Source organism: Mesoplodon densirostris, chromosome 19 (assembly GCF_025265405.1).
Source record: "Mesoplodon densirostris isolate mMesDen1 chromosome 19, mMesDen1 primary haplotype, whole genome shotgun sequence".
Classification (NCBI taxonomy): domain Eukaryota; kingdom Metazoa; phylum Chordata; class Mammalia; order Artiodactyla; family Ziphiidae; genus Mesoplodon; species Mesoplodon densirostris.
In genome coordinates this window covers 1,431,580-1,575,758 of record NC_082679.1, presented here as the reverse complement: position 1 = coordinate 1,575,758, position 144,179 = coordinate 1,431,580, and the positions used below count along the sequence as shown (strand labels likewise).

General features: G+C 43.7%; 5 protein-coding genes across 7 annotated transcripts in view; 3 read left to right on the top strand and 2 right to left on the bottom strand.

Moving 5' to 3' along the window:
- Window positions 1–3,603, top strand: part of LOC132480651 (zinc finger protein 530-like) — a 7,233-nt gene extending 3,630 nt beyond the window's left edge. Inside the window, exons 3-6 of the mRNA XM_060085033.1 lie at window positions 190–266; window positions 1,152–1,207; window positions 1,397–1,890; window positions 1,954–3,603. Coding sequence (XP_059941016.1) covers window positions 190–266; window positions 1,152–1,207; window positions 1,397–1,890; window positions 1,954–3,603 — 2,277 coding nt within the window. The remainder of the gene's footprint in view (window positions 1–189; window positions 267–1,151; window positions 1,208–1,396; window positions 1,891–1,953) is intronic.
- An 11,346-nt stretch (window positions 3,604–14,949) lies between these two features.
- Window positions 14,950–20,779, top strand: LOC132480650 (zinc finger protein interacting with ribonucleoprotein K-like). The gene is given in 3 exon segments (XM_060085031.1): window positions 14,950–15,255; window positions 18,102–18,228; window positions 19,476–20,779. Coding segments are annotated over 3 exon segments (1,737 nt in total).
- Window positions 20,780–32,228: 11,449 nt separating this feature from the next.
- Window positions 32,229–39,585, top strand: LOC132479837 (zinc finger protein 134-like). The gene is made up of 2 exons (XM_060083475.1): window positions 32,229–32,488; window positions 37,796–39,585. The coding sequence occupies exon 2, from the start codon at window positions 37,897–37,899 to the stop codon at window positions 39,031–39,033; it is 1,137 nt and encodes a 378-aa protein (XP_059939458.1). The 5' UTR covers window positions 32,229–32,488; window positions 37,796–37,896; the 3' UTR covers window positions 39,034–39,585.
- Window positions 39,586–49,046: 9,461 nt separating this feature from the next.
- LOC132479835 (zinc finger protein 814-like) lies at window positions 49,047–127,074 on the bottom strand. Of its 3 annotated transcripts, XR_009530580.1 has the most exons (5): window positions 104,846–105,050; window positions 103,452–103,578; window positions 90,679–94,266; window positions 68,365–69,246; window positions 49,047–49,206 (listed from the first exon to the last, which is right to left on the bottom strand). XR_009530580.1 is itself a non-coding variant. In XM_060083473.1 (4 exons), exons 1-4 carry the CDS (start codon window positions 126,907–126,909, stop codon window positions 91,535–91,537), a joined length of 3,663 nt encoding a protein of 1,220 aa, XP_059939456.1. In that variant the 5' UTR covers window positions 126,910–127,074; the 3' UTR covers window positions 89,676–91,534. The 3 variants fall into 3 exon arrangements, 2 of the variants coding, with proteins under 2 accessions (XP_059939456.1, XP_059939454.1); XM_060083473.1 differs by lacking the exons at window positions 49,047–49,206; window positions 68,365–69,246; window positions 103,452–103,578; window positions 104,846–105,050 and adding exons at window positions 113,262–114,780; window positions 125,508–125,634; window positions 126,877–127,074 and having other exon boundaries at window positions 89,676–93,518; XM_060083471.1 differs by lacking the exons at window positions 49,047–49,206; window positions 68,365–69,246 and having other exon boundaries at window positions 89,676–94,266.
- A 7,630-nt stretch (window positions 127,075–134,704) lies between these two features.
- LOC132480649 (zinc finger protein 211-like) overlaps window positions 134,705–144,179 on the bottom strand; it is a 13,334-nt gene continuing 3,859 nt past the window's right edge. The window contains 3 exon segments of the mRNA XM_060085030.1: window positions 134,705–135,736; window positions 135,807–135,964; window positions 136,130–136,833. Coding sequence (XP_059941013.1) covers window positions 135,097–135,736; window positions 135,807–135,964; window positions 136,130–136,833 — 1,502 coding nt within the window. The 3' untranslated portion in view covers window positions 134,705–135,096.

Here is a 144,179-nt window from a genome sequence, read left to right as displayed (position 1 = left end):
TAAGACTTCCTTGTGACTGCCTATATCAGGATTGCAGGCATTGTCATTGTCACTATTTATATATAGGCTTTTCTTGAAAAACCCTGTTTTGGGATTTTGTTGTAATATTCTTTCCTTTCCTGGGGTCTGCTGTTTCCTGAGTTGCTCTGAGCCAGTGCTGACCACTCACATGTCCTGTCTTTCCCTAAGGACATTCTAGTTTCATTCCAGTCTCACGTAGTTACAGAACTGGGGGTGTGTGGGGAGAGCCCTGATTGCTTTACACGGTGAACATGGCAAGTTGGTCTCAGAGGAGACCTGGTCCTGGTGAGTGGCAACTGGAGGGGCGGCGAGGGGAGGGCAAGAAAATGAGGCTGTGTTTAATCATACCGGGAGCCTACCCTGTGTCCACCAGTGTTTTGGTGCAAGTGCCACTGGACGCAAATCATTTCTACACTTTCTTCTGCATACTTGACACTTTTCTGATTTGTCATTTCCAGTTTCTGACTGTCCCCACCTTTCAGACCTGTATGCGTCATGTCGCTCTCCACTGCACCATCTGTAGTTTCTCCCACAGTGACTTACACTTATCCAGATACCTTGGAGATGTGGGTTCAGTTCCAGACCACTGCAATACAGTGAGTCACGCGAATTTTTTTGTTTCCCAGTGCATATAGAAGTTATGTTTACATTATACTTTAGTGTATTAAGTGCAGTAGAATTATGCCTAAAAAACAATATACCTACCTTAATTTGAAAGTACTTTTTTGCTAAAAAATCCTAACCATTGTCTGAACCTTCAGTGAGTCATAGTAGTAACATCAAAGATCACTGATCACAGATCACCATAACAAATATAATAATAATGGAAAAGTTTGAAAGATTGTGAGAATTACCAGAATGTGACACAGAGATACAAAGTGAGCAAATGCTGTTGGGAAAATGGCACCGATAGACTTGCTGGATGTAAGGTTGCCACAGACCTTCAATTTGTAAAGAAAAAAACCAGAACGCAGTATCTGCAAAGGGCAATACAGCAAAGTGCTATGATAACGACATATGCCTGTAAAGTGTTGTGAGGTGTGCACACATTCTTAAATAGTCCTTGAACACTAGCTACTCAGTTCCAATTGTATTTCCCTGGGCCTGGACACATCCATCCTTCTGCACAGTGTGGACATGTTCCCAGCTGACAAGATCTTGCTGAAGGCTGTTGACAGAGGAGGGAGTAAGTGATCCTGCCTCTCCTCCCTGTGTTACACCCTGTATTTGTGCCCTTTGTCCTGGAAAGTTACCCCCCTTCTGTGAACTTCAGAGGCCCAGTACTGCAGAGCAGCCCTCCCTTCGAATTAGTGCCTCATCCTGAAAACATTCCCATGGATTCATGAGCACTTGATTAGCATTCCTCTGCTTTCAGATTGTCAGTGTGCAGCAGAGGATGAGGAGACCCCTTCTGAGCAGAGTGTTTCTGGAGGAGAGTCACAGGTCAGGACTTCTCAGTCAGTTCCATGGACCCGGAAGACTCATCCCTGTGAGAAGTGTGTCGCAGTCTTGAAAGACATTTTGCAGCTGACTGAGCTCCAGGCAGCACATCTTGGGCAGAAACCATACGTTGGTGGGGGGTCCAGCGGCTTCTGGTTGCATACAAGCCTTCACCAGTATCAGGAGCATGGCAATGGAGAGAAAAACTTTAACATGGACGTGGACAGGGCCTCGATTGTGACGAGCTGCAGACTCCATGTGTCAGGGAAGCCCTTCCCCTGTGGGGAGGATGGAAAAGACTTCCTAGCTACCTTGGGCCTTCATCAGCACCAGGCCACTCCCAACAGTGAGAAGCCACACAGCAGCTTTGAGTCTGGGGAGGCCTTAAACAATGGAAAAAGTCATAACAAGTGGATTGAATGCAGGGAAGTTTTTGGCAACACTCATATACTTCACCACCAGAGAGTCTGCGCTGGAGAAAGTCTTGATGAGTGTAGCAAATGCAAATACAGATTTGTTCAGCACCAGCAAATTAACGTTGGAGAAAGGCCTTATGAGTGCAGTGAATGTGGGAAATTCTTTAGCCGTAAAACCCACCTCATTCAACACCGGAAGGTGCACACTGGAGTTAGGCCTTATGAGTGCAGCGAATGCGGAAAATCTTACAGTGAGAAATCTGACCTCATTCAACACCAAAGAGTTCACACTGGAGAAAGGCCTTATGAGTGCAGCAAATGTGGGAAATCTTTTATCCAGAAATCCATCCTCATTAAACACCAGAGAATTCACACTAATGAAAGGCCTTATAAATGTGATCAATGTGGAAAATCGTTTAGCCAAAGTTCTGGCCTCCTTCGACACAAGAGAGCTCACACTAGAGCAAGGCCTTGTGAGTGCAGTGAATGTGGGAAAGCCTTTAACTGTAAAACCCACCTCATTCGACACTGGAGAACTCACCCTGGAGTTAGGCCTTATGAGTGCAGCAAATGCGGAAAATCTTATAGCCAGAAATCTGTCCTCATTCAGCACCAGAGAGTTCACACAGGAGAAAGGCCTTATGAGTGCAGTGAATGTGGGAAATCCTTTAGCCGCAAAACCCACCTCATTCGACACCGGAAGGTGCACACTGGAGTTAGGCCTTATGAGTGCAGCGAATGCGGAAAATCTTACAGTGAGAAATCTGACCTCATTCAACACCAAAGAGTTCACACTGGAGAAAGGCCTTATGAGTGCAGCGAATGTGGGAGATCTTTTATCCAGAAATCCATCCTCGTTAAACACCAGAGAGTTCACACTAATGAAAGGCCTTATAAATGTGATCAATGTGGAAAATCGTTTAGCCAAAGTTCTGGCCTCCTTCGACACAAGAGAGCTCACACTAGAGCAAGGCCTTGTGAGTGCAGTGAATGTGGGAAAGCCTTTAACTGTAAAACCCACCTCATTCAACACTGGAGAGCTCACCCTGGAGTTAGGCCTTATGAGTGCAGCAAATGCGGAAAATCTTATAGCCAGAAATCTGTCCTCATTCAGCACCAGAGAGTTCACACAGGAGAAAGGCCTTATGAATGCAGTGAATGTGGGAAATCCTTTAGCCGCAAAACCCACCTCATTCGACACCGGAAGGTGCACACTGGAGTTAGGCCTTATGAGTGCAGCGAATGTGGAAAATCTTACAGTGAGAAATCTGTCCTCATTCAACACCAAAGAGTTCACACTGGAGAAAAGCCGTATGAGTGCAGTGGATGTGGGAAAGCCTTTAGCCAGAAATCTGTCCTCATTCAGCACCGGAGAGTTCACACAGGAGAAAGGCCTTATGAGTGCAGTGAATGTGGGAAATCCTTTACCCAAAGAAATCATCTCAACATACACCAGAGAGTTCACACAGGAGAAAGACCTTATGAGTGCAGTGAATGTGGTAAATCTTTTACCAGTGGTTCCGCCCTTCGTTATCATCAGAAAATTCACATTGGAGAAAGGCCTTATGAGTGCAATGAATGTGGGAAATCCTTTAGCCGCAAAACTCACCTCATTCGACACCGGACGGTGCACACTGGAGCAAGACCTTTTGATTGCAGTGAATGTGGGAGATCCTTTACTCAGAGCTCTGGTCTCCTTCGACACAGGAGAGCTCACGTGCAATGAGTATAGGAAATCCTTTACCTGCAAATCTGACGTCGGTCAACACCAAAGAGTTCACACTGGAAAAAGGTCTTGCACATGCAGTGAATGTGCTTTTTTCTTACCTAGCATCCTTGTGTTGGAGGAAAGCCTCTGTGAGGAACCATCTGCGTGAATCAAATCTCGCGTCGGGATATCCACAGACTAGGGATTGATTCACCGGAAATTTCACGGTTGTGTGGGAAGCATGTGTAACCTGCCCAAGGTCACTGCCAGTTTCTGTGGCAGAAACTATCTCACTTCTAGCGTCTGGCAGGCCCTCACAGTTGGCATCAGTCACAAGCCTAGTATGCTCAGAGCAACTGGCCTCTGTGCTGTCCCGTTTGTTGGAGGAAATTGTGAGTATCCTGAGCCCTTATGGAGTCTTCATTCCTTTTTCTCTGACAAGTTAGGGCATGGACCTGACCTGTGTTGGCCCTGAGAACGCTGTCTGAGTTCTGCTGGCAGTTTGCAGAGAAGAACTAGCTTTTTCAGGGACACAGTTGGTTTCGGGTAGTTGTGATGAATGTTTCCAGCTTCCAAGTCACCCAACCAGAAATTGCCTGATGCATGTTGCTCTGGTTTGTGTAATAATGAAGGCCTTTTTGTTTAAGCACCTTAATTTTGGAAATGCTCTTCTCTGTGTGGAATAGTTTGAAAGCACAATAGGACCGTCAACTTGAGGGGTAAATGAGTTTTGTGGAGATCCAAACTTTGGGTGCCTCAGAGGACATGGTATGATGGCCAAATATAGGGCTTTCGTTTTGGCCTAGTTTACATTGCTGCCAAGGCCTCCTAGGAAAGACTACTTTGTTGTTAGAATTTTTTGCCTGGATACCAGAGGTCTGTGCATTCTAGTTCTTGTGGAGACAGCATGGATTCTTTTTTTTTCTTGCCCATAGGGGATATAACACACAATGGCCAGCACTACTGAGGGAAATCTTAACCCCAGTTCTCCTCCAAAGCAACCGTATACCCTGATACCTGGAATTCCATAGGCTAGTGTCCATAGTTATAAGGCTGCAGGGGCAGGGAAGACCGCAATTGGTACAGAAACACTGGTTACTAGGGAGTGGAGGAGACTGCAGCAAGCTACGTGGAACATACTGCTTCTAAAGGTACATCCACAAATGTTCTACTGACAATGACTGCAGGATGAGTGTGTCCAGAAATCTCAGGACCTCCAGGTATGTTTATGTTGTGAAGTCATTGGCAGACAAAATAAGGGTTTTGAGGGATCACTCTAGCCTTTCTGAGCTGTTGACCTCAAGGCCATTGCTATACAGGCAACAGAAGAAGGATGGTGAGATACTGTGGTCCTGGCATGTGGTTTTTGTGACTCAGCCAGCAGTCCTCTTGACTCAGCCGGAAATGGCCTTCACTGTTTGCCAGTATTTCCTGTCCCTGAGGAGAGGCTGCACCTCAAGGCATGAGGAATGAGATAGTGGAGTGATTTTCTGAAGAGTGGGATATTTAGATTTTTATTATGAACCACTTTTTAAACCTGCATGATGGTATAATGGGCATAGAAATGTTGTACATATTTAAAGTGTACAATTTGATAAGTTTTCACATGTATACACTTGTGACACCATTATTAGTATCATGATAATGAGCATATCTGTCACCAGCATATTTTCCTCATGCCCTTTTCTAGTCTCCTTGCTCTCCCTGGCCATACAGACAACCATTTATTTACATTCCTTTACAATAGATTGCATTTTCTAGAATGTTATGATTGATCATAAAGTGTTTACTTTTTTTTTTCTGGCTTCATTGATGCTACATAATTACTTTGAGAATCATTCATTGTACTGACATGAACATTCTTATTTCTAAGAATGCTTAGAAATGGAAGCTTTCTCTTCCATGTATAATTGACTATGTTCATCCATTCATCTGTTTATGGGTATTTCAGTTATTTCCAGTGTTTAGCTTTTATAAATAAAAGCTGATATGAACATTAGTTTACAATTACTTATATGGATATGTTTCATTTTTCTTGTATAAATAACTTAGAGTGCCGTACCTCAGTCATGGGGTAGGTGAATAGTATAACTTTTTAAGAAATTGCCAAACTAATCTAAAATGTTTGTGGTTTTTTGCATTCCCACCAGCAGTGTGTGAGGCTTCCAATTCCTTCACACCATTGTCAATACCTGGTAAGGTTACTTTTTAATTTTACCCTTTTAAAATAAGTGTGTAGAGGTAATCCACTGGTTTTATTTGCATTTCCCTAAGGATTTACAACGTTGAGCATTATTTCATGTGTTTGCTGTATATCTTCTTTAGTAAGATGTCTATTCTTTTCTTTGTCCTATTTTCTTTTTTGTGAATTTGGCTATTTGCTTTTTAGTTACAATAAGACAAACAACAAAGACATGTTGGTATTTTACTTATTCTTCAATAATGTGAGTGACTTCTTTGCTGCATGGAATAATTGTTTTTGAATATTGGAAGACTATTCTGTTACTTTTTACTTTTTTTTTTTTTTGATGGGATGCACAGTGTATGGACACCTATACCAAACATTTAAGTTTCATCAGCATTATTAACATATTCTCCATCACTTTTCTAAGTGTAGACATTCAATATACTGCGTTCAGTAATACTATAAATCAAGCCTTGGCTTGTAGTGTTTGCCAGTTTCTTTGGTATAAATACCATGAACAATTTCAAGCTATCAACCTGATGTCACTGAATAGAGTTGGAAGAGTTGGCAGTATCACACCATTCTAAACAGAGAAATGATTAGAGTCATGATGTTTCAATATTTGTAACTTAAGAGAGTTTAATTGATATTTAATTGACTTATGTATATATTAAAAATGTCAATTTTGATGGTTTGATGCATAAAATTTCCTTAAGCCCTTTTTAAATTTGTGCTTTTCAACTTATAATATTTCTGATACAGGATATAGTCTACTGTTTGTAATTGCTATTTTCAAATATATACAGAAGTAGAAAAGACTGTCTTATGGATTCCCAATCTTCTGTCATTCTTTATAGTCATTCGCGTTTCATCTCTCATGCACATTAGTGGGTTCTTTTACTTAAAACCCAGAGATCGTGTCGTTTAATGCATAGTTTCTTGAGAATGCTTTTCTAAAATGTAAGAGTATTTCCATAATAACAATAACTTTCTCACACAAAATAAAAATATTTTAAAATGTGATAAATATTTATCAGTGCTGAATTTTATCAATTTTCTCAAAAATATATTTGTTCTTTAAGGCAGACTACAGACGTACCTTGTTTTATTGTGCTTCACAGATACTGTATTTGTTTTTAATAAATTGAAGGTTTGTGGCAACCCTGCACTGAGCAAATCTATCGGCACCATTTTTCAAACAGCATTTCCTCATTTTGTATCCCTGTGTCACATTTTGGTAATTTTCACAAGTTTTCAAACTTTTTCATTATTATTATACTTCTTACGAGATCTGTGATTAGTTATCTTTGATATTACTTTTTAAATTTTTTTGTCTGTGCCATGCAGCTTGTGACATCTTAGTTTTCTGGCCAGGCATTGAACCCGGGCCCTTGGCAGTGAAAGCACAGAGTACTAACCACTGGACTGCCAGAGAATTCCCAGTGGTTTTTTTTTTTGTTACTTTGTTTTTTGTTTTTGTGATGTTACTATTGTAATCGTTTTGGAGCACCATGAGCTGTACGCCTATAAGATGGTGAATTTCATTGATAAATGTGTGTTCTGACTGCCCCACTGATTGGCCTTTCCCCTGTCTTTCTCTCTCTCCTTGGCCTCCCTATTCCCTGAGAAACAACAATATTGAAATTAGGCCAACTAATAACCCTACAATAACCTCCAGTGTTCCAGTGAAAGGTTAGAGTCACTTCACGTCTTTCACTTTAAATCAGAAGCTAGAAATGATTAAGCTTAATGAGGAAGGCATGTCAAAAGCTAAGAGCTGGGGCTTCCCTGGTGGCGCAGTGGTTGAGAGTCCGCCTGCCGATGCAGGGGACACGGGTTTGTGCCCCGATCCGGGAAGATCCCACATGCTGCGGAGCGGCTGGGCATGTGAGCCATGGCCGCTGAGCCTGCGCGTCCGGAGCCTGTGCTCCGCAACGGGAGAAGCCACAGCAGTGAGAGGCCTGCGTATTGCAAAAAAAAACAAAAAACAAAAAACCTAAGAGCTTGTACGTCTGTCGGGAGTGGGCCCAGAACAGTATTTATATACTTTTTCCAAATGTGTGTGTGTGTGTGTGTGTGTGTGTGTGTATATATATATATATTTTTTTTTTTTTTTTTTTTTTTTTTTTTTTTTTGCGGTACGTGGGCCTCTCACTGTTGTGGCCTCTCCCGTTGCAGCACACAGGCTCCGGACACGCAGGCTCAACTGCCATGGCTCACGGGCCCAGCCACTCCGTGGCTTGTGGGATCTTCCCGGACCAGGGCACGAACCCGTATCCCCTGCATCGGCAGGCGGACTCTCAAACACTGCGCCACCAGGGAAACCCCAAACTTATATATTTGGCGTTGCTTGGGCCATGCACCTTTATAGCAATATGTGTATTTACTAGGAGAGTCAGGATCCAGCAAAAGGAACAGCAGAAGCCAATGTAGTTTGAGATTCTAATTTTGAGCTGCATCCAATTAGAGCTACTGGGGCAAAGCTTTAAGGCTTGGAAGCCACCAAGGAGGCAGGTAGTGCTGAGGGAAACCCCTCTGGCTACTCTATGAAAATAGAACACAAATTTATATCCAGCAACGACCAGGAAATATTTCAGTCCAAACACTGTCATTTCCTGAGGGATCCCTTTGGAGAAAAGAACTAAGCAGTTGGCTAGGACAAGTTGGTTGAGGATTTGGTCTCTGGGTGTGAGACTTCTTCCAGTGATCGAAGTGAAAGTATAAAAACAAAGAAGTGAGGAGTTTCCCAGGATCCCAGCTTTCATCTGAGTGAGGAGGATAATCACCCAGTCCAGGTTAGTAGAAACCATCACATCAATAACTTAGGGATAATGTTTAATCGGAGTCAGAAGAATCAAATTGATGTTTGATGCCAGGACAGTAACTGCAGGGGTAGCATCCATGCAGGTGTGGAAAGGAGTCATCTGGACACTAATGCAGTCACCCGGAGGCAGAGCTCTCCCCCAGTCCCTGGGGCTCCAGGTATTCCTGCATGCTGGCAGGTTGTGTTCCTTTCTGGAGGCTCTGGGGAACCAGATTCTTGCTTGTTTCGGTTGTTGGCAGAGTTCAATTCTATGTGGTTGTAGGACTGAGGACTCTTAGCTCCCTAGGTGCTCTCTGGTTGTGTTGAGGGCATCTGCGAAGTCCCAGTTTCTTCAGAGAGGTTTTTGTGTGGCTGACAGCTCTGACCTTTCCATCTTGCTAAGTCAGGACGAAGGTTGCTGGCTGTCAGACATGTACTGTCCTTAGCTCCTATGGTTCCTCTCCCGTCCTAGCACAAAGCTGTTATCTCAAAACCATCAAACGCCCTTATCATACCGCCATATCTCTGACTCTGATGTCTGCAACTTTATCCCTGCAGCTGGGATAGTTTCTCCACTTTTTAAAATTAGTTAATTATTATTATTATTTTTTTTTTTGCGGTACGCGGGCCTCTCACTGTTGTGGCCTCTCCTGTTGCGGAGCACAGGCTCCGGACGCACAGGCTCAGCGGCCATGGCCCACAGGCCCAGCCGCTCCGCGGCATGTGGGATCCTCCCAGACCGGGGCATGAACCTGTGTCCCCTGCATCGGCAGGCGGACTCTCAACCACTGTGCCACCAGGGAAGCCCTTTATTTATATTTTTGATGGGTTTTGCTGGACGTTACAAGTACTTTTGTTTTTTTAGTTAATTAATTTTTATATTTGGCTGCGTTGGGTCTTCGTTGCTGTGCACGGGCTTTTTCTGGTTGCAGCAAGTGGGGGCTACTCTTCATTGTGGTGCACGAGCTTCTCATTGCAGTGGCTTCTCTTGTTGCGGAGAACAGGCTCTAGGCACCCGGGCTCAGTAGTTGTGGCTCGCAGGCTCTAGAGCACAGGCTCAGTAGTTATGACGCATGTGCTTAGTTGCTCCGCAACATGTGGGATCCTCCTGGACCAGGGCTTGAACCCGTGTCCCCTGCATTGGCAAGCAGATTCTTAACCACTGTGCCACCAGGGAAGTCCTAGTTTCTCTACTTTTAAAGACTTATCTGTATTTGGTTTTTTTTTTTTTCTTTTTTTCTTTTTGCGGTATGTGGGCCTCTCACTGTTGTGGCCTCTCCCGTTGCGGAGCACAGGCTCCAGACGCGCAGGCCCAGCGGCCATGGCTCACGGGCCCAGCCGCTCCGCGGCATATGGGATCCTCCCAGACCGGGGCACGAACCCGTATCCCCTGCATCGGCAGGCGGACTCTCAACCACTGCGCCACCAGGGAGGCCCTCTGTATTTGTTTTAAAGGTTATTTTCTTTGTATTGTAGTAAAAAATACATAACATTAAATTTATCGTCAACCATTTTTTCATATTTATTTATTTATTTATATTTATTTGTTTATTTTTATTTACTTGTTTATTTTTGTTTGTTTTTTGTTTGTTTATTTTTGTTTGTTTGTTTATTGTATGTATGTATGTATGTATGGCTGTGTTGGGTCTTCGTTTCTGTGCAAAGTCTTTCCCTAGTTGGCGGCAAGGGTGGGCTACTCTTCATTGCGGTGCACGGGCTTCTCATTGAGGTGGCTTGTCTTGTTGTGGAGCACAGGCTCTAGGTGTGTGGGCTTCAGTAGTTGTGGCTTGCAGGCTCAGTAGCTGTGGTGCACGGGCTTAGTTGCTCCATGGCATGTGGGATCTTCCTCGCCCAGGGGTCGAACCCATGTCCCCTGCATTGGCAGGTGGATTCTTAACCACTGAGCCACTAGAGAAGTCCCCGAGCACCATTTTATTTTATTTTATTTTATTTTATTTTATTTTATTTTTGCTGTACGCGGGCCTCTCACTATGTGGCCTCTCCCGTTGCGGAGCACAGGCTCCGGATGCGCAGGCTCAGCGGCCATGGCTTACGGGCCCAGCTGCTCCGCGGCATGTGGGATCTTCCCGGACCGGAGCACGAACCCATGTCCCCTGCATCGGCAGGCGGGCTCCCAACCACTGCACCACCAGGGAAGCCCCCAGCACCATTTTAAAAGCCTTGACATAAGTGACTCCATTTTGTTTCACATTTCACACTTGGGATTAGAACAGAAACACTGATGGAAGAGATGTGTTCCTATGAGACCTCAGTGCACATGAATTAAAGTGTTTCTTTTTGTCCTGTTAATCTGTCTTGTGTCAGGTTTTTTGTTTTTGTTTTTTTTTTTTTGGCCACACTGAGTGGCATTCGGGATCTTAGTTCCTGGACCAGGGATCTAACCCACGCCCCTTGCAGTGGAAGCATGGAGTCTTAACCATTAGACGGCCAGGGAAGTCCCTTGTGTCAATTTCATTGTTAGTCCAGCCACAAGAACTAAAGAGGGGTAGAGGGGGACATTTCCCCCTCCCTGACATAGCCTTGCCTCAGTCTCCCATAGTCACAGTACCCATTGCTTTCAGATATTCCATATTGGGCATAGATGCTCTGGCACAATAGAAATGGATTAAAATTAAGACTTTGACATTTACAAATTGGCTTGATAAATGTGACCCCATGTAAGTCAAAACAGGACCTTCAAGGATTAAAACTTATGTGTAATAAAATGGTGATTATACCCCACTGGTTCTCCATTTACAGTCCAATTTTGCTTGTTCTTAAATATGACAAAAATAATGAGCACCACTTGATAGATTACTGCAGCCTTAATGCTGTGGACCTGTCCATCAAGGTTCCATATCCAATACCCTGTAAAAGTGACTGATTCTGTTCAATCAACAATGGGTGAATAGTGTTTGCTCTGTAGATTTGGCTGACATATTCTGTTCAGTGCCTGTTTCCATAGCCTCTGCTGCATTGGTTTCTACCTTAAGAGGGATACAATACACCTTTTCCTGGCTACTCCAACATATTCGTCATTACAAATTTTACTTCCAGATTAAAATCAGCAGGCATTCCTGATAGTGCCCTCAGAAACTCTACCATAGAGGATTTGGCAATTTCTCCTTAACCCTGCTGGAGTCTGGACACATGATGGCTGTAAGTTGACCAAGGGCTTCTGATACAAGAAGCTGGCCTTCTCTGCCCATGCTGTCTGCCATTAAAACCACCGATGACTGGCTACCTCCTGGGTCTTCTGGAAATAGAGGCTTTCACAGACCCTGAGCCTGTGACCCTCTGTATTCAGCTGCCCACCATACTTTGAGTCATGGAAACAACACAGTCCAAGCTCAGCACAGCTACTGAGGCCTCCATAGATTAAACCAGCCTGGAAACAAACCTGGAACCTCTGGCATATTCCACCTGTAGGAGTGGTGGCATCCTCTGTCTTTAGTCATTTGCCAGATTCCATGGTGCTGGAAGGTCACCTCCATTCAGGCCCCTTGTCTACATGGAGAGCCCCTTGGGATTAACTTTGTGAACTGCAGTGGAAGATGAACAGCACTGCCAACCATCAGACATGGTGGAGCTCAGTGAAATGTTGCTTCTTTCCATCCTTTAGCCAGGACATCCCTGATAAAGCACAGGACCCAAGGGACAACACCCTTGGGCAAACTTCAGGCAAGAATCTTAGGATGGGATGACCTGGCTCACAATGGCCACGTCTCCACATTTATTATAAACTGTTGGGTCATTACTTAAAAATTGTCCCCTCGGTAAAAATAGCAAGAACCTCTAGGAATCTGTTGCCTCACAGTTAAATCAAAATCACACGTCTCCACATGCATTAACGCTACAATATGAGGCCTTGCCAGGACATTCCTTTTTCACTTCGGAGTTATAATTTGAACCTAAACTTCCTCCATGAATAAACCAAAAACCTGTCAAGTGCAGCTGCACACCATTCTTGTGACTTGATTTTTCTGCTACTGGTCTGAGTACTTGTATCAATTTTCAAGAAACTCCAACTGTCCAAGGAAGCCATTGTTTCAACTAAACATGGCAAATGCTATGGTCCACATCAATTCAAGCGGGTACCCTCTTAGAAGGGACACTCCCATCCAACATCCCAGACAACATCATCCTGGCCCAGGAACTCGTTGCTGGAGATGACATCACCTCAGATGATAACAGTTCAAATGACGTTGTCCCAACCCGAGACCTCGAAGTTGGAGTTGACTTCACCCCTTACACTAAAATCTTCACCCTGGCAATGCCCGTGGACTGCCTCTCCTAAGGCACAAATTGGACGCAGGACATGTATTGCATTTCTTCCTTTCTTTTATTATTGTTCTTAAAGGCATCATTTATTTATTGAGGCTGCATTGGGTCTTCGTTGCTACACACAGGCTTTCTCTAGTTTCAGAGAGCAGGGGCTACCCTTTGTTGTGGTGCGTGGGCTTCTGATTGCAGTGGTTTCTCGTTGTGGAGCATGGGCTCTAAGGCCCGTGGGCTTCAGTAGTTGTGGCGCAGGGGCTTAGTTGCTCTGCAGCATGTGGGATCTTCCTGGAGCAGGGCTCGAACCTGTATCCCCTGCATTGGTTACGTGCATGTAAAGAATAATAAATAAAGGTTGTGAGTCAAGTTTATTCAGTATCTTACTGAGAACTACCGCCCAGGAGACAGCCTCTCAGATAGCTCTGAGAAACTGTTCTGAAGAGAAAAGAAGGGAGGTCAGGGGACTTCCCTGGCTGTCCAGTGGTTAAGACTGCACTTAACAGTGCAGGAGGTTCAGGTTCCATCCCTGGTCAGGGAACTAAGATCCCACATGCCTCTAGTCACGAGGAATTTTAGTTAATGGTTTTAGTGTTTTTCTAAGTATGGGAAGATGCAAGAATCCAGGTTCATAAAAAATTTCTCCTCAAAAAATGTAACTTTCTGAAAGCCTGTTCTGCCAGTCTTCCCAGAGCACAGAGTGCCTCATTCCTTATCTCTGCCCTGATCTTTTTTCAGGGTGTGCTGGGGATCAGTGACTGCAGTGGCTAATGACTCAATCCTTATAGATCCAGATGGCTAGCAGCATTCTTTAGTTGGCACTAACAATGTACATATTTTATGTCTAAATGACTTTATGGAATTGTTTGTCCGTTTGTATCTGTAGACTTTAATTATTTTTTTAACATCTTCATTGGAGTATAATTGCTTGACAATGGTGTGTTAGTTTCTGCTTTATAACAAAGTGAATCAGCTATACATATACATATAGCCCCATTATCTTCTCCCTCTTGCGTCTCCCTCCCACCCTCCCTATCCCACCCCTCTAGGTGGTCACACAAAGCACGGAGCTGATCCCCCTGTGCTATGCGGCTGCTTCCCACTAGCTATCTATTTTATATTTGGTATTATATATAAGTCCATGCACTCTCTCACTTCGTCCCAGCTTGCCCTTCCCCCTCCCCTTGTCCTCAAGTTCATTCTCTACATCTGCATCTTTATTCCTGTCCTGCCCCTAGGTTCTTCAGAACCTTTTTTAAAATTATTTTTTAGATTCCATATATATGTGTTATCATATGGTATTTATTTTTCTCTTTCTGACTTACTTTACTCTATGACAGACTCTAGGTCCATCCACCAACTCAGTTTTGTTTCTCTTTATGACTGAGTAATATTCCATTGTATATATGTGCCACATCTTCTTTATCCATTCATCTGTCAGTGGACACTTAGGTTGCTTCCATGTCCTGACTATTGTAAATAGAGCTGCAATGAACATTGTAGTACATGATTCTTTTTTTTTTTTTTTTTTTTAGCGGTACGCGGGCCTCTCACTGTTGTGACCTCTCCCATTGCGGAGCACAGGCTCTGGACACACAGGCTCAGCGGCCATGGCTCACGGGCCTAGCTGCTCTGCAGCATGTGGGATCTTCCCAGACTGGGGCACGAACCCGTGTCCCCTGCATCGGCACGCGGACTCTCAACCACTGCGCCATCAGGGAAGCCCACATGATTCTTTTTGAATTATGGTTTTCTCAGGGTATATGCCCAGTATGTATCTGTAGACTTTGGGAGCACCTATAATATTACTTTTACTGTCTGGGAACATGCTTCATGGGGTCTGAAATAGTATTTCTGAAAACTTTTAGTGATTACTTGCAGACAACACTCCCCATAAGTCTCCCTACAGCCACTCTAAGAAGTAACGAAAGCCTCCCCTCTAGCCTAGTTAGATCCCTCGCAGTGCTTCTGGGTTTGTGGGGGTGGGACCACCAGCTGGAGCCCTAGCTAGACCTCTGAGAACTACATTTCCTAGAGGACTGTGCGCCGAGAGGCAGCATGTCTAAGCCAATGAAAACCCACGGTAAAGACATTCCTGCGCATGCGCTTCTCATCGGGGTGGGGCTTCCGGCCGCCTCCTCGTGGTGCCCATTTTAATTGCTCTGGATTTGTTCTAGTTCCGGGGCGCTCCGTGGGGGCTGAGATGACTGAACTAAGGAGGTCCGAGTGGAGGTGTCCCCGTTGCACAGAGGCGGGTCTGAGGTTCGGCGACACCGCCCGGGGTGTCCCGCGTCAGACCCTGAATAGGGCCAGCCGTGGCTGGGTCCCCTCTGTTCTCCCGTCGCTACTGGCCCAGCTCCACCCACAGAGTCCGATGGTGGTGGCGGCGCTAAGGGACCCGCCTCAGGTAAACGCTCGTCCTCCGGGCCCTCACCGCCCTCACCCCACCAGACACTAAATCCCCTGCCCACGTGCCCGCGGCTCAGGCCGCGGTGTCCAGGATGGTGAGGCGGTCGTGGATGGGCTCTTTCTGACAGTGTGATGGTGCGTGGGAGAGGGTGACAGGCGGAGGGACCGGCAGGTGCAAGGCTTGGAGGTGGGACTGAGGCGGGAGGATTTGGGAAACCTGGAACTGTCTTGTATTTGCATGGAGTGGGGAGTGTGAGTTGGATTCACACCTGCACCGTCAAGCTGAGGGTTTTGTACCTCCGTTCTGAGGACCCTGGCAGCCATGGTGGGTTGTGAAGAGAAGAGGGATATAGTCTGATTTAGGGTTTTAAAAGCTTTCCTAGAGCTACTCTGAGGGAGAACAGATTGGAATGGGGATGATGAGGGTCGTGAGGCACAAGCAGGTTGAGTCCTTGTCCAACATAGAACTGGGAAGAGGCAGCTCTGAGGTCTGAAGCAGAGTTCAGTCTTGGAGCCCAAGGTCATCTGGCCTCCAGCGCTGGCAAGGGGTACAGGGAGTTTGGAGCCCCTTGAAATACACCTTTACGGCTTGCTTCTGCCCACAGGTCCCCATGGCTGAGGAAGTACTTATGGAACCTACACAGGGAAGTGGAGGGTGTCCCAGGCCCTCACTGGTTTGGATCTCACTCAAATGAACTTGAGATTGTGGTGTCGTGGGACTCTTCACCTGCCATTCTCCCAGCCCTTGGGTTTGGGGACCTGGGAGAAATCCTGTAGACACATTCTAGTCCAGGCCAAGGGTTTCATGGAAGAGTTGCTTTCTGGTCAGCTGTGAAAAATGGTGTAGAAGGTTATCCCAGAAACAGGTACCAGCCTGTTCAAATGTTTGGTAGTGTGTCCACAAACTGGGAACAGGGCACAGCAGGTCTCGTTTCTTTTAGCAACAGAGAGCAAGGGTACAGGAGTCAGTCTTGTAACGTGGCTGTCTGAGACGTTGGCCGCCTATTGTGGAGGTAATGGGAGACTGGGAACAGAGGAGGGAGACGATCTTACTTAGGCCTCAACAGGCTGCATCGGGTTACAGAGTGGGAGGAGGAAGGATGACCAGGGAGGAGGGTACCGCAGAAGGCCTGTGCGTGTTCACGGACCAGAGTAGTGGCTGCGGAGCTGCACGACGTGCTTGGATTCTGGATCCATTATTTAAGAAGCGCTGCCCAGATTTTTTTTTTTTTTTTTTTTTTTTTTTTTGCGGTACGCGGGCCTCTCACTGTTGTGGCCTCTCCCATTGCCGAGTACAGGCTCCGGACGCGCAGGCTCAGCGACCGTGGCTCACGGGCCCAGCCGCTCCGCGGCATGTGGGATCTTCCCAGACCGGGGCACGAACCCGTGTCCCCTGCATCGGCAGGCGGACTCTCAACCACTGCGCCACCAGGGAAGCCCCCAGATTTCCTGATTTTGAGGGTGGGAGAGAGAACGATAACAGTCAGTGATGGCAGTAAAGTTTTGTTGGTCTTCGCAGCTGAAAGACTGGAAGCTTCATTAACTGAGATGAGATCATCAGTAGTAAGAGTGATTTTCATTGGGGATATCAGGAATTTTGGTTTTTGGCTGTGTTAAAATTATGAGATTTTTCAGAAAACAAAGGAGTCGTGGCATCAGGTGGGCAGCTGGACACAGAGGTCTGGAAATCTGGGGTGTGGTTCGGGATGGAGACAGCTGAAAGTGGTGGCTAGTGTCTGCACCAGTGTGGAACTATGGATTGTATTTAGAAGGTGGAATTCAGGCCATGGCGATAATGTTACTAGCAGGTCAGAAAGAAGTGTATGAGTTCCAAGAATTGATCTATTGCTTGGACACCTGGTTGGGGGTTATGGACATCATAAACACAGATGTGGGAGAGAAATAGCTGTGAAGGGAGCATGTGTGGGGACGGAGGTGTTGGCAGGTGTCCAAGACTTCCAAAGGAAGAGTAGACAGACAGATGCAGAGGCAGAGAACTAATAGAGATAAGATGCATTTGCTAGAATTTTGTGGTGAGCTTTGGTGGGATGTTTCAGTAGATAATGTAGATAACATAATGGGCAAATATGGTCATCTGTGAGAATCACTGTGCTCAGTGTGGGTACCATTGTGGCTGGGATTTTAATGAGGGTTAGTTGGAGAGAGGAGGATTGTGGCTGCTGAGGGAATGAGTACAGCCTAGAAATAGGAGAGGGTTATGGGTATCTGAAATACACATATGGTCTGTATGACTAATGTTGAAGCTAGAATTAGAAACAGGCAGAAAGGCCTTCAAATCGTGTTGGGATCCATCAGAGGTCTTGGGTAGAACTGGATTCTGTTTGAATTTGCCAGGTTCTCTGGGGTGAGTCCAGGAAGATGACTGTAGTGTGGGACAGGGACTTGGCAGTGGCTGCGAGGATGCAACTGTGGGGTCTGGAGATGTGAGAGAGGTACATGTGGAGAGAGGGATCATGAATTGATGGCCCCTGGGCCCTGGTACCGGGGACTTAAGGGTGATGGGTGACTCCACATTTTATTGTGAGGCATGATATGGAAGACCCCCTGGAAATTGCCTGGCAGGAAGAGATGGAGCCATGCAGTTCTGTCCCTGAGCATCTCTCTGATGGCATCTCTCTGCCTACCTGTCTGTAGTTGCTGAGGGCTGGGCACAGTGATTAGTGGAACCATGAGGAGAGAGCAGTACCAATGGCATCAGGTTCTGGTATCTCATCTGAAGTGGGGAGCCTGGAAGAAACTTGGGCATGGGCTGGATGTGTGCAGGATGGATTGTGGGTCCTCAGGAGAGAGCACCAGTGGTTTCATCTGTCCCCATCATGACAGGGCAGTGTGACTTTGGACGATGTGGCCGTGTACTTCTCCTGGGAGCAATGGAGTCTCCTTGATGAGGCTCAGAGACACCTGTACCATGATGTGATGCTGGAGATCTTTACACTTATATCCTCACTGGGTAAGGCCTGCACACCCACCCCTATGACCTGGGCTAGACTTTGCCTTTCTGCTTTTCCTTAGGGACTGCTCTGTCCTTCCTGCGTCCAAACCATGGGGACTACTTCCTTTCCTAGTTTCTTTGGAAGGTGCTGCTGTTGCTAGGGCTGGGTTGTTTGCACTGCCCTTGTCTCTCCTTGGAGACCTAGTGCCTGCTGCTCTGAAGCCTCGTAGGAAGCCAAATGGGTCCCATCTTGCTTGCCTCCTCCCTAGTTGGGTGACTTTCCAGATCCATGGTTTCTAGGTTTTGCTCCCTTCTTCTGACAGTTCTTTCATGCCTGCCTGTGCCAAGAATTGGCATGGGCACTAGTTAGGTGCACCATGAGCTGTGTTTGTGATACCCTCATCTGAGGTTCTTTTTGTAACCTACATTTTTCTTTTCTGTGCTCTGTTATGTGATGTTTCTTTGGGCTGGAACCGGCCACTTGCTTGTCCTGTCTGTCCCTTAGGACTTGAATTTTCTAAGTCCCATGTAGTTCATGTGGGTTGTAGGGGAGAGTCCTGGGTGCTTCATAGAATGGCCCACCGTGGCATGATGGGCTAGAGGGGGCCTGGCAAGGACATGACATCAGAGCTGTGTTCACATCCTACCAGGAACCTGTTCAAACTCATGTTCTGGTGCCACTGCTGGGTGCCACACCTCGTTTCCATCTCTTCTTCCCCATTCTTTATGCTTGGCCAGCTTGTCACTTTAGCTCTGACTTCTGGCCCCTGCCTGTACCCAGCTTCCCTGCCTCCACCTGTTACCTATTCTCTTCTCCTGCTGCCTCTGCAGTGTCCTCCAGTGTCGGCTCTCATGTGACAGGTGGTGTGCACATATCCTTGAGAGTCCTTGAACACCAGGTAGTCATTTGCAAATGGATGTTTCTATCCCTGGACAAAAATTTCTGTACAACACTCACCTGTGAGCAGCAGCTAAAGCACTGCTCAAGGTGTGAGGAGTGACTTGAGAACTGCCTGCCTCTCCTCACTGTGCTGCATCACATTCTTAACACTTTTTCATCTTGTGAGGCTTCCCTACTTCTGTAACCTTTTAGAGTCCCAGTACTGCGAAACAGCCTCTTCCTCGTCCTGACTCCAACTCCGTCGTCCTGAAAACCACCTCACGTAGTCATTCTTTGGTGTGTCAGACACATATTTGTGATGTGGCTGCCACCAGTCCCCAAAGTGAAGTCCCCACATACTTCACTAGCATTTTTCTGTTTTCAGGTTGTTTGTGTGGCATAGAGAATGACAAGGCTCCTTCAGGACAGAGTGTTTCTCAGGAAAGAATGCCACAAATCAGGACTCTAAAGCCAGATCAGTCAACCCAGAAAGCTCATCTCTGTGAGATGTGTGTTCCTGTCATGAAGGACGTTTTGTACCTGGCTGAGCATCAAGGAACATATACTGGGCAGAAATCGTGTACATGGGTAGCATGTGGGGAACAACTCTGTTTCAGGGCAAATCTTCACCAACACCAGAAGGAGCACAGTAGGGAAAAACCCTGCAGCAAGGGTATGAACAGGACCTCCTTTGTGAAGAGCTGTGGAATCTATTTGTCAGGGAAGCCTTTCACCTGTGAGGAGGGTGGAAAGGACACTGTGGGCCCGTTCCAGTACCAGGCCACTCCCAAAGCGGTACTGAATATACATAGCAGTACTGGCGGTGAGGAGGCCTTTCACTGTGGAAAAAGTCCTTACAAGTGTGGTGAATGTGGGAAAGCCTTCCGCCGCAAACATACACTGGTTCAGCACGAAAGAATTCACTCTGGAGGACTGTATGAGTGCAGTGAATGTGGGAAAACCTTCACTTACAAGCACACATTTCTTCGGCACAAGACACTTCATACTGGAGAAAGGCCTTTTGAATGCAGTGAATGTGGGAAGGCCTTCAGGTTCAAATATAAACTTGTTCAGCACCAGCGTATTCACACTGGAGAAAGGCATTATGAGTGTGCCGAATGTGGGAAAGCTTTTGGGTGCAAATCCAAACTTGTTCGGCACCAGAGAATTCACACTGGAGCAAGGCCTTATGAGTGTACTGAATGTGGCAGATTCTTTAGACAAAGTTCCATCCTTGTTCAGCACCAGAGAGTTCACACAGGAGCAAGGCCTTATGAATGTGGTGAATGTGAGAAATCTTTTAGCCAAAGCTCCAGCCTCATTCAGCACTGCAGAATTCACACTGGAGAAGGGCCGTATGAATGCAGTGAATGTGGGAAATCCTTTAGACAAAGTTCCATCCTTGTTCAGCACCAGAGAGTTCACACAGGAGCAAGGCCTTATGAATGTGGTGAATGTGAGAAATCTTTTAGCCAAAACTCCAGCCTCATTCAGCACCGCAGAATTCACACTGGAGAAAGGCCGTATGAATGCAGTGAATGTGGGAAATCCTTTAGCCAAAGCTCCAGCCTCATTCAGCACCATAAACTTCACACTAGATAAAGGCCTCAAGAGTACAGCCAACATGAGAAAGCCTTCAGTTAACAGTCTGCTCTGATTCAACACCAAAATCTCACAACTCAGATCTAAGTTTTAGGAATTCAGCTAATGTGGAAAAAATACCTTCTGCATGAGGAAATCTACATAAGATAATGGCCTTAGACCTTCAGAGAATGTGCCATCTCTTTGCTCAGTGTGATAGCACTAGAGAGCCTCTATGAGGAGCCATCTGCCATGAGTTCCAGGTATGTGAGAAATTTTCAGCAGCGGCATTTCATATTTTACCTGCTCAGGAACCTTGCCATAATTAAGTCACTGCCAGTTTCTATGGCAGAAGTCAACTCGCCTCTACCATCCGGCAGGTCCTCATAGTGTGCATCAGTCACCACAGCATGCTCAGAGAAGACAGATGTTTGTGCTCTCTCTCCCATTCTCTAGAGGAAATCGTAATCCAAGCCCCTAGGGAGTTCCCATTCCCTTCTCTCTAACTAGGTATGGCATGGACCTGACCCAGTTTGGGCCCAAAGGACCCAGTCTGGGAACTGCTGGTGGCCTGTAAAGTTTTCGTTCTTCATGGCGTTGTTGGTCTTAGGGCTGGTACTTTTGAAGCATTTTCTGTCCTCCAAGTCACCAACCTGGGAACGATCTGCTGCATATTGCTCTGATTTGTACAATAATAAAAATCTTATTAAGTCACCTTTAATCTTAACAGTTTTATTCACTATGTGGGGTAGTTGAAAACAGAATTCGAAAAAAAATAGTATTTGACTTTGCTAGTGTGAACAGGTGGACAGGTTTCATGAGGGTCTTGGGGAACAGTATGGTGTAAGAAAGTCTGTCTTACTGCAGTTTTTTTCTAAGCTGTATTCCTGTCTGTGGTAAAATAAAAAAGTAAATATTTGATGTTTGTCCCCAGTTCCTGGCAGAGATCTTCTAAAACCCTTGGAATTTCCTGAGTAATAAAGAGTGTTTTTTTGTGTGATAATGAAATGACTCAAGGTGGAGGCCTGTACAGATCTTCAGCATGGGGGCTGGTCACCAGATATTAGAGGGTTAGAACTTTTAAGCCCCACCCCTGACATCTGGGGAGGGGAAGGAGCTGGAGATTGAGTTCAATCACAATGGCCAGTGATTTAGTCAACCATGCCTATGTAATGACACCTTAGTAAAAAATCCCTAAACAATATGGTTTGGGGAGTTTCCATGTTGATAAACACATCCAACCAGGAAGGGGGGTATACCCTGATTCCACTGGGTTAGAGCCTCCTGTGCTTGGGGTTCTTCTGGACCTCACTTCTTTATCTGGCTGTTGACTTGTGTCCTTCATATTAAACTGTAATTGTAAGTATAGCATTTTCCTGAGTTCTATAAGTCATTCTAGCAAATTATCAAACCAGATTTGTAGTCAACTTGGCAGAAGTGGGGGAAGCCTTGGGACTCATTTTGTGGTTGACAGTCTCATGGGACTGAGTCCTTAATGGGTGGGGTCTGCACTAACTCCAAGTAGTTATTGTCAGAATTGAATTGTAGGTTACCCAGTTGGTGTTGGAGAATTGGTGTTGGAATGACATATTTGGTGTCAGAAAAAGCCATACAATGTACAAGGCCTTCTGGGAAAGACTCCTGGCATCTGTGGTCCTAGTAAGTACCTTGGATGCCAGGGGTTTTTTTTGTAGGCCCAAAGACCACACTCAAGACAGCACAGCTGTTACAAACTACAATACTTTTGGAACTGCAGTATCTAGGATGTGATAATTGTTCCCAGGTATAGTGAGAAATCAGTAGCACTTAAATTATGCAACATGACATTATTGAAGCCTGATAATCTAAAGTGAATTCGGAAAATACAAAGTGCTGATTAATCTTTCTTTGGCTCTGAAATTATTGTGAGATTCTTAAATGTTAAAACCAGTTTTAAAAATCTTCAAATCAATATTTACCATTAAACTTGGAGATACATTTTAGGATCGTCTCTGCATGGAAATTTTATTAAGACCATTGATGGTGACTTCCTCATTGCACAATTTCCACCTACACTTTTATCAGCCCAAAGAACCTTTGCTGCAGTCTCCATGTTCCATTTGCTCAGCCACCATCTCTTACAAAGGGCCTCACTATAGGCGTACCTCAGATGTTGTGGGTTCGGTTCCAGACCACTGCAGTAAAGCAAATATTGCAGTAAAGGAAGTCACATGGAATTTTTGGTCTCCCAGTGCTTATAAAAGTTATGTTTATACTGTAGTCAATTAAGTGTGCAATAGCATGATGTCTGAAAAAACAATGGACATACTTTATTTAAAAGGTACTTCATTCCTAAAGAAAAAATGCTAACCATCACCTGAGCCTTCAGTGAGTCATAATTTTTTGCAATAGTAACATCAGAGACCACTGATAAAGATCATAACAAATATAATAATGATGAAAATGTTTGAATTGTTGCAAGAAGTACCAAAATGTGACATAGCCATAAAGTGAGCAAATGCTGTTGGAAAAAAACAGCACCAATAGACTTGCTTGTTGCAGAGTTGCGACAAACCTTTAATCTGTAAAAAAAAAAAAAAACTCGGTGTCTGCAAAGCACAATAAAATGAGTTATGCCTATAAGTTCCCTTTTGTTTGAAGGGAACACATATTGCAGAGCTGAACTGTAGTTCTAAGATTTTTTTTTAATCTTAAGTTTTCATTTTCTAATATTTATTTTTTAATTAATTAATTAATTAATTTTGGCTGTGCCCGGTCCCAGTTGTGGCATGCAGGATCTTAGTTACAGTATGCGGGCCTCTTAGTTGCAGCATGCATGCAGGATCTACTTCCTTGACCAGGGATTGAACCTGGGCCCCTTGCATTGGGAGCATGGAGTCTTACCCACTGGACCACCAGGGAAGTCCCTATTTTTGTTTTTTTACCCTAAATCTGCACTCTTTGACATCCAGAATGCTAAGGGCTTCTTAAAATCTTATTTTTGCTTTGTACACTCACCCCACTTGAATTCTTATTATGAACTCAGTAGCATCTTCACGGTGTGTCATAGGCCGTTTATAGTGGAACACATAATTCCTATTTATGGTTCTAATGGGAACTGTCCTTACAGCACAACCACTAGATCCCAGCAGTTAGGGAAGTATACTTGCACTCTACCCCAATAACCCTTGGCCCAGTTGCACATGCCAGCCACTTACTTCAGGGAGCATAAGATGCAGATACAGGGGAAGGCCAGATCCATCATCAGGTTCACAAACATTCTCTGCTCTTCAGAGCTACATAATTCTTGAGCTCAACAATCACTGCTCTAACATTCCATTGCTCATGTTGGCTAAAAAGACTCCATATTTTGATTACTTATTAGCCTTACTAACTGCCACCACCTGCAAACTTCACATCACTTAGTTGGGGAATGTCCAGATAACCTAGGACCTCTTCTAGCCTGAATTATCCTACTAATTAGTCCTACTAATTATCTATAAATGTTTAGTCCATCTGCTTAAAGAGCTGTCATTACTGATCTCTCATTTAAAAGATTCCAAATCCTGGTCAAGGACTTTACCTGAATGCTCCAGTTGTCCCCTATTCCAGCAGCACCTTCCCCACTTCTACTTGCATGTCCAGCTTGGTGTTCCTAGCTTAATATATGCACCGAAAACCTCAAGAATCTTAAAACTATTTGTTACTTTATATAAAGTTCCCCCAGGATTACTTCTATCTATATTAACATTCTGCCTTTATACAGAGAAAAGAAAATCATTATTTGATTTTATTTGACAATACCCTCTGCCTCCCAAATCTAAAACAAATATCTTATGGGCTTCCTTATGTTGAGAAGGTAGTGATGCCTCCCCTCAATTTAGGGTCAGTCCCTCCATTAATGCCATCTAAGGATGATTTTCCCATGACTTAGCTTCTGAGGGGTTTTGTTCTTGGTTTTGTAAATCTATTGATGATAAACCACCCATCACTGATCTTCAGTCTTATAATCTGTTTTACAAGTAGCATCAATAAAATGTGTGTACTTCATAAAATAGCTACCCTTCCCTCTATGATCTAGTACGTTTTCTGTTCTACCATTTCTCTCCTTCATGCTTTATGACTAAATTTTTATGAGCATTTTCTCTCTCTTTGTTTCTATTACCTCAACTCCTATGTAGTTCTCTAATCATTCTAATGAGAGTTTTTATCTTCACAACTCCATCATCATTAATGAATTTAAGATCTTCCTTAAAGTTCCTTTCAGGAGCTTTTGACACCATTTTTTTCCTTTGTATTCTTAATATACTGGATTTGTTTTATTGATTGATTGATTGCAGTATGCGGGCCTCTCACTGCTGTGGCCTCTCCTGTCGTGGAGCACAGGCTCCAGATGCGCAGGCTCAGCAGCCATGGCTCACAGGCCCAGCCGCTCCGCGGCACGTGGGATCCTCCCAGACTGGGGCATGAACCTGTGTCCCCTGCATTGGCAGGCGGACTCCCAACCACTGCTTCACCAGGGAAGCCCTGTTTTTTTTATTTTAATTTAATTTAAAAAAAATTTTTTTTTTGGCTTGTTTTGCAGCTTGCAGTATCTCAGTTCCCTGACCAGGGATTGAACCTGGGCCACAGCACAAAAGCCCAGAAGGAATCCTAATTACTGGACCACAATGGAACTCCCTGGCTTTGTTTTTTTAAATGCATTCCCTTAATATTGTAATAAGCAGGAGCTCAATCAGCAGTTATTTCTCTCTTCACAACCTATACAGAGAAAGGAGAAGATGGCGGAAGAGTAGGATGCAGAGATCACCTTCCTCCCCACAGATACACCAGAAATACATCTACACGTGGAACTGCTCCTATAGAACACCCACTGAACACTGGCAAGAGACCTCAGACCTCCCAAAAGACAAGAAACTCCCCATGTACCTGGGTAGGGCAAAAGAAAAAAGAAAAAACAGAGACAAAAGAATAGGGATAGGACCTGCACCAGTGGGAGAGAGCTGCAAAGGATGAAAGGTTTCCACACACTAGAAGCCCCTTCGCGGGCGGAGACTGTGGGTGGCAGAGGGGGGAAGTGTCAGAGCCATGGAGGAGACCGCAGCCACAGGGGTGTGGAGGGCAAAGCGGAGAGATTCCTGCACAGAGGATTGGTGCCGACTGGCACTCACCAGCCCGAGAGGCTTGTCTGCTCACCCGCCGGGATGGGCTGGGGCTGGGAGCTGAGGCTCGGGCTTCAGAGCTTAGATCCCAGGGAGAGGACTGGGGTTAGCGGTGTGAACACAGCCTGAAGGGGTTAGTGCGCCACAGCTAGCCAGGAGGGAGTCTGGGAAAAGTCTGGAGCTGAAGAGACGAGACGTTTTCTTGCCTCTTTGTTTCTTGGTGCGTGAGGAGAGGGGATTAAGAGCGCTGCTTAAAGGAGCTCCAGAGACGGGCATGAGCTGCAGCTATCAGCACGGACCCCAGAGATGGGCATGAGACGTTAAGGCTGCTGCTGCAGCCACCAAGAAGCCTGTGTGCGAGCACAGGTCACTATCCCCACCTCCCCTCCCTGGAGCCTGTGCAGCCCACCACTGCCAGGGTCCCGTGATCCAGGGACAACTTTCCCAGGAGAATGCACGGCACGCCTCAGGCTGGTGCAATGTCATGCTGGCCTCCGCCGATGCACGCTCGCCCCGCACTCTGTACCCCTCCCTCCCCCCGGCCTGAGTGAGCCAGAGTCCCCGAATCAGCGGCTCCTTTAACCCCGTCCTTTCTGAACGAAGAACAGATGCCCTCAGGCAACCTACATGCAGAGGCGGGGCCAAATCCAAAGCTGAACCCCGGGAGCTGTGCAAACAAAGAAGAGAAAGGGAACTTTCTCTCAGCAGCCTCAGAAGCAGCGGATTAAAGCTCCACAATCAACTTGATGTACTGCATCTGTGGAATAACTGAATAGACAATGAATCATCCCAAATTGAGGAGGTGGACTTTGGGAGCAAGATAGATTATTTCCTCCCCTTTTTCTCTTTGTGAGTGTGTACGTGTGTGCTTCTGTGTGAGATTTTGTCTGTATAGCTTTGCTTTCACCATTTGTCCTAGGGTTCTGTCCGTCCATGTTTTTTGTTTTTTTTTTTTACTTAAAAGTTTTTTTAATAATTATTTTTAAATTTTATTTTAATAACTTTATTTTATCTTACTTTATTTTATTTTATCCTCCTTCTTTCTTTCTATTTTCTCTCCCTTTTATTCTGAGCCATGTGGAGGACAGTCTCTTGGTGCTCCAGCCAGGCGTCAGGGCTGTGCCACTGAGGTGGGAAAGCCAACTTCAGGACACTGGTCCACAAGAGACCTCCCAGCTCCACATAATATCAAACGGCAAAAATCTACCAGAGATCTCCATCTCAACACCAACACCCAGTTTCACTCAATGACCAGCAAGCTACAGTGCTGGACACCCTATGCCAAATAACTAGCAAGACAGGAACACAGCCCCATCCATTAGCAGAGAGGCTGCCTAAAATCATAATAAGGCCACAGACACCCCAAAACACACCACCAGACGTGGACCTGCCCACCAGAAAGACAAGATCCAGCCTCATCCACCAGAATACAGGCACTAGTCCCCTCCACCAGGAAACCTACACAACCCACTGAACCAACCTTAGCCACTGGGGACAGACACCAAAAACAATGGGAACTACGAACCTGCAGCCTGCGAAAAGGAGACCCTAAACACAGTAAGATAAGCAAAATGGAAAGACAGAAAAACACACAGCAGACGAAGGAGCAAGGTAAAAACCCACCCGACCTAACAAATGAAGAGGAAATAGGCTACCTGAAAAAGAGTTCAGAATAATGATAGTAAAGATGATCTAAAATCTTGGAAATAGAATAGAGAAAATGCAAGAAACATTTAACAAGGACCTAGAAGAACTAAAGAGGAAACAAAGCAATGATGAACAACACAATAAATGAAATTTAAAATACTCTAGAAGGGATCAATAGCAGAATAACTGAGGCAGAAGAATGGGTAAGTGACCTGGAAGATAAAATAGTGGAAATAACTACTGCAGAGCAGAATAAAGAAAAAAGAATGAAGAGAACTGAGGACAGTCTCAGAGACCTCTGGGACAACATTAAACGCAGCAACATTCGAATTATAGGGGTCCCAGAAGAAGAAGAGAAAAAGCGACTGAGAAAATATTTGAAGAGATTATAGTTGAAAACTCCCCTAATATGGGAAAGGAAATAGTTAATCAAGTCCAGGAAGCACAGAGAGTCCCATACAGGATAAATCCAAGGAGAAACATGCCAAGTCGCATATTAATCAAACTATCAAAAATTAAATACAAAGAAAACATTAAAAGCAGCAAGGGAAAAACAACAAATAGCACACAGGGGAATCCCCATAAGGTTAACAGCTGATCTTTCAGCAGAAACTCTGCAAGCCAGAAGGGACTGGCTTTTAAAGTGATGAAGGAGAAAAACCTACAACCAAGATTACTCTACCCAGCAAGGATCTCATTCAGATTTGATGGAGAAATTAGAAACTTTACAGTTAAGCAAAAGCTGAGAGAGTTCAGCACCACCAAACCAGCTTTACAACAAATGCTAAAGGGACTTCTCTAGGCAAGAAACACAAGAGGAGGAAAAGACCTACAATAAGAAACCCAAAACAATTAAGAAAATGGGAATAGGGACATACATATCGATAATTACCTTAAATGTAAATGGATTAAATGCTCCCACCAAAAGACACAGACTGGCTGAATGGATACAAAAACAAGACCTGTATATATGCTGTCTACAAGAGACCCACTTTAGACCTAGGGATACATACAGACTAAAAGTGAGGGGATGGAAGAAGATACTCCATGCAAGTGGAAATCAGAAGAAAGCTGGAGTAGCAATTCTCATATCAGACAAAATAGACTTTAAAGACTATTACAAGAGACAAAGAAGGACAGTACATAATGATCAAGGGATCGATCCAAGAAGAAGATATAACAATTGTAAATATTTATGCACCCAACATAGGAGCACCTCAATACATAAGGCAAATACTAACAGCCATAAAAGGGGAAATCTACAGTAACACAATCATAGTAGGGGACGTTAACACAACCTATACACATTATATTGGTAATCCTATGCAATGGCATGGTTGTAAATACCATTTTAAGCTCAAAACTTCCAAATGTATATCTCCATCCAAAAATTCAGTGATTTTCTAATGATCTACTTTGTAACCTATTCCTGGACATCTGGTAGACATAACAGACTCAACACCTTCAAACTTCTCCTCAGCTTTCATTAAAAAATTTTTTTTAAACATTATTTAGAGCAGTTTTAGGTTGACAGCAAAATTGTCAGGAATGTACAGCAATTTCCCATATATCCCATGCCCCCATATATGCATAACCTCCCCCATTATCAACACCCCCCACTAGAATGATATATTTGTTACAATTGATGAACCTAAAATGACACATTATCACCCAATGACCATGGTTTTCATTAGGGTTCACCCTTGGTGTACATTTTATGTGTTTGGATAAATGTATAGTGGCATGTATCCATTGTTCTGAGCTGGTCTCAGTTTGTCAGTGAGGAATGTTGTGGTTGGACTGGCTCTTGTGGTTCTTATTGTGATTGCAAGATGCCCTTCAGCAATATCCAGGAAACTGAAAAAAATACAGGTTTATTATTATTTTTAAACAGTTTTTTACTACATTTATTTATTGATTGATATTATTTGGCCGTGCAGCATGTGGGATCTTAGTTCCCTGACCAGGGATCGAACCTGCGCCCCCTGCAGTGTTAAGCGTGGAGTCTTAACCAATTGACTGCCAGGGAAGTCCATATAGGTTTATTGTTTACAAACCTGGAAATTACATAGCACATCCGGATCCACATCGCAAGGTCAAGGGGGGAGAGAGAGTTCATGGGCCTGGGGTTCTGCTTTTATTGTGGTCGAGAGTGCGGGGTGTAGGGTTTCATGGGCTCACTCTTTATTGGGGAATTTAAAACATAAGAGTAGGAGTTTAAAGCACAGGAAGAGAAAAAAACAAGTAGCCCAAATGGTCAGTTACTGAAATCAAGCAACAGCTCCTAAAGCAAAGGAGCCCCAGTGGGAAAGGCAGCATGGCTCTTTATCTAATCACCTTGCTGGCAATGTTGTTTATTACAGATAGACATCTTTGATGAGTTTCACTGCCCTAAAAATTCTACACCTTTTTATCCCTCCCTCCTGCCTAAGGCCTGGTAACCACTGTTATTTTTACTGTCTCCATAGGTTTGCCTTGTCCAGAATGTCAGAGTTGGAATCATACAGTACGTACCCTTTTCAGATTGGCTTCTCTGCCTTAGTAATATGCATTTAAGTTTCCTCCATGTCTTGTTGTGGCTTGATAGCTCATTTCTTTTTAGAGCTGAATAGTATTTCCTTGTCTTTATGTACCACAGTTTATTTATCCATTCACCTCCTGGACATATTGCTTGCTTCCAAGATGGAACATTGGCAGTTATGAATTAAGTTGCTATAAACATCCATGATGTGCAGGTTTTTGTGTGGACAAACGTTTTCAGTTCCTTTGCGTAAATACCAAGGAACAAAATTTCTGGATTTTATGGTAAGTCTATGTTTAGTTTTTTAAGACACTGCTAGACTGTCTTGCAAAGTGGCTGTGCCACTTGCATGCCAGCCAGCAATGAATGAGAGTTCCTGTTGTTAAACATCCTCACCAGCATTTGGTGTTTTCAGAGTGTGAGCTTTCTTTTAATTCTGCTCTGGTCACAGCTTTCCCATTTTCAGTCGATGCCAACCCCATCCTTCCAGTTGCTGAGACTAAAAAATCTAGGGATCATCCTTGACTCATTCTTTTTCTCATTCCACAGAACCAGGCCCATAGGAAATCTGATTGGGTCCACTTTCAAAATGTATCGTGAGCCTCACCACTTTTCATCACTATGCCTGCCCCCAGCCTGATTAGCACCATCCTCTACCTGGATTTTTGCAATGGTCATCTAACTGATTTTCTCTATCCTGTGCTTGTTTTTTTGCAGTCTATTCTCAACTCTCCAGCCAACATGACTCTTTAACACAATGAGTCAGGTAGTGTCCATCTTTGATTAAAATCCTGGAAAGATTTCTCCTTTTACTTAAAGAAAATTCAAAAGTTTTACAAGACCCTGAGGCACTTCACAGGCCTTTAGCCCATGTTCCTCTCGACCTTTTTTTTTTGAATTTTTAAAAATATTTGTTTAGGGCTTCCCTGGTGGTGCAGTGGTTGAGTGTCCGCCTGCCGATGCAGGGGACGCGGGTTCGTGCCCCAGTCCGGGAAGATCCCACATGCCGCAGAGCGGCTAGGCCCGTGAGCTATGGCCGCTGAGCCTGCGCGTCCAGAGCCTGTGCTCCACAACGGGAATGGCCACAACAGTGAGAGGCCTGCGTACCGCAAAAGAAAAAAAAATTATGTATTTACGCTGCACTAGGTCTTAGTTGCAGCATGTGGGATCTTTAGTGGCGGCACATACGTGGGATCTAGTTCCCCAGCCAGGGATGGAACCTAGGCCCCCTGCATTGGCAGCACAGAGTCTTACCCACTGGACCAGCAGGGAAGTCTCTCTGACCTCCTTTTTTTTTTCTCGTATAAATTTACTTATTTATTTTGGCAGGCTTCTCATTGTAGCTTCTCTTGTTGCAGAGCATGGGCTCTAGGCGCGTGGGTTTCAGTAGTTGTGGCTCGCAGGCTCTAGAGCACAGGCTCAGTAGTTGTGGCGCTCCAGCTTAGTTGCTCCATGGCATGTGGGATCTTCCTGGACCAGGGCTCGAACTTGTGTCCCCTGAATTGGCAGGAGGATTCTTAACCACTGTGCCACCAGGGAAGTCCCTGACCTCCTTTTTAAAACTCCCTTCCTCACTCACCTAGTTCCATGGGCATCAGCACCTGGCTTTGCTTAGGACATGACACTGGCTGATACAGTTCTTGGATATGCACAAAAATGCCACATGACTTACTTCTTCATCATTTTTCAAGTCTTGCCTGAAGTATCCATGAGGTTTCTCATTACTACTCTATTTAATATTACACCGTCTCATTCCCTGCTCTTCCCCGACATCCAGCTTTTTTCCCCCAAAGCACCTATCATCATACAGCATATCGTATAATTTACTTATTTTTTCATAATTACATCTTTGCTTCTCTCTTCCATCTGTAAGTATTTAAAAAACAAGGAAATATGAGTGGACTATGAGTGTACCCAAAGTGACATTTGATGTGGTGTGCCCATTAGGTTTTGTAGCTTTGGGGAATATCTGAGAGAACAGTTCTAAACATTTCTTCGATCCTTGCAGAGTACACTACACGGAAACTGGGCGATGGCTTCTTAAGAAGAGTGAAGCTCCGCCCCGTCCTCTGAGCCGCGAGGCCCCAGCGTCCCTTGTGGTTCCACGCGAGGGCGTCAACGAGTCGCTGCGCTGATGGCTCAGCGGGAACTACATTACCCAGAAGCCCGCGCGCCGCGCAGCGGCGGCACTCGTAAGGGCATTTCCGTACTGCGGAAGTCGTCTGGGAGGGACTTCCGGCATCTTCGCCGCGGACATTTTGTTGGCTCTTGGTCGAGCCATCAGAGCGTAACGTCGGTAGTCGTGGTTCGATTCAGAGGTGACGGAAAGTGAGAAGGCGCGAGAGGCTACCCTGTCCTCGATGCAGAGTGGCTCGGTGGTGGCAGCGCTCGCGAGAATTCCGCCGCCTGGCCGAGCGACGGCTGTGCCCGGTTTCCGACCTGGGATCCCTCCCGAATCTGTGTGGTCCGGGCTGTGATGGCGGCGGCCTTGGGGACGGACCCGCTTAGGTGGGTGCTGCGTTCCCCGGATCTTGACGCGTCCCTTCGCCCACCTTCGAATCGTAGGACCCCGAGTGAGTGGTGCCTATTGAGGCTCTTCTGGCCCAGACTCCAGGGCGTTTGCGGATGGAGCCGCCATTTTTTTGCGGTACGCGGGCCTCTCACTGCTGTGGCCTCTCCCGCTGCGGAGCACAGGCTCCGGACGCGCAGGCTCAGCGGCCATGGCTCACGGGCCCAGCCGCTCCGCGGCATGTGGGATCTTCCCGGACCGGGGCACGAACCCGCGTCCCCTGCATCGGCAGGCGGACTCCCAACCACTGCGCCACCAGGGAGGCCCAAGCCGCCATTTCTAACAGCCAGTGTGGTGAGGCGTTTCAGAGTTTACCCCGCCGAGCCATTAGCGGGAGCAAAGACCTCGGGTTGTCACTGCGTCGGGAAATTTCGGGCGACGGGGGTGTTCACATGTTCAAGAAGCAGAGAGCGTGAGTTGTAGTCATGCCTGGAACATCAGGGTGAGGCGAGTGCTTTCATTAGGACGTTGGGAGCCGTGGAGGGACATGACGTGATCAGGGATTTTTTAAAGTATTCCCAAAGCTCAGGGGAAAACAAATTAGGGTGGGGTGGAGATGATGAGGCTGGAGGCAGGGAGACCGGCGAGGAGGCCACAAACTCCTGGAACGTTGTGGTGGCGGCGGTACCAGAGCAGTGGCAGGGGAGGGATTGGGACTGGATAAATCATTAAATTCTGGAGAGGTTTTAAAGGTAGAACCAACAGAATTTTCTGGTGCGTTAGATACGGCTGTGAGTGCAAAAGGGGTGTGAAGAACCAGCCAAGTTTTGTTTTGTTTTTCCCCTGAACACCTGAAACGATGGAAATGGGTAAGTTGGACGAGGGAAGCACCTTTCAGGGGGAACAGGAGTTGGACTTAGGACATGGTAAATCCATAGTGTTTCACAGTAGAGGCGTCACATGGGCATTTGGATATGCTGGTCTGGAGTTCTGCAGAACAAGCTGGGCTGGAGACCTCTGAGGAGTGAGGTCTTATCAAAGCCTGGAGATGAGGTTTAGGGCGAGAATGTTAAGGTTGTTAGTTTATGTGGTCCCTGAGGTGAATGAGTACAGGGGAAAGGGGTGGACGTCCCTGAGATTTCCTCCAGAAAGGAGAGGTCCTGGAATATGAAAGGGTTATGGCTGGTGTCAGCAGGAGGAGAGCGCTGTAGGGTATTAGGAACCTGACCTGAGATGGAGAGCAAGGTGTAAGGTGCTACAAATTTGCCCCCTCTGTGGGCTCAGCATGCCCCTCTGTGGAGCAGCCTCCCCCCAGTCTAGGGCACTGTTACCTCAGTTCCCTGACCCCTCAGGTGAGGAGAGATGATGAACACCTCTAATGAAGGGCCACCAGCATGCTCACCTTCAGAGGAATATATACCAGGTGGGCTGGTTTGGTGAAAGGATCTCGTGTGTACCTGGAAAGTATACATTAGCAGGCAGTTAAAAATTAAAAATGTTTAGGTATGATAAACTGATACCACTGCTGAATTGATTGAAAAACTTGTCTCTAAAGTATTTGATTACAATGAAAAGTCTTAAATACCAAGTTTTATTAAAGACTTAAAAACAAACCCAGAACTTAAAAGAACCTGTTACGTACTTTATTCGAACCAAAAACATTTGCACAACTGTTAAGCAGGTGGACGGTAAAAGTTAATGCAAAGGTACTTGACACGTACTAACACGTCTGATACAAACAGCCCTATTGGGTGGAGACCACCATTACTGCTGTGTCCGTGAGAACACAGAGAAGTCTTGGATCGTGGCCACATAGCTGGTAGGAAGCGGCACTAAGGTCTGAGTATCTTAAGTTGGACTGAAATCCTCCTCACCAACGGGCGGGGCGGGGGTGAGAGGAACAGTTCAGTCTCCGAGATCCCCCCGTGGTGACCTGTCTCTGCCAGCCCCCTCTTCCGGCCAGACGGCTGTGGTGGCAGAAGCGATGAAGGTCCCTGCGTGGGTGAGTGCAAAGCGTACAGGTCCTCAGTCAACCTAGCCTACTTCTCCATGATCTTGGCAACCCATTATGGCAGATAATGGTGTCTTGGGAATCTTAACCTACCCTTCTGCCTGCCATTGGGTTTGGGATCCTGGTGTCACCAAAGGCCTTGTGCCCTGCAAACTATTCTGGAATTATATGGAAGGGTTTCCATTTCCAGCAAGCAATGGGAAGAAGTATGGAACAGTGCCCATGGGAACCAGAATGTGCAAATACATCACTTGAGACTGAACTGGTCATGTTTGGGGAACTTTAGTTCTCCATTATGTTTAGTGATCAGAGAGCAGGGGACAGGTTTCAGCTCTGAAATGGCAGCCTGTGGAGCTGGGCTTCTGTTCTGAAAGTGGTGGGACCCATGGAAAGTTTGGACCAGAGAAGGGAGTGACCTTATCCTGGTCAGGGTTTCTCTGGCTGCACAGTGAAGAAAAGACTATGGGGGTGGTAAAGAGGACTGCTGATGAAGGCTGGGCCAGAGTGGTGACTACGGGGGTAAGAGACAAGTGCTTGGATTCTGGTGGGTTTTTTTTTTTTTTTTTTTTAAAGTAGGACCAACCAGATATTCTGATGTGGAGTGTGAGAGAAAGACGGGGAGGAGTCAGAGATGACCCCACAGATTTTGCCTGAGAAGACATAAGGAGGAAAAAATTCTCAATTGAAATAGTGAAGTTGGTGGTGAGAGTAACTTTCAGAGGTAATATCCTTAGTTAGGTTTTGATCATGTTGAATCTGCAGTGGTCCAAAGACATCTGAGTTGACGTATCAAGTGGACATGGGTATGGAGTTCAGAGGAGGGATTCAAGTTGGAGACATCCACAGGTTGACGGCCAGTATGTGATTAGGGTAGAGCTGTGTATCAGATTTAGAGAGAGAACCTTTATGTCATGGTGGCAGTGCCTTTGGGGGTCTGGAAAGGAAGTGGGCACAGTGGAGTGGAAGTAAGAGTTACCTTAGAGTCAAGAAAAGGGAGGTTAGTGTCCATGGTGAGCAGGGAAGATAGGATCTGGCATTTGATGAAAGGGAGAAAGTAGACATGCGATGAATGCTGAGGTAAAACAGTAATAGAGACGACATGAAAGACCAAAGCTGGTGCTTCTAACCCTCTCTGTGTGCTTTTCAGGTTTTTGTGGTGACCTTTGGTGGGGACTGGGGAGTTTCAGTCGAGCTGGTGGGTTAGTTCAGAGCTAAATTGGGTCAGCTGCAGAGTCACTGTGTTTGGGGTAGAGGGCCAGTAGGGATGGGCTTTGAATGAGAGCTTAGTGGCAAGTGTTAAGCCTGTGACTGATGAGGGTATAGTATCCCCAGCATGTAGTAGCGAGGTGGAAAAGGTCTGGCTTTATCTCATAATCTGCATGTGCTTCTGAATTGCTGGAGTTTAATCAAGGAAGGAAGAAATTAAAAGCTGAGTTTGGAAATACCTATGGCAGTGGAGGCCATTGGCTGGGGCTGGATGTAACCCTGGATGCATTAACCAAGCATTCTCTGGATGCCATGTGCAGGTTTACATCTGGGAGGTACCTACTTTGGGAGCCTCCTTAGATAATGAGGGAGGTGTGGTCTAAAGAGTGATGTGTCCATGGAGATGGAATCTGAATTCATGGTCTGGGGGCTCAGGTACTGAGGGCTTCAAGGGGAACGTGGAGGTCACATTTGTGTATAAGAGGCATAACCTCTGGATCCCATGGGAACTAGCTGGCTGGAGAAGGGTTGGTTCCTGCCTGCCAGGCCCAGACTATACAGGGTCTATCTGTCCACTTGCTTGTTGTTCTAGGCTGGGCGAAATGATTAATGGAAAATGAGGAACGAGGAGGCATCAATTACACCAGGGCCTGCTGTCTTGAGTTGGGGAGCTGGGGAGGAATATGAAAGTGTGTTGGATACACTGGGAATCCTGCTGTTGTCCTGTTCATGTAGGATCATGTGACTTTTCAGGGTGTGTTTGTGTATTTTTCCTGGGAGCAATGGGGACCTCTTGATAAAGCTCAGAGACTCTTATATCACAATGCAGTGCCTTCTATGCTTTGCTCTCACGGTTTTCCTGGGTAAGGCCCTGCATATCCCAGTTTTCTGGGCTATGTTCTGCTCTTCCTGTTTTTCCCCTAGAAGTTGCAATTTCCTTCCTAATTTCACTCCCTCACATACATCCTCTGGGTGCCAGGTCTTGGCTGGGTATGCTCACTATGCTTCCCGACTTCTGTGGCCCCAACATTGCCAGGAAGGATTTGAAGGTCAAGAGTCTTATGGTCAGCCCAGTGGATACTACCCTGCCTGGCCTCTTCCTGGGTGGATAGCTCTGTTTACACTCTTGATGCATTTTTGCTCCAGATTATGTCCCCTTTCTTTAATTGACATTCCCCTGGGCCTATCTCTGTCATGAATTACAGTTATGGTCACTGATTGTGGGGCCCACTAGATTGTTCCTTTAAGGTTTTCATTTTGTATTCTGGGTGGGCTACCCTGGGCCACTGCTTTCCTCTTTGCTTGCCCTGTCTTTCCTGTGTGACTTGTATCTTCTAGATCCTCTGTGGTTGCTGAACTGTAGCAGGGGAAAGATGAGTGCCTGATTGAGAGGTCCTGACTAGCCACAATAAAAGGGACATGGACAGGCCCTGGTGAGTGGGAGCCTAGGCAGGATATAACTTCAAGGATGGGTTCAAATAGCACCAGAAACCTGTCCTATGCCCACTGCTGTTTGGTGCCCAGGCTATAGGCCATACCTTATTTCTCTTTTCCTTCCCATTCTGGACTCTTTACATACTTTTCACTTCTATTCTGGTCTGTGACCCAGGGCTGCCCACCCCACTCATGAGTGCTCTCTACTGCTCACTCTGTGGTGCTCTCGTCTGTTGGACAATGCTAATGTGTCATGAAACATAAACGTGTCCTTAAATAGTTTTTGAATACCAGTTACTCATTTTAAATCACATTTTCTGGGCCTGGACATAACATTTCTGGATAGTACTCACCTGTCACCAATAGTCAAGGCCCTTCTAAAAGTCATTTGCAAGGTGTGAGTCGGAGATCTTGCCAGCCTCTTCTCAGCTACACCCCATCCTGTGTCTTTGTTGTAAGGCCTTCCCCATTCTGTGACCCAGAGTCCAGTACTGCACAGCAGCTCTTTCTTTAACCTAATCCCAAAGCTGTTGTCCTGCCAGCAACCGTGTGGACTCAATCCTGAGTATGCTAGATGCTAGATACACATTTGTGATGGGATCGCCCACTCCCACTGAAGACAGCATGCTGTTCAGCAGCACTTTTCTGCTTTCAGGTTGTTGGCATGGAGTGGAGAATGAAGAGGCACCTTCAGAGCAGAGTGTTTCTGTAGCAGTGTCACACGTTCATACTTTCAAGGCAGATTCATCGACCCAGATGGCTCACCCTTGTGACTTATGTGGCCCAATCTTGAAAGATACTTTGCACCTGGATGAACACCAAGAAACACACCATGGACTGAAACCTTACACATGTGGGGCATGTGGGAGACAATTCTGGTTCAGTGCAAACTTGGACCAGCACCAGAATCTGTACAATGTAGAGAAACTCTTAAGAGGAGACAAAGGCAAGACCTCATTTGTGAAGAACTGTAGGGCCTGTGAAGAACCTCACCTGTCAGAGAAGCCCTTTGCATGTGAGGAGGAGCAGAACTTCCAGACCAGTTTGGGCAGTCACCAGCAAAAGGCCACCCACAGCAAGAGGAAAACAAGGAGCACTGAGAGCAGGGAGGCCTACCACATTGGACAAATGCATTACAAGTGCAGCGAATGTGGGAAAGCTTTCAGTCGCAAAGATACACTTGTCCAGCACCAGAGAATCCATACTGGAGAAAAGCCTTACGAGTGCAGTGAATGTGGGAAAGCATTCAGCCGCAAAGCCACACTTGTCCAGCACCAGAGAATCCACACAGGAGAAAGGCCTTATGAGTGCAGTGAATGTGGAAAAGCCTTTAGCCGCAAGGACAACCTTACTCAGCACAAAAGAATTCACACTGGAGAAATGCCTTATAAGTGTGGCGAATGTGGCAAATACTTCAGCCATCACTCCAACCTAATTGTACACCAGAGAGTTCACAATGGAGCAAGGCCTTATAAGTGCCACGATTGTGGGAAAGTCTTCAGACACAAATCCACACTTGTTCAGCATGAGAGTATCCACACTGGAGAAAATCCTTATGTTTGCAGTGAATGTGGGAAATCCTTTGGCCACAAATACACCCTCATTAAACACCAGAGAATTCATACTGAGGCAAGGCCTTTTGAGTGCACTGAATGTGGGAAATTCTTTAGTCGAAGCTCTGACTTTATTGCACACCAGAGAGTTCACACAGGCGAAAGGCCTTTTGTGTGCAGCAAATGTGGGAAAGATTTCATCAGAACCTCCCACCTTGTTCGGCACCAAAAAGTTCACACTGGAGAAAGGCCATATGAATGCAATGAATGTGGGAAATCGTATAGCTTAAGCTCCCATCTCATTAGGCACCAGAAAGTTCACACTGCCGGAAGGCTTTAGGAGTGCTTCCAACACGACAGAACTCATGGTGAGGAGCTCTGTGACTGCCTTTAGAGAAGGAGACATCAATCGTGTTGAACCACATATCTGGACGTTAATACTGTGGAGTATTTTATGAATGCCAGGCGCAAGGGAAGCTTTCAGGGGCTATGTTGCACTTTGAGACCTGCTCAGGTTCCTTGCCAAATCTGTTAGTGCCTGTGGCTGAAACTATCTCAACTCAATCAGCTTAATTACACAAATATTTTTAGGGGAGGCAGAACTTCATACTCTCTTCAATCCTTGGAGGAAATTATAAGAAACCTGAATTAAATGGTGGTCCTCATTTGCTCCCCTCTGACTGGAAAAGGTGTGGACATGATCCACCTTTAGCCAAGATGATCTGAGCTGTGTTCTGGTAGCAGAAAAGGTTTACTTTATTCATGGACATTGTTGGTCTCATGTGATACTTGTGATGAATTTTTCCAGCCTCCAAGTCACCCAGGCTGGATAACTACTTGCCTCATGTTGCTCTGGTTTGTGTGGTAATAAATACCTTATTATTTAAGCCACCTTTAATCTCGGAGGTTCTTTTTAGTGGCTGGACTGGTTTAGAAACCGTTAGACTCTGCCAAACTGAAGAGGTAAACTGTTTGTGGTGGGCTCTCAACTGTGTGCCTCAAATAGAACAGCAGGTTGGCAGAGAACAGTTCTCAGTCCAATCTTGGTGTTAATTTCCATTGCTAACAAAAGCTTGGGTGAGAATTCAGGGCTTTGTGGGCCTGATTTTGTCTGGATTTCAGAGTTATTAGAGGGTCCAGACATCACCTTGAGGAGGGTGGTATTGTAACAACCTACAACATGTTTGGGAGCAGCATGGCTTCAGTGTCTTGTTTTCACCATATATCCCACATTCCCTGGCACTGTTGAGGGGCAGCTGTTCCTCAGGACCTGCCAAGTGCCATATGCCTTGAAGGCCAGAAGCTGGTACAGGAGTCACTGGCTGTAAGACTTACTGTGTCCAGGAAGGAAACAAAATTGATACAGAAACACTGGGTGTGAATCATTGGGATTGGAGAGACTGCTGCAAATGAGAATGGGTGTGCGCATGCTACAAACCCATCCATAAACATTCAAGTCACTATCGCTGGATGAGATCATGTGTGGTGACTGTCATGCTGTCTGGGGCGCTCTCGTTCTCAGGACCAGGGTCAGTGGCAGAGCAAAGAACGCAGTTTTCCTCGATTTCTGTGCCTCCTCGGGCACTTCAGCTGATGTCTGTGCTGCATGGGCAGGAACCCTGGGACTGAGAATAGAACTGTAGTCAACACGCAGTATACTGCACACACTGTAGTTTGGTAAGCCTTAATACATGTATACACATTTGAAATTGTCTAGTCATGATATCAGATATGTCCATCAACCTTTCTCAGTGCCTTTCCTAATACTTTACCTACCATCCCTAGGCAACCATTGATTGACTTTCAGTATAGATAAATTAGCCTTTTCTAGAACTTTAAGTGGAACCTTAAAAGTTTATTTACTTTTGTCTGCTGTCTTGCAACATGATTATTTTGAGAATCATCTATAGCTCATTCTCTTTATTGCTGAGTAATGTTCTGTATGGACACACCGTATCAATTTACCTTAAATGATATTTGGAGTTTACCCCCCACCCCAGATTCTAAATATTAAAAATTAAGCTGCCGCAAAACAAACAAACAAAAAAGGGCTTCCCTGGTGGCGCAGTGGTTCAGAGTCTGCCTGCCGATGCAGGGGACACGGGTTTGTGCCCCGGTCTGGGAGGATCCCACATGCCACGGAGTGGCTGGGCCTGTGAACCGTGGCTGCTGAGCCTGCGCGTCCGGAGCCTGTGCTCCGCAACGGGAGAGGCCACAGCAGTGAGAGGCCCGCATACCGCAAGAAAACAAACAAAAATAAAGCTGCTGTGAATATTCACGTGCAAGTCTTTTTATGGACATTTAGCTGAGGACATTTCTAAGAAGTGTTAAAAGTTGTGGCCTCGTTTCTTCTTACTGATTATAGTAAAATGTGATAGGGAAAAGTAAATATAGGGAAGACGTGAAAAACAAAAGACCCAAGACTTGATGATTTGGGAAATTCGCAGCAAATTTTTAAGACATTTTTTTTTTAATTTATTTTTGGCTGCCTTGGGTCTTTGTTGCTGCATGCGGGCTTTCTCTAGTTCCGGCGAGTGGGGGCTACTCTTCATTGTAGTGTGCAGTCTTCTTACTGCGATGGCTTCTCATTGTGGAACATGGGCTCTAGGTGCGTGGGCTTCAGTATTTGTGGCATGTGGGCTCGAGTTGTGGCTCGTGCGCTCTAAGCCCATGAGCCACAACTACTGAGCCTGAGCTCTAGAGCTCACAAGCCACAACTGCTGAGCCCATGTGCCACAACTACTGAAGCCTGCACACCTAGAGCCCGTGCTCCACAAGAGAAGCCAGGACAATGAGAAGCCCACGCACTGCAACAAAGAGTAGACCCCACTCACTCCAACTAGAGAAAGCCCATGCACAGCAACAAAGACCCAACACAGCCATCCATAGATAAATAAACAAATAAATAAATAAACCATGCCCTTTGATTAAAAGAAAAAAATAAAAAATTTAAAAACCAAAGTAGGCAAAAGTAAAGAATAAAGAGCAGAAATTAATAAAATAGGTAATAGAAAATAGAGAAAAATCAGTGAACTCCAAAACTGTCCTTCGAATCAAGAGAACTGATAGATCTCTAGGTAGATTGATCAGAAAAAAAGAGAAAAAAAATACCAATATGAAGAATGAAAGATGGGATAGCACTAAAGACATTAAAAGGATTCTATGTGGTATTTTATTTATTTTGTTGCGCCAGGTCTTAGTTGTGGCAGGCAGGCTCCTTAGTTGCAGCATCCATGTGGGATCTAGTTCCCTGACCAGGGATCAAACCCAGGCCCCCTACATTGGAGGCATGGAGTCTTAAACCACTGCGCCACCAGGGAAGTCCCTATATGTGATATTTTAAACACTTTCCAACAACTCTACAAAAACCAGAAATTGAGAAAAAAATTTCTTGAAATACTCCAACTACTCAGGTTCACTGAGGAAGAAATGAGTAATCTGAAGTGCCCTCTATTATAGATATTGAATTGGTAGTTTAAAATTTTCCTTCTATGATTTCATGCCAAGATGACTAATGACTTCTTCTAGTCATTTAAGGAAGAAATAATTCCAATTCCACTCAAATTATTATTTTTTTAAGATGGAAGTCTTCTCAGCTAGTTTTGTGAGATTAGCTTTAACTTGATACCAAAATCAGGCAGTACTGTTAATAGCAAACTGCAGACCAACACCCACATGTACATAGATGCAAAACATCCTTAACAAAACTTTAGGAAATTCAAAACTCTGTCATAATTTGGGATACAGATGATCATCTTTCAGGTGATTAAAGATGCAACTTACTGTGAAAACATGGTAATACAATACCTGCAGGTACCACAACAGCTTCACGTGGGGAAAGCATAAGGGATAGAACTTCCCGGAGAAAATGACCAATCTGGATCTGACCCTGTGGTTGATCAGATCTCGCTTGATTTGAACCAGTGCTGCTGTCTTTTTCTTTTACAAACTGTCTTTTCTATAAACAATACTCTGCCTACTCCTTGGCCAAATATGCTCCTTGCTGCTTTCATGTCTCTTACATTTGTGTGACAGTTTTTCAAGAGACTTTTCTGTACTCCCTGTTTTCCTATCCTGAACTCTTATTTCGTTTCTGTGGGATCTCACCCTGTCTTACGACTGATATACCATCTAACAGTTCTCAAATGGATGTATTCAGCCAAGTTACTTCTCCCAAATTTCAGACTTGTACCTAATTCCTACTGGACATTATCCTTAGATGTCTGGCAGGTACCTGAGACTGAATAGGTTCATAACCAAGCTCCTTCTTTTATTTTTCCAAATCTTGACTTTATTTATTTATTTTTGCGGTACGCAGGCGTCTCACTGTTGTGGCCTCTCCCATTGTGGAGCACAGGCTCTGGATGCGCAGGCTCAGCGGCCATGGCTCACGGGCCCAGCCGCTCCGTGGCATGTGGGATCTTCCCAGACCAGGGCATGAACCCATGTCCCCTGCATCGGCAGGCAGACTCTCAACCACTGCGCCACCAGGGAAGCCCTTGACTTTATTTTTTAATATAGAAAATGCATTTTTGGAAGCCAACCCTAATTTTCCCCCTAACATAATTCTTTACCTGTTAAACAAAATAAAGTACTGGGACTTGCCTGCCGGTCCAGTGGTTAATACTTGGCCTTCCAGTGCAGGGGGTGCAGGTTCAGTCCCTGGTTGGGGAGTTAAGATCCCACATGCCTTGGGGCCAAAAAACCAAAACATAAAACAGAAGCATATTGTAACAAATTCAATAAAGACTTAAAAATAAAGTACTAATTCTGTATACATCACATGTACCATACAAAAATGTATCCAAAGTTTCTACTTCCCTAAAAACCTACTCCAGGGGCTTCGCTGGCAGTCCAGTGGTTAAGACTCCACACTTCTCCTGCCAAGGGCAGCGGTTTGATTCCTGGTCAGGGAACTACGATCCTGCAAGCCACGTGCTGTGGGCAAAAAGAAATAATAATTAAAATTTTAGAAAGTAATAAAAATCTACTCTAACTTCAACCTCCCCTATTTCTTTCAAGAGCACCTCATATTCCAGTTGCCCAGGCAAAAATTCTCAGACTCATCCTCGAAGCCTCTGTTTCTCTCCTCACGTCTATCACATAGGAGTCCCATTGCCTTCACCTTCCAAAGTTACCAGGGTTTGACTACTTTTCATCATCCACCCTGCTCCCTCCAAGTCAGAAGCACCATCATCTCACACTCAGAATCTTCTACATGGTTTCTGTGCTTCCACCTAGCCCCTTCCACAGCATTTAAAAAAAATTATTAATTTATTGTTTTATTTTTGGCTGCATTGGGTCTTTGTTGTTGCGCATGGGCTTTTCTAGTTGCGTGGAGCGGGGGCTACTCTTCATTGCGGGGCACGGGCTTCTCATTGAGGTGGCTTGTTGCAGAGCACGGGCTCTAGGCACACGGGCTTCAGTAGTTGTGGCACGTGGGCTCAGGAGTTGTGGCTCATGGGCTCTAGAGCACAGGCTCAGTAGTTGTGGCGCATGAGATTAGCTGCTCCGCGGCATGTGGGATCTTCCCGGACCAGGGATCGAACCTGTGTCCTCTGCATTGGCAGGCGGATTCTTGACCACTGCACTACCAGGGAAGTTCCCTGCACCCTGATTTTTATTGCAGTTAAAATACATTTTGATGATAACTCCATAACAATGTGTAGATAATTTCCAGATTCATTTGTTACAGCTGCAAAGTTTTACAGTCTGTGTATAAGGCAGAGTATGTCTGCTGGTACCCTACTTTTACATTGTTTTCAGAACTGTGCTTTTACATAAAGTACTTAAATTAAAAAAAAAAAACCCTTGCTTTCATAAAGACATTCTCAGGTTTTTTTGTTTTAAATTTTATTTATTTATTGGCGGCACCAGGTCTTCATTGCTGTGCACAGGCTTTCTAGTTGCAGTGAGCAGGGGCTACTCTTCACTGTGGTACGTGGGCTTCTCACTGTGATGGCATCTCTTGTTCTGGAGCACAGGCTCTAAGTGTGCGGACTTCAGTAGTTGTGGCGCGCAGGCTCTAGGGCGCAGGCTTAGTAGTTGTGGTGCACGGGCTTAGTTGCTCCAGGGCATGAAGGATCTTCCAGGACCAGGGATCGAACCCGTGTCCCCTGCATTGGCAGGTGGATTCTTAACCACTGTGCCACCAGGGAAGCCCTCAGTTTTCTTTTAATGTCAGGTTAAGCATTGAACACTTTTGGGAATAAGATTTAATATAGTCTTTCTTTTCTTTTTCAGATTCTTCTGACTACAATTAAACAATAACCCTCAGGTACTGATGTGATGGTTTCTACTAACCTAGACTGGGTGATTATCTTCCTCAATCAGATGAAAGTTGGGATCCTGGGTAACTCCTCACCTCTTTGCTTTTATACTTTCACTTTGATCACTGGATGAGGTCTCAGACCCACAGACCAAATCCTCAACCAACTTGTCCTAGCCAACTGCTTAGTTCTTTTCTCCAAAGGGATCCCTCAGGAAATGGCAGAGTTTGGACTGAAATATTTCCTGGTCGTTGCTGGATATAAACTTGTGTTCTATTTTCATAGAGTAGCCAGAGGGGTTTCCCTCAGCACTACCTGCCTCCTTGGTGGCTTCCTGAGGGGAAGGGGAAGCTGGGGTGAAGTGAGAGTAGCATCGACATATATACACCACCAAACACATAGCTAGTGGGAAGCAGCTGCATAGCACAGGGAGATCGGCTCGGTGCTTTGTGACCACCTAGAGGGGTGGGAGGGAGGCTCAAGAGGGAGGGGATATGGGGGTATATGGATGCATATGGCTGATTCACTTTGTTGGACAACAGAAACTAACACGGTATTGTGAAGCAATTATGCTCCAATAAAGATATATTTAAAAAACAAAACAAAACAGGGCTTCCCTGGTGGCGCAGTGGTTGAGAGTCCGCCTGCCGATGCAGGGGACACGGGTTTGTGCCCCGGTCCAGGAAGATCCCACATGCCACGGAGCGGCTGGGCCCGTGAGCCATGGCCGCTGAGCCTGCGCGTCTGGAGCCTGTGGTCCGCAACGGGAGAGGCCACAACAGTTTGAGGCCCGCGTACCGCAAAAAAAAAAAAAAAAAAAGAAAAACAAAACAACTTTGTCCCAGTAGCTCTAAGTGGACGGAGCTCAAAATTAGAATCCCAAAGTACATTGGCTTCTGCTGTTCCTCTTGCTGGATCCTGAATCTCCTAGTAAATATGCATGTTGTTATAAAGGTGCATGGCCCAAGCAATACCAAAAATATAAGTTTGGAAAAAGTATATGAATACTGTTCTGGGCCTACTCCCAACATACAGGCTCACTGCTGGCAAGCATAATAGTTTTCATTGACTGTATTTCTGTGTCTCATGGTCTGGGCTAGTGGCTCCACAGTCCTTGTCCTGCACAGACACACGCAGCAAGTCCAACACATTCACAGCAACAGGCTCTCCCTGAGACCTCCCCACGAGGCCAGAGCCCCATGCACCATCCTGATCTTGGTGACCTTCTTTGTTTTACTTTATTCTCTTTCCTCCGTTGTGACTTTCTATATAAGTCCTAAGTGTGAATCCAGCCCAGTGGCTGGTGAACAACACATCTGTGTTCGTGGCTTTATGTTTCCCGACTCTCAGCCCCTTCGTGCTCATCACCCATGACACGCATGTCTCTAAGTTAGGCTTTGCGAAGACTGCTCTTTTCTTCATGGGGTGTAATAAATCTGTCCTCCACAGGGCACTAAATTACCCATTTCCTTCTTTATTCACATGCAAATGTCTATCAAGTGCCAGTTCTCTGAGGTAGCACCGCGCAGCTTGTGGGATCTTAGTTCCCCAACCGGGGATCGAACCCATGCCTCCGGAATGGAAGCACGGTCCTAACCACTGGACTGGCAGGGAAGTCCCATCTCCGAGGCAGTTTTTTTGTTTTTTGTTTTTTAATTAATTAATTTATTTATTAATTTATGGCTGTGTTGGGTCTTCGTTTCTGTGCGAGGGCTTTCTCTAGTTGCGGCAGGCGGGGGCCACTCTTCATCGCAGTGCGCGGCCCTCTCACTATCGTGGACTCTTGTTGCGGAGCACAAGATCCAGACGCGCAGGCTCAGTAGTTGTGGCTCACGGGCCTAGTTGCTCCGCGGCATGTGGGATCTTCCCAGACCAGGGCTCGAACCCGTGTCCCCTGCATTGGCAGGCAGATTCTCAACCACTGCGCCACCAGGGAAGTCCCTGAGGCAGTTTTGATTAAGGTAATGTATTAAAAATTGTATTACAAAAGAAACAAAAAAACAGAAACTGCCCTATTAGATTTAGCCAAATCGGGACCTATATGTAAATAGTTATGCAAAAACCGTGAACCTAGTTTTACCACGTCCTTCAGGAATGGCTGAGGATATTTAGAAATAGTATAAGATATTCCTGGTGGCGCAGTGGATAAGAATCTGCCTGCCAATGCAGGGAACACAGGTTTGAGCCCTGTTCCAGGAAGATCCCACATGCCGTGGAGCAACTAAGCCTGTGCGCCACAACTACTGAGACTGCGCTGTAGAGCCTGCGAGCCACAACTACTGAAGCCCATGCGCCTAGAGCCCATGCTGCGCAACAAGAGAAGCCACTGTAATGAGAAGTCCGCACACCGCAACGAAGACTAGTGCCCCCCCGCCCCACCACAACTAGAGAAAGCCTGCACACAGCAATGAAGACCCAATGCAGCCTAAATAAATAGATAAATAAATAAAAACAGAAATAGTATCCCTAGTCAGGGAACTAAGATCCCACATGCCTATGCAGTGTGGGCCTCCCCCACCAAAAAATAAAGAAAAAAAGAATTTCAATTTAAGATTTTATTTTATGTAAGATACTCAGGGATTTTATGGCACTGTTTTTGTTTTTTGTTTTTTTGGCTTTTCTATATTACCACTGGAATTATATTTCATTTCATTTTTTTTTTTAAGTTTCTTTACTCAGTCTTATTCTCCTATGAATGTATAGGGGAGTCTTCCAAAGACTTCATGGGATATTCACAATTAACTGTGTGAGGCTGGAATTCCTCTATGTATTTCAAACAGAACATCCTATTATATCAGATTGAATGCAGAGGCAATATATTTCATTTCTTGACAATGTATACACACACACGTGTATACAATTGTGCACCACATTTTTCCACTATAAACCTTGCTCACACTATTTTGGGTTTACCTTTTCCATTTTTTTTAAATAGAAATTCATATATTCCCTAATATTCTTTTTTTTTTAATTGAAGTATAGTTGATTTACAGTGTTGTGTTAGTTTCAGGTGTGCAGCAAAGTGATTCAGTTACACATACATGTTAATATGTATCTATTTTTTTGGATTCCTTTTTCTTATAGGTTATTACAAAATACTGAGTATATAGTTTCCTGTGCTATACAGTAGGTCCTGGTTGTTTATCCCTAATATTCTTTTTGCCTGTGAATACACAGTAGACAAAGAAGAATCCTTAATTCTCCCATTACTTCAGTTCTCACAGGACTTAGGTTTGGGAAAGGGGTGAGTACTTTTCAGGTCAAACCAATCCAAATGCTTTCCAGTTAGTAAACCAAGGTTGCCAGCTGACATTTGCAGACTGCAAACATTGGGTCACTTTCTATTCCAATTCATAACTATAAAATGAAAATTGTGGTCTAGGGCTTGATTCCACTCTGATTAATCTCAATTTACATGGGAACATAATGCATCCCTAGAGGAAACAATTCCTACCCTACCTTGATGGGATCCCCTCCCAGGCAGAACCACCTCAAAATAACAGTAAATACTGACTTTGCTCAGACCCCTTCTTACTCAGTCCTTGCTACTCCTTGCTTCTGTTTATCCTTTCCTTCTTCATTTTAGATTTTCCAGCAGCAACAAGATCTGCTCAAAGGAGATTTAAAAAACTCTCAGATGGGGACTTCCCCAGTGGTCTGTGGGTTAGATTCCTGGTCAGGAAGCTAGGATTCCACATGCCTCGGGGCCAAAAAACCAAAACAGAAGCAATATTATAACAAATTTAGTAAAGACTCTAAAAATGGTCCACATCAACAAAAAGCAAAGGGACTTCCCTGGTGGCACAGTGGGTACTACTACGCACTCCCAATGCAGGGGGCCCAGTTTCAATCCCTGGTCAAGGAACTAGATCCCCCATGCATGCCACAACTATGAGTGCGCATGCCACAACTAAGGAGCCCACCTGCCACAACGAAGACCTGGTGCAACCAAATAAATAAATATATTTTTTTAAAAAAACCTCTCAGGTGTAGTTCCTGTTCAATTTGGAAAATCACACAAAACTTACCTGGTATTTGGAGATTAGTGGGGTGCCCTATAGTTTGCTCTTTTTCATCCTGTTAGATTCCAAGACACAGTACCAGGTTTTCAGGGTGTAATCAAAGCTCTTTCTCATGGTATAGGGGTCACAACTCTCAATCACTTTTGAGAATCCTCAGTAAGGTAAGGCACTGCAGGAGACGCTGCTGTTACACATGCTGCGATGACCCTGGGAGTTTATAGACTGTGAAGCAAAACGGAAATTCGATTAAGCCTGACAAATAATATTTAAAACTAATGAACTTAAATTTACGTTTAGTTACGTACGGAATGGACAACAGTAAAATGCATGAACTCTTTCTCCCCTGCATTAAAGAAAGATTCAGATTTGCACAACTGTCCATAATATACAACATGCTTTTCATTGGGCACAAAGGGAGACCAACAAACTTGATTCTTCATCAAGTTGCTTCAGCCAGACCTTTAGTTATTTTCTCAAAAAGGATCCCTCACACAATGGCAGCTTTTGGATTGAAATACTTCCTGTAAACTCTTCTATTTTCTCAGAGTGGCGGGAGGGTATGTCCCTCAACCCTATCTGCCTCTTAAGTGGCTTCCAGAGACACAAGAGAGGCCCCAATCCTCTATTTTTTAGGACATCATTTAATGGTTTTTCCTGATAGTGTTCCCTGTAGTGTATAATTCTCTGACCTATAGTCGAAAATTTCCTGTATTATACCTTTCTATAAATGCAATCATATCTTATGCAATCTTTCACAACTTCTTTCACACAATAAATCTCTGTAAGAGTCGTCCATGTCACTGCATGTTCTCTGTCTTACTCATTTTCACTGCTGTTAAGAATTCTATTGTCATAAATTATCTAGCCATTCTCCCGCTGCTGAGCCTTTGGGTTGCTTCCAGTTTGGGACAGGTACAACAATGATACTATACACGTTTTTGTCTACGTATTATAATGCATGTAAGCAAATATTTCTCTAGGCTAGAAGTTCTCAAAACTTTTGGTCTCAGAACACTTTTTACACCCTTAAATGTAATTCAGAAATTCAAAGAGGTTTTTGTTCATATGAATTATATCCATTGAGTGTTTTTTCCATTGAAAGATAAATCCCTCTGTAATCCATATGCAATCCATCTGCAATTGATTTTTTCCCGTTTTATTTTGAAGGTTTCAAATAAACAGCAAAATAGAGTAAATTTCATAAGGGACAGCTGTGAACTTAGCACCTGGATATGGTCCTCTATCCACCCATTAATCCATCTTATTTTTTTATACATTCAAAGTAAATTACACACATCGGTACACTTCCTGTAAATAATTCAGCATGCTAACCACGGAGTTCAATATTTGTTTACAGTTTATTTATTTTGGCTTTGCTGTGTGGCTTGCAGGATCTTAGTTCCCCGACCAGGGATCGAACCCAGTCCCCCAGTAGCGGAAGCCCAGAGTCTTAACCACTGGACTGCCAGGGAATTCCTAACAGTCCATCCTTTTGATATAAAATATAGATACAGTGAAATCCTCTAATTGTAAATGAATATTTACCGAGTTATATAGAACATTACTATCACCCAGGGAGTCCTCTCATGCTCCTTCCCAGTCAGCCCTTACCCCCAGTCCTAAAGAAGACAACGGTTTGAATTTATTTTTCCACCAAAGGTTAGGTGACTTATTACAGAACTCTATATAAATGGAATTATTTGGTATGTACTCTTGTTGGTAAGGCTCCTTTCTCTCAGCAGTTTTGAAATCCATCCATGTCAATGTAGATCATGGGTCCATCTCTCTCTCTCTTTTTAACATTTTATTTATTTATTTGACTGCGCCATGCCACTTGCGGGATCTTAGTTCCCCAACCAGGGAGTGAATCTGGGCCCTCGGCAGGGAAAGTGCGGAGTCCTAACAACTGGACCGCCAAGGAGCTCCTGGGTTCATCTCTTTTCATTGCCAAGTGACAATATGTTATTTGGATACATCACACTTGCTTCTCCATCATCCTGTATGTGTATGTGTGTATATCCACATATATGTACATATACACACACACACATATATGATTTTTATTTTTAAAATAATTGTAGGTTCATATGAAATTGCAAAAAAAAAAAAATGTACAGGGATGTCCCATGTACCTTTGTGCTGTTTTCTGCAATGGCAACAGTTTGTAAAAATGTACTAAACTATCAGGGACGTTGCTGTTTTCTGCAATAGCAACAGTTTGTAAAAATGTACTAAACTATCAGGGACGTTGCAACCATCCACAGGGTTTTTTCAGATTACACCAGTTTTCTATGTACTTGTGTGTATGTGTACCTGTGTATAGTTCTGTGCAATACCACCCAATTCAAGATGCAGAACTTTCCCGTCACCACAAGTTTCCTTTGTGCTACCATTATAGCCTCACCTGACCTATTCCCCCCGCCGCCACCCCCACATTCCCAGTCCCAGGACACCACTATAATTGGGTTGTGTCACACGTTATACAAATGGAATTTTATACTTTGTGACCTCTTTTAAGCTTGGCTTTTTAAACTCAGTGTAATGGACTTACGATCCGTGCCAAGTCATTGCATGTATAACAGTCATCCCATCTATTTCCACAGTGGCTGCATCATTTTATATTCTCACCAGAAAGGTATAAAACTTTCACTTTCTCACGTTCACCAGCATTTAGTGTCATCACTATTTTTTCTCATTTTAGCCATTCTGATATATGTATCTGATTCTGGTTTTAATCTGCATTCCCTAATGCCTAATAATATTGAATGTCATTTTATGTGCTTATCTGTTATCTGTTTCTCTTCTTCAGGCTCTGTCTTTTGTTTATTTTCCTGTTGGACTGCTGTTGAATTTTAAGAGCTCTTTATATATTCTAAGAACAAGGCTCTTGTTGAGTATTTTGTTTGCAGATATTTTCTCCTACTCTGTAGCTTGCCTTTTCACCCTCTTCACAGTTCTTCAATAGAAAAAAATTTTTTAAATTTGAGGAAGTTTAACTTTTTTTCCCATAGATTGTACTTCAGTTGCCATGTCTAAGATCTCTTTGCTTAGTCATAGGTAAGAAAGATTTTTTTATGTTTTCTTTTTAAAATTTTTTTTTGAATTTTTTTATTATTTTATTTTTAGAAACTTAGTTTTCTTTTAAATTTCTTTAAATTGTTTTACAATTTAGATTCAAACTTGTGATTTATTTTGAGTTAATTTTTGTATATTGTTTGAGGCTTAGGTTGAGGTCGGTTGTTTTTTTTTTCATATGAACGTCCAATTGCTCCAGCTACATTTGAATTGTTGTGTAGGATATCATTCCTCCATTTAATTGATTATGCAACTGTTAAAAATCAGTTGGGGGCTTCCCTGGTAGCACACTGGTTGAGAATCCACCTGCCAAAGCAGGGGACACAGGTTCAAGCCCTGGTCCGGGAAGATCCCACATGCCATGGAGCAACTAAGCCCATGTGCCACAACTACTGAGCCTGCGCTCTAGAGCCTGTGAGCCACAACTACTGAAGCCCACATGCCTAGAGCCCGTGCTCTGCAACAAGAGAAGCCACCACAATGAGAAGCCCACGCACCGCAATGAAGAGGAGCCCCCACTCAACACAACTAGAGAAAGCCCACATGCAGCAGTGAAGACTCAATGCAGCCAAAAATAAAATTAATTAATTTTAAAAAATCAGTTGGAATCCATATGAAAAATTAACTGGAATCCCTATGAAATTCATCTAAATTGATTTTTTTACATAAAGGCTGCTGTTTGAATAAATGATGCACCATTCACATACCATCTTTCTCTACAGGCATAATTTGAATGAAGGTCCTCCTTACCATGCCCATGCATGATGTTACCTTCAGGATATATTCTTTTTTCTTTTTTTGGCCATGCAGCATGCAGGATCTTAGTTCCCTGACCAGAGATTAAACCTGTGACCCCTGCAGTGGAGGCACAGAGTCACTGGACTGCTGGAGAAATCCCCAGGATATATTCTTAAGTGAAAAAACACAGGTGAGTTATGTCCACAAAAATTCAATTAACTATCAAGTTAAAAAGAAAAAAAGGGGGATTTTATTCAAGCCAAACTGAAGATTATAAGCTGGGAAGCAGATTCTCAGAAAGCTCTGAGAACTGTTCTGCCTGTTAGAAGTTGAAAGCACAGTCATATACATTTTTGAGAGAAAAGATTGTACAAAATGACATATTGATATTTTACATAAAGTCCACCAAGGATACAAAGTCAAGGTAAGCACATACAAAGCAAACAGCAAGTCACCATGACCCCCTAGAGAGCTGGGAATGAACACCATTTTAAGAAGTTACACTGCTAAATGCAGAAGAAAGGAAAAAACTGATCTTTACGATTGAGCAGGCACTTCCACCTTGAGGAGCTCTGGTTAATGTGTAATGCAGATGCACACTGCACATCAGGGAAGGAGGGAGGAGGCTCAAAAAAAAAACAAAGAATTTTATGTGTAAATTTTTCTTGTCCTCTCTTAAAGTATAAATTTTACTTCTGGGACTTACCTGGTGGTGCAGTGGTAAAGAATCTGCCTGCCTATGCAGCGGAGACGGGTTCAAGACCTGGTCCAGGAAGATCCCACATGCCACAGAGCAACTAAGCCCGTGTGCCACAGCTACTGAGCCTGTGCTCTAGAGCCCTTGAGCCACAACTACTGAGCCCGTGTGCCTAGAGCCCGTGCTCTGCAACAAGAGAAGCCACTGCAGTGAGAAGCCCGTACACTGCAACAAAGAGCAGCCCCGCTCACCGCAACTAGAGAAAGCCCGCGCGCAGCAACGAAGATCCAACACAGCCATAAATAAATAAAATAAATAAATTTATTTTAAAAATTTTTTTACTTCCTCAGGTAGAGAGTGTATAGTATTCTACAATTATTCTTATGATTGTGAAGGAATAAGAATATAAATAAATGTAAATAAACACACATGCACATATATACAACTGCATTTTAAGTACTTACATATTTTAATATTTTAAAATATTTAAGAATTAACTAGAATCTTAAAAGAGTGATGGGGCGGAGACACAACAGTATGGAGGAACGGGAACAGAATCTAGACATATGCAAATTCACCTGAGTTATAGTTCTGAATTTTGGACAAAAATACATATTTAATATATAATTGTCAAAAAATATATCAAAATGAAATGAAAACAATCAAATTCAATGACAAAATTATGACAAAACATATAAAACTGACCATATAATAAGTCTGTAGTTTATCCATACAAAATTGTAATATTTCAAGTATATTTAAAAAAATAAATTTTGATTGTATATTTCTACTGAAATATATGCATTGAAAATACCAATAAAGATCTTAACATTTTATGTGTAATTTTGTTTTTCATAAAATATTGATATTAATATTTTGGTATTAATAAGTATAGTACACAGTGGAAACTGGGGCTTTGATCAAAAGGGAAAAAAATTGAAAAGAATTTAAGTAAACACTGTATAAATTTGTTTGGAAGAATAAATATTAACTTGATCTGTATTTGATTTAAGCCATGTATATTTATTTTACCTCTTTCCATTAAACACATCTACATATGATGGTCCTCTCTGGAGCAATTACCATCCCAGTTACTCAGGTTGTGTTATTCAAACGCAATTTCTCACTAAAAGAATATAGTGTCTTTTTAAAAATTGCCAATTCCAGATCTCAAGCAGGAAATGTTCAAGATAGAACATCTAGGACTTCCCTGGTGGTGCATGGTTGAGAGTCCGCCTGCCGATGCAGGGGACACAGGTTCGTGCCCCGGTCCGGGAGGATCCCACATGCCGCGGAGCGGCTGGGCCCGTGAGCCATGGCCGCTGAGCCTGCGCGTCTGGAGCCTGTGCTCCGCAATGGGAGAGGCCACAACAGTGAGAGGCCCGCGTACCACACACACACACACACACACAAAAAAAAAATCTATTCAAACCAGGACACAAGGAAAGTATCAGAGGACTGGGGTCACTTTAGGATGAGGATGCCACAAGATTCAACTTGAATAGAATCCCATTCCCCAATAAACATCAAAGAAAAGCACCTGAACAAGATTTAAACACAGCAAGTATTTTAATATCCACATTCTCCTAATTCATAGAAAGCTACATTGTTTAAGGAATTGACTAGTTATTCTGGAATCTGAAAAATAAAGGGAAAATAGGAATCATTTCTCCTGCTTTTCCAGTACAGACTACTTTAGGGTAACCAAATAGATAATGGGGAAAAGGTCCTCTTTACAGAATTCTACGTGAAAATTCACAACTAGAAATAGGATATCAACATTTTGCTTCCTCTAATAATAGACCTACAGAATGATCATCAGTAGCAACTGAAACCAGCAAGCAACAGGCTGGTGGGAGACTGGTATTGGGGAAGCACATGGACTGATCAGTTGTCGCATCACAGAGCTATGTACATGTCATAATGGCACCCAGCTGTAGTCAATGAGAAAGACACGGCACTACCTCTGAAGTATCGATTGACAAAAAGCTGAACCTGATTTAGATTATCCTCTAGAGCTAATTCTGCATTTGTTGGCAATTTGAGAGAATGCGTTAGGCAACATCAAAAGGCAGTAGTTACGGAATTCCCTCGTGGTCCAATGGTTAAGACTTGGGCTTTCACTGCCATGGACCTGGGTTGATCTCTGGTTGGGAAATTAAGATCCCACAAACCGGGCTGTGCGGCACCCCCCCCCCCAAAAAAGTTGCAATTAGCTAGTATACTGGTGGAAATGATCCTAAACAAATGACCCATTTTCTTCTTCAAAAAATAAAAAAAAAAAAAAGAGAAATTAAAAGAGGCCTAAAAGACAAAACAGGTAAATGCAATGTAGGTAACAATGCTGAGATCCTGATTCAAATGATCTAAACCTTTAAAACATTTTTCTTTTGATAAAACTGGGGAAGTGTGAACCCTGACTGCAATTTGAAATTGCAGTCTGAAATGCAAGAAACTGAAATCTCCTGTTCCTGTGGGCTCTATACTTGTCAGCCCTGCAGAAGAAAGAGCAGGGAGTGACCCAGGTGAGATCCCTGTCTTCCAAAGTTCACATCCAGTAAATAATGTGAGACATTCCTCTGCTCTGTGCACTCAGAGGTGATCATATTTAATTTCATTTCAAACACAGAACAACATTACTGCGTGAAGAAATTTAAATACAAGTGAATAGTGTAACTTGGCACTCTCCTTGCCCCACCAGACACAACTACCCCATTAAAATGTTCAAGTTTACATCCTTTCGCATAATGTGCTTTACTATGGCAAATCAGCAAATTGTAGGAGCACCTCCATAAAAAGTTTTATGTATGTTCAGCAGCAGTTCTCAAATCTTCATATTGTCTCTGTCCTCCCACTGCGAATTCCAAGGAGGCAAGTCTAAGCCTTAAGGCTCATTTCATTTCCGTACATAATGTAATCTTACAAGGGAAGATGGGAATGTAGTTAATATGGGCAGACATAGGCCCGCAAAACAGGAGCGAATACATTCAAGCGGAAAACTTGTAGTTTCCAGGCAACCGCACATCCGGGTTCCGGTATCCGCAGGGCCCACCCAACTCCATCTTTTTAAAAAATATTTGTTTATTTTTATTTTTGGCTGCATTGGGTCTTCGTTGCTGCCTGCGGGCTTTCTCTAGTTGCGGCAAGTGGGGGATACTCTTCATTGCGGTGCACGGGCTTCTCATTCTGGTGGCTTCTCTTGTTCCTGAGCATGGGCTCTAGGCACATGGGCTTTAGTAGTTGCAGCATGTGGGCTCAGTAGTTGTGGCTGGTGGGCTCTAGAGTGCAGGCTCAGTAGTTGTGGAGCACAGGCTTAGTTGCTCCGTGGCATGTGGGAACTTCCCGGACCAGGGCTCAAACCTGTGTCCCCTTCATTGGCAGGTGGATTCTTAACCACTGAACCACCAGGGAAGTCCCCCACCTTCTCATTTTAAATGGGCATTAATATGTGTTTATGGATTCAAAGCCTAGTAATTAGAATCCCATGTTGGAAACAAACATACAACTAAAAGAGGATGTTTTAATAAATAATGCACCATTCACACAACAGAATATCAACATTTGTAAAACTGAATGAAGAACCTCTCTAGACATGTGTATGAAGTTATCTCCGGAAGAGAAGAGGAGATGGGAAAGAGAATGCATAGTATGCTACAATTTTCTTAGGATTCTGAATGAATATGAATACACACATGTGTATGTATTAAATTGCTTTAAAAATCCGTATTAGAATGAACCCGAAACCCATATAAGATGAATGACACAGAGATGCATAAACAATACAAGCTTGGAGGTTCAGAAATGAAAACTAGATGTATATGGGTCGATCATGTGTTACAGTTTTTACTTTTAATAAGAACTGAAAGCTCACTTCACTTAAAATGTAATTTAAAAAGTCCTAAAATTCAAAGGCAAATTTATGATAAAACATATAAGGCTCATTATGTAATAGGTATGTGGCCTATCCATAGAACATAGTAAGACTTTAAGTAACTTAAAAAAAAATGTTTAGGGGGGACTTCCCTGGTGGCGCAGTGGTAAAGAATCCTCCTGCCAATGCATGGGACACAGGTTTGAGCCCTGGTCCGGGAAGATCCCACATGCCACAGAGCAACTAAGCCCGTGCACCACAACTACTGAGCCTGCGCTCTAGAGCCCGCGAGTCACAACTACTGAGTCCGCGTGCTACAACTACTGAAGCCCGGACGCCTAGAGCCTGTGCTCCGCAACAAGAGAAGGCCCCGCTCAACGCAACTAGAGAAGGCCCATGTGCAGCAATGAAGACCCAACTTAGCCATACATACATACATACATACATAAATTAAAATAAAATAAAATAAAATGTATATACCAAGCTAAAACAGGCGCTGCTGCATGAGGCACTCAAAGAGGAAGTAGCAGCATACCCTCCACCACAGACAGTAAGTTGCCAAAACCTCCAGTAATGACTCTACCTCTTGTTCAGTGGGGACCAGAGGATGAACAGTAGTGCTCTCAAAATAAGAAAGGCAATGGTCTTCCTTTACCAGTGGAGCAAGCACGGGGTGTAAGGAATTCATACAATGCAGTCTATCCCCACTATTCACTCACTCCGATTTCCACGTGGGGAATAGACCACAGTGTCGAATAAGCAGGGTGCATGTAATTCTCCTACTGGTACCACATGCTCTGGATAAACATTTCCCTAACGTTCATATTTTTACTGACTTCTAGTCAGTGGATAGTGGACTATTTGGTTGAGACTTTGGCAAAATTAGGGCAGGAAAATACAAGGCGAAATGGGGTGGGAGGAATCACCACAGTGGCTCCCCCTCTGCCAATCCTGGGGCAACACATGTCAGCTCACACCGAACAAGGCATGCAGGAGGCACAATACAAGGCCAAAGCTGGCAAACTAAATAAACCACCAAAGCAGGTAAGCCTCTTGGTAGAGGGGAGCCACAGAACTTCAGGACAAACCACCATGTTTCTTCTATCTATGGGTACATGCGAGATCAGAGCAATGGGGCATTATGGGGATTATGGGAATAGACTGTTAATACAGGAACTGATCCACAGAGCATGATTTACATAAAGCCATTAGAGACTGTGTAACATACCAGGAAACTAGACACTAGGCCTACTATATGGGAGGATAAATTCACAGAGTGGACAGGACACCAAACGCCTCAAAAAGACTTCATGGGTACTCTTCCTACAGCACAAGGAGCCATTAAACATGCCTTAACAATTGGAGATTCCTATTCTGGTCTCCTCCGGGCCTACCCATGCAAGGTACTAACCTCTGATAATATTACTGAGGAGATAACAAAACAGCTTTTATCCCCTTTGAGAACTTCCACGAGTTATACAGTTAGATATAGGTTCCCATGTCACCACAAGGCAAACACAACACTGGCCATTAAAAAAGCATTGCTGGGCCTCCCTGGTGGCGCAAGTGGTTGAGAGTCCGCCTGCCGATGCAGGGGATACGGGTTCGTGCCCCGGTCTGGGAGGATCCCATATGCCGCGGAGCGGCTGGGCCCGTGAGCCATGGCCGCTGAGCCTGCGCGTCCGGAGCCTGCGCGTCCGGAGCCTGTGCTCCGCAACGGGGGAGGCCACAACAGTGAGAGGCCCGCATACCGCAAAAAAAAAAAAAAAAAAAAAGCATTGCTGAAAGCTTTTCCTCTAAGAGCAGGAACAAGACAAGAATGCCTACTCTCACAACTTTTATTCAACATAGTACTGAGAGTCCCAGCCAGTGCAGGTAGGCAAGACAAAGAAATAAAGGCATCAAAATGGTAAAGGAAGAAGTAGAACTGTCACTATTTGCAGATGACATATTATATACATAGAAAACCCTAAAGACTAAAGACCAAAAAGCCTGTTGGAACTAATAAACAAGTTCAGTAAAGTTGCAGTATAAAATATCAATATGCAAAAAACAGTTGCATTTCTATACACTATCAGAAAGAGAAAATTTAATCTAACAATCCCATTTACAATTGCATAAAAAAGAATAAAATATATGAAGAACTCATATAACAACTATTTTTAAAAAGTCAAACAATCCAATTAAACAATGGACAGAGGATCTGAATAGACATTTTTACAAAGAAAACATGCAAATGGCCAAGAGGAACATGGAAAGATACTCAACACCACTGATCGTCAGGAAAATGCAAATCAAAACCACAATGATTTACCACCTAACACCTCGTAGAATGCCCATGATCAATAAAACAAATAAGCGTTGGTGAGAATGTGGAGAAAGGGAACACTTGTGCACTGTTGGTGGGAATGTAAATTGGAAAACAGTATGGAGTTTCGCCAGAAAATTAATAGAACTACCATATGATCTAGCAATTCCATTTCTGGGTATTTATTTGGAAAAAAAATGAAAAAAGATATATGCACCTCCATATTCAGTGCAGCATTACTTACAGTAGCCAAGACATGGAAAAAGCCTAAGTGTCCACTGGTGGATGAATGGATAAAGAAAATGTGATACAGGGGACTTACCTGGTGGTCCAGTGGTTAAGACTCCACGCTTCCGGGGCTTCCCTGGTGGCGCAGTGGTTGAGAATCTGCCTGCCAATGCAGGGGACACGGGTTCGAGCCCTGGTCTGGGAGGATCCCACATGCCGTGGAGCGGCTGGGCCCGTGAGCCACAACTACTGAGCCTGCGCGTCTGAAGCCTGTGCTCCGCAACGAGAGGCCACGACAGTGAGAGGCCCGTGCACCACGATGAAGAGTGGCCCCCGCTTGCCACAACTAGAGAAAGCCCTCGCACAAAAACGAAGACCCAACACAGCCAAAAATAAATAAATAAATTAATAAACTCCTACCCCCCAACATCTTCTTAAAAAAAAAAAAAAAAAAAAGACTCCACGCTTCCAATGCAGGGATGCAGGTTCAATCCCTGGTCGGGGAAGTAAGATCTCACATGCCATGGGGCAACAAAGCCCATGCACGGCAAAGCCCGAGCACTCTAGAGTCCCTGCACCACAACTAGAGAGAAGCCGGTGAGCCACAACGAAGAGCCTGCGTGCCACAACTAAGACCCAATGCAGCCAAATAAATAAGTAAATAAATGTTTTTTTAAAAATGTGATACATACACAAACACATACACAGCAGAATATTATTCAGCCATCAAAAAAGAAGGAAATCTTGGGCTTCCCAGGTGGCGCAGTGGTTGAGAGTCCACCTGCCGATGCAGGGGACGCGGGTTCGTGCCCCGGTCTGGGAGGATCCCACATGCAACGGAGCGGCTGGGCCCGTGAGCCATGGCCACTGAGCCCGTGCGTCTGGAGCCTGTGCTCCGCAACGGGAGAGGCCACAACAGTGAGAGGCCCACACACCTCAAAAAAAAAAAAAAAAAAAAAGAAGGAAATCTTGCCATTTTGGGCAACACAAATGGACCTTGAGAGTATTATGATAAGTGAAATAAGTCAGATAGAGAAAGAAAAATATCATATAATCTCATTATATGCAGAATCTAAAGAAACAAAAACATAAAAAATAAGAACCAAACTCACAGATACAGAGAATAGATCGGTGGTTGCCACTGGCAGGAGGTGGAGGGTGGGTAAAATGGATCAAAAGACACAAATTTCCACTTACAAATAAGTCATGGGGATATAACGTACAGCATGGTTACTATAGTTAATAATACTGTATTGAATATTTGAAAGTTTCTAAGAGAATTCTGTAAAGTTATCACAGAAAAAGAATTTTGTAACTATGTATGGTGACAGATGTTAACTAGACTTAGTGTGGTGATCATTTTGAAATAAACATATACAAATATCAAATCATTACGTTACACCTGAAACTAATACACTTCTATATGTCTATTACACCTCAATGAAAAAATACTCCTGTGTTCTTCAGTTACCCTATCATTGTACAGCAGCTGGTATCACAGAATGATATAATGGGCATTTAAAATAGGGCTGCTGAGAGAACCTGGAAGACGATCCCCCAGGTGGTCAAGAATACTGTCCATAATTGTCACTACATTAAATCCAGACACCTATCACATAATTATACTATATTTAAATACATGGGAAATGAGGAGACCACCAATTGAGCCATGGGGACCTTTGCTGATGCACACACCCACGCCATAAAATGCAGTTTCCAGTTTTCCCAGACACGAGAGCCCCGATATTGCTACCCCCAGCAAGGGAACATCCACCTCGTACTTTCACGTTTCCCTCATAGAGAATCCAGAGCCCAGTCGCTTCTCCCTGGATCCCAGTGTGGACCTTAAGTGCACCACTAGCTCTGGGACCATCCTCAGCCTGTGTTCACTTGTCATCCAGCAAGCCAAAAAAACCCCACCACTACTCTCTGAAGAGGCAACCTAATCTGCCAACCATGTACTTTGCTCCACTAAAGGCACTGTGGAACAACCCGGACCTGATTTCAACATCAAGAAGTGGAACTAATCACCCCCAGAACAAGTGACACCATTTGGGTGATACCCAAGGGACAAACAAATGCCCTACTACTGGCCTCTGGATGACCCCCTACTTTAATCCTTCCTCTGTTGCTATACCCCCTCCTTATCCGAGAAATTCCAACCCTGTGTGGACTACACATCCATTGATGGACTAACCGATCCACGGTAAGCTACACTGTCTTCAAGCACACCAGAGGGAACCACACAAGCGTCAGATTAGGATCAATGGGAACCATGTTGTTGGCTATTTGGCTTGATCACTCCCACCAACCACAATGATAGATATCAACACTGAGGCCAGTACACCTCCTATCTCTATTGCCACTAATAACTCCTCTTCCACCAAAGTCAGCCTCCATGATGCTGCCTATAGGCCACACATGTCTCCATACTATCATGGGTGAAATCTTGTTCCAAATGAGATTAAACACAATATTACCAACCAATGCCATCGAACAAGTAAAGATTCAGTACCTATGGAATCTCATTTAAAGACAGCCCATGCAGGGACTTCCCTGGCAGTCTGGTGGTTGGGACTCCACGCTTTCACTGCCATGGCCTGGGTTTGATCCCTGGTCAGGGAACTAGGATCCGCAAGCTCCATAGTGCAACCAAAAAAAAAAAAAAAAAAGTCCATACAGCAACATGGATGGACCTAGAGATTATCATATATATATATATTTTTAATGTGGACCATTTTTAAAGTCTTTATTAACTTTCTTACAATATTCCTTCTGTTTTATGTTTTGGTTTTTTGGCCGTGAGGCATGTGGATCTTAGGTCCCCGACCAGGGATCAATCCCGCACCCTCTGCATTGGAAGGTGAAGTCTTAACCACCAGGAAAACAATGATCATATCATATCACTTATATGTGGAATCTAAAAAAAAAAAAAACTAACTGTACAGTATAGGAACTATATTCAATACCTTGTAAAAGCCTATAATGTAAAAGAATCTGAAAAAGAATACACACAACACACACATACACATATATAACTGAATCGCTTTGCTGTATACCAGAACCTAACACAACATTGTAAATTAACTACACTTCAATTTTTTTAATAGTTAAAAAAATATTTTTAAATAAAGAATGCCCAGACATAATGTGCATCCAATATCATAATCAAGATGCCCACGTCTGTGCAAGCAAATCAAGACTAAATTCACACAGAACCAGTACCAGAAAACACTTTGGGATTATGACATAAAATAACAACTCTTGCTTATCAATGAAATGATAATAAATGTCAAATACTGAGAAGAATGTACACCTTTACAAATATTGGCATCCTTCCCTATCAATTATAACAATCTACTATCACTTCTGCTAAACCTCAATGAAGGCAAAAACCCGATCAAATGGTCAGTGAATATTGCTAGAGCTTTCATCTTTAACCACTAAACAAAATTTACAGGGAATAGGATATATGCAACATATCACCTGGGGGATTGTATTTGAAAATATTTTTAATTTTCTGTGGATGTTATTGAAGTTATGAAGGATGCCTTATATTTTAGAAATGCACTATGAAGAGGTAATCACATGATGTCTAGGATTAAAAATAAGGGACTTCCCTGGTAGTCCAGTGATTAAGACTCTGTGCTTCCGCTGCAGGGGGCATGGGTTCAATCCCTGGGCAGGGAACTAAGAGCCCAAATGCCCCTTGGTGTGGCCAAAACAAAAACAAAAAACAAAAAACAAAAAACCAACAACAAAAAATAAAATAATCACTCTGCATGGTGACAGATAAAAAATGAACTAATGAACTAATGAAATAATCATTAGTAAAAAATAAAGGTGCTTCCCTGGTGGCGCAGTGGTTAAGAATCCGCCTGCCAATGCAGGGAACACGGGTTCAAGCCCTGGTCTGAGAAGATCCCACACGCTGCAGAGCAACTAAGCCTGTGCGCCACAACTACTGAGCCTGAGCTCTAGAGCCTGAGAGCCAAAACTACTGAGCCCACACACCACAACTACTGAAGCCCGTGCACCTAGAGCCCATGCTCCACAACAAGAGAAGCCAACGCAATGAGAAGCCCACGCACCACAATGAAGAGTAGCCCCTGCTCACTGCAACTAGAGAAAGCCCGTGGGCAGCAATGAAGATCCAACGCAGCCAAAAATAAAATAAATAAATAAAGTTTAAAAAACAGAGATAAAGATGTAATAAATAAAGATGGAGTATTGGGGGAAGGATTAACCAGGCTTCATAATTTTTTTCCATTTTTTGTATTTATTTGAAAATACTCATTAAAAATGGTAGAATGTCCTTTTATCATCATTTTGTTAATAAAGATGAATTTTTAAAGGCAGGAGGAAATTTTTGGTTTCAGAGTGTTAAGTATGTATCAAATATCAAATGTACACCTTAAATATGTGCAGTTTATATGTTAAGTTAATTACATTTCCAATAAATTGTTTTAAAAACAAATATTCAAGGGACTTCCCTGGTGAAGCAGTGGTTAAGAATCCACCTGCCAATGCATGGGACACAGGTTCGAGCCATGGTCCAGGAAGATCCCACATACCACGGAGCAACTAAGCCTGTGGGCCACAACTACTGAGCCTGCGCTCTAGAGCCCATGAGCCACAACTACTGAAGCCCGTGCGCCTAGAGCCCATGCTCTGCAACAAGAGAAGCCACCACAATGAGAAGCCTGCGCACGGCAACAAAGAGTAGCCCCCGCTCTCCGCAACTACAGAAAACCCATGCGCAGCAACGAAGACGCAACACAGTGAAAAATAAAATAAATAAATAAATAAAGTTTAACAAAAGTATAATGGTGGGCTACTGGAAACTTTATCCAACTCCATGTTCAGTGATGCCACACTGACAGTTTGAAATTGGGTCATGGTGGGAGTATTTACACCAGGGAAATTGGCAAACACTACAAACCAGGATTTAATGTACTGTATTATTGAATGTCTGAAGTCAGGAACATGATGGAGAATATGTGCATCATACAGATTTAACTTAAAAGTGGGACTTCCCTGGTGGTCCAGTGGCTAAGACTTCATACTCCCAATGCAGGGAGCCCAGGTTCGATCCCTGGTTAGGGAACTAGATCCCGCATGCCAGAACTAAGAGTTCGCATGCTGCAACAAAGATCCTGCACGGAGCAATGAACATCCCACATGCCACAACTAAAACCCAGCACAGCCAAGTAAATAATTTTTAAAAAATAAATAAAAGTGTACAGTGCATGTGAGCATTACACTGTGCATAGCATGAGGAAAATATGACCTGTTTCTTTGCTAATGAAGAGAGAAATAGCCACAATCCATAAAAAAGTAAACAGAGAAAAAACATAAACAGACATTTTTAAAAAGACATACAGGTGGCAAATAAACACATGAAAAAATGCTCAACATCATGAATCCTTAAGGAAATGAAATTAAAACTATTGCACACTTATTAAAAGGGTGATTTCAAAAGACTGACCGTAATAAGTATTGGTAACAATAGGGAAGAACTGAAACTTTCATACATTCCTAATAGGTATGCAAAATCGAACAACCATTTTAGACCACTGTCTAGCAGTCACAAGTAAGCCTTCATCTATCCTGTGACTCTGGATACTTTGAGTTATTGGCTCAAAAGAAGTCAAACATATATACATATAAAGAATTAAACACAGGGGCTTCCCTGGTGGCGCAGTGGTTAAGAATCCGCCTGCCAATGCAGGGGACACGGGTTCGAGCCCTGGTCCAGGAAGATCCCACATGACGCGGAGCAACTAAGCCCGTGCACCACACTACTGAGCCTATGCTCTAGAGCCCATGAGCCACAACTACTGAACCTGCGTGCCACAACTACTGAAGCCTGCGTGCCTAGAGCCCATGCTCCGCAACAAGAGAAGCCACCACAATGAGAAGCCCACTCACTGCAACGAAGAGTAGCCCCCACTCACCAAAACTAGAGAAAGCCTGCACACAGCAACGAAGACCCAATGCAGCCAAAAATAAATAAAATAAATAAATTAATTTTAAAAAAAAGAATTAAACACAAATGTCCATAGCAGCATCATTTGCAATAGCCAAAAAGCTGGAAATAACCCAAATGCCCATAAATTGGTGAATGGATAAACAAATGGTCATCCATAGAAAAGGTACTACTCGGGAAAAAAAAGAAAGAACTGCTCATAAGCATCACTGAAGAAATCTCAAAATAATTATATACAATGAACGAACTCAGAAAATAAGAAAATATTTTATTAATTAATTCAAATAAAATTCTAGAAATACAGATTAGTCTATTATAAATAAAGGCAAACTAATAGTTGCCTAGAGAGCTGAGGAGGGGAAGGAGAGGTTTCCAAAGGACATGAGGTAAATTAGGGGTGACAGATATATTCATTACCATGGTGATGATTTCATGGGTTCATATGTATGTCCAAAAAAATTTTACACTTTAAACAACTGCAGTTCATTACACATCACCTGTATTGACAAAAGCTTTACAGGGTTCAAAATAACATTGAGACCTCCACCGTCTTCATAAAATCAGGTTGGGCAACCCTGTATTGACTCTCGTTCCTGATGGTGAGCAATGAAGTTCTTTTCCATCCCAGTCACCAGGAGTGATGGCTGCATCCCAAACCCACGTGGCTGGGTTAAGGGAGCCCCCTTTCACCTAAGCCTGTTTTCTTCCTCGTGCATCAATGGCCTTGAGGGGAACATCCCACAGAAGCTACAGGAATCCACAAAAACTTCTCTGACAATAAATTAGAAAGGTGAACATGCCTAGGGATCCTAATAGCTTCTGTGCACATTGATCCTACAGTCACAATCACTGGAACATTTGTGGACACACTTTTATAAGCGACACATACCATCTACGTGGCTGCAGTCTCCTCCTCTCTCTATTAATCAAGTGTTTCTGTACCAATGACTGCGCCCCCTTACCTCTGTACTTTTACAGTGACACTAGCCTACTGAATTCTGGGTACCAGGATACATGCCTCCTTTGCAGTATTTGGGGTAGGGATTCCCAGCAGCAGTAATGGGCATTCTGTGAACAAGAAAAACGATTCATGTTGCTCCCAGAAGCACTGATTGTCACAACATCTTCCCACCTCCTCAAAATGTTTTCTGAGCCCACAAAATAATCCTGGCATCCAGCCCAGAAGTAGAAACACAAAATCCTACAGTCCTTCCTAGAAAGCCTTGGGCAACAATGTGGCCCAAGGCAGCAGCTTTTGGATCTACGCCAAAACTGGAAAGACAGCTATGTTCTTCCATCATTATCTCACCTCTGAGTAAAAGTATGGAATTCCCCTAAAAGCTATTCATCCCTTAACACTGGCAGAGCCAAATTCTATTTTGAAACCACCTCACACAGTGAATAGAACACCAAGATCAAAGGCAGCTTGAACAGTATCTAGTTTATTGCAAACCCCAAGGCACTGTGAGACAGAAAATTCTCAGGTTGGTGACCTGGAAGCTGCAAGTATCACATGAAACATTTCCCTGAAAAGGCAGTCTTTCTCAGCAAGCCACGAACAGAACTGAAATTGCGGTATCTCGGCCGAATCTGGGTCAGGTCCCGCCCAATATCATCAGAGAGAAGGGAATAAGGATCCCAGAACAGCTAAGACTACTGACGCTTTCCTCCAACAAATGGGGAGGGGGCAGAGATTGGCTTCCCTAAACATGGTGGGGTGATGACGAACACACACTGTTTAGACACGCCAGGTGGCAGAGGTGAAATCGCTGTAGCCACAAAAACTGGCACCAATATAAATCTTCTAAGACACCTGGGCACGTGAGAAAGTGCAACTCAGATCCTTACAGCTCCCCATATACCTGGGATGTATGAGCAATCTCCCCACCATAGACACACCTCCAGGTATATGAGAGGCAATTCAAGAAGACATCCCCATCACAGGGATTCTCTTCCAGTGTAATTCTATTAAAGAAATTGTGCATTCCTGTACATCTCAGTCCTTTCCCTAGTGTGAACACTTTGGTGTTGGTTGAAGCTGAAGCTTCAAATAAAAGATTTCCCACATACTCATAAGGTCTTTCTCCACTGTGAACTCTTCAGTCCTGAATGAGGGTGAACCTCCAGCTAAAAGATTTTCACATTCTTTGCACTTAAAAGGCTTATCTCCAGTATGAACTTCCTAGTGTTGAATGAGGCTGGATTTCCCAAACTCAGCACACTCATAGGCCTTTACCAAGTGTGGACTTTCTGATGAGCTAGGCACCTCGAGTTATGCTTGAAGGATTTCCCATACTCACGACATTTCTATGGTCTCTCATTACTGTAAACTCTCTGGCATTGCATGAAGCTGAAGTTTCAGCTAAACAATTTCCCTTATTTGCTGCATTTATAAGGCCTTTCTTCAGTGAGAACGCTGATGATAAATGAGGTTGAACTTTGGCTAAAAGATTCTCCACGTTCTTTGGACTTACCAGGCATTTCTCCAGTGTAGATTTTCCTATGGTTACTGAGGTCACAGCTTCAACTAAAGGAATTTCCCACATTCACTGCACTCATAAGGCCTTTCTCCAGTGTGAACTCTCTGATGTGTAAGGAAACCGTACTGGCAGACAAAAGATTTTCCTGAATCATTGCATTCATACGGCCCTTTTAGCCAATGTAAACTCTCTGATGTAGAATGAGAGGCACCTTTAGATAAAAGATTTCCCACATTCACTGCACACATAAGGCTTTTCTCCAGTGTGAACTTTCTGATGTTGAATAAGGTTAGTTCTTTGGGTGCAGGCTGTCCCACATTTGCCGAACTCACAAAACCCTTCACTAGTGAGGACTCTCTCATCCTCAACAAGTATTTCTGTCTGGCTGGAGGCTTTCTTGCCTTTTCCCCAGCTGTGATGACCTTTTCCACTGTCAAAAACAGCTTCACACTCCTTAGTGTTGTTTTGTTGCTTACTGGTATTAGTGGCCTCTTGCTGAAATCCCATGTTGGCCATGAAGTCCTTCCTAATCTCCATGTAGGTAGAGAGATTCCCTGATGCATAGACTGCGCAGCCCTTCAAAAACGAAGGTCTCCCCACATCACATCAGAAGGGTTTCTCTCTAATGTGCTGCCTCTGGTGCTGTTGAAGGTTTGTAATGAAATAGAATTATTTCCCACATGCCCCACATGTGTATGCTTTCTGGCCCCTATTTATTACTTGCTCTTCAGCAAAGTGCAAAATGTCTCTCAAGACTGGGACACACATCTTACAGGACTGGGCCTTCTCAGGAGATGAATCTGCCCTGGGAGTCCTCATCTGTTGACACTCCATCCTCAGATATGTTCTATTCACGCTTGACTCCACACCAAGAACCTGAAAACAAAGAAGTGATGGTGAAGTTCTTGTTGACTCCACTGGGGGTGGTGACACCGTCACAACTGTATGTCTGACACGTGAAGGAAACAGTCCAAGGGATCGTGTTCAGGAAATGAAGTTGGGGTCACACTGAGGAAGCAGCTGCTCTCACCAAGTACAGGGCACAAGGACTGGCTGAGGCCTAAGGCAAAAAGCGAGTTCTGGGCTCCCCTGGTGGCGCAGTGGTTGAGAGTCCACCGCCGATGCAGGGGACACGGGTTCGTGCCCCGGTCCGGGAAGATCCCACATGCCGCAGAGCAGCTGGGCCCGTGAGCCATGGCCGCTGAGCCTGCGCATCTGGAGCCTGTGGTCCGCAACGGGAGAGGCCACAGCAGTGAGAGGCCCGCGTATAGCAAAAAAAAAAAAACAAAAAGCGAGTTCTACAATTCACTCCTCTGTCAGTTGCTTTTACCAGGACCACATCTCCTGGTGACCTGCAATACTGTGCAGAAGTGTATGTCCAGCCCCCAGAAAATCTGACTGGAACAGATAGCTGGTGTCCAAGAAATATTAAAGGATACCTGCGTATTTGAGAACATAACAATGCCTTGAGTACTACAGGGAAAACAGTGTGAAGACCACACAAGGTAAGTGGTTTAGAGAGGTGTCAGGGAATAGATTCTAGCTTAGCATCAGACTGAAAATGGGAGTAATATAAATAACAAATTGGCAAAGTGTCAAGAAAGGAGAAAGTAGTAGAGAAGTGATTTGGGGCCACTGGCAACGGCACTAAAACACTAGTCACACAAGGTAACGTTCCTGAAACGACTTGAACAGAGACTTGATGTCAAGCCGTCTTCTAGCTGCCATTCATCTTATCCAGGCTACCTCTGAACTCTTTAAGCTGAGACCAGAGTCATGTCCATCCCATGAAGGATCAAGCACTCTTCACCCGCAGCTAAAAAACTACATGGGATGCAAATGATGCAAGTCCTAATGGAAAGTAAGGACAGGTGAGTGGCCAACACTGGCCCAGAGGAATCCATCACACAGCAGACAAACAAATGATATTTAAGTGTTCCAAAAAGAACCTCCAGCACAGCCAGAGAGAAGGAAGTACAGCAGATGGAGAACCAAGTGTAGGAATCCATCTCCTCACCTGAACAACAATTGTACGGGCAGAATATAACTGAGGTAACTAGTTTGCAACCCTGGATTCTACTGAACATTTGCAGTGCCCCAAAAAACAAAGTTTGAAGAGACAAAGGAAGCTTCAGAACCAGAATTAGATAACACAGGGATGTCGGAATGATCATATTGGGAATATAAAAGAATCACAATTAACGTCCTAATTAGTACCTGCTAGTGGATAAAGCAGACAGCATACAAGACCAGAAGGGCAATGTAAGCAGAGAGATGGAAATATTAAGAAAGAACCAAAAAGAAATGCCAGAGATCAAAAACACCAGAACAGAAATGAAGAATGACTGTGATGGGCTTATTCATAGACTGGACACAGCTGAGGAAAGATCTCTGAGCTTGATGTTTTTGTAGTAGAAACTTTCAAAACTGTAAAACAAAGGGAAAAAGGACTAAAAGAAGGAAGGAAGGAAGGAAGGGAGGGAGGGGAGGAAGGAAGGAAGGAAAGAAAAAGAAATGCAAATCAAAACTACGATGAGGTACCACCTCACACAGGGCAGAATGGCCATCATTAAAAAGTCTACGGGGGCGCAGTGGTTGAGAGTCCGCCTGCTGATGCAGGGGACGCAGGTTTGTGCCCCGGTCTGGGAAGATCCCACATGCCGCAGAGCGGCTGGGCCCGTGAGCCATGGCGGCTGAGCCTGCGTGTCCGGAGCCTGTGCTCCGCAACGGGAGAGGCCACAACAGTGAGAGAGGCCCGCGTATCGCAAAAAAAAAAAAAAAAAAGAAGTCTACAAATAACATGCTGGAGAGGATGTGTAGAAAAGGGAACCCTCCTGCACTGTTGGTGGGAATGTGAGCTGATGCAGCCTCTATGGAAAACAGTATGGATGTTCCTCAAAAAGCTAAAGATAGTGTTGCCATATGATCCAGCAATCCCACTCTGGGGCATACATCCAGAAAAAGCTATAATTCAAAAAGATACATGCAGGTTCTTATTAGTTATCCATTTTATACATATTAGTGTATATATGTATAAAAAATAAATAAAATTCAAAAAAAAAGAATTGACTAAATTAGTCACCTGATATCGGAATTAAACATCAACCAATAAAAATTTTAAAGATTAAAAAAAAAAAAGATACATGCACCCCTATGTTCATAGCAGCACTATTCACAATATCCAAGACATAGAAACAGCCTAAATGTCCACCAACAGATGAATGGATAAAGACGACCTGGTACATGTATACAATGGAATACTACTCAGCCATTAAAAAAAATAATAATCCCATTTGCAGCCACATAGGTGAAACTAGAGATTATCGTACTCTAGTTGAAGTCAAAAAGAGAAAGACGAATACCATTTGATATCACCTATATGTGGAATCTAAAATATGACACAAATGAACTTATCTACAAAACAGAAACAGACTCACAGACACAGAGAACAGACATGTGGTTGCCAGTGGGGAGGGGGAGGGTTGTGGGGGAGTAGGAGTGGGAGTTTGGGATTAGCAGATGCAAAAAATTATATATAGAATGGATAGACAACAAGGTCAACTGTATAAGCACAGGGAACTATAATTAATATCCTGTAATAAACCATGGTGGAAATAATACATAAATAATAATGTATATATGTGAATCACTTTGATGTACAGCAGAAATTAACACAACACTGTAAATCAAGTATACTTCCATTAAACAGAAACAAAAACAAAAAAACAGAATACCCAAAAACTCTGGAACAACTATAAAAGGTTTATTCATACTATAACTTATCCATATATAAACTTATAACCTTATAACTTATTCATCTTATAACTAAAACTCTGTAGCTTCTGGCACCCTTCACCTAGTTCATCCAAGGCACCCTTCACCTAGTTCATCCAATCCACTTCCTCGGCTCTGGCAACAACTAATCTGTTATTTGTATCTGAGTTTGGTGGGGTTTTTTGTTTTGTTTTGTTTGCTTTTAAAGATTCCGCATGTAAGTGTAATCAGGTAGTATAGCTGACCCTTGAACAACATGGGTTAGAACTGCATGGGTCCACTCACATATGGGTACTTTTCAATAAATACACACAGCATTACATGATCTGTGGTTGGATGAATTAACAAATGTGAAACTGAGGGATGACTATGGGACTTCAGCATCCTCAAATCAGAGGGATGACTATGGGACTTCAGCATCCTCAAATTTCAGGATGTGCAGAGACTCCTGGAATCAATACTCTGCATAAATGGAGGGACAACTTTGTCTTCCCCTGTCTGACTTATTTCACTTAGCAGAATGCCCTCAAAGTCCAACCATGTTGTTGCAAATGATAAGATTTCCTTATTTTATGGTTGAATAATATTGAATTGTATTCCATATATACGTGTTTGTTATCCATTAATCCATCAATGGACACTTAGGTTGTTTCCACCTCTTGGATATTGTAAATAATGCAGCAATAAACATGGGTACAAATATCTTTTTGAGATGATGACTTCAGCCCCCTTGGATAAACACACACCGGTGGAACTGCAAGACCATATTGTAGTTCCTTATTTAATTTTGTAAGGATTCTCCATGCTCTTTTCCATAGTGGCTGCAACAATGTACATTCCCACCAACAGTGTACAAGGGGTCCCTTTTTCCCACATCTTCACCAACACTTATTTCGTCTTTTTCATAACAGACATGATAACAGGTGTGAGGTGGTATCTCATTGTGGTTCTAATTTGCATTTCCCCAACCATTAGTTATATTGAGCATCTTTTCATGTATCTGTTTGCCTTTTGCATGTCTTCTATGGAAAAAGCCTATTCAAATCTAACAGATAACACTGTTCAAAATAACACTAGCAACAGTGTACTCCATTATGCGTTTTTATACACACACACAGTATGTATTCTTCTGTAAAAGTGAAATGAATGACAACAATGATACAATGGAGGAAAGTAATAAGCATTTTTTAAAATTAGAAGGTACTCAAATTACCTGTCAAGCCATACAGCGTTATTCGAAAGTGGACTTAGATTAGCTGTAAAAACATATTGTAAATGCCAGGGCAACTACATAAAAAAAAATAAGAAGTACAACTGATATGCTAACAAAGCAGAGAGAATGAAATCATACAAAATACTCGATTAGAATCATAAAAAGAAGAGTGGAAGATTAAAACAGGAACAATGGCAATGAATAGGAAATGGTAACAAATACATTAGATACTTATTCCACTATATCAATAAATTAATAGTCTCAGTGCACCAATTCAAAGAAAGATTACCAGAGTAGATCTAAAAACATGACTCAATTATATGTTGTCTCCAAGAAACCCACTTTAAACCCATAGATGCTTACAGATTATATGTGAATGGATAAAGAAAGATAAGACACAGCTGAGGAAAGAATCTCTGACCTTGATGTTCTCTTAGGAGGAACTTCCAAAATTAGGAAAAAATTAAAAAGAGAAAGGACTAAAAAAATAAATAAATAAGGGCTTCCCTGGTGGCGCAGTGGTTGAGAGTCCACCTGCCTATGCAGAGGATGCGGGTTCGTGCCCTGGTCCAGGAGGATCCCACGTGCCGCAAAGCGGCTGGGCCCGTGAGCCATGGCCGCTGAGCCTGCGCGTCCGGAGCCTGTGCTCCACAACGGGAGAGGCCACAACAGTGAGAGGCCCACGTACGGCATAAATAGATAAATACATACATACATACATACATACATAAATAAATAAATAAAATTAAACACAAAATCCAAGAACTGTGGGACAACTACAAAAGGTTTAACATATACATATAGAGAGACCTCCCTTGTGGTTCAGTGGATAAGACTCTGTGCTCTCAAAACAGGGGCCTCGGTTAGAGCCATGGTCAGGGAACTAGATCCCACATGCCGCAACTAAAGATCCCACATCTAGCAACTAAGACCCAGCACAGCCACATAAATAAATATATAAATATTTTTAAAGATACACACACACACACACACACACACACACACAGAAACATCACAATGAGAAAGAGACAAAGGAACAGAAGAAATATTTGAAGAAATAATGGTACAGAATTTGCACCAAATTAATGTCAGGCACTAACCCACAGATCCAGGAAGCTCAGAAAACAACAAGCAGGTTTAATGCAAAAAACCAAAAAAAGCAAAAACCAATAAACAAAACAAAAAACCCCCTACACCTTGGCATATCACATTCAAATGCAGAAAAAAATCCTGAAAGAGCCAGAGGAATAAACCCCTTAACCACAGAAGAGCAGCAAAAAGAATTACATTTGAATTCTCCTCAGAACTTACCCAGACAATAAGGGAATTGAGTGAAACACTTGAAATACGGGGGTGGAGTGAAGATGACACACACACATTACCAACCTAGAATTCAGTATCCAGCAAAATTACCCTTCAAAACTTATGTTCAAATAAAGACTTCCTGTGACACAAAAAATTGCGGAAATTTATAAAAAGAAGTTTTACAGAGAGATGAAAAAAGATATAGATCTGAAATTTGGGTTTCATAGAGAAGGGGAGAACATTAGAGAATTTAAAGAATTTCATTTTCATACAATTGACATGGAACACTGTATTTGTTTAAGCTGTATAAGGAGATTTGACACGTGTATACACTGTGCAATGATTACTACAATTAGTGAACATAGTTAATTTTTTTTCTGATGAGAATTTTTAAGATCTACTCTCTTATCAAACTTCAAATACACAACACAGTATTGCTAACTAGAGTCACTATGCTGTGCTTAAATCACCAGGACTTATTCATCTTATAACTAGAAGTCTCTCACTTCTGACACACTACACCCATTTTATCCACCCCCTCCTCTTCCCCCACTGTGGCAACCACTAATCTGTTGTCTGTATCCAAGTTTGGATTTTGTTTGTTTGTTTTAAAGATTCCACATTTAAGTGTAATCATATAGAACCTTGAACAAAATGGGTTAGAACTGCGAGGGTCCACTCATATTTTTCAATAAATACACACAGCAGTAAATGACCTGTAGCTGGATGAATCTGAAAACGCAAAACTTCAGAATCAGAGGGCTGACTATGGGACTTTAGAATCCGCAGATTTCAGTATATTCAGTGCCTCCTGGAACAAACCCTCAGCAGAAACGGAGGGACAACAGTATTTGTCTTTCCCTGTCTGACTTATTTCACTTAGCATAATTTGCTGAAGCTCCATCCATGCTGTTGCAAACGGCAGGATTTCCTTCTTTTTTTATGGTTGAAAATATTGAATAATATTCCATACAAACCACATTTTGGGTAGCCATTCATCCACCAATGGACACTTAGCTTGTTTCCATGTCCTGGATATTGTAAATAATGTTGCAATAAACACAGGGTCCAGATATCTTTCTGACATAATGATTTTACTCCCTTTGAAGAAGTACACAGAGGTGGAATTGCTAGATCATAATGTAGTTCCTTCTTTAATTTTTTAAGGCTTCTCCATACTCTTTTCCACAGTGGTTGCAACAATGTACATTCCCACCAACAGTGCACAAGGGGTCACTATTCTTCACATCTTCACCAACACTTATTTCTTCTCTTTCTGATAACAGACACTAAAACAGGTGTGAGGTGGTATCTTACTGTGGTTTTGATGTGCATTTCCCTGAAAATTAGTGATAGTCACCATCTTTTCAAGTATCTTCACAATTTGCATGTCTTCTTTACAAAAATGTCTACTCAGATCTAACAGATACCAGTTTGTTCAAAACAACAATAGCAACAGTGCACTCCATTATACATTTTTATACAACACACTTAGGAAGGTTTATGTAATATCAACACAAATAACAGTAATCATACAATGGAGGAGTGAAAGCAATTAGGATTTTTTTTATTATGAGGTATTCAAACTACCAATGAAGCCATATACTGTTATTTGAAAGTGGACTTCAGTTTGTTGTAAATACATACCACAAACTCTAGGACAACTACATAAAAAAAAAATGGAAAGAAACAAGTATGTCTGATATGCTAACAAAGGAGAGAAAATGAAATCACACAAAATATGCGATAAAAAACACAAAAAGAAGAGTGGAATATTAAAACAGGAACAAAGAAGGAGGAGGATGAATCATACATGTTAACAAATATGTTAAACATTTATCCAACTATATCAATGTATGAAACCGCAGTAGTCACAATGCACCAATTAAAAGAGAGATTACCAGGGTGAATCAAAAAACAGGTAACATATGTTGCATCCAAGAAACCCACTTTCAACATAAAGATGCATGTAGATTAAAAGTAAATGGATAGGGCTTCCCTGTTGGCTCAGTGTTTGAGAGTCCGCCTGCCAATGCAGGGGACAAGAGTTTGGGCCCTGGTCCGGGAAGATCCCACATGCCATAGAGCAGCTAAGCCTGTGTGCCATAACTACTGAGCCTGCTCTCTAGAGCCTGTGAGCCACAACTACTGAGCCCGTGTGCCAGAACTCCTGAAGCCTGCGCACCTAGAGCCCATGCTCCGCAGCAAGAGAAGCCACCACGGTGAGAAGCCTGCGCACTGCAACTAAGAATAACCCCCGCTTGCCAAAACTAGAGAAAGCCCGCCCACAGCAACTAAGTCCCAATGCAGCCAATAAATAAATAATAATGATAATAAAAAGTAGTAAATGGATAGAGAAAGACAGGTCAACACTAATTTTTTAAAAAGTGGTAGTGGGGCTCCCCTGGTGGCGCAGTGGTTGAGAGTCCGCCTGCCGATGCAGGGGACGCGGGTTCATGCCCCGGTCTGGGAAGATCCCACATGCCGCGGAGCGGCTGGGCCTGTGAGCCATGGCCACTGAGCCTGCGTGTCCGGAGCCTGTGCTCCGCAACGGGAGAGGCCACAACAGTGAGAGGCCCGCGTACCGCAAAAAAAAAAAAAGAAAAAAAGAAAGAAAAAGTGGTAGTAACTGTATTAATCTCAGAGCAGATTTAAAGGAAGCAAAGTTATCAGGGATAAAGACGTCAATTCACCAGAATCCACAACAATCCTTAACATATCTGCACCTAAAACCAGAATGTCAAAATATGAGGCAAAGCAGAACTACAAGTAGAAAGAGGCATCTGTTATAATAGCTGGAGACTTCATTTATCATCCCTCCCTCTACCAGAAATGAACAGATCCAGCAAACTGAAAATTCGTAAGGATTTGTTGAACTCAGGAGCACCATCATCAATGCACTGGATAAAACGACACCTACAGACTACTAGGCTACTCCATCCAACAACAGCAGAAGAGACAGTCTTCTCAAGCTGACATAGAACATTCACCAGATAGACCACATCTGGGGCCAAAAGACACAGCTTAACAAATTTAATTTAAGAACAGAAATCATTGAGACTTCCCTGGTGGTCCAGTGGCTAAGAATCTGCCTTCCAGTGCAAAGGACGTGGGTTCGATCCCTGGTCGGGGAACTAAGATCCCACATGCCTCAAGGTAACTGAGCCCATGAGCTGCAACTACTGAGCCCACGCCCTCAACTAGAGAGCCTGAGGGCCGCAAACTACAGAGCCCGTGCGTTCTGGAGCTCACGCACCACAACTAGAGAGAGAAAACCCACACACCACAACTGGTGAGAATTCCATGTGCAGCAACTAAGACCCAATGCAGTCAAAAATAAAAATAAATAAGTATTGTAAAAAAGAACAGAAATCATACATCTGCTCTCAGGCCACAACAGAATTACAGTAGAAACCAGTAACAGAAAGATAGTTGGAAAAATTCCAAAATACTGAGAAATTAAAGAATACACTTACAAATAATACATGGATCAAAGAAGAAATCTCAAGATAAATTTTTAAGTATTTTGAAAGAAACAAACATACCACTTTTCAAAATACGTGGATGAAGTGAAAGCAGTGTTTATAGGAAAATTTATAGCATTGAATGCTTATATTAACAAAAAAGAAAAATTTTTAATCAATCATCTGTGCTTCCACCTTAAAAACTAGGAGAAAATTAAATCCAGAGGAAGAAAGAAAGAAATAATTAAAACCAATAGAGAAAAATCAACAAAGCCAAGAAAAGCTGGTTCTTTAAAATGACCAATAAAATCAAAAACATTCTATTACTGCTACTGAAGAGAATGAGGAGAGAGAACACAAATTACTAACATCAAAATGAAAGAAGAAACATCACTAGAGATACCATGGACATTATGAGGACAACAATAAAATATATGACAACAAATAAAACCATAAATTTGATAACTAGATGAAATGGATCAATTGCCTGAAAGACACAGTCTACCAAAACCCACACAAGAACAAATAGAAAATCTGAATAGGTCTACATGTATTTAAGAAATTGAATCAATAAATAATAACCTTCCAAAACAGAATGCAACTGGGTCAGATTGGTTCACTGGTCAATTCTGATGAACATTTAAGGAAGATATTATACAATTCCCTACAATCTCTTTTAGAAGACAGAAACAGAGGGAATACTTCCTAAATCATTCTAAGAGGCCAGTATTATTCTAATACCAAACCAAAGACATTACAAGAAAACTGTAAACCAATACCTCTCATGAAGACAGACGCAAAAATCCTCACAAAATATTAGGAAATTTATGGAAAAACTATACAGAAAGAATCATACACCATGACCAAGTAGGACTGATGCAAGGTATACAAGGGTGGTTTCACATTTGAAAATTAATATCATCCATGTCCTCAACAGGTTAAAAAACAGCACATGATCTCATCAATAGATAGAGAAAAAAGGATCTGACAATATCCCATACCCATTCATGATAAAAATCTCCAACATCTAGTTAATTAAAAAGAGGAAAGCTTCAACTTGTTAATCCAAATAAAATCCTATAACTATCATCATACTTACTAGAGAACACCAACAAGCTTTCTTACTAAGATGAAAAACAAGGCAAAAATGTTCCCTCTTACCACTCCTTTTTGCCTTTAGTTTGGAAGTCATAACTAATGCAATGAGATGATAAGGTTATACAGAAGGTATACTGCTTGGGAAGGAAGGAATAAAACTGTCTTCATTCTCAGATGATATGATCAGCTATGTAAAAAACCCGAAAAATAGACCAAATGAACAAAATCATGGAACCAAAAAGCAATTATACCAAGGTTTCAGGACACAAGGTTAATATACAAAAGTCAATCACTTTCCTATAAACCAGAAATGAACAAGTGAATTTGAAATTAAAAACACACTATCATGCACAATAGCACCAAAAAAGAAAAGAGAGAGAGAGAGAGAGAGAGAGAGAGAGAGAGAGAGAAAGGAAAGAAATATTTAGTTATAACTCTACCAAGACATGTACAAGATCTACGTGAGGGAAACTATAAAACTCTGATGAACAAATTCAAAGGACTAAATAAATGGAAAAATTTTGACATTCTAAAATAGGAAGACTCACTATTCTCAAGATGTCAGTTCTTCCGAAACTCATCTATAGATTCAATGCAATCAAAATCAAAATCCCAGCGAGTTATTTTGTGGATATAAATACACAAATCCTAAAGTTCATAGAGAGAGGCAAAAGTCCCAATATAGCCAACAGGATACTGCAGAAGAACAAAGCTTGCAGACTGACACTACTCAACTTCCAGACTTCGTATCTACAGTAATTAAGCCTGTTTGCTATTGTTGAAGGGATAGAAAAACTAATCAATGAACAGTACCAAGAATCCAGAAATATACCCATAGAAATATACTCAAATATTTTAAATATACTCATCTGTTAAATATACTTTAACAGATGAGCAAAGGAAATACAATGGAGAAAAAGGAAGTCTTTTAATAAACAGTACTGGAACAACTGAACATCATATACCAAAAAAAAAAAAAAAATCTAAACACAAACCTTACACCCTTCACAAAAAAATTATCTCAAAATGGATCATATACGTAAATGTTAAATACAAAAAAACTTAAAACTCAGCAAGTAAACAAAAACTCAAATACAGAATGAGCCGAACACCTTAATAGACAAGCCTCATTAAAAGAAAATGTACGTATGACAATTCAGCATATACAAAGAGGCAAAGAAATGCAAATTAAACTCAAGAGATACCATTACATACCTATAAGAATGGCCCAAGTTGGGCTTCCCTGGTGACGCAGTGGTTAAGAATCCGCCTGCCAATGCAGGGGAAATGGGTTCGAGCCCTGGTCTGGGAAGATCCCACATGCCTCGGAGCAACTAAGCCCGTGAGCCACAACTACTGGGCCCATGTGCCACAACTACTGAGGCCCGCGTACCTAGAGCCTGTGCACCGCAACAAGAGAAGCCACCACAATGAGAAGCCCATGCACTGCAACGAAGAGTAGCCCCCACTCGCCACAACTAGAGAAATCCTGCGTAAAGCAACAAAGGCCCAATGCAGCCAAAAATAAATAAATGAAATAAATTTATTAAAAAGAATGGCCCAAATCCAAACACTGACACAAATGCTGCTAAGGGTGTGGAGGAACAGGAATTTCATTCATTGCCCACTGAAATGCTTAACGGTACAGCCCACTTTGAAAGAGAGTTTGGCAGTATTCTACAAAACTAAACTCTTACACATCATACAGAAATTGTACTCCTTCGTATTATAAAAAAGGAGTTGAAAACACATCCACACAAAAACCTTCACACAGATATTCACAGTAGCTGTATTCATAACTGCCAAAACTTATAAGTAGTCAAGAATTCCTTCAGCAGATAAATGGACAATCAAGATAAATCAAGATACCGGGAACATTATTTAGAGCTGAAATGGAATGAGCTATCAAGTCATGAAAAGACATGCAAGGGAGTTCCTTCACGGTCCAGCGGTTAGCACTCGGCACTTTCACTGCCATGGCCCGGGTTCTGGAACTAAAATCCTGTAAGGCACATGGCAGGGGGTTAAAAAGAAAAGAAAAACAGAAAACTTAAATGCATGTTATTAAGTGAAGGAAACCAAGATGAAAAGGCTGCATAATGTATGACTCTAATTATATGACACTCTAGAAAAGGGAAAACATACAGACAGTAAAAAAAAAAAAGAAAAAAAAAAAAATCAGTGCTTACCAAGGAGTACAGGGGAAGAAAGGATGAACAGGTGGAGCACAAAGGACTGAAACACTGAAAACTATTGAAACCACTCTATAATGGGGAATGCGAATCATTAAACATTTATCAAAGCCCACAGAATGTACAATACCAAGAGTCAACCCTAACGTAAACTTCAGATTTTGAGTGATAATAATGTGTCAGTATAGACGCATCAATTTTAATACTTGCTTGGGGGATTCCTGAGTCAATACAATACCTACTAAATTCCCAATGACATATTCAAAAAATAGAAAAACTCTTCCAAAAATTCAAATGGACTCTCAAGGGATTCCATATAGCCAAAGCAATTATGAAAAAGAACAAAGTTGAAGGACTCACACCACCTGATTTCAAACGTTACTACAAAGCTACAGTAAGCAAAATACTATGCTACTAGCATAAAGGCATATATACACAGCAATGGAATAGAACAGGGAGTAGTCTAAAAGTAAACCCTCATATTTATGATCAAATAACTTTTGACCAAAGGACCATTACTATTCAATAAGGGCAGCCTTTTCAATAAATGGTGCTGGGAAAACTGGATACCCGCATACACAAGAATGAAGTTGGGAACTCACCTGATACCACATATAAAATTTCACTCAAAATATATCAAAAGCCTTGGGACTTCTCTGGTGGTGCAGTGGTTAACACTCCGCACTCCCAATGCAGGGGGCCCGGGTTCAATCCCTGGTCGAGGAACTAGATCCCACGTGCGTGCCACAACTAAAAGTTTGTGAGCTGCAACTAAAGAGTCCTCAAGCCACAAGTAAAGAGCCCAGCTGCCATAAATAAGAGTGCAACCAAATGAATAAATAATAAATTTTAAATATATATATATATATATATATCAAAAGCCTAAATATAAGAGCTAAAACTATAAAATTCTTAGAAAAAGCAAAGGGGAAAAGCTTCAAAATGTTCGATTCAGTTATGATTCCCTGACTATGAAAACAAAGGCACAAGCAACAAAAGAAACAATACAAAAACTGCACCTAATAAAGATGAACAATCTTTGTTGGATACCCTTAAGTTACACAACATTATGCGTCAATTATACCTCAATAAAGCTGGGGCTGGGGCGGCAGCAAAAAGAGAGACAAACTTTTGTACATCAAAGGACACTATGAACACAGTAAAAAAGCAACCACAGAATGAGAGAACATATTTCCGAATCAGGTATACAACAAGGGATTAATATCCAGAATACATGGATAATGCCTTGAACTCAACAACCGCCAAAGAACCAACTTGATTAAAAAGTGGAAAAAGGGGGCTTCCCTGGTGGCGCAGTGGTTGAGAGTCCGCCTGCCGATGCAGGGGATGCGGGTTCGTGCCCCAGTCCTGGAAGAGCCCACATGCCGCGGAGCGGCTGGGCCCGTGAGCCGTGGCCGCTGAGCCTGCGCGTCCGGAGCCTGTGCTCCGCAACGGGAGAGAGGCCCGCGTACAGAGAAAAAAAAAAAAAAAAAAAAGGAAAAAGGACCTGAATTATTCTAAAGATATACCAATAAAGACACCAATAAGCACACCATTATGGAAATGCAATCGAAATGAAAAAGATACACAAGTTCACATCCATTAGGACGGCTATTATGAAAAAAAACAAAATAACACATGCTGGTGTGAATGCAGAGAAATTGGAAACTTGGGAAAAGGTTCATGGTCTGTTTCAGTAGTGACCGAGTCAGTGGTTGTACAGTCAGGCACAAATAAATGTCAGGTTCAGGAATGAAGCAAAACTTCGGTACCGTGGATTTTGACATTCGCCTGGTCGGAGAGGGCAAGCAAGGAGAGAGCTACCCAGCTGATTGCAACACTACTGACCCTGAAGCATCACCTGCAAGACTTTGGGGCTACAGGAGTCCAGGCACTAAGGAGTAGGGAGGCACTAACCTAGCTGTAGTAACCACAGCACACAACCAAGGAATTTAATAAGGTGTGCCCAGGGTCCAGATGTGAGAAACAGAGCTGTCTTTGGGTAAGAAAAGAAAAGCCTAGGTCAGAGGATGGAGGTGGGTGTGAGGGCCTTACCCAGCATGCAGACAAGGGCAAAGTTCTCCAGCATGACATCAAGGTACAGGTGGATCTGAACCTCATCAAGCAGACACCATTCCTCCCAGGAGAAGTACACGGCCACATCCTCAAAGGTCACACTGCCCTGGTATAACAGGGACAAATAAAACCGTGAACAGTCGGGCTTCCCTGGTCGCGCAGTGGTTGAGAGTCTACCTGCCAATGCAGGGAACACGGGTTCGTGCCCCGATCCGGGAGGATCCCACGGGCCGCGGAGTGGCTGGGCCCGTGGGCCATGGCCGCTGAGCCTGCGCGTCCGGAGCCTGTGCTCCGCAACGGGAGAGGCCACAGCAGTGAGAGGCCCACGTACCACCAAAAAAAAAAAAAAAAACCATGAACAGTCTCACTCCCGAAAACCCACAATGCATCTTCCCACACATTTCCCCTACTGCCCGACCAGATGGAGACTCCTGAGACCTTGGGAGGGAAACCTCCCTCCTCTAATCTGAAGCTCCCATTGCTTCCAGAATACACAGGCAGTCATTTAAAGCAGAAATCCTGCTCTTCTGTGTTATTTCCACTAAAAAAAAAAAAGAGACCTGCACTTACCGAAACCAACTCAGCCTCGCCTTGACGCACTTGTACAACTGGTGTCGAATCCAGGAGTAACCGTACACAACGCCTTCCATCTGAGGTGGGGAATGCGACCCCCTCCATAGAAACCGGCCTCCACTCAGGACCCTGAACATGGGGTTCTCCAGGGTTCCCAAACCAAAGGGCTTCTCAAATACAGAGAATGTGTGCGTGGGGTCACAACATGTGAGGGGCTGGGACAACCTCCATTTAACGAAGGTGCTTCTCTGGCCCTTGGAATCTGTGGGAAAAGGCAGGCGATGGAGGAAACGTGACCAGGGCTGTGCTCCAGGGGCACAGGCCTTCCCTGGCCCCCTGGCGGCACCAGAACGAGGTAACCTCAGGCTGACCAGCACACGTCTCCTCTGTGCCCGAGTCCCCAGTGCTACCGCTTACCAGTTGTGACCTTGGAAAAGCCCCAACTTCCCTCTGCCTCACTGTCCTCATCACCCCCTACACTATGTTCTTCCATTGAGCAGGCTTTGGAGTATTTTTAAAACCCTAACTCAAATCATGTCCTTCCTGTGCTCAAAACTCTCCACAGGGACTTCCCTGGTGGTGCAGTGGTCGATAATTCGCCTGCCAATGCAGGGGACACACTTCAATCCCTGGTCTGGGAAGATCCCACGTGCCGCGGAGCAACTAAGCCCGTGCGCCACAACTACTGAGCCTGTGTTCTAGAGCCCGCGAGCCACAACTACTGAAGCCCACGTGCCTAGAGCCCGTGGCTCCTCAACAAGAGAAGCCACCGCAATGAGAAGCCCGCGCACCGCAAGGAAGAGTAGCCCTGGCTCGCCGCAACTAGAGAAGGCCTCCGCGCAGCAACGAAGACCCAACGCAGCAATCAATCAATCAATTAATAAATAAACGAATGAGTAAACGAATGAATAAATTCATTCATTCATTCATTTATATAAAACCAACTCTCCACCGCTCCCAGGGCCCAAAGAGAAAGGTACAACTCTCATCTACCACTCCAGGTGCAGCCTGGCCTCAAACTTTGTTCCTCCCAGAAACAGGATGGACTTCAGGTTCCGACTGTTCCTCTTTCAGTTGCGTCACAGGGCTCACCCAGACCACATTACACTGGTGGTCAGAAATAGGGACACGACACCTGAAGGCCTCACTGTCTTGCACCAGACGTAAACAGGCGCCTCTCACGCCGGCCGTTCGTACTTGGGTGGGGAAACATGCAGGGGAGAACCCGGAGCACGCAGCGTTTACCTTAGCCGGGTCCCTCAGCACGGCCGCCGCCACCGAGTCCCCAAGCGGAGGGGCCACAGCCCGGTGACCAGGTCGGACTCGGCATGGATACTCCACGCAGACCGCGGTCTCCCTAGCCCCGAGACCCGCCCCTGTGCAGTGCGCACAAGACCTCCTTCTGTGCCTTCTTGCCCCGTCAACTGACCCCCACCACCACACACCTCGACTTTCTGACGAGCTCCTCAGACGCCACAGCAATCAAAATGTCCGCCACGAAGACGGCCCTCCCCCGGAGGTTTGCCCTCCCGGAAATGCACCCTTTCAGGATTTTCATTGGATCAACGTTGCTGCCTTAACGCAAGTTATCCTGGGTAATGTAGTGCAAAGGCCTCAGGAAGCACAGGGCCCCACACCTGAATCACTTTGAAAACAGCCAAGCAACCCCCGAGGAACGCTGGGAAACGACTTCTAGGGCGAGAGTAAGGTGCGGGGTGGGGGGTAGGGGGCTCCATTCTTCTTACGGGGGCGGGGAAACTTTCCGGTGAGTGTTGAGCATTTAAGGCTCTATAATGCTACTGATTGCTGAAGTGTTTGGATGTTATCTCAGACTCCACGAAGCCAACCCAAGTTGCTATCCACTGGTAACAGGAAGCAAATAAACATTATCCTATTGCTCTTGAAACGCATGCGGTCTGAAGCGTTAGTCACCTTGTAAGCTTTATCAAGGGACAAGAGAAAAGTAAGACAGGACCCTGACCAGGAATATGGAAAGGAGATATTGGGCAGCCCTGAAGCAGCTGGACAAGAGGGAGAGCGCTGGTTCTGGTCACGTCAGAAATGGCTCTCCAGTCTGCATAGTCAATGACTGTGCACAGCTCAGCAAGAGATGGATGATCAGGCCACCCACCATGGCTGTCCTCTTGCTCTGTACATCCCCTGGTCCAGCAGTCTGATTCACCTGCACCCTACTCACATGGCTGACCTTCCGTCTTAAACATAAAGCCTAATCAGCAAACACCTGGGTACGTGCCCAGGCCTCAGCTAGTGATTAATCTTTAGATCAGAAACTCTCCACTTTGTGTTATCAGAGGGGATGTGAGGAGCATGCTCTCTGCTGCTTTCCTTGATAACCAATGCGCCAGCACGATGTCAATTCCCGCTAAAGCTGGTAACCTCCTTCTCCAGAAGCTAAAACTGCTGAAACATCCTGCCTGCTGCCTGCCTACCAAGATGGGGTGTCTCTCCAGGACCTTGCTTTGGATGACTTAGATCCAATATCCATTAAAACATTGATGTCTCGGTCACTCATTTAGCAATACATCTTGCACCTGACAGCTCCTTAGGAAGACCACTTGTCTACTTACAAACGGCCCCCTTCCTTCAGGGCCTGCATTATTGTCTCTTGTCTATATACACCAGAGTCTGGCTCTGAGCAACCAAAGGGCCCTCATTCGCTGCAGGGTCCCTCCTTCAAGGCACAGAAACTGTATGCAGATGCCCAGGGGTCCATCTCTGCTGGTCAGGCCCCATTTCTACCTCCTCAGCCTCAGGACAAAGATCAGTTCCTGTGGCTGACTGAGCGAGGACTGGGGGGGGGGGGGGGGGGGTGTCCTGAGGCCAGCGCCAAGGATGCTTCCTGTCCTGGGAGACTGTCTTAAGGCTGTCCAGGCGGGAGTATGGAAGTGATGGCTCCGAGGCTGAAACCCCACATCGGGACCCCTTAGGGCAGGGGCATCCCGGAGTGGACCAAGACCCTCGAGCGTGGACCCAGGGGCCACAAAGCTTCTTTTATTTCTTCCTCATCAAAGCGCACGTGGCCTCTGGGCCCTGAAGGAGGATTCAGCCAGGAGGAGGGGGATTGGTCACTGCCACTCAGGGGTGCACTTCTGTGAGGGAGCCGGGCCATGGCAGTGAAAAAAAAAAGGACTCAGCCTTTGGGCAAACATTCTGGATTTCGTATCTTGGGCCAAGCCTGAGGGAGCATGGGGGTCACAGCCTGTGGGACCAGGGAGGAATCCCAGCCCAGGGGTCTTTCGTATGGCCCACCTTTGTGTGGTGCCACCATCTCCAGGTTTCCCCTGTGTCCCCAGGCCACCCTGCCCTCCTCTGGGAGTCTGTGGTTCCCCTATCCCCCACCCTGGAGACCACCTAGCTCTCTTCCTTTATCACTGACTCCTCTGATAGCTTACCTCAGATCACACGTGGTGCCCCTGGACTTGGTGCACATGGGTCCGCAAAGGAAAAGGCCTCAACAGGTTCCCTCTAGGACACGGGAGCAAGAAGAGACACCAGCCGTTGTGGGGCGCCCATAGGACCCTCCACCCTGCACACCTGGGCCTGACTCCTTCTGAGAAACCCCAGCAAGAACTGGCATGAACTCAGTAACCCAGGAACCCCCAGCGTCTTCCCAATTCGTGCTGTCTGGAAAAGCAGCCCCCAGATGTGGCGAAATCCATGAAGGTAATAGCTGCTGGAGACCAACAATCAACAATTACAGAATGGGACAGATGACAATCACTTGGACTAGAGGGCGGAAGGTTAGGACCCCTTACCAGGGAACTGGTTGTGGTTCTGCATCTCCTGTAAGAATAAACCCACAGGGGGACCTGCTGTGCTACTAAGGAGGTGGGGCAGGGGAGCGGAGTCATTCCCTATTTCCTTTTGATCTTGACAGGTTCAGAGTAAAGTACATCAAAATAGCGCACCTTGGCATACAGAATATCTTAAGCTCAAAAAGATTAAGAAAACCACAGAAGGAGAAAGGTCAATATGACCTCCCCCCACTGCTTTAGAGAAAACTGCCAACCGAGATTTCTATATACAGCAAATATGTCCTTCAAGAATGGATGAAACAAAACGATTTGAAATGAGAAAATTAATGCACAATTAACCCGGAAAAATCAACATTAAAAGTTCTATTCAAGGACAATGAACAATGGATTGTAATTCCAGTTGAAAGATCAGTGATGACAAAAGGAATGATAACTGAAGAGAGAAATGCATGTGTTGATTGACATACATGTCACTAATTGTGTAAAGCATGAGTAATATTTCCTTACAGATTTAGAATGACAGAATCCCTATGCATACCTTGAAAAACATATATTCCTATGGGAAAAATTAATGTTTTAAACCCCTTGTAATATGCAGAACAAAGAAAAAAATGTATTTATAACTCTGTGCTCTAATGTGTTAAATAAGTGATTTGGGGCTTAAACAATAAATAGAATAAAGGTATATATTTTCAAAGCTAGAAGTAAAGAAAATTGAATTACAAATAACTAATAAATAGAGGATTAAAAAATTTTTTAAAGCCAAGATAAAGAACAAGGGGCAGGGAAAGAAATCCACAAAATAAAAGGATATATTTCAACCCAAATATATCAACAATTACATTAAATGGCTTGAAATAAACATTCAAAGTAGCTGTCAGTACTTTTGGATGGCCCTAAACTTCCTTAGCAAGGGATTTAATTTTCATCAAGTGAAGTTTGAGGGCAATTTTTTAATTTCTATTCAAAGAATAACTAATGTTCCCTGGCAGGCTCAAACACATACAGCTACAGATGCTACAGATACACACCACCACCACACAAGTCTTCCTATCCAGCCTCATCTAACCCTGGCAGGCCCAAGGAAAGCAAGGCCACATAAAACTCATCTACCCAAATAACTGTCAGGGAGCAGTCCTGCCTATTTTATGTCCCAGGCATCGGAAACTCTGGCTGCAGTTACTCAACATAGCTGACAGCTGATCCAGAAATCTAACAAAACAAGCTAAGCCTCAGGCCCACAACTGCAACGACTCGCTCTTGAGGACTGAAGGGAAAAAAAATCATTCTCTGGGACTCACCCCATCATCTCAATTACGCACACGTCCTACCAACTCTGCCTCCTAATGTGACCCAGGTCGTCCTGTCCTCACCATCTCCAATGCCACCATCCTGGGCCGGTCCATCATCAAAGGGCTCCCAACTACACAAAGGCGTCTGTCCTCTCTCCTACAGCAGTTCTTCCCTCCTAAGTTCACTCTCCATACAGAAGCCAGAGACATTTAGAAACAAACAGATGATCACACCATCTTGCTACACCCCTTCTTCAGCCTCCCAGTGTAGTAGGAACAAAATCCAAAGGATATCACCATAAAGAAGTGATCAAAGGAAACATTGCCAATACTGGGAAAACAGACATCATGTTTCCTGATTTGGTACACTGAAAAAGACAAGGCAGCACTTTTGTATTATCTTGAATGGGAGCAACACAGCAACAATAAAAACAATAAACCACATAATCTGAATCTATTTATAAGAATACCTTACTATATACCAAGTGAGGGAAATTTTACAAAATAATTGTCATGTATTGTATAAAAAATACCAAGGGAAAACAACTTGAAGGAAATCAGATTGTGTCAGAATGGACATTAAAGGGAGATGAGAAATAAATGTAATTTGTGCAACTTTATATGGTTCTGGACTGAAAAGACTAGATATAAAGGACATAAATAGGATGCTTCAGATCAGTAGGATGGCAGTTCTCTGCATTACACTGGTATTCCCTAATATGCCAGAAGTCCTCTCTAATAAAGAAAATGAACATATAACAATTGGAAAAGAGGAAAGCACGCTGTCCTTTCTTAACACAGTATTTCCACAACTGTCCACCTTCACTAAAGTCCTACTCTGGATACTCTATTTACTCTTTCAACCCATCCCAAACCCCCGTTTTTCCTCAACTGTAACTTGCTCTTTTTGTCCCTTTTCATAGGAGCATCTCATTCTAATATTGCATGAAATCTAATTACCTAGGTGCAGTTTCCATCAATATTGCTTCCATAAGGACTGACTCCTTTTTATGTCTTGGACATGAATATATCCCAATTACTAGAATATGCCTTACTCACAAGACTGCTGCTATATTTCTTGAGACACTGAACACATATGACAACAGACGTGTGTTCTTCCTTTGCCTCACTTCGGATAGTTTTTCTAACTCCATTATGTCTTGTCCGTTTCACAATTGCTTTGCGTAGTATTGTCATTCTAACAATCTTACTTCTTCCAATGCAAGAGCACAAGATATCTTTCCATTTCTTTATCTCCAATCTTCTTCATCGTTTTATAGTTTTCTGAATATATGTCTTTCAAGCCCTCAGTTAATTTGCTACTAGGTATTTTATTCTTTCTGATGCGAACTGAAGCAATTTTTTTTTTTTACCTTTTCTGATGGTTCATTATTAGTGTACAGAAATTCAACAGATGTCTGTATATTTGTACTATATCCTATAGCTTTGCTGAATTCGTTAATTAGTTCTAAGAGTTTTGAGGTGGACACTAGGGTTTTCTATATAAAGTATCATGTTATCTGAAAATACTGTTTTACCTCTTACCTTCCAATTTGGATGCTTTTCCTTGTCTGATTGCTGGGGCTAGGACTTCCAATACTATGTGAAATGGAAGTGGTGGGAGTGGGCATCCTCTTCTTCCTGAATTTAGGGGAAAGCCTTTCGGCTTTCCACCAGTATGATGTTTGCTGTGGTTTTGTCATAAATGGCCTCTATTGAGATATGTTCCCTCTATACCCACCTGGATGGGTTTTCATCATGAATGGATGCTGAATTTTGTCAAATGCTTCTTCTGTCTACTGAGATGCTCATGTTATTTTTCATCCTTCCTTCTGTTAATGTGGTGTTCTATATTGATTAGTTTTCTCTGTCCTGGGACTGGGTCACATCCACATCCCAAGGCTGAGTCTGTTCCTTGAATTTGGCTGCCAAACATCCACTGCAAACCTGTGGCATGGAGTTAGCAGGACCAGATCATTATCGGGTACATAAGTCGGATCCTTCATAGGAAAGCCATCAATATTTGTTCCCAGTGAAACAACAGTCCTGTCAAGTCACATGTGGGGAGGAGGGGGTGTCCTGAGCAGGCCTCTTTGTGTCTGTGTGGGGGTGATAAGAGGGTGTCCGAATGGACAAAGTGTTCTTTGAGTCCCCAAAACAGGGTAGGGAGTGAAAGAGGAGCGCTGTGACCAGGCTCCTCATGGCCTGAACCAGTCAACCTAGCACTGTATCCTAAATCCCTGTCCATTGCTAAAAATTCACAAGCAGATGACACCCCTTCTCACCCTGAGTTTCCTCTCTAGAAATGGTCCATCTGTTGCATGATGACTGCACCTGTTCCCCCCATTCTGTTACCATGTCAAACTCCTCCAAACCCCAGTGGCGTCCTTATTGGCTGCATTCATAGGGTATTTTCTCCACGGTGGACTCTCTGATGATGAATTAAGCTGCACTTTTGGATAAAAGATTTACCACATTCTTTGCACTCATGAGGCCTTTCTCCAGTATGGATTTTCCTATGGGTACTGAGGATTTGTCTTTGGCTAAAAGATTTTCCACATTCACTGCACTCATAAGGCCTTTCTCCAGTATGAACACTCTGATGATTTCGGAGGCCAGACCTAGAAGTAAAAGATTTCCTACATTCCTTACACTCATAAGGCCTTTCTCCTGTGTGAACTCTCTGATGATTTTGGAGGCCAGATCTTGCAGTAAAAGATTTCCCACATTCCTTACACTCATAAGGCCTTTCTCCCGTGTGAATTCTCTGATGATTTTGGAGGCCAGCTCTCGCAGTAAAAGATTTCCCACATTCATTACACTCATAAGGCCTTTCTCCTGTGTGAACTCTCTGATGTTTAATAAGGCCAGAAATAACAATAAACAATTTCCCACATTCACTGCACTCATAAGGTCTTTCTCCAGTATGAACTCTCTGATGATTTCGGAGGCCAGACCTAGCAGTAAACGATTTCCCACATTGGCTGCACTCATAAGGCCTTTCTCCTGTGTGAACTCTCTGGTGTATAAGAAGTTGACATCTATGAATAAAGGACTTCCCACATTCACTGCACACATAAGGCCTTTCTCCTGTGTGAACTCTCTGGTGTATAAGAAGTTGACATCTATGAATAAAAGATTTCCCACATTCACTGCACACATAAGGCCTTTCTCCTGTGTGAACTCTCTGGTGTATAAGAAGTTGACATCTGTGGATAAAGGATTTCCCACATTGGCTGCACTCATAAGGCCTTTCTCCAGTATGAATTCTCTGATGATTTTGGAGGCCAGACCTAGCGGTAAAAGATTTCCCACATTGATTACACTCATAAGGCCTTTCTCCTGTGTGAACTCTCTGGTGTATAAGAAGTTGACATCTATGAATAAAGGATTTCCCACATTCACTGCACTCATAAGGCCTTTCTCCCGTGTGAACTCTCTGGTGTATAAGAAGGTGACATCTATGAATAAAAGATTTCCCACATTCACTGCACTCATAAGGCCTCTCTCCTGTGTGAACTCTCTGATGATTTTGGAGGGCAGACCTAGCTGTAAATGATTTCCCACATTCATTGCACTCATAAGGCCTTTCTCCTGTGTGAACTCTCTGGTGTATAAGAAGTTGACATCTATGAATAAAGGATTTCCCACATTGGCTGCATTCATAAGGTCTTTCTCCAGTATGAATTCTCTGATGATTTTGGAGGCCAGACCTAGCTGTAAAAGATTTCCCACATTGGTTGCACTCATAAGGTCTTTCTCCTGTGTGAACTCTCTGGTGTATAAGAAGTTGACATCTATGGATAAAGGATTTCCCACATTGGCTGCACTCATAAGGCCTCTCTCCAGTATGAATTCTCTGATGATTTTGGAGGGCAGACCTAGCTGTAAAAGATTTCCCACATTCACTGCACTCGTAAGGTCTTTCTCCTGTGTGAACTCTCTGGTGTATAAGAAGTTGACATCTATGGATAAAGGATTTCTCACATTGGCTGCACTCATAAGGCCTTTCTCCAGTATGAATTCTCTGATGATTTTGCAGAACAGACCTAACTGTAAAAGATTTCCCACATTCACTGCACTCATAAGGCCTTTCTCCTGTGTGAACTCTCTGGTGTATAAGAAGTTGACATCTATGAATAAAGGATTTCCCACATTCACTGCACTCATAAGGCCTTTCTCCTGTGTGAACTCTCTGGTGCATAAAAAGTTGACATCTATGGATAAAGGATTTCCCACATTCACTGCACTCATAAGGCCTTTCTCCAGTATGAACTCTCTTATGTTGAAGGAAATTGGACTTTTTGCTAAAAGATTTTCCACATTCACTGCATTCATAATGCTTTTCTCCAGTGTGAACTCTCTGATGTTGAATGAAGCTGGACCTTTGGAGAAAAGATTTAGCACATTTCTTGCATGCATAAGGCTTTTCTCCGGTATGGATCTTCCTATGCACACTGAGGTGGTGGCTTCGGCTAAAGGATTTTCCGCATTCGCTGCATTCATAAGGCTTTTCTCCAGCGTGAACTCTCTGGTGTTGCATAAGATTACAACTTTGGGTGCATGCTTTCCCATATTTGCTGCACTCACAAAACGCTTCACTAGTGACGACTCTCTCACACATATCTGTGTGGCTGGAGGCTTTCCTGCCTTCTCCCCAGCTCCGATGAATTGTTCCACTGTGAAAAACAGCTTCACACTCGTGACTGTTGTTCCGTTCCTTCCTGATATTAGTGGCCTGTTGCTGAAGTCCCATGTTGGCTGCTAATTTCTTCCCAATTTCACTGTAAACAGAGAGATTCCCTGATGCGTAGACTGTAAAGCTCTTCAAAAATGCAAGTCTCCTCACATCACATCGGAAGGGTTTCTCTCTAATGTGCTGCTTCCGGTGCTGTTGAAGGTTTACAGTGAAATAGAACTGTTTCCCACATGCCCCACATGTGTATGCTTTCTGGCCCCTATTTGTTCCCCGCTCTTCAGCCAAGTGCAAAATGTCTCTCAAGACTGGGACGCACATGTTACAGGGCTGGGCCTTCTCAGATGAACCTGCCCTGGGGGTCCTAATCTGTGATACTCCCTCCACACATATGTTCTCTTCAGAAGGTGTCTCTTCATCGACTCCACGCCAAGAACCTGAAAACAAAGACGTGATGGTGAAATTCATGTTGACGCTGTTGGACGGGGGTGACACCATCACAACTGTATGTCTGACACATGAAAGAACCAATCCACGGGACTGTGTTCAGTAAATGGAATTGGGGTCAAATTGAGGATGCAGCTGTTCTGCATTATTGGGACTTAAGGTCACAGAATTGAGGAGGCCTCACCAAGGACAGGACACAAGGACTGGATGTGGCCCAAGGGTGAAAGGTATGTTCTACAGTTCACTCCTCTGTCAATGGCTTTCACTAGGACCACATCTGGTGCTGATCTGTGATACTGTGCACAAGTATATGCCCATGTACCAGAAAATCTTACTGAAACAGTAGCTGGTATTCATGGAACATTAAAGTATACCTGCCTAATGCCATTCAACGATACCTGCACAATGTCATAAAGTACTATAGAGAAAACAATGTGAAGACTACATGAGAGAAGTGGCTTAGAGAGGTGGTAGGGAATAAATCCCAGGCTGCAGTCAGAATAAAAATGAGTAGTCGTAGAAATGACAAGTTGGCAGAGTACCAAGAATGGAGAAAAGACAAAAGAAGTGATTTGGGGCCACTGGCAATAGGGCTAAAACACTAATCACACAAGATATGTTCCTGATATGACTTAAAACACAGACCTGATATCAAGCCATCCCCCAGCTGCCATTCATCTTGGCCAGACTACCTGTGAGCTCTTTTTACTGAGACCAGAGTCATTTCCATCCCGTGAAGCCCCAAGGACTCTCCATCCCCAGTTGAACAACCACATGAGACAGAAATGACACAAGGCCTAATGGAACGTCAGGATGGGTGAGTGGCCAATACGAACCCAGAGGAACTAAGCAAACAACAGACAAAGGAACGGGATTTAAATACTGCAAACAGAAACGTCAGTGGAGCCAGAGAGAAGGATGTACAGTGGATGGAGTACAAAATGCTAGGAAACAAAATGTAAACAAAATGTTAGGTGTTTTTCTCCCCACCTGAAAAACAGGGGATGGGTTAGGAATCCATCTTCCTACCTGAAAAACACTGGATGGAGTAAAAGGTGTTAGGAATCCACTCCCAACCTGACCAACAATGGATGGAGTACAAGGTGTTATGAATCCGTCTCCCCACCTGGTTTTGAGGGCCAGTGTCTCTTTTCCCGCTCTTCATTTTTCTGGTTTTTCACTTTTGGAGAGTGAGATATTTAAGGACTAAGACATTCAAAATCAGCCACTTATATGGAGGAATTTTAAAAGTCATAGTGCACCCCCAAGAATGGCACAGTGAAAAGTGTGCCTTAAGTTTACACCTCATGTTGATATCCAGGAAAGAGTCACCTGAAAACATCAAAAAAAAAGAGAAGCCCCCACCAGCAAACCCTTGTTAAAGTGAATATAGGATCTCCAGAGTTACAATATTATAAGATACAAATGCTCAGTTTTCAATGACAAAAACTCAGAAGACATACAAAGAAACAGGAACGTATGATGCAGTCCAAGAAAAATAACAAACCAAGCGCAACTGTAACTTATAAACAGGTACACAAAAAATAGATGGCGAACTAACTAGAAAGACTTAAAAACAACTGACTAAAGGATGTTCAAATAACTAAAAAAAAAAAAAAAAAAAAAAACAGGTGTACAGAAAAAAAAATGTTGCCTGAACAAAGTGGGAATAACAATAAAGAGGGCTTCCCTGGTGACGCAGTGGTTAAGAATCCGCCTGCGAATGCAGGGGATACGGGTTCAAGCCCTGGTCTGTGAAGATCCCACATGCCACAGAACAAATAAGCCTGTGCACCACACCTACTGAGCCTGCGCTCTAGAGCCCATGAGCCACAACTACTGAGCCCACATGCAACAACTACTGAAGCCCGCGTGCCTAGAGCCCGTGCTCCGCAACAAGAGAAGCTGCCGCAACGAGAAGCCCATGCACCGCAATGAAAAGTAGCCCCTGCTCTCCACAACTAGAGAAAGCCCACGCACGGCAACAAAGACCCAATGCAGTCAAAAATAAATGAATAACTTTACAAAAAAAAGAAAAAAAAGAAAAAGTATAAGTATTGTAAAAATGGAAATTTGGGAACTGAAAAGTACAATTGCTAAAAAAAAAATAGGTGTACAGGAAAAAAGTGTTGCCTGAACAAAGTAGGAATAACAATAAAGAGATAGAAAGTATAAGTATTGTAAAAAAGGAAATTTGGGAACTGAAAAGTACAAATGCTGAAGTGAAAAAAAAATTAAAAACACTAGAGGGATTCAGAACAGAAAAACATAGCACACTTATGGATTGATATGAATAGGAACATCCAAAAATCTAAATAAACTCCAAGCAGAATAGACTGTGAGAGCCATACTGCAGCACATTATAATAAAACTGTTGAAATGCAGAGACAAAGAATCTTGAAATCAGTGAGAGAAGTGACTCATTCCAGACAAGGGATCCCCAAGAAGGTTATCAGCACATTTCTAATCAGAAATCTGGCCAGAAAGCAGTGGGCTGATATATTTAAATTGTTGAAGGAAAACAACGTGTCAACCAATAAACCTACATCAGGGAAGCATCCTTCAAAAACTAAGGAAAATTAACATATTCCAACGTAAACGAAAGCTAAAGAAGTTCTTTAACACTAGACTTGCCTTGCAGCAAAAGCTAAATGGATTCTTTCAGGTTGAAATGAAAAAAACACTAAACGATAATTCAAAGCTATATGAAGAAATAATGATCTCTGATAAAGGTAAATCCACAGAAAATTATAAAAGCTACTGTGATTATAAGTTTATAATAGCACTTTTTCTTTTGCTACCTGATTGCAGAGAATCATGCATTTAAAGAAACCATCGTCTCAGGTTAAACACGACGCATACAAGTATGTAATTTTGTAAAATCAATACTAGAAAATGGTGGGCATAGAGCACTACAGGAGCAGAGATGGTTTTGTGATGTTATCGATGGTGAGCTGGTGTAAATGAACATTAGTATGCTGGTAGGTGTAGGGTATAAAATGTAATCCCCATGGTAACTACAAATCATCATAGAATGTACACAAAGGAAAGGAAAAGACAATTAAAACATATCACTAGGGCTTCCCTGGTGGCGCAGTGGTTGAGAGTCCGCCTGCCGATGCAGGGGACACGGGTTCGAGCCTCGGTCCGGAAAGATCCCACATGCTGTGGAGCAGTTGGGCCCGTGAACCATGGCCCCTGGGCCTGCGCGTCCGGAGCCTGTGCTCTGCGACGGGAGAGTCCACAACAGTGAGAGGCCCGCATACCGCCAAAAACAAGACAAAACAAAAAGAAAACATATCACTAAACAAATTTAACTGAATACAAAAGGAGAAAATAACAAAAAATAAGGAACAACGAGCGCTACGGCATACAGAAAACAAAGAGCAAAACGACAAAAATACCTCTTATCAGTAATTGCTCTAAACGTAAATGGATTAAACTCTCAAAGCAAAAGACAGACAGATTTTTTATAATGATCCAACTGTATGCTGTTGACAAAAGTCAATTAAATTGAAAATGAAAGGTTAGAAAGAGATTTTTCATGCAACTAGTAACCAACAGAATACAGGGGTGGCTATTATTCATATGAAACAATAAAGAAGTCTAGGGACTTCCCTGGTGGTGCAGTGGTTGAGAATCTGCCTGCCAATGTAGGGGACACAGGTTCAATCCCTTGTCTGGGAAGATCCCACATGCCGTGGAGCAACTAAGCCCGTGCGTCACAACTACTGAGCCCATGTGCCACAACTACTCAAGCCCACACGCCTAGAGCCCATGCTCTGCAACGAGAAGCCACCACAATGAAAAGCCTGCGTGCCGCAATGATGACCCAATGCAGCCAAAAATAAATACATAAAATAAATAAATTTTTAGAAAGGGCTTCCCTGGTGGCGCAGTGGTTGGGGGTCTGCCTGCCAATGCAGGGAATGCGGGTTCATGCCCCAGTCCAGGAAGATCCCACATGCCGTGGAGCAGCTGGGCCTGTGAGCCATGGCCGCCGAGCCTGCACGTCCAGAGCCTGTGCTCCGCAATGGGAGAGGCCACAACAGTGAGAGGCCTGTGTACCGCAAAAGAAAAAAAAAAAAAAAAAAAAGACCCAACGCAGCCAAACATAAATAAATAAAAAAATAAAAATAAGTATATATACACACCTCATAATAGACAATCGAAAGATATGAAGCAGGGCTTCCCTGGTGGCGCAGTGGTTGAGAATCTGCCTGCTAATGCAGGGGACACGGGTTCGAGCCCTGGTCTGGGAAGATCCCACATGCCGCAGAGCAACTGGGCCCGTGAGCCACAACTACTGAGCCTGCGCGTCTGGAGCCTGTGCTCCGCAACAGGAGAGGCTGCGATAGTGAGAGGCCCGCGCACCGCGATGAAAAGTGGCCCCCGCTTGCCGCAACTAGAGAAAGCCCTCGCACAGGAATGAAGACCCAACACAGCCAAAAGTAAATAAATAAATTTTTTAAAAAAGATATGAAGCAAAACCTTACAGAACTGAAAAGAGAAACAGTTCTACTATAGTATTGGGACACATCAATGCTCTGCTCTCAGCAATAGACAGGAACAATAGTTTAAATTAGATCAAGATCATACAAACTGTCCTCTCCGACTGAAGCAGACTGAAGATAGAGATCAATCACATATGGAAAACTTAAATATCCACAAATTTCTGGAAATTAAACATGCTTTGAAACAACCAATGGGTCCATGAAAAAAAAAAAAAACACAGGAAACTAGAAAATACTTAAGAGACTAAAGAAAACAATAATATAACATACTAAAACTTATAGAAAGCCACAAAAGCAGTACTAAGGAGAAAATTTACATCTATAAATGCTTACATATAAACAAAGAAATATCATCAATCAACAACTTACCTTTACAACTTGAGGAACTACAAAACAAACAAACTAAACAAAGCCTTCTGAAAAAAGAAATGATGAAGATTAGAAAAACAAAATATCCAGAACATTCTGTTCTTAACAAAGCCTGCCCTCAGTAGAAACTACTTAACCAGAGCCTAACCTACTGTCATTTTATCAGAGCCTAACTTACCTGGGAAAGAGGAAATACCCAACTACAGCCCCCAATACCCATCCTGTCCCAACGAAGGGAGGGAAAATTAAATTAAGAAGAAGTTGTGAAGTTCAGGATCCAGACACACAGGCTCATTAAAAGATTGAAAATTAAATAATGAATGCTAACAGCAACATGCATGCTTCTGCTCTCCACATCTTACCAACACATCAATAAAGGCCTATCTACAATGGTTCCTTTTAGGGAATACATCATGCCAGTTACAAAGAAAAAAATTACAGGGCCAACTAAAAGGCCAAAAATCAAATTCTGAAAAGGCAAAGGAAGCTTCAGAACTAGAATCAGATATCACAGGGAGGGACTTCTCTAGGGATCCAGCGGTTAAATCTCCACAGTTCCACTGTAGGGGGCACTGTTTCGATCCCTGGTAAGGGAACTAAGATCTTGCATGCTGGGGAGGGGAAGGGAAGGGGAGGGGAGGGGATGGGGGGAGGGGAAGGGAGGGGGAGGGGAAGGGAAGGGGAGGGGAGGGGATGCGGGAGGGGAGGGGAGGGGGGAGGGGAGGAAGAAAGAAAGGAGGGAGGGAGGGAGATCACAGGGATGTTGGAAAGATCAAATTGGTAATGTAAAACAATTATGATTAATACACTAATTAATGCCTGCTAATGGATAAAGCAGACAGCATACAAGACAAGAAAAGCAATGCACGCAGAGACGAAAATTCTAATAAAGAACCAAAAGGAAATGCTGGAGATCAAAAAGAACAGAAGAGGAATGAAGAATGAATAGGATGGGCTTATTACAACTGGACACAGCTCAGGAAAGAATCTCTCAGCTTGAGGTTCTTGTAGTAGAAACTTCTAAAACTGGACAACAAAGAGAAAAAGGGCTAAAAAAAAGAATCTAAAAACTGTATAACACCTGCAAATGCTTTAACATACATATATAGAAACATCAAAGGAAAAAAAGAATAAGGAATAGAAAAAGTATTTCAAGCAATAATGATGGAGAATTTCCACCAAATTAATGTCAGACACCAACCCACAGATCCAGGAAGCTCAGAGAACATCAAGCAGGTTTAATGCCAAAAAACTACACCTAACCTGGGGCTTGCCTGGTGGCACAGTGATTAAGAACCCACCTGCCAATGCAGGGGACACAGGTTCAAGCCCTGGTCCAGGAAGATCCCAAATGCTGCGGAGCAACTAAGCCTGTGTGCCACAACTACTGAGCCTGCACTCTAGAGCCCGCAAGCCACAACTACTGAGTCCACATGCCACAACTACTGAAGCCTGCGAACCTACAGCCCGTGCTCCACAAGAGGAGCCACGACAATGAGAAGCCCACACACCACGATGAAGAGTAGCCCCCGCTCACCACAACTAGAGAAAGCCCACACACAGAAACGAAGACCCAACACAGCCATAAATAAATAAATAAATAAATTTTAAAAAAACAAAAAACTACACGTAAGCATATCACATTCAAATACAGAAGAAAAAAAATCCCAAAAGAAATCAGAGGAATAAACACTTTAGTCATGGGGAAGCAACAAAAAGAATAACATCTGAATTTTCAGAAATCATGCAAACAAGAGAAAGGAGTGAAACGTTTAAAGTTTGGCAGGAGTGGGGTGGGGGGTTGGCCAACGTGAGCCTAGAATTCAGAATGCAATAAAATTACTCTTCACTCTTCAACAGTGATGGTGAAATAAACACTTTCTTAGATGCACAAAAATCGTGAGAATTCATTTAAAAAAAGTTCTTTAGAGAGATGGAAAATAATACAGATCAGAAATTTGGGTTTCACAGAGAAAGGAAGAGCACTGTGGAATTTTAAAAGTTTCACTGACATAAAATTGATGTGGAACATTGTATTTGTTTAAGCTGTACAACATAATTTGATATGTGTATACACTGTGCAGTGATTACAGTAAGTTTAGTAAACACCACAATACAATTTTTTTCTTCTGATGAGAACTTTTAGGATTTACTCTCTAAGCAAGTTTGAAATACACCATACAGTATAATTAACTATAATCACTAAGCTATGCATTACATCCCCAGGACTTATTCACGTTACAAGTAGAAGTCTGTAGTTTCTGACACCATTCACGCATTTCATCTAACCCTGTTCACCCATCCCCTACTCTGGCAACCACTAATTTCTGTTTGTCTCTGAGTTTGGGGTGTGTGTGGTTTTTTTTTTCTTTAAAGATTCCAGGGATGTCCCCAGTTGTCCAGTGGTAAAGAATGCACCTTCCAATGCAGACGACGCAGGTTCAAGTCCCTGGTCGGGAAACTAAGATCTGACATTCTGCGGGAAAACCAAGCACGCAAGCCACAACTACTGAGCTCACGCACCTCAACTGGAAACTGTGTGCCACAAATATAGAGCCCACAAACCCTGGAACCTGCGTACCACATCTAGAGAAGAGAAAAACCTGCACACCACAACTGGAGAGAAGTTTGCGCCCCAACGAAGAGCCCAAGCATCCCAACGAAAGATTCTGCATGCCTCGATGAAGATCCCACGTGCCGCAACTAAGACTCTGTTGTAGCCAAAAGGAAAAGATTCCACATGTATGTGTAATTATGGAGTACAACTGACTCTTGAACAACATGGGTTAGAACTGCATGGATCCACTTACACATGGTTACGTTTAATTAAATAAACACAGCACCACATGATCTGTAGTTGAATGAATCCACAAATGCAAAACTTCAGAATCACAGTGCTGACTGTGAAACTTCATCATCTGCAGATTTCAGTATATGCAGGGGCTCCTGAAATCAATCCTCTCTGGAAACTGGCAAACAACTGTATTTGTCTTTCCCTGTCAGACTTATTTCACTTAGCATAATGCCCTCAAGGTCCATCCATGTTATTACAAATGGCAGGATTTCTTTCTTTTTTAATGGCTGAACAATATTGAGTAGTGTTCCATATACAGCACATTTGTTACCCATTCGTCCATCAATGGACACTTAGGTACTTTTCATGTCTCAGATAGTGTAAATAATGCTGCAATAAACAGGGGGTACAGATACCTTGTTTTTTTATTTAATAAATTTATTTATTTATTTTTGGCTGCTTTGGGTCTTCGTTACTGCACACGGGCTTTCTCTAGCTGTGGCGAGCAGGGGATACTCTTCGTTGTGGTGCATGGGCTTCTCATTGCAGTGGCTTCTCTTGTTGCAGAGTATGGGCTCTAGAGCGCAGGCTCAGCAGTTGTGACACACGGGCTTAGTTGCTCCACGGCACGTGGGATCTTCCCAGACCAGGGCTCGAACCTGTGTCCCCTGCATTGGCAGGTGGATTCTTAACCACTGCGCCACCAGGGAAGTCCCCAGATATCTTTTTGATATGATTTCACACCCTTTGGATAAACACACAGAGGTGGAATTGCTGGATCATACTGTAGTTCCTTATTTAATACTTTAAGGACTTCCCTGCAGTGCAGTGGTTAAGAACCTGCCTGCTAATGCAGGGGACATGGGTTCGAGCCCTGGTCTGGGAAGATCCCACATGCCGCAGAGCAACTAAGCCCAAGCACCGCAACTACTGATCCTGCGCTATAGAGCCTGCACACCACAAGTGCTGAAGCTCACATGCCTAGATCCTGTGCTCCACAAGAGAAGCCACTGCAATGAGAAGCCCACACACCACAAAGAAGAGTAGCTCTCACTCGGCTCAACTAGAGAAAGCCCACACGCAATGAAGACCCAATGTAGCCATAAATAAATAAATAGATAGATAGACAGACAGACAGACAGACAGACAGATAGATAGATAGATAGATAGATAATGTTGGGTGCAGAAATGGAGCAAACTTTAGGTAGTATGGATCCATACCGTCATTTGGCCCAAGAGAGGGCAAGCAAGGAGGGATCTCTAAAGCGGACTGCAACACTGCTGAACCCGAATGGTCACCTGCAAGACTTTGGGGCTACAAGTTTCATGGCACTAAGGAGTAGGGATGCACTCTGCCTAGCCATTGTAACCGCAGGGCTTAACTTTAAGAAGAAAGCAGTGCCCATGGTCCAGATGTGAGAAGGACAGAACTACCCTTGGCGAAAAGGAGAAAGGCAGAGCCTAGCTCAGAGGATGGGGATGGGTGTGAGGGCCTTACCCAGCATGCAGACAAGGGCAAAGTTCTCCAGCATGACATCAAGGTACAGGTGTATCTGAACCTCATCAAGCAGACACCATTCCTCCCAGGAGAAGTACACGGCCACATCCTCAAAGGTCACACTGCCCTGGTATAACAGGGACAAATATAACCATGAACAGTCTCATTCCTGAAAACCCACAATCCAACTTCCCACACATTTCCCCTACTGCCCAATGAGATGGAGCCACTTGAGACCTGGGGGAGAAAACCTCCCTCCTCTGATCTGAACCTCGCATTGCCTCCAGAACACACAGGCAGTCATTTCAAGTCTAACGCCAGTTCTTCCCTGTTTATTTCCATCAGAAAAAAGGAGACCTGCACTTACCTAAACAAGCGCAGCCTCACCTGAAAACACTGCCACAGGGACTTCCCTCGTGGTCCAGTGGTTAAGGCTACGAGTTTCCACTTCAGGGGGCACAGGTTCAATCCCTGGTGGGAGAACTAAGGATCCCGCATGCCGTGTGGTGGGGCCAAAAAAACAACATTAAAAAAACACTGCCACATCCTGGTACCGGTTCCAGGAGTAACCTTCCACACCTCCTTCCATTAGTGGTGGGAAACTAGAACCCCCTCCACAAAAGCTGGCCTGCACTCAGGAAACCAAGCACGGGGTTCTCCAGGGTCCCCAAACCCAAGTGCTGGGAGAATGGCAGGTGAAGAGTCCTAAGATACCTCAAATACAGAGAGTGTGTGCGTGGGGGGTGAGAACAAGTGAGGGACTGGGACAACCTCCACTTGCCCAAAGTGCTTCTCCAGTCCATGGAATCTGTGGGAAAAGGCAGGCGATGGAGGAAAGTGACCTAGGCAGCGCTTCAGGGGCTCACACCTTCCCTGGACCTGTGCCCAGTACCGGAGCCAGGTAAGCTCGGGCTGACTTGCTAACCTCTCCTCTGTGCCTCCATCCTCAGCGCTCCCACCTACCAGTTGTGACCCTGAAAAAAGCCACAACTTCCCTCTGCCTCAGTGTCCTCATCACTCCCCTACATTCTGCTTTCCGCTGAACACTTTGGATTATTTTTAAAAGCCTAGCTCGGGTTGTGCCCTTCCTTTATTCAAAACTCTCCACCGCTCCCAGGGCCCTAAGAAGAGAAACACAACCACTCATCTACCACTCCAGGTGCAGCCTGGCCTCAAACTGCGTTCCTCGTAGAAACAAGATGGACTCCGGGTTCCCGAATATCCTGCTTCAGTTTTATCTCCAAGCCTCACTCAGACCACATTACAACGGTGGTCAGAAATAGGGACACCACCCCTGCAGGCCTCACTGTCCTGGACCAGACGCCTCTCAATCAGGGGTTTCGTATTCGGGTGGGGAAACGGGCAGGGGAGAACCCGGAGCCCGCAGCATTTACCTGAGCAGGGTCCGTCAGCGCAGTCGCCGCCATCGGAGCTCCTGGGAGGAGAGGAGTGGCGACAGTCGAGGGATCCGGTCGGACTTTGTACCGATGCACCCCGCAGGCGGCGGTGTCCCCAACAGTCAGGCCGTCCCTTTGCAGTGTGTACAAAGCCTCCTCTTGCGTCTTCTTGGCCCGTCACCTCGCTCCCATCACCGTACACTCCGACCTTCCGACTAGCTCCACGATCAAAATGGGCGCCACGAGGACGCCGGAAGTTCTTCTCCCGGAGGTTCGCCCTCCCGGAAATGCCCCCTTCCTGGATTTTCATTGGATGAACGTCGCTGCCTTAGCGCAAACTCTTCTGGGTAATGTAGTGCCAAGTACTCAAGGAAGGTCACCCCGCACCTGAATCGCCGAGAAAAAGCCAAGCTGCACCACGGAAACACTGTAATAAAATAACCTCTAGGGAGGGAAAGGGGCTCCTATTTTCTTAAGGGAGCGGGGAAGGTTTGTTGTTCTTTTTCTAATTCTCATAGGTAGTAGTTTAGGGGCTCCAATCTTCTTAAGGGGGAAGGAAACCTTTGTCATTCTTCTTTTTCTAATTCTCATAGGTAGTAGGTTAGGCTATTTATTGGAGATGTCTCTTGTTCCTTGAGGCCTGCATTGCTATAGACATCCCTCCTAGAATTGCTTTTGCTTCATCCCATAAATTTTGGAGTGCTGTGCTTCAGTTTACATTTGTCTTAAGATATTTTCTGCTTTCCCATTTGATTTCTTCACTGACCCATTGGTTTTTTAGTAGCATGTTATTTAGACTCCACATATTTGTTCTTTTCCCGTTTTCCTTATTGTAGTTGATTTCTGGAGAGATCCCTGCTCGCCTAGTGGTTAGGATTCAGCACTTTCATTGCCGTGGCAGGGTTCCATCCCTGTTCAGGGAACTGAGATCCCACAAGTCATGTTACAGGCCCCCCCCCAAAATAATAATAATTACTGTAGTTGTGTTTTTGATGTCATGTTTTACATCTTTGTGCTTATCCTGTTGTGTGTAGTTCTACTTCCATCTACATTTTTTAAAAAATCTACTTACCAGCTTATTTAAACGACCTTCATTCTTTACTATATATTTGCCTTCCCTATTGGGATTTTCCCTTTCCTGAAGATTATTACTTATTTTCCATTTAGAGAAGACTCTTCAACATTTCTATTATGGTAGGATTAGTATTGATTAATTCTTTTGGGTTTTGCTGATCTGGGAAGTTCTTTATCTCTCCTCTTCTAAATGATAATCTTGCTGGGTAGAGTATCCTAGGTTGCAGCTTTCTCCCTTCCAGCACTTTGAATATATCCTGCCATTCCCTTCTGGCCTACAAAGTGTCTGCAGAGAAAACAGCTGATAGCATTATTGGGATTCCCTAGTTTATTGGGATTCCCTAGTTTATGACTCTTTCTTTTTCTCTTGATGCATTGAGAACTCTGTCTTCAGCTTTTGCCATTTTCTTATGACATGTCTTGGTATGGGTCTGTTTGGGTTCATCTTGTTTGGGATCCTGTGTATCAATACTTCCTGTACCTGAATACCAGTTTCCTTCTTCAGGTAAAGGAAGTTTTCAGCCATAATGTCTTGAAAAATATTTTTGTTCCCATGCTCCCTCTCTTTTCCTTCTGGAACCCCTATAATTCGAATATTGGAACACAATGTTATCCTAGAGATCTTGTACATTCCTTTCATTTTAAAAAATAGTTTTTCTGTCTGCTTTCCTGATTCTGTGATTTCCATTATTCTATCTTCCAGACCACTTATGCAATCTCTGTATCTCTTCCTCTGCTGTTCATTCCTGCTAGCGTGCTTTTTATTTGAGCCATTGAACTTTTCTTTTTTTTTTTGGCCGCTCCACGCAGCTTGTTGGATCTCAGTTCCCCAACCAGGGATTGATTCCAGGCCACCGCAGTGAAAGCCCAGAATACTAACCACTAGGCCACCAGAGAACTCCCTTGAAGTATTTATTTTTCATTGGGTCTCCTTTTGTTTTCTAGTTCTCTGTTAAAATGTCCAGTGTTTAGGTCAATTATTTTTCCTAGTTCAGTTAATATTTTTATTACCAGTGTTTTGAATCATTTACATTGTAAGTTATTTCTGTTTCATTGTTTATTCTTTCAGGGGTTTTCTCTTTCTCTCAATTGAGAGTATTTCATTGGCAATTTTCATTTTATTTAACTTTCTCTACCTCTATAAACTTAGGTGATACAGTTTCCCTTTGGGGTCTTGAAGGGGTGTCCTTCTGAGGGACTATGACTATGCAGAGTGGGTATACCCAATGCTTTTGGTGGGAGGGCTGGATTTGATGTGGGTGCAAGTCACGTCTTTCCGCAGAGCATGATGGCAGCTATCACCACAGTAAGGGCTGAGCCTGGAGACTGAGGGACTACAGCCAGCACCGGGTGTGAGACCTGATCCCAAGTTGCAGGAACAGAAGCCATGAGGGCTGGGCTGGGGCTGGCTCTGTTCCCATTAAGTGTGTGTCCTTCCCTCTCCCCACACTGGGACTTTAGCCACAGGAAGGGAGTGCTGAAGCACGTGGGGTTTTCATGCATACAGGGGCCTGGTATGCTGCCTGTGTAGGCCTCTGTGGCTATGCTCAGATGCAACCTAGAGTCTTTTTCCCCAGTTGTGGCTGCCCCAGATCCAGTGCTGCACTGTGGCATGCAGTGGGCTGGAGCATTGTCTTGGCTTGGACAGGGTGCACTGGACTGGGGACCATGGTGAAGTGATCATAGTGAACTCAACAGCTGCTAGAGGCCTCTCTCTGCCCTGCATTGGAAACAAGACCTCTTGCTCTCTCACAGCTGATCCGCAGCTCCAGTCTCCCTCACTCCCTCTGGGTTGCGGCACCACTCCATAGGGAGGAGGCGGCCCCTGTGGTTTCTGTGCATGGACGGTGCGGTGGGTGAGCTGTGGCCAACCAGCTGCCGTCAGAAGACTGGGCTGCTTCCGATATACCTGGGGAGTAAGTGCCAAGAATGGCTACCAAAGCCCCACTCTGACTCTGCACTGGGACCAGGTTGCCTCTGCTTCCAAAGGTCGACTCTTTTCCCAGGTCTTGGCGGCCACACATGCAGTCCCGTGCTCTGGCATGGAGTTAGTGAGGCCAGAGCATGTGCTCCACTGTGACTTGGGTGTGCTAAGATCCTGGCCACCAGAAACCTGCAAAAACCTGCTAATGCAGACCTCTCTCTGCCTGGCCGCAGGGACAGGCATTTGCTCCTCCCAAGCAAAATCCAGGCTCCTCCAGCCTTTCTATCTGTCCCAGTGGTCCTCCATCCCGTCAGGGAGGCTTGTCTCCACAACATAGACACGAGGACTGGAACACCTAGTCTGTACTTCAAGCCACTCCCTCCCCAGGGAGTGAGCTCACTGCCCGAGTGATCCCCCCTCCTCTCTGAGTCCCACATCTCCTGACCCCAGTGCTTTTCTTCCCTTCCTGCCCAGTTACATGTGTATGTTTCTTACAGCCTTGGTTGTACAGGAGTCCGTCTGCCAGTTTTCAGTGAGGATTGTTCCAAAGTGTATTTTTGATGTGTTCGTGGGGGAACGTGAGCTCCATGCCCTCCTACACTGCCACCTTGATTTCCTCTCAGCTGGTCCATAATGAACAAAAACAACCAAATGAAAAATGAATCTATATTGTTTGGAGGACAAGCCTGCTTAGCCCAGTTTTATCAAGAAACCTGAAAAGCCAGTTTAGTAAGAATAACTCCCCCATTGATATCTGATCAAACACCCATTTCCTACCCTTGATATCTGATCTGAATAGCAAGATTAAGTCAGTTTAGCAAGAACACCCGTTACCCTGTTTTCTGTTGGTAATTTTCCATCCACTGACTCCTTCACTCTACTTCTTGGCTATAAATCCTCAGCTGTCTTTACTTAATGTTGAACTCAATCTTTCAGTCTTTGGGGACTCCTTTAAAGAACACCTTGCCTATCCTGATACCCTGTGACCCTCCACCCAAGAGCCCTGCTCATACCCTACACCCCATGTTGAGGGACAAGAGTATATTTTACTGGGAACCAACATTGATGGCTTTCCTGTGAATGACCCCATTTACCTACCCAATCTACCTAGTGATACCTAGTAATTATTATTACTCCAGTTTGTGAAAGGAGTCTGCAACTTAGAGAGGTGGAGGGACTTTCACAAAGGTACACAGCTCTCAGACCTTTGATGAGAGTGATTCCTCTACGCTGCACCTGTCCAATGGCATCTCTTTGGGCCCTTCCAGCGGGCACTCCATCTGCTGTGTCCCAATCATGAAGTACACACACCTGACGTCTGCATTTCCACCAGGGCCTCCATCTCCACTATCCCCAGTGCACACCACCTCTCTGCAAACAGCCTCCCTCTTAGGAAGTTCTTCACAGGGACAGCAGCACCACCCAGCAACACACACAGGTCTTCGGTTTCACCTCAGATGTGACACAGGCCTCCACCACTACATGCAGTGATTTGTTTCCAAGGTCATGTCCATCTTCATGAACCTGCTTCATGATGTACCTGTGTCCAAATTTTCCCAGTCACTATTCTGAGCACTGTAAGGGACCCTGAAGGCCTAGGAATGTCCACTGTAGCCCTCTCCCAGTCCCCAAGGCTCTTCCTAACTCTAGGACCCACTGCCTAACTGTTCCTCCTACCCACCAGAAAAATGTCACCAAATAATGATTGCTAATCATGAAGAACGTGCCCACATCTCCTCGGGATTCATGCTTGACAAACCTAAGTCTAACTGCTATGTGCTGAATGCAGGCTGACACCTCCCATAAAGCCTGTAAAGCCCCAAGTCCTTCTGCTTGCTTGACAAAGCTCCTCACAGGTGTGAATTTCCAGGTTTTAACAAGGTGGTGACCCAGCCCCTGGTCTGAACACCATCAGTGCATCATCATACTTGCAGTGATGTGGGAGAGGTTGTTCTTTCCAAACCAGTCTGCACTCACCTCATCACACATTATCCAGGAGGACTGGGAGATTACGTGCTGCCCACACACCAGAATGTTGGGCATTCCTATCACATGCCTGCCCCAAAATCTCGCTGGAGTATTTGTGAGTTTTGTAGCCACACCTGCTGTGCTGGGTCAGCACCTCCCACTTTATTTCCCAAACAGGTTCTCACTTCTGTCATAAATCCTTTGTGCTGTGGTACAGGAGTTTATAGGTACAGGATGCATCGAAGTGTGTTAGCAATCAAAATCTGTCACACAGTGTCCCCAGTTGTGCTGATATTTAGAATACTTTCGTGTGTAATAAAGTTACTGGAGTTATGAAGGGGCTCTTTTATTTTAGAAACACATTTTAAGAAATTATGTATTCGGGGGCTTCCCTGGTGGTGCAGTGGTTGAGAATCTGCCTGCCAATGCAGGGGACATGGGTTCGATCCCTGGTCTGGGAAGATCCCACATGCCAAGTGCTGCAACTACTGAAGCCCATGCGCCTAGAGCCCATGCTCCACAACAAGAGAAGCCCATGCACCGCAAAGAAAAGTAGTCCTCGCTCGCTGCAACTAGAGAAAGCCTGTGTGCAGCAACGAAGACCCAACACAGCCAAAAATAAATAAATTTTAAAAAAAGAAATTTATGTATTCAAAGACATACCTGGGATTATAAATTGTAAAAACCACTAAGTAAACCACAAACACAAAAAAATCTGCAAAAATACAGTAAATGATGTAAGATACAGGAAGGTTCCTACAGTCATTCCATTTATATATACATTTGAAAAAAGTTATTTCAAAAGTAGAATATGCTCTTGCATCAGTATTTTTAATTTTGAGGATGAATTAAAAATGACAGGAGGAAACTGGTTTCAGGGCTTTACACAAGTATCACAGTGTTAAAATATACATTTAAGATACATGTAATTTATTTTCAGTCAACTATACATATATTAAACGATTTTTCAAACAAATATGCAAAACCTGTCACTTTATAATCATTCTACTATGGTTAATTAGCAACATTCTTAAAATTACTTGTGGCTACTGTACCTGTAAGGTAGAAAAATACAATGGTGGGCTCCTGGCAATGCTTCCCAGCTCCATATTCAGTGACATTATGTTGGCAATTTGACATTGGCTATGCTGGGAGTATTTACACCAGGGAAATTGGCAAAGACTACAAACTAGGATTTCATTCACTGTGTTACTGAATATCTGGACTTAAGACTGAGGTAGGATATGGGAGTTCCCTGGTGGCCTAGTGGTTAGGATTCTGGGCTTTGAGTGCTGGGGCCTGGGTTTGATGTCTGGTCGGGGAAATGAGGTCCCACAAGCTGTGTGGTGTGGGGAAAAAAAAAGGGGGGGACTGAGAATAAAAAAAGGAAAAAAACCTGAGGTAGCATATGTTAATAGTGCAGGTTTGTCTTTAACATATATAATGTATGTGGCCATCACATTATGCATAAGAGCAAAATTAAGAAAAAATTGAGAACATATTCTTTCACTATGCCAAATTACAGTTCCATGCAGAAGTCACTCACGTTGGGTAAATGTGTGAAATCTCACAGAAACCCTTGTTGTTTCCCTGATCTCCTACTTGTCAAGGAAAGAGAAAATAGACAAGAACTCACAAAATAAAAGCAGGTAAAAGACAGAAATAGAAATTTATCAAAACAAGACATGCAGGGGCTTCCCTGGTGGCGCAGTGGTTGAGAGTCCGCCTGCCGATGCAGGGGACACGGGTTCGTGCCCCGGTCCGGGAAGATCCCACATGCCCTGGAGCGGCTGGGCCCGTGAGCCATGGCCGCTGAGCCTGCGCGTCCGGAGCCTGTGCTCCGCAATGGGAGAGGCCACAACAGTGAGAGGCCCGCATACTGCAAAAAAAATAATAAAAAAAAAAAAAAAAAAAAAAAGACATGCAGGTAAAAAACACATTTAAAAAAAAAAAAAAAACCTCAAACTCAAGAATCCTGAGGGAATCCCCTGGCAGTCCACTAGTTATGGCTCTGCGCTTCCACTGCAGGGGGCAAGGGTTCAATCCCTGGTTGGGGAACTAAAATCCCACATGCCACAAAGTGCACCAAAAAAAAAAAAAAGCAATTAAAATCATACTGATTTTATACTGCGATTTTACACTCTTCATCGGAGGGGTCAGCCTGCATTCAGTCTTAGCTTTTAAGCTAGGTAGGTCAAATGTAGGTCACAAAAGTGGGGTAGGAAAGTTCTTGCTGATTAAAAATCATTATTTGGTGACTTACATTTTGGGGGGGGGAGCAGTGAGGGGATGGTAAAAGGGATCAGGAGGAAGAGCCTTGGGGACCAGGCCATGTGAGGACCACAGTGGACATTCCTAGTCCTTCAGTGTCCTTCACACTGCCCAGAACAGTGAGCGGGTCAACTGCATAATGGGGAAACAAGGACATCCTGAAGTGGGTTTATGAAGAAGGAAAGGACGTTGAAAACAAAATCACTGCATATGGCAGTGGACCCAGTGTCACATCTGGGGTGACTCCAGTGATCCTCTCCACAGTGCCTGGCTTGGACAGTAAGAATGTCCCAAGAGGGAGGGTGTTTGTAGGAAGGAGATGTACACTGGGAAAAATGAAGCTGGAGGCCCAGGAGGAGAAGAACACATCAAATGTTGGTAGTTCATCGTCGGGACAAAGCAAATGGGAGTCCCTGCTCGAAGCAGGAGAGGCCACTGGAAGGGTGCAGTGTAGAGGAAGCACTCTCATCAAAGGCCTGGCAGTAGTGAGGCCTTGTGGAATTCCCTCAACATCTCTGGGCTGCACATGCCTTCCTTTACAAATGTGAATAAAAACACTATGAGCACTGGTTTGGTTAGGTAGATGAATGGAGTCATTTCCAAGAAAGCCATCAATGTTGTTTCCCAGAGAAAAGACAGCCTATTCATCAGCATGGGGCTATGGCTATCAGCAGGGCTCCTGGGGTGGGGGGCAAAAGTGTCCGGATGGACAACGTGTCTTTGAGTCCTCAACGGGGGAAGCGGGGGGTGGGGGAAAGGACTGAAGTGACCAGACTCCCCATGTCCTGAATCAGGCAACCTGGCATTGAATCCAGATCGCTGTTCACAACAGATGATACATTCTCTCTGTGCCGCAGTTTGTCCCAAGAAAGGGTACATTTGCTGCACAGTAACTGCAGGGGTTCTTCCCACCCTGTTACAATCTCAAACTCCTTGAACATTAGTCCCATCTATATTCGCTATATTCATAAGGCCCTTTAACCAGTGTGAACTGATGTTTAATGAAGTGGCACCTTTCAATAAGTATTGCGTTCCTTGCACTCACAAGACTTTTCTCCAGTGTGGATTTTCCTATGGATATGGAGGAGGTGTCTTCGGCTAAAGGATTTCCCACATTCAGTGCACTCAAAAGGCCTTTCTCCAGTGTGAACTCTCTGATGACGACAAAGGCTTGACCTATCAGTAAAACATTTCCCACATTCATTGCATTTATAAGGCCTTTCTCCTGTGTGAATTCTCTGATGAACATAAAGATCAGATATAATACTAAAACATTTCCCACATGCACTGCACTTATGAGGCTTTTCTCCACTGTGAACTCTCTGATGACGATGAAGGCTCGAGCTACCAGTAAAAGACTTCCCACATTCACTGCACTCATAAGGCCTTTCTCCACTGTGAACTCTCTGATGATAACAGAGACCAGAACTAGTAGTAAAAGACTTCCCACATTCACTGCACTCATAAGGCCTTTCTCCACTGTGAGCTCTCTGATGATAATAGAGACCAGAACTAGTAGTAAAAGATTTCCCACATTCACTGCACTCAAAAGGCCTTTCTCCACTGTGAACTCTCTGATGATAACAGAAACCAGAACTAGTAGTAAAAGATTTCCCACACTGACTACACTCGTAAGGCTTTTCTCCACTGTGAACTCTCTGATGGTAATGAAGGCTCGTCTTAGCAGTAAAAAATTTTCCACATTTATTGCATTCATATGGCTTTTCTCCAGTATGAACTTTCTTATGGGCACTGAGGTGTCCGTTTCGGCTAAAGAATTTCCCACATTCACTGCACTCAAAAGGCTTTTCTCCACTGTGAACTCTCTGATGATTACAAAGGATTGACCTATTACTAAAAGATTTCCCACATTCACTGCACTCGTAAGGCCTTTCTCCAGTGTGAACTCTCCTATGATAATAGAGGCCAGACCTAGTAGTAAAAGATTTTCCACATTCACTGCACTCAAAAGGCCTTTCCCCACTGTGAACTCTCTGATGTGTAAGGAAACTAGATTTGTGGGTAAAAAATTTTCCACATTGGCTGCACTCATAAGGCCTTTCTCCAGTGTGAACTTTCTGGTGCTGACTATGGTTACTTCTTTGGGTGCAGGCTTTCCCACAGTTGCTGCATTCAGAAAACCTTTCACAAGTGAGGACTCTCTCAGACTGAACAAGTATTTCTGTGTGGCTGGAGGCTTTCTCACCTTCTCCCCAGCTGTGATGACCTTTTCCACTGTCAAAAACAGCTTCACACTCCTTACTGTTGTCCAGTTTCTTCCTGGTGTTAGTGACCTGTTTCTGAAGTCCAGTTTTGGCCACGTAGTTGTTCCCAATCTCCATGTAGGTAGAGAGATTCCCTGTTGCATGGATTGTGCGGCTTTTGAAAAATGCGGGTCTCCCCGTATCACAGCTGAAGGGTTTCTCTCTAATGCGCTGCTTCTGGTGCTGTTGAAGGTCTGCAGTGAAATAGAACTGTTTCCCACAAGCCCCACATGTGTATGCTTTCTGGCCCCTATTTGTTCCTTGCTCTTCAGCCAAGTGCAAAATGTCTCTCAAGACTGGGACGCACATCTTACAAGGCTGGGCCTTCTCAGGAGATGAACCTGCGCTGGGAGTCCTGATCTGTGACACTCCTTCTGCAGATACGTTCTGTTCAGAAGGTGTCTCTTCATCCTCGACCCGGTGCCAAGAACCTGAAAACAAAGAAGTGATGGTGAAGTTCTTGTTCACGTTATTGGGTGTGAGTGACACCATCAGAACTGTATATCTGACACATGAAGGAAGCAGTCCACAGGATTGTGTTCAGGAAATGGAGTTGGGGTCAAATTGGGAAAGAATGTGCTCTCACCAAGTACAGGACACAGGGACTGGATGTGGCCCAAGGCAAAAGGCAAGTTCGACAATTCACTCCTATGTCAATGGCTTTCACTAGGACCACATCTACTGGTGACCTATCATACTGTGCAGAAGTGTATTTCCAGGCCCCAGAAAATCTGACTGCAACTGGTAGCTGGTGTTCAAGGAATATTAAAGGATATATACATGGTTGAGGACATAAACAATACCAGTAAGTACTAAGGGGCAAACAATGTGAAGACCACACGAGATAAATGGGTTAGAGAGGTGGTAGGGAAATTATCCCAGGCTGGAGTCAGACTAAAAATGGGAAGTAGGGAATTCCCTGGTGGTCCAGTGGTTAACTCAATGCTTCCAATGCAGGGAGTGTGGGTTCAACCCCTGGTTGGGAAACTAGGATCCCACAGGCTGTGGGGCATGGTCAAAAAAAAAAAAAAAAAAAAAAAGGCAAGTAGTAAAAAGCACAAGTTAGCAGAATGTCAAGAATGGAGAAAGGGGGCTTCCCTGGTGGCGCAGTGGTAGAGAGTCCGCCTGCCGATGCAGGGGACATGGGTTCATTCCCTGGTCCGGGAAGATCCCACATGCTGCGGAGTGGCTGGGCCCGTGAGCCATGGCCGCTGAGCCTGCGCGTCCGGAGCCTGTGCTCCACAACAGGAGAGGCCACAACAGTGAGAGGCCCACGTACAGCAAAAAAAAAAAAAAAAAAAAAAAGGAGAAAGGACAAGAGAAGTTATTGGGGGCCACTGGCAATGGCCCTAAAACACTAGTCAAATAAGGTACGTTCCAGGTATTACTTCTCAACACAGACCTTATAACAAGCACTCTCCCAGCGGCCATTCATCTTACCAGGCTATCTGTAAGCTCTTTATACTGAAACTAGAGTCATATCCATCCCATGAAACCACCAAGGACTCTCCATCCCCAGCTGAAAAATTACATGGGACAGAAATGATACAAGCCCTAACAGAGTCAGGACAGGTAAGTGGCCAACATGAGCCCAGAGGAACTCAGTACACAATAGACCAAGGAATGATATTTACTTTTTTTTTTTTTTTTTTTTTTTTTTTTTGCGGTACGCAGGCCTCTCACCGTTGTGGCCTCTCCTGTTGCGGAGCACAGGCTCCGGACATGCAGGCTCAGCGGCCATGGCTCACGGGCCCAGCTGCTCCGCGGCATGTGGGATCTTCCTGGACCGGGGCACGAACCCGTGTCCCCTGCATCGGCAGGCGGACTCTCAACCACTGCGCCACCAGGGAAGCCCGGAACGGTATTTAAATACCACAAAAAGAACGTCCAGTGGAGCCACAGTGGGGAAGGATGCACGGTGGATACAGTACAGACTGTTAAGAATCCATCTCCTCACCTAAACAGGAATAATCTAACTGATGTAACTCTTTCGCAACTATGGAGTCTGCAAAAGATTTGCAGTGTCCCACAAAAGGAAGTTTGAACAGACGGAACTTCAAAACCAGAATCAGATATCACAGGCATGTTGGGATGATTATGCTGGGAATATAAAACAATTATGATTAATATGCTAATTAATGTCTGCAAATGGATAAAGCAGACAGCATACAAGAGCAGAAAGGCAATGTAAGCAAAGAGATGGGAAATCTAACAAAGAATCAAGAAATCCTAGAGATCGAGAACACCATAACAGAAATGAAAAATGACTGTGATAGGCTTATTTATAAGCTGGAGATAGGTGAGGAAAGAATCTGAGCTTGATGTTCTCTTAGGAAAAACTTCCAAAACTTAAAAGAAAAAGGGACAAGACAAAAAAAAAAATCCAATATTGGTGGGACAACTACAAAAGGTTTAACATACACATATGGAAACATCAAAAGGAGAAAGAGACAAAGGAACAGAAAAAATATTTGAGGCAATAATGATGGAGAATTTCCACCAAATTACTATGAGACACCAAAGCACAGGTCCAGGAAGCTCAAAGAACATCAAGTAGGTTTAATGCGAAAAAACTACACCTAGGAATATCACATTCAAATGCACCAAAAAAGTCCTGAAAGAAGCCATAGCAATAAACACCTTACCCACAGAGAAGCAACAAAAACAATTACAGTTGAATTCTCCTCAGAACTCATGCAGACAAGAAGAGAATGAAGTGAAACATTTAAAGCACTTGGGGTGGGTGTGGGAAGTGACCTTCAGCAACCCAGAATTTGGTATCCAGCAAAAATTACCCTTCAACAGTGATGGTGAAATAAACACTTTCTTACATACAGAAAAACTGTGGGAATATATTAAAAGAAGTTTTTCAGAGAGATGAAGGGACTTCCCTGGCAGTTCAGCCGTTACCATGCATGCTTCCACTGCAGGGGGCGTGCGTTTGATCCCTGGTCGAGGAACTAAGATGCCGGATGTGGCACAGCATGGCCAAAAAAAAAAAAAAGAGATGGTAAATGATATAGATCAGAAATTTGGGTTTCATAGAGAAAGGAAGAGCATCAGAATAAAAAATATTTTACTGACACATAATTGTTAGGGAACATCATATATCCTTAAGCTGTAAAACATGATTCCAGGGCTTCCCTGGTGGCGCAGTGGTTGAGAGTCCGCCTGCCGATGCAGGGGACACGGGTTTGTACCCCGGGCCGGGAAGATCCCACATGCCGCGGAGCGGCTAGGCCCGTGAGCCATGGCCTATGAGCCTGCGCATCCGGAGCCTGTGCTCCGCAACGGGAGAGGCCACAACAGTGAGAGGCCTGCATACTGCAAAAAAAAAAAAAACAACAACAAAAAAAACATGATTCCATATATGTACACACTGAAATGACTACCACATAAGTTCAGTTGTATTATGTCTTACAATTTTCTTTCTTCTGACGAGAACTTTTAAGATCTACTTTCTTAAAAACTTCTAAATATACAATGCAGTTTTGTTAACTAAAGTCACTATGCTGTGAATTACATCCCCAGGACTTAATCATAACTAGAAGTCTGTAACTTCTGAAACCCTCCAACCATGTCATCTACCCACCTTCCCGCGTTCTGGCAACCACTAATCTGTTGTCTGCATCTGAGTTTGGTGGTGTTGTTTTTGCTGTTTTTTCAAAGATTTCCCATGTAAGTATAATCACGTAGTACAGTTAAACCTTGAATAACATGGGTTACAATTGCTTGGGTCCATTTACACAGGGATATTTTCCAATAAATACACAGCACTACATGATCTTTAGTTGGATGAATCCAAAAATGGGAAACTTGGGCTTCCCTGGTGGTGTAGTGGTTAAGAATCCACCTGCCAATGCAGGAAACATGGGTTCGAGCCCTGGGCTGGGAAGATCCCACATGCCACGGAGCAACTAAGCCCATGTGCCACAACTACTGAGCCTGCACTCTACAGCCCGCGAACCACAAATGCTGAAGCCTGCAAGCCACAACTACTGAAGCCCGCGCGCCTAGAGCCCGTGCTCCGCAACAAGAGAAGCCACTGCAATGAGAAACCTGCGCACCACAACCAAGAGTAGCTCCTGCTCGTTGCAACTAGCGAAAGCCCGCGTGCAGCAGCGAAGACCCAACACAGTCAAAATAAATATAAATAATTAGTTAATTAATATTTTTAAAACAATGGGAAACTTCAGAATCACAGAGCTATGGGACTTAAACATCCCCAGATTTCAGTATATGCAGGGGATCCTTGCACCAATCCTCTGTGGAAACATAGGGACAACAGGATTTCTCTCTCTGACTTATTTCACTTAGCATAATGCCCGTAAAATCCAATCATGTTGCTGTAAATGCAAAACTTCCTTCTTTTTTTAATGGTTGAATAAAACTGAATAGTATTCCATATATAAGACGTGTTTGTTATCCACTCATCCATCAACAGACACTTAGGTTGTTTCCATGTCTTGGATATTGTAAATAATGCAGCAATAAACATGGAGTACACATATCTTTTTGAGATGATGATTTCACTCCCCTAGATAAATAAACAGAGACGGAACTGCTGGACCATATGGTAGTTCCTTTCTTAATTCTGTAAGGATTCTCTACTCTTTTCCATGTGGTAGAAATAATGTACATTCCCACCAACAGTGCACACGGGGTCCCTTTGCTTCACATCTTCTCCTATACTTATTTATTGTCTTTTTCATAACAGACATTATAACAGGTGTGAGGTGGTATCTCATTGTGGTATTAATTTGCATTTCCCCAACCATTAGTGATACTGAGCACCTTTTCATGTAGAAGGTCACCATTTACATCTTCTTCTGAAAACTGTCTATTTAGATCTAACAGTTTGTACAAAACAACAATAGCAACAGTGTACTCCATCACGTATTTTTAAACATACCCATATATGTATGTTTATGTAAAATTAAAACAAAAGACAACAATAATACAATGGAGAAGATGGAAAATGAGGATTTTTTAAAATTATGAGCTTTTTAGACTACCCACGAAACCACATAGTGTCATTTGAACATGGGCTTGAATTAGTTGTAAATACATATTGGAAACTCTATCGTGACTACATAAAAAATGAAAAGGAACAAGTATAGATGATATGCTAACAAAGGAGAGAAAAAGGGTCATTCAAAATGCTTCATTAAGGGCTTCCCTGGTGGCGCAGTGGTTGAGAGCCCACATACCGCAAAAAAAAAAAAAAAAAAAAAAAAAAAAGCTTCATTAAAACCACACAAGGAAGCTGGAAGACTAAACGAGGAACAAAGAGCAAGGGCAATGGAAAGAAAATGGTAACAAATATGTTAGACGTCTATCCAACTGTATCAATATATTAAACATAGATAGTCTTAATGCACCAGTTAAAAGAGAGATTATCAGAGTGGATCAAAAAACAATACTGAATTATATGTTGCCTCTGAGAAACCCACTTTAAATACAAAGATGCACATAGAGGAAGCTCCCTGGTGGTGCAGTGGTTAAGAATCCACTTTCTGGGCTTCCCTGGTGGTGCAGTGGTTGAGAGTCCACCTGCCGATGCAGGGGACGCGGGTCTGTGCCCCGGTCTGGGAAGATCCCACATGCCGTGGAGTGGCTGGGCCCGTGAGCCATGGCTGCTGAGCCTGTGCGTCCAGAGCCTGTGCTCCGCAACTGGAGAGACCACAACAGTGAGAGGCCCGCGTACTGCAAAAAAAAAAAAAAAAAAAGAATCCACCTTCTAATGCAGGGGACGCGGGTTTGATCCCTGGTCTGGGAACTAGATCCTACATGTATGCCGCAACTAAGAGTTCACACACCACAACTAAGGAGCCTGCGAGCTGCAACTAAGGAGTCCATCGGCCACAATTAAGGACCCCACCAGCCACAATTAAGGAGTACACGTGCCACAACTAAGGAGCATATGTGCCACAACTAACGGAGCAAGTGAGCCTCCACTAAGGAGCCTGCAAGCCTCGACTAAGACCCAGCACAACAAAAAATTTAAAAAAAATTTAAAAAGATGCTTAAAGGGCTTCCCTGGTGGCGCAGTTGTTGAGAGTCTGCCTGCAGATGCAGGGGACGCGGGTTCATGCCCTGGTCCGGGAGGATCCCACATGCCGCGGAGCGGCTGGGCCCGTGGGCCGTGACCGCTGAGCCTGCACATCCGGAGCCTGTGCTCCACAGCAGGAGAGGCCACAACAGTGAGAGGCCCACATACCGCAAAAAAAAAAAAAAAGATGCTTAAAAAAAAAAAGATGCATATAAATTAAAAGTATGTCAATACAGAAAAAGAGGTCAACACAAATCAAAAGAAAAAAAAGAAAAGTGGTAGTAACTATACTGATATCACAGCAGATTTCACATAAGCAAAATAATCAGGGATAATGAGAATGACACAATGGTAAAGGGGTCAATACTCCAGAATACACAACAATCCTTAACATGTCTGCGTCTAACAACACAATGTCAAAATATGAGGCAAAACAGACCTACAAGTAAAAAAATAGATGAATCTGCTATAACACTTGGAGACTTCATTCCACACACTTCTATAAGAAATGAACAGATCCAGAAAACAAAAAATCCATAAGGATGCTGGTAAACTGAGAATCACCATCCTCAGTCAACTGGATGTAACAGTCACCTACAGATTACTAGGCTACTCCATTCAAAAACAGCAGAATATTCTTCTCAAACTGACATAGAACATTCACAAGATGGACTACATCTTGGGCCAGAAAACACACCTTAACAAATTTAAAAGAATAGAAAACATACAAGGTCAGTTCTCAGAACAAAGTGGAATTACACCAGTAACAAAAGGACAGCTGTAAAACTGCACAACACTGATAAATTAAACAATACACTTCCAAATAAAACATGGATCAAAGAAAAAATATTAAGATAAATTTTTAAGTATTTTGAAAGAAATAAACACAGCACTTGTCAAAACATGCAGACAGGGACTTCCCTGGTGGCGCAGTTAAGAATCTGCCTGCCGGGCTTCCCTGGTGGTGCAGTGGTTGAGAATCTGCCTGCTAATGCAGGGAACACGGGATCGAGCCCTGGTCTGGGAGGATCCCACATGCCGCGGAGCAACTAGGCCCATGAGCCACAACTACTGAGCCTGCGCGTCTGGAGCCTGTGCTCTGCAACAAGAGAAACCACGATAGTGAGAGGCCCACGCACCGCGATGAAGAGTGGCCCCCGCTTGCCACAACTAGAGAAAGCCCTCGCACAGAAACGAAGACCCAACACAGCATAAATAAATAAATTAATTAATAAACTCCTACCCCCAACATCTAAAAAGATAAATAAGTAAGCTGAATGTTAAAAAAAAAAAAAAAAAAAAAAAAAGAGTCTGCCTGCCAATGCAGGGGACACAGGTTCAAGCCCTAGTCTGGGAACATCCCACATGCTGCAGAGCAACTGAGCCCATGTGCCACAACTACTAAGCCTGCAACTACTGAGCAACTACTGAAGTCTGGACGCCTAGAGTCCGTGCTCTGCAACAAGAGAAGCCACCACAATAAGAAGCCTGTGCACCGCAACGAAGAGTAGCCCCCACTCACTGCAACTAGACAAAGCCCACACACAGCAACGAAGACCCAACGCACCCAAAAATAAACTTAAAACAAAAAAATGCCAGTGCAGTGAAAGCAGTGTTTATACGGCAATCGGTAGCATTGAATGCATATATTAGATAAGATGAAAAAACTAAAATCAGTCATCTGTGCCTCTATCTTAGGAAACTAGGGGAAAATGAAATACAATGGAAGAAGAAAAGAAATAATTTAAAAAATCAGTAGAGAAAAATCAACAAAGTCAAAAAAAAAGCTGGTTCTTTAAAATGCCCGATAAAATCAAAAACATGCTAGTCAGCCTAGTTACAAAAACAAGAGAGGACACAAATTACTAATATCAAAGTGAAAAAGGAGGGCTTCCCTGGTGGCGCACTGGTTACGAATCCGCCTGCCAATGCAGGGACACGGGTTCGAGCCCTGGTCTGGGAAGATCCCACATGCCACAGAGCAACTAAGCCCGTGAGCCACAATGACTGAGCCTGAAAGCCACAACTACTGAGCCCGCGTGCCTAGAGCCCATGCTCCACAATAAGAGAAGCCATTGCAATGAGAAGCCCACACGCCACAACGAAGAGTAGCCCCCCGCTCGCCGCAACTAGAGAGAGCCTGTGTGCAGCAACGAAGATGCAATGCAGGAAAGGAGGGAGGGAGGGAGGGAGGGAGGGAGGACGGAAGAATTATACACCATGACCAACTGAGAATGATTCACGTTATACGGTGCTGACTTAACATTAAAAAATCAATTAATATAAACCATGTCATCAACAGGTTAAAAACCAACTCATGATCTCAATAGATGCAGTAAAAGGATCTGACAAAATCCAACAGCCACTCATGTTAAAAATCTCCATATGGGGCTTCCCTGGTGGCACAGTAGTTGAGAGTCCGCCTGCCGATGCAGGGGACGCGGGTTCATGCCCCAGTCCGGGAGGATCCCACATGCCGCGGAGCAGCTGGGCCCGTGAGCCATGGCCGCTGAGCCTGCGCGTCCGGAGCCTGTGCTCCGCAACGGGAGAGGCCACAGCAGTGAGAGGCCCGCGAACCGCAAAAAAAGAAAAAGAAATATCTCCATATGATATAACCTAAAAATTGAAAAAAAACCTTCAACTTGATATACTAAATAAAACCCTATAGCTACTATCATACTTACTAGAGAAAAACTAGAACTCTCCCACTAAGATCAAGAAGGCAAGGATGTTCGCTTTTACAACTCCCTTTCAACTTTATAGTGGAAGTCAAAACAAAGGCAATGAGATGAGGTTATATAAATGGCATACTGATCAGGAAGGAAGGAATAAAACTGTCTTCATTCTCATATGACATGACCAGCTATGTAAAACACCCAAAAAATAGAGGAAAAAAAAAATTCCTGGAACTAAGAAGCAATTATAGCAAGCTTTCAGGACATAAGCTTAATATACAAAAGTCAGTTACATCCTATACACCATCAATGAACAAGTAAATTTGAAATTTAAAACACAATACCATGTAAATTAGCACCCGCTCAAAAAAAAAAAAAAGAGAGAGCAAGAGAAAGAAATATTGAGTTATTGAGTTACAGATCTACCAAAACAGGTACAAGATATACATGAGAGAAACTATAAAACTTAGATAGAGAAATCATGAATTCCACGGCGGTCCACTGCTTAGGACTCCATGCTTTCACTTCCATGGTCCCGAGTTCGATCCCTAGTAGGGGAACTAAAATCCCTCAGGCCTCGCAGTGCAGCCAAAAAACAAACAAACAATCAAACACTCTAATAAAGAAATCAAAGAACTAAATAAATGGAACGCTATTTCACGTTCATAAACAGGAAAACCCAGTATCGTCAAGATGTCCGTTCTTCCCAACTTCATCTATAGATTCAATGCAACCCAAATCAAAATACCAGCAAGTTATTTTGTGGACATAAATAGTCTGATCCTAAAATTTATACAAAAAGGCAAAAGTCCCAGAATAGCCAACACAAAACTTAAGAAGAACAAAGCTGGCAGACTGACACTACTCACCTTTAAGACTTCGTATCCACAGTAGTCAAGCCAGTGATATTGTGGAAAAGACAGAGAAACTGTTCAATGAACAGTACTGAAAGCCCAGAAATAGACCCATAGAAATACACTCAACTGACCTTTGACAGATGAGCAAGCACAATCCAATAGAGAAAAGTTAAGTCTTTTGAATAAATAGTACTGGAACAACCGAACATCCCATGCCAAGACATGAATTCTAGACACAAACCTTCACAAAAAATTAACTCAAAATGGATCACAGACCTACATGCTAAATACAAAAAACTCTTAAAACTTAGTAAGAAAACAAAAACCCAAATACCAAATGAGCAAAACACCTTAACAGGGCTTCCCTCATGGCACAGTGGTAGAGAGTCCGCCTGCCGATGCAGGGGACACGGGTTCGTGCCCTGATCCGGCAAGATCCCACATGCCGCGAAGCGGCTGGACCCGTGAGCCTTGGCTGCTGAGCCTGCGTGTCCGGAGCCTGTGCTCCGCAACGGGAGAGGCCACAACAGAGAGAGGCCCGCGTAATGCAAAAAACAAAAAAAACAAAAAAAACACCTTAACAAACACCTCATTAAAAGAAGATATACAGGACTTCCCTGGTGGCACAGTGGTTAAGAATCTGCCTGCCAATGCAGGGACACAGGTTCGAGCCCTAGTCCGTGAAAATCCCACATGCCACGGAGCAAATAAGCCTGTGTGCCACAATGACTGAGCCTGCACTCTAGAGCCTGCAAGCCACAACTACTGAAGCCCACGTGTCACAACTACTGAAGCCCGCGTGCCTAGAGTCCATGCTCTGCAACAAGAGAAGCCACTGCAATGAGAAGCCCGCGTACCACAATGAAGAGTAGACCCCGTTTGCCGCAACTAGAAAAAGCCCACGTGCAGCAACCAAGACCCAACGTAGCCAAAAAAAAAAAAAAGATATACAGATGACAATTTAGCATATACAAAGATGCGAGGAAATGCAAATTAAACTGAAAAGTACACACTATTACATACCTGTAAGAAGGGCCAAAATCCAAACATTCACAACACCAAATGCCGGTAAGGGTGTGGAGCAACAGGAATTTCATTCATTGCTGACCGGAATGCTTAACAGATGCCAGTGTTGACAAACAGAAATTGGAACCTTGGGAAAAGGTCTTACAGAAACAGCTCATGATCTGTTTTAGTAACGACCGTGTCAGTGACAACAGTCTGTTGCGAAGTCAGGCACAAAAAAATGTCATGAACAGGAATGGAGCAAAACTTGGGTGCCATGGATCTTGACAATCTCCTGGGCAAAGAGGGCAAGCAAGGAGGGATCTATCAGACTGAGTGCAAGACGAGTGAACCCCAATCCTCACCTGCCAAACTCTGGAGCTACATGTGTCCCGGCACTAAGGAATAGGGATACACCCTGCCTAGCCATAGTAACCACAGCACAGAACCAAGGAATTGAAGAAGAAAGCAGTGCCCATGTTCCAGATGAGAAAGACAGAGTTGCCCTTGGGGAAGAGAAGCAAGGCAGAGCCTAGCTCAGAGGATAGGGGTGGGTGTGAGGGCCTTACCCAGCATGCAGACAAGGGCAAAGTTCTCCAGCATGACATCAAGGTACAGGTGTATCTGAACCTCATCGAGAAGACGCCACTCCTCCCGGGAGAAGTACACGGCCACATCCTCAAAGGTCACACTGCCCTGGTATAACAGGGACAAATAAAACCATGAACGGTCTCACTCCTGAAAACCCACAATCCACATTCCCACACATTTCCCCTACTGCCCAATGAGATTGTGCTTCTTGAGACCTGGGGGAGAAAACCTCCCTCCTCTGATCTGAACCTCGCATTGTCTCCAGAACACACAGGCAGTCATTTCAGGTCTAACTCTTGCCCTTCCCTGTTTATTCCCACCAGAAAAAAGGAGACCTGCACTTACCTACCCCAGCGCAGCCTCACCGCACAGCACTTCCACATACTGGTATTGGATTCATGAGTAACCTTCCACGCCTCCTTCCACTGGTGTTGGGAAATGGGAACCCCCTCCATAGGACCCGGCCTGCACTCAGGAACCTGAGCATGGGGTTCTCCAGGGTCCCCAAACCAAAGAGCTGGGAGAATGGCAGATGAAGAGCCCCAATACACCTCCAATACAGAGAATGTGTGCGTGGGGGGTGAGAACAAGCGAGGGACTGGGACAACCTCCACTTGCTCCAAGTGCTTCTGCAGCCTGGGAACATGTAAGAAAAGGCAAACTATGGAGGAAAGAGACCATGGCAGTGTTCCAGAGGCTCATGCACTTGTCTGCATGCTGGGTAAGGCCCTCACACCCACCCCTATGCTCTGAGCTAGGCTCTGCCTTTCTCTTTTCCCCAAGGGCATCTCTGTCCTTAACACTGGACCTCTGTCGGGTACCAGAGCCAGCAAACCTCGCGCTGACTGGCAAACCTCTCCTCCGTGCCTCGGGCCCCGGTGCTACCTCTTACCAGCTGTGACCTTGGAAAAGTCACAACTTCCCTGTGCCTCAATGATCTCATCACCCCCTACAGTCTGTGCTTCCACATTTTTAAAGGCCTAATTCAGATGGTGTCCTTCCTGTGCTCAGAACTCTCCACCGCTCCGAGGGCTCTCGGAGCCCTTCTCGGAGGGCTTTCCTCTCGGAGAAGAAAGGTACAACTCTCATCTACCACTCCAGATGCAGCCTGGCCTCAAACTTTCTCCCTTGAAGAAACAAGATGGACTCCAGGTTCCCGGAATGTTCCTGCTTCATTTGCATCTCCAAGTCTCACGCAGACAGAAAAAGGGAAAAGACCCCTGGAGGCCTCCCAGTCCTAGACCCGGCGCCTGGGATAAAGCGACGTGAACAGCCGCCTCTCACGCGGGCCGTTCGTATCTGGGTGGGGAAACAGGCCGGGGAGAACCCGGAACACGCAGCGTTTACCTGAGCCGGGTCCCTCAGCGCAGGCGCCGCCATCGGAACTTCTGGACGGAAAGGAGTAGCGACAGTTGACCGACCGGGTCCCACTCAGCACGGACACCGCACGGGTCTGTCCCCGACCCTCAAAACCGCCCCGGTTCAGTGCGCACAGAGCCTCCTCTTGCGCCTCTTAGCCTGTCACCTCGCTCCCAACACCGCACACAGAAGGCCCTGACCATCTACAGAGACTCCACCGTAATTAAAATGGCAGCCACGAAGAAGCCGGAAGTCCCTCTCCAGGAGGTTCGCCCTCCTGGAAATGCCCCCTTGCTCGATTTTCATTGGATGAAAGTCGCTGCCCCTTAGCACACATTCTTCTGGGTAATGTAGTGCAAAAGTCTCAAGGAAGGAAGCCCCACACCGGGAAGCACCTGGGAAAAAGCCAAGAAGCACCCGGAGGAGCACTGGGAAATGACCTCTAGGGCTGGGCAGGGGCTCCAGCCTTATTAATGGGGCGGGGGACCCATGGGGGCGGGGAGTGTTAAGAGCATTTAAGAGTCCTTAATGCTACTTATCAATGAAGTGTTTGGACATTATCTCAGAATCCTTTAAACCATCCCACGTTTAAACCCACTGGTAACAGGAACAAAAACTAAACATTATCCTATATGCATGCAGCCTGAAGAGCTAAAGTGATTTTGTGGGCTTTGTTCAGGGACCAGAAAAAAGTCAGACAGAACGCTGACTGGGAATATGGAGAGGAGATTTTGGACAGGCCTGCTCGGCAAGAGGGAAGAGTACTGTTTCTCGTCTCCCTAGAAAAGCTCTTCTGACTGCATAGTCAGTGATTGTGCCCAATTCAGTGACAAAAACTGATGACCAAGCCACCGACGATAGCTGTTCTCTTGCTCTTTGTACATTCCTTGCTCCACCAGCCTGATTCACCTACACCCTAGTCACGTGAATGAACTTCCCTTTCTATTGTTATTTATTTCGGCCCGCACTGTGTGGCTTTTGGGATCTTAGTTCCCCAACCAGGGATCAAACCCAGGGAAAGGGTGGAGTCCTAACCGCTGGACAGCCAGGGAATTCCCTGGCCTTCCCTCTTAATCATAAGGCCTAATCAGTCAATGCGTACCTACTTATCCTGGCCCCAGCTAGTGAGTGTGCTAATCTTTAGATCATATTTCACTTTGTATTTCCAAATTTTTATCTATTACTGAAAATGTTTTGATCTGATGTACAGAGGCTACCCAGAGGTTTCACTGAAAACAGAGCAGTTTCGTGTGCAATGCACAATTTTCTTAATATAGACTTTACAAAATTATCAATATTGGTGGATTCCTAACCCAAGACAGATTTTTCTGTTTTTTGGAAAAAATATAACTATCAAAAACAATTGAATAACTGGCTGAGCTTAGAAGAACCTGTATATTAGGCAAAATTTACTTTCTCCAGATTACTCAGTGCCCATTTATCTGATACAGCTGAGCAGAAGTAGGTAATACATTTGTTTATCTTTCTACCATTTCTTTGTCTCAAATTAAAATCAATTATCTCCTAGATATGAAAGTGATGGGCATGCCAACTAGGAAACAGGAATTATGTTCCTCACTCACACTGGAGCTGGGGTCCTAGAAAACTGCTCCTGCCTTTGTCTTCATAACTTCACCTTGCTAACCAGTTACAAGTTGAGACCCACTGATCAGACTGTCAACCAACTGATCTTGGCCAACAACTGTTTTACCAAAAGCCTGCTTTCAGTTTTAAGGTTTGTTGGATTCTCTGGCAAAATAACCACTCGTCTCACACGAATAAACAGCTTCAATCAAATCTTTAATAGAAAGTGATTTAACTTAACTTCAATATACAATCATTTGAGGGAAAGGAATAAGAATATTAACAGAGTATATAAATTTTAATATACAAATCATTAGAGGGACAGGAATAATATTAACAGAGTATATAACAGAGCATACATCACCGAACTGGGCCGACACCTACTTCCAGATCCAAGTGGCAGTTAGGAATTCCCTTGAACAGCAATCTGGAGTCCCAGTTGGGAAGGTCCCGGGCGGTGAGTCCACCCAACGGGTGGGACTTCAGAGTGCTGCCCAAAGGAGACCTGCTTTTAACGCCAAGCCACAAGCTGATAGTCATCAGCTTGCGTGAAAGTACGCAGCTCTATTATCGCAAATGTTCTGATACTTTAGTTGTAAGTCTCAGAATGTTCGCTGAATTCCGGGAACTGGCCAGATTCCCAAGTCCCAGAAAGCTTTGTGACTTACTCCCTTCTTTATCTCTTGGATCCTAAGACTGACTAGCACCGTTTCTGCTGACCTGCATGTAGTCTAGCAGCTTGATGTGTAGCTCTTTCAGAGTCTTTCTTTAGTCAAAAGCCTATTGTTGTCTCTGAAGCTTGAACAAGACTATTTTATTAGCCTCCCCAACAACAACTTGGCTCTTTGCTGCAGAAGGATCCCACAGACAATGACAGCTTTTGCATTGAAACATTTCCTCTATGATCTTGGGTGTACATTTGTCTTGTATTTACAGAGTGGCCACAGGGGTTTCTCTCGGCACTACCTGCCTTCTGAGTGGCTTCCTGGCCATTAAGTTTTGCCCCAGAACCTCTTGATGGATAGACTTCAGAATTCAATCTCCCCAAACGCATTGGCTTCTTTACTTTCCTTTTCTGGTTCCTTCAGCTGTTGGTAAATGTCTATATTCCTATGAATGTGATTGGTCCTGGAAACAGCACAAATGTGTGAAAAAAAATTTTTACATACTGTTTCTCAGCCACGTCAGACAGAAATCTCGGCTTATTACATGCATTCATATTTTATCCCCTGGATGTTATTTGGGCTTCAAGATCTGGACTAGTGGGTGCATGATATCTGTCCTGCATAGATACAAGCAGTGAGCCCAACACATCCACAGCAACAGACTTTACCCCAGACCTCCCCACGTGGCCAGAGCCACATGCACCATCCTTATACTGTGACTTTCTTCATCTCTTTTTACTGTCTCTCTTCCATTGTGAGTCTTTGTGTTACTGTAATTATAAAGCCAGGCCAGTGGCTGATGGAAACATCTGTGCTACGAGCTCCGGATTTCCCAACTTTCACCCCTTTGTGCTCATCAGCAGTGACACCGGTGTCTCTAGGTTCTTCTATGATTTCTGATCCAAAAAAGTTATTTTCCTAATATTGTTAAACATTTGTCTTATCTCTGCAGTGAATCAATTAATTTTTTTAAGGGAAGTTTTGGGGTCTACTCCTCCCTAGGTCAGCCACTTGAGAGTTCTGGACCTCAATTTGTTTTTAATTTATTTATGTTTTATTTATTATTCATTTTTCTCTGCATTGGGTCTTTGTTGCTGCGCGCAGGCTTTCTCTAGTTGTGGCGAGTGGCAGCTACTCTTCATTGAGGTGCTCGGGCTTCTCATTGTGGTGGTTTCTCTTGTTGCGGAGAACAGGCTCTAGATGCGTGGGACTCAGTAGTTGTGGTACATGGGCTCAGTACTTGTGGCTCGTGGGTTCTAGAGCACAGGCTCTGTAGTTGTGGCGCATGGGCTTAGTTGCTCTGCAGCATGTGGGATCTTCCTGGACCAGAGCTGGAACCCATGTCCCCTGCATTGGCAAGCAGATTCTTAATCACTGCACCACCAAGGAAGTCCCTAATTTTCTTTTTTAACTTAGGTGATGGTCAGGTACAAATAATTATACAATAAAAAGGTGATTGGCTAAGGGGCTTTCAATTTTCATTCATAAATTCGGATATATTGGTGAATAAGAACAGATAAATTCTTGCATTTCTAGAGCTAATATGCAGAAAGTGAAAATTTTATCTAGTTATACAGAATTTACTTAATCTACTTATACTTTACTACCTAGTAGCAACTCTTGGGAAAGTTTTCATTAAGTAATTAAGTACTATGGAAAGAAACAGGAAATTTAGATATAAAAGTTTGTGTCTTTATGTACTTGTATCTTACATGGTTACTTTAAAAACAAATTTTTAAAGCATATTCAGATCCAGGAGTTCCAGGTAGACGAAAAAGCACCTCTAGAACCTTACACATAACTTCACAGACGTATCAGAGATCTGAAGATATCCACCATGTTTGGAATGCAGAAATAGAGGAGACATATGCTGGGAGGAGAAACAATAAATATATGTAATGGTTGGTACTGACATATATTATTAATCCAGTCCAAAATTTTAATTTTGTCCAAAGAATACTGACAAGGCCATTATAAGGTCTAACCAGATGTGCAACATCAGCAATTCTGCAGTTTTTTAAAAAAATAAATGCTCAATTAAAAAACACATTAGAGGGCTTCCCTGGTGGTGCAGTGGTTGAAAGTCCGCCTGCTAATGCAGGGGACACGGGTTCGTGCTCTGGTCTGGGAAGATCCCACATGCCACAGAGTGGCTAGGCCTGTGAGCCATGGCCGCTGAGCCTGCGCATCCAGAGCCTGTGCTCTGCAACGGGAGAGGCCACAACAGTGAGAGGCCTGCGTACAGCAAAAAAAAAAAAAAAAAAAAACACATTAGATTAAAAACTTACATTTTTCACAACAAATATATATATCACATATTAGCCATCCTAATGAGTGTGAGGTGGTCTCATGGTCTCAGTTTGTTTTTCTTTTCTTTTCTTTTTGGCTTTGCCACACAGCCTGTAGGATCTTAGTCCCCTGACCAGAGATCGAACCAGTGCACCCTGCATTGGAGTCTTAACCGCTGGACCATCAGGGAAGTCCCACTCTCAGTTTGTTTGTTATTTAATTTAATTAATTAATTTATTTATTTTTGGCTGTGTTGGGTCTTCGTTACTGTGCACGGGCTTTCTCTAGTTGCAGCAAGTGGGGGCAACTCTTCATTGAGGTGTGCAGGCTTCTCATTGCAGTGGTTTCTCTTCATTGAGGTGCGCAGGCTTCTCACTGTGGTAGCTTCATTTGTTGCAGAGCACGGGCTCTAGGGGCAGCGGCTCCAGTAGTTGTGGCTCGTGGGCTCTAGAGCACAGGCTCAGTAGTTGTGGCACACAGGCTCACTTGCTCAGTGGCATGTGGGATCTTCCCAGACCAGGGATCAAACCCATGTCCCCTGCATTGGCAGGTGGACTCTTAACCACTGCGCCACCAGGGAAGTCCCTGGCAGGTGGATTATTAACCACTGTGCCACGAGGGTAGTCCCAGGGCTCTCTTATTTTAGAAATGCATTCTAAGAAATTATGTGTTCAAAGACATGATACTTAGGATTATAAATGTTAAAAACTACCAAGTAAATCATGATACACAAACACAAAAAAATGTGCATAAACACATAAATGATGTAAGATACAGGAAGGGGCCAACACAGTCATTCCATTTAAATATACATTTGAAAATAGCTATTACAAAAGTAGAATATGCTCTTGCATCAGTCATTTAAATGTTGAGGATGAATTAACAATGGCAGGAGGAAACTGGTTGGAGGGCTGTACACAAGTACGTCAAAATTTACATTTTAAATAGGCAAAATTTCAGTCAACTATTCATCCAGTAAATGATTTTTAAAAGAAAGATGCAAAACTTATCACTTTATAATCATGCTACTATGGTTTATTAGCTACATTCTGAAAATTGCGGCTACTGTACCTGTAATGACGGAAAAAGAATACAATAGTGGGCTACTGGCAATGCTTCCCAAATGAATGTTCAGTGAAATTATGTTGGCAATTTGACCTTGGCTACGGTTGGAATATTTACAGCACAGAAACTGGCAAACACTACAAACCAGAGATAAATTTACTGTGTAATTGAATGTCTGTACTTAACACTAACGTAGCATATATTAATATTGCCGATTATTCCTAAACCTGTATAATGTACGTGGCCATTACATTATGCATAGTATAAAATTGAGAAAAAGTTGAGAACATATTCTTTCATTATTCCAAACTACAACTAAATTCAGAAAAGAAATCACTCACATTACTGGTGAATGAGTGAAATCTAACAGATGTCTTTGTTGTTTACCTGCTCTCTTTTGTCAAAAAAAAGAGAAAATAGCCATATCTCACAAAATAAAAGTAGGCAAAAATAGGAATAGAAATTTAACCACACAGGACACACAGGTAAAAAATAGACACATGAAAAACAAAATTCAACATCAACAATACTAAGAAAGGGATTTCCCTGGCAGTCCAGTGGTGAGGACTCCAGGTTTCCACAGCAGGGCACATGGGTTAGTTTCCGGGTCAGAACTAAGATCATGCATGCTGTGTGATACAGTCAAAAAAAAAAAATCCTGAAATAAATGCAATTAAAATCACAATTAAAAAATATTTATTTATTTATGTTTGTTTGATTATAGCTACATTGGGTCTTCGTTATTGCGCGTGGGCTTTCTCTAGTAGCAGCGAGTGGGGGCTACTCTTCGTTGTAGTGCATGGGATTCTCATTTCAGTGGCTTCTATTTGCTGCAGAGCATGGGTTCTAGGCACGCAGGCTTCAGTACTTGTGGCACGCAGGCTTAGTTGCTCTGTGGCATGTAGGAAATTCCCGTCCCAGGGCTCTAACCCGTGTCCCCTGCATTGGCAGGCAGATTCTTAACCAATGCACCACCAGGGAAGCCCCTAAAATAATAATTTTTTTATACATGTTTTTTTTTGTTTGTTTGTTTGTTCTGCAGTACGCGGGCCTCTCCCTGTTGTGGCCTCTCCCTCTGTGGAGCACAGGCTCCGGACGCACAGGCTCAGCGGCAGTGGCTCACAGGCCTAGCCGCTCCGCGGCATGTGGGATGCTCCCGGACCGGGGCACGAACCCGTGTCCCCTACATCGGCGGGCGGACTCTCAACCACTGCATCACCAGGGAAGCCCTATACATGGGTTTTTAAGTCTTCATGGGAGGGGTCAGCCTGCATTCACTCTTAGCTTTTAAGGTAGGTTGATCAAGTGTGGGTCCCAAGCGGGGGAGGGCAAGTTCTTGCTAATTAACAATCATCATTTTGGTGAGTTAACATTTTTCTGGAGCAGTGGGAGGAGCAGTGAGGCAATGGATCAAGGGCTTAGGAAGAGGATGCTTGGAGACCAGGTCACGTAGGGCCACACGAGACATTCTTAGTCCTTCCGTGTCCCTCACACTGCCCAGAACAGTGAGCAGGTCAACCACATAACAGGGCGACAGGGACATCCTGAGGTGGCTATGTAAAGATGGACAGGACTTGGGCCTCCCTGGTGGCGCAGTGGTTAAGAGTCCGCCTGCCGATGCAGGGGATACGGGTTCGTGCCCCGGTCTGGGAGGATCCCATATGCCGCGGAGTGGCTGGGCCCGTGAGCCATGGCCGCTGGGCCTGCGCATCCGGAGCCTGTGCTCCGCAACGGGAGAGGCCACAACAGTGAGAGGCCCGCATACCGCAAAAAGAAAAAAAAAAAAAAAAAAAAGATGGACAGGACCTTGGAAACGAATCACTGCATATGGCGGTGGAGCCCGTGTCAAACCTGGGGAGACACCAATGTCCAGAGTGCCTGGCTTAGTGCTGCTGTCCCTGTGGAGAACTTCCCAAGCGGGAGGGTGTTTCCAGCAGATATGCACAGGTGGAAATGAAGCTGGAGACCCTGGTAGTGGTGCAGATGTCAGATGTGGGTAGTTCACGGTCAGGACACAGCAAGTGGAGGCCCCGCTCGGAGGGGCAGGAGAGAAGACAGTGGGCGGGTGCAGTGTGTAGAGGAACCACTCTCATCAAAGGCCTGGCATTAGTGAGCCCTTGTGGAAGTCCTTCAACATCTCTGAGCTGGACACCCCTTCTTTCACAAATGCCAATAATAACAACTGAATCACAACATTGGATTGGTTGGGTAGATAAATGGAGTCAGTCACAGGAAAGTCATCAATATTGGTTCCCAGAGAAAAGATAATCCTGTCCATCAGCATGGGGCTGGGGTATGAGCAGGGCTCCTGGTGTGGGGGTCAGGGCACAGAAATGTCATGATGGACAAGGTGTTCTTTCAGTCCCCAAACCTGGGGGTGGGGGGCAGGGGAGGAGTGAAGTGACCAGACTCCTGATCTCCTGAACCAGGCAACCTGGCATTGAAGCCAAGATCCGTGTCCATTTCTGGGAGATCACAGACAGATGACACATCATCTCTGTGTCTCAGTTTCCTCTCTAGAAAGGGTCCATTAGCTGCATGGGTTCTTCTCAGTCTCTTACCACCCAGACTCCTTCAATGTCACTGCGGGCCACGTTCGCAATATTCATAAGTCCCTTTCTTCAGTGTGAACTCTCTGATGTTTAATCAAGTGGCACCGTTGGGTGAAAGATTTACCACATTCCTTGCACTCAAAAGGCTTTTCTCCAATGTGGGTTTTCCTATGGATGCAGAGGAGCTGTCTTTGCTTAAAGGCTTTCCCACATTCAGTGCACCCATAAGGACTTTCTCCAGTGTGAACTCTGTGATGATCATAGAGAGAGGATCGACTAGTAAAAGACTGCCCACATTCACTGCACTCATAAGGCCTTTCTCCACTGTGAAATCTCTGATGACGAAGAAGGCTAGAGTTACCAGTAAAACATTTCCCACATTCCCTGCATTTATAAGGCTTTTCTCCACTGTGAACTTTCTGATGATCATGAAGGCCTGACCTAGCAGTAAAAGATTTCCCACATTCCCTGCATTCATAAGGCCTTTCTCCATTGTGAACTCTCTGATGATACTGGAGGCCACTCTTAGCAACAACTGATTTCCCACAATCACTGCACTAATAAGGCCCTTCTCCAGTATGAACTCTCTGATGATAATACAGGTTAGTCTTAGCAGAAAAAGATTTCCCACATTCACTACATTTATATAGCCTCTCTCCACTGTGAACTCTTTGATGATCATGAAAGATCAACCTAGCAGTAAAAGATTTCCCACATTCACTGCACTCATAACGCCTTTCTCCACTGTGAACTCTGATGATACCAGGGGCTACTCCTAGCAACAAAAGATTTCCCACATTCACTGCACTCGTAAGGCTTTTCTCCAGTGTGAACTCTCTGATGTGCAAGGAAATTGGATTTGTGGGCAAAAGATTTTCCACACGGGGTGCATTGATAAGGTTTTTCTCCAGTGTGAACTCTCTGATGCTCAATTAACATGCATTTTTGGATGAAAGGTTTAGCATATTCCTTGCATTCATAAGCCTTTTCTCCACTGTGGAATTTCCTAGGTGCTCTGAGGTACTTCCTTAGGCTAAAGGATCTCCCACATTCACTGCAGTCGCAGAGTGTTCCTCCACAGTTAACTCTCTGATGTCCAAGGGGACCAGATTTGTGGCTAAAATAATTTCTACAATGGCTGCATTCATAAGGCCTTTCTCCAGTGTGAACTTGCTCATGCTGAATAAAGTTACATGTTTGGGTGCAGGCTTTCCCACATTTGCTGCACTCACAAAACCCTACACTAGTAAGGACTCTCTCATCCTGAACAAGTATTTCTGTGTGGCTGGAGGCTTTCTCACCTTCTCCCCAGCTGTGATGACCTTTTCCACTGTGAAAAACAGCTTCACACTCCTTACTGTTGTTTCGTTTCTTCCTGATATTAGTGGCCTGTGGCTGAACTCCCATTTTGGCCACGAAGTCATTCCCAATCTCCATGTAGGTAAGCAGGTTCCCTATTGTGTGGATTGGGCAGCTTTTCCAAAATGAGGGTCTCTGCATACCATATCGTACGGGATTCTCTCTAATGTGCTGCTTCTGGTGCTCTTGAAGGTTTGCAGTGAAATAGAACTGTTTCCCACATGCCACACATGTGTGTGCTTTCTGCTCTGTATTTGTTCCTTGCCCTTCAGCCAAGTGCAAAATGTCTCTCAAGACTGCTATGCACATCTTACAGGGCTGTGTCTTCTCAGGAGACAAACCTGCCCTGGGGGTCCTCATCTGTGACACTCCTTCTTAAGATACACTCTGTTCAGAAGGCATCTCTTCATCCTCAACTCCAGGAAAAGAACCTGAAAACAAAGAAGTGATGGTGAAGTTCATGTTGACTTTATTGGGGGGAGTAAGGCCATCACAATTCTACATTGGACAAGTGAAAGAACCAGTCCACAGGATCGTACTCAGGAAATGAATTTGGGGTCAAAATGAGAAGCAGCTGCTCTCACCAAGTACAGGACACAAGGAATGGATGTGGCCCAAGGCGATAGGCGTCTTCTATAATTCACTCCTCTGTCAATGGCTTTTAACAGGACCCCATCTCCTGGTGACCTGTGGTAGTGTACAGAAGTGTATGTCCAGACCTCCAAAAATCTGACTGCAAACAGGTCACTGGCATTCAAGAAATATTAAAGGATTCCTTATGTTGAGAACACAAGCAGTGTCAGTAGGTACTATGGGAAAAGCAGTGTAAAGACCCCATGAGGTAAGTGGTTTAGAGAGGTGTTAGAGAATGAATCCGAGGCCGTAGTCATACTAAAAATGGGAAGTAGTAGAAATGGCAAGTTGGCAGAACGTCACGAATGGAGAAAGTCAAGAGAAGTGCGTTGCAGCCACTGACAGTGGCACTAAAACACTGGTCACAAGGAATTCATACTTCCTGATATGACTGGAACACAGCCCTGATATCATGGCCTATCTCAGCTGCCATTCATCGTAATCAGGCTACCTCTGAGGCTTTTTGCTGAAACCAGAGTCATGTCCATCCTGTAAAGCCCTAAGGACTCTCCATCCTGATCTGACCAACTACACGGGAAACAAATGATACAAGTCCTAAGATAGTCAGGATGGCTGAATAGCCAACACTGGTCCAGAGGAACTCAGTACACAATACACAATATTTAAATATTATATAAAGAATGTCTGGTGGAAGGACTTTCCTGATGGTACAGTGGTTAAAACTCTTTGTTTCTAATGCAGGAGGCACAGCTTTAATTCTTGGTTGGGCATGCCATGCAGCATGGCCGAAAAAAAAAGAACATCCGGTGGAGCCAGAGGGAAGGATATGCAGTGGATGGAGTACAAAATGTTAGGAATGTATCTCCCCACCTAAACAACTATTGTACTGGCAGAATCTAATTGATCTAACTCTTTGCAACCATGGCGTCTTCTGAAGATCTGCAGTGTCCCACAAAACAGTTTGAAAAGACAAAGCTTCAGAATCAAAATCAGATATCACAGGGATGTGTGAACGATCACACTGGGAATATAAAATAATTATGACTAATATGCTAATTAATGTCTACTAATGGATAAAGCAGCCGGCATACAATGCCAGACGGGACATGTAAGCTGAGAGATGAAAATTCTAACAATGGACCAAAAAGAAATGCTAAAGATCAAGTACACTATAACAGAAATTAAGAATGATGTGATGGGCTTATTCATACCCTGCATACAGCTAAGGAAAGAATCTTTAAGCTTCATGTTCTCTTAGGAGAAACTTCCAAAACTGAAAAGTGAACTGAAAAATGAGAAAAAATAATAATAAAAAAATACCGGAATATACAACATGCGTGGGAGAGCTACAAAAAATTTAACACACACATATGGAAACATCTCAAACAGAATGAAAAAAAGAAACGGAAGAAATAACTGAGGGAATAATGATGGAGAATTTCTAACAAAATGATGTCAGACACCAACCAACAGATCCAGAAAGCTCAGGGAACATGAGGCAGGTTTAATGCCAAAAACACTACATCTTTAGGCTTACCACATTCAAATGTAGGAAAAAAAAACAACCTAAAAGAGGCTAAAGGAATCAACACCTTTCCCAAGAGGAGCCAAAAAAAACAATTACATTTGAATTCTCCTCAGAACTCAGGGAAATAAGAACTGAATGGAGTAAAATATTCAAAGTGGGAAGAGAGAGGAGACATCACCAACCTAGAATTTGGTAACCAGCAACATAAATCTTCAACACTGATGATGAAATAAACACGTTCTTAGACACAGAAAAGTTGTGGGACTATATTAAAAGGAGTTCTTCAGAGAGAAAAAATGACATAGATCACAAATTTGGGTTTCATAGAGAAAGGAAGACCATAAGAGAATAAAAAACTTTCACTGACATAAAACTGACATGGGACATTGTATTTCTTTAAGTTGTCCAACACAATTTATGTATACACTACTATGAGTACCACAATAAGTTTAGTTAACATACATAATTACATTTTTTTTTCTCCTGATGAGAACTTCTAAGATCTACCCTTTGGAAACTTCTAAATGTACAATACAGTTTTGTTAACTAGAGTCACTATGCTGTATGTACACTATATCCCCAGGACTTACTCATCTTATAACTAGAAGTCTGTAACTTCTGACACCCTTCACTCACTTCATCTAACCACCTTGCCCCACTCTGGCAATCACTAATCCTTTGTCTGTATCTGAGTTTGGTGTTGTTCTTGTTTTAAAGATTCAACATGTAAGTATACTCATGTTGTACAGTTAAACCTGGAACAACATGGGTTAGAACTGCTTGGGTCCACTTGTACATGGATATTTTTCAACAAATATACACAGGATCACATGATCTGTAGTTGGATGAATCCACAAATGGGAAAACTTCAGAATCAGAGCGCTGACTATGGGACTTCAGCATCCACAGATTTCAGTATATGCAGGGGCTCCTGGAACCAGTCCTCCGTGGAAACAGTGGGACAAGTGGATTTGTTTTTCTCTCTCTGACTTATTTCACTTAGCATAATGTCCTCAAGGTCTATCCATGTTGAGGCAAATGACAAGATTTCCATCTTTCTTTATGGTTGTATAATATTGAATAATATGCCACATATACCACATGTTTGTTAGATCCACTCATCCATCAGTAGACACTTAGGTTGTTTCCATCTCTTGAATATGGTAAATAATGCTGCAATAAACATGAGGTACAGATACCTTTTTGACGTGATAATTTCACTCCCTGTGGATAAATACACAGTGGTGGAATTGCTGGACCATACGGAAGTTTCCTTTTTAATTTTGTAAGGATTCTCCATACTGTTTTCCACAGTAGTTGCAACAATGTACATTCCCACCAACAGTGCACAAGGGGTCCCTTTTCTCCACAACTTCACCAACACTTATTTCTTGTCTTTATCATAACAGACATTATAACATGTGTCAGGTGGTATCTCATTGTGGATTTTTTTTTAATTTAAGAAAAAATTTTAATTTACTTATTATTTATTTTTGGCTGCATTGGGTCTTTGTTGCTGTGCGCAGCTTTCTCTAGTTGCGGCGAGCAGGGGCTAATCTTCGTAGTGGTGCACGGGCTTCTCACTGCACTGACTTCTCTTCTTGCAGAGCTCGGACTCTAGGTGCAGGGGCTTCAGTAGTTGTGGCACACAGGCTCAGGAGTTGTGGTTCTCGGGCTCTAGAGTGCAGATTCAGCAGTTGTGGTGCACGGGCTTAGTTGCTCCGCAGCATGTGGGATCTTCCTGGAACAGGGCTCGAATCCATGTCCCCTGCATTGGCACATGGATTCTTAACCACTGAGCCACCAGGGAAGCCCTAATTTTTAATTTATTTTTGGCTGCATTGGGTATTTGTTGCTGCGTGTGGGCTTTCTCTAGTTACAGCGAGAGGGGGCTACTCTATTGTTGTGGTACGTGGGCTTCTCATTGCGGTGGCTTCTCTTGTGGTGTAGCACGGCCTCTATGCATGCCAGCTTCAGTAGTTGTGGCGCATGGGCTTAATTGCTCCACAGCATGTGGGATCTTCCCGGACCAGAGTTCAAACCCAAATCTCCTGCATTGGCAGGTGGATTCTTAACCCCTATGCAATCCAGGGAAGTCCAGAAACCCACTTGAAATACAAACCTGCTGGAATTCCCTGGCAGTCCAGTGGTGAGGACTCGGTACTTTCACTCCTTTAGCCTGGGTTCAATCCCTGATCAGGGAACTAGGACACTGCTAGCTGTGGTGCAGCCAAAAAAAAAAAAAAAAATCCACCAATCATGATCTCATCAACAGATGTGGGGGGGGGGGGATTTGAGAAAATCCAACACCCATTCATGATCAAAATCTCCATTTCCTAGTAATCTAAAAATAGAAAAAAACTTCAACTTGATAATCTAAATAAAACTCTACAGCTATCATCATATTTACTAGAGAAAAACTAGAAACATTCCCAGTAAGATGAAGAAAGCAAGGATGTTCCCTCTTACAACTCACTTTCGACTTCACACTATAAGTCATAACTAATGCAATGAGAAGAGAAAGTTGTATTAAAGTTATACTGATCAGGAAGGAAGGAATCAAACTGCCTTCATTTACAGATGATATAACCAGCTATGTAAAAACCAAAACACAGAGCAACAACAACAACAAAAAATCCTGAAACTAGGAAGCAATTATAGCAAAGTTTCAGCATACAGGATAAGATACAAAAGTCAATCACTTTCCTATACATCAGGAATAAACAAGTGAAATGTGAAATTAAAAACACAAGACCATGTACATTAATACCCCCACCCCCGAACAAATGGAGAGAGAAAGGAAGAAATACTTAGTTATAAATCTACCAAGACATGTACAAGATATACATGAGGTAAACTATAAAACTGTGATGAAGAAATCAAAGAACTAAATAAATGGAAAGATATTTCACGTTCATAAATAGGAAGACCCAATACAGTCAAGATGTCAGTTCTTCCCAACTTTACCTATAGTTTCAATGCAATCCAAATCATAATCCCAGCAAGTAATTTTGTGGATATAAATAAATTGATCCTAAAGTTTATACACAGAGGCAAAAGTACTAGAATAGCCAACACCATACTGAAGAACAAAGGTTGCAGACTGACACTACTCAACTTCAAGTCTTAGTATCTTAAAAAAAAAACAAAAACAAAGAAAGAAAGAAAGAAAAAGTAAAATAAGACTTAGTATCTAAAGTAATCAAGCCTGGGAATTCCCTGGTGGCCCCTTGGTTAGGACTCCGCGCTTTCACTACTGAGGGCCAGGGGTTCAATCCCCAGTTGGGGAACTAAGATCCTACAAGAGGCCTAGCAGGCAAAAAAAAAAAAAAAAAAAAAAGAAGTAATCAAACCAGTGTGGTACTGTTGAAAGGATAGAGAAACTGATCAATGAACAGTATTGCGAGCGCAGAAACAGAGCCACAGAAATACACTCATCAGACCGCTGACACGTGAGCAAGTGCAATACAAAGGAGAAAAATGAAGTCTTTTGAATAAATAGTACTGGAACAACCGAACACCACATGCCAAGAAATGAATTCTAGACACAAACCTTACACCCTTCACAAAAAATTAACTCAAAATGGATCATGGGCCTAAAAGTTAAGTACAAAGAACCCTTAAAATTCAGTATGAAAACAACAACCCAAATACAAAATGAGCAAAACACCTTAACAGACACCTCATTAAAAGAAGACATCCACATGAAAACTTAGCATATACAATGATGCAAGGAAATACAAATTAAACTCAAAAGCAGATACCAGGGCTTCCATGGTGGCGCAGTGGTTAAGAATCCGCCTGCCAACGCAGGGGACACGGGTTCAAGCCCTAGTACGGGAAAATCTCACATGCCGCGGAGCAACTAAGCCCATGTGCCACAACTACTGAGCCTGCGCTCTAGAAGGGCAAGCCACAACTACTGAGCTTGCATGCTGCAACTACTAAAGCCTGTGCACCTAGAGCCCGTGCTCCGCAACAAGAGAAGCCACCGTAATGAGAAGCCTGCGCACTGTAACAAAGGGTAGCCCCCGCTTGCCACAACTAGAGAAAGCCCATGCACAGCAACAAAGATCCAATGCAGCCAAAAATAAATAAAAATAAAATAAATGAATTATTTAAAAAGTGTAGATACCAATACATACCTAAAAAAATGACCAAAATCCAAACACTGACAACACCAAATCCTGGCAAGGGTGTGGAGCAACAGGAATTTCATTCATTGCCAACTGGAATGCTTAATGGTAGAGTCCACTATGAAGGGCAGTTTGGTAGTTTCTTACTAAACTGAACATAATCTTACATCTTCCAGCAATTGTACTCCGTGGTAGTTAGACAAAGGAGTTGAAAATGGACATCCACACAAAAACCTTCAAACAGATCATTACAGTAGCTTTATTCACAGCTTTCAAAACTTGAAAGTAATCAAGAAGTCCTTCAGTAGATGAATGGATAAACATGATACATCCAGAGAACAGCAACATTATTTACAGCTAAACTGCAATGAGCTATCAAGTCATGAAAAAACATGCAGAAAACTTAAATGCGTATTACTGTGTGAAAGAAGCGAAGATGGAAAGGCTACATACTTTATGAGTCCAAGGATATGACATTCTCAAAAAGGGGAAACTAATGACAGACTAAAAAAGTAATCAGGGGATACCAAGGAGTACGGGGGAAGAAGGGATGAACAGGTGGGGCACGGAGAATTTTTAGTTGAAAATTGAACACATTCTGTATGATACTATAACAGTGAATACATGTCATTATACATTTATCAAAGCCCACAGAATGTACAACACCACGAGTGAACGCTATCGCAAACTTTAGATTTTGAGTGATAATGATGTGTTCGTGAAGGTTCATCAATTTTAACACTCAGATGGGGGATTTTTTAATTCAATGCAATTCCTATCAAAAACAATAACGCCTTCAAGAAACAGAAGAACTCAGACTCAAAATCACATAGATTCTCAAGGGATTCGATACAGCCAAAGCAATTGTGAAAAACAACAAAGTTGAAGGATTTACAACTCATGAATTCAAACTTTCTTGCACAGCTACAGTAAGCAAAACAGCATAAAGTGCTACTGGCATAAAGACAGATATATACTCCAATGGAATAGAACAGAGACTAGAGTGTCTAAAAATCAGCCCTCAAATATATGATGCAATAATTACTAACAAGAGGATGGTTTCCACTAAATAAGGACAGCCTTTTCAACAAACGGTGCTAGGAAAACCAGATACCCACATGCAAAATAAAATTAGAACCTTACCTAACACCATACACAAAAATTCAAAGGCCTAAACGTAATATATATCTCAAAGGCCTAAACTATAGGACTAAACAAAGGCCTCAAAATATATTAAAGGCCTAAATGTAAGAGCTAACACTAAAAAATTCTATGAAAAAATAAACAAGAAAAGCTTCAAAATGTTGGATTCAGTCATGATTTCTTGCCTTTGACAACAAAGGCAAAAGCAACAAAACGAAAAATACACAAACCAGACCTCATAAAAATGAACAATTTTGGTCTCATACCTTAATTTACACAATCTTATGTGTCGATTATAACTCAAGAAAGCTGCGGGGGAAAACAGAAAAAAATGAAAAACATTTTAACATCAAAGGACACTATAAACACAGTAAGA

Coding starts and splice junctions, on each gene's coding strand:
- LOC132479835 (XM_060083473.1), bottom strand. CDS start 126,909: ATGGCGGCGCCTGCGCTGAGGGACCCGGCTCAG. Junction 125,635..126,876: donor CGCTGAGGGACCCGGCTCAG/GTAAACGCTGCG, acceptor CTGTTATACCAG/GGCAGTGTGACCTTTGAGGA. Junction 114,781..125,507: donor TGCCCTTGTCTGCATGCTGG/GTAAGGCCCTCA, acceptor CTTTGTTTTCAG/GTTCTTGGCACCGGGTCGAG.
- LOC132479837 (XM_060083475.1), top strand. CDS start 37,897: ATGGCTCACCCTTGTGACTTATGTGGCCCAATCTTGAAAGATACTTTG.